This window comes from Gadus chalcogrammus, chromosome 6, assembly GCF_026213295.1.
Source record: "Gadus chalcogrammus isolate NIFS_2021 chromosome 6, NIFS_Gcha_1.0, whole genome shotgun sequence".
NCBI lineage: Eukaryota > Metazoa > Chordata > Actinopteri > Gadiformes > Gadidae > Gadus > Gadus chalcogrammus.
Genome location: NC_079417.1, coordinates 25,615,149 through 25,759,327, shown reverse-complemented (window position 1 = coordinate 25,759,327; position 144,179 = coordinate 25,615,149). Strand labels below are relative to the sequence as shown.

At 42.6% G+C, this 144,179-nt stretch overlaps 7 protein-coding genes across 14 annotated transcripts in view; 4 read left to right on the top strand and 3 right to left on the bottom strand.

Annotated features, from left to right (window-relative positions):
- Positions 1-3,341, bottom strand: part of LOC130383980 (frataxin, mitochondrial-like) — a 4,164-nt gene extending 823 nt beyond the window's left edge. The window contains exons 1-6 of one of the 2 annotated variants that reach the window (XM_056591927.1): positions 3,087-3,338; positions 2,901-2,990; positions 2,662-2,753; positions 855-975; positions 251-345; positions 1-129 (exon numbers count right to left, since the gene is read on the bottom strand). The exon at positions 1-129 is cut by the window's left edge and continues 813 nt beyond it. In XM_056591927.1, coding sequence (XP_056447902.1) covers positions 1-129; positions 251-345; positions 855-975; positions 2,662-2,753; positions 2,901-2,990; positions 3,087-3,185 — 626 coding nt within the window. In that variant the 5' untranslated portion in view covers positions 3,186-3,338. Of the gene's footprint in view, positions 130-250; positions 346-854; positions 976-2,661; positions 2,754-2,900; positions 2,991-3,086 lie in introns of both variants that reach the window. The other variant, XM_056591928.1, reaches the window with a different exon arrangement.
- Positions 3,342-5,267: 1,926 nt separating this feature from the next.
- Positions 5,268-13,616, bottom strand: LOC130383979 (3-hydroxy-3-methylglutaryl-coenzyme A reductase-like). Of its 2 annotated transcripts, none has more exons than XM_056591925.1 (20): positions 13,383-13,616; positions 12,743-12,914; positions 12,541-12,652; positions 12,326-12,413; positions 12,147-12,231; positions 11,401-11,506; positions 11,183-11,289; positions 10,956-11,072; positions 10,480-10,637; positions 9,847-10,109; positions 9,458-9,669; positions 8,879-9,073; positions 8,462-8,620; positions 8,185-8,342; positions 7,815-7,920; positions 7,141-7,311; positions 6,897-7,037; positions 6,402-6,560; positions 6,044-6,198; positions 5,268-5,955 (listed from the first exon to the last, which is right to left on the bottom strand). In XM_056591925.1, the coding sequence occupies exons 2-20, from the start codon at positions 12,905-12,907 to the stop codon at positions 5,901-5,903; spliced, it is 2,712 nt and encodes a 903-aa protein (XP_056447900.1). In that variant the 5' UTR covers positions 12,908-12,914; positions 13,383-13,616; the 3' UTR covers positions 5,268-5,900. The 2 variants fall into 2 exon arrangements, with proteins under 2 accessions (XP_056447900.1, XP_056447901.1); XM_056591926.1 differs by having other exon boundaries at positions 13,387-13,616.
- Positions 13,617-20,593: 6,977 nt separating this feature from the next.
- LOC130384667 (ankycorbin-like) lies at positions 20,594-48,905 on the top strand. 2 transcript variants are annotated; one of them, XM_056592973.1, is made up of 12 exons: positions 20,594-20,828; positions 21,084-21,171; positions 39,389-40,291; positions 40,383-40,520; positions 40,609-40,751; positions 41,160-41,316; positions 41,693-41,844; positions 41,974-42,067; positions 44,685-44,775; positions 44,948-45,515; positions 48,137-48,275; positions 48,524-48,905. In XM_056592973.1, exons 3-12 carry the CDS (start codon positions 39,400-39,402, stop codon positions 48,649-48,651), a joined length of 2,502 nt encoding a protein of 833 aa, XP_056448948.1. In that variant the 5' UTR covers positions 20,594-20,828; positions 21,084-21,171; positions 39,389-39,399; the 3' UTR covers positions 48,652-48,905. The 2 variants fall into 2 exon arrangements, with proteins under 2 accessions (XP_056448948.1, XP_056448947.1); XM_056592972.1 differs by having other exon boundaries at positions 41,971-42,067; positions 48,524-48,904.
- Positions 48,906-49,251: 346 nt separating this feature from the next.
- Positions 49,252-55,020, top strand: gcnt4a (glucosaminyl (N-acetyl) transferase 4a). 5 transcript variants are annotated; one of them, XM_056592966.1, is made up of 3 exons: positions 49,252-49,635; positions 49,782-49,844; positions 51,361-55,020. In XM_056592966.1, the coding sequence occupies exons 2-3, from the start codon at positions 49,837-49,839 to the stop codon at positions 52,655-52,657; spliced, it is 1,305 nt and encodes a 434-aa protein (XP_056448941.1). In that variant the 5' UTR covers positions 49,252-49,635; positions 49,782-49,836; the 3' UTR covers positions 52,658-55,020. The 5 variants fall into 5 exon arrangements, with proteins under 5 accessions (XP_056448941.1, XP_056448940.1, XP_056448942.1 ...); XM_056592965.1 differs by having other exon boundaries at positions 51,358-55,020; XM_056592967.1 differs by lacking the exon at positions 49,782-49,844.
- Positions 55,021-86,010: 30,990 nt separating this feature from the next.
- Positions 86,011-118,177, top strand: LOC130384917 (tight junction protein ZO-2-like). The gene is made up of 20 exons (XM_056593317.1): positions 86,011-86,252; positions 97,015-97,062; positions 97,753-97,877; positions 98,368-98,470; positions 98,939-99,431; positions 101,947-102,050; positions 106,340-106,493; positions 107,710-107,815; positions 108,643-108,755; positions 108,904-108,967; positions 111,032-111,182; positions 111,639-111,747; positions 111,957-112,176; positions 112,809-112,993; positions 113,149-113,244; positions 113,538-113,617; positions 113,904-114,114; positions 115,084-115,184; positions 116,161-116,379; positions 117,674-118,177. Exons 1-20 carry the CDS (start codon positions 86,172-86,174, stop codon positions 118,175-118,177), a joined length of 3,267 nt encoding a protein of 1,088 aa, XP_056449292.1. The 5' UTR covers positions 86,011-86,171.
- Positions 118,178-126,849: 8,672 nt separating this feature from the next.
- apba1a (amyloid beta (A4) precursor protein-binding, family A, member 1a) lies at positions 126,850-138,186 on the bottom strand. The gene is made up of 11 exons (XM_056593316.1): positions 138,150-138,186; positions 137,639-137,751; positions 137,473-137,512; positions 137,080-137,231; positions 136,594-136,680; positions 133,566-133,751; positions 132,353-132,532; positions 131,604-131,816; positions 128,798-128,917; positions 127,374-127,514; positions 126,850-126,921 (listed from the first exon to the last, which is right to left on the bottom strand). The coding sequence occupies exons 1-11, from the start codon at positions 138,184-138,186 to the stop codon at positions 126,850-126,852; spliced, it is 1,341 nt and encodes a 446-aa protein (XP_056449291.1).
- A 4,072-nt stretch (positions 138,187-142,258) lies between these two features.
- Positions 142,259-144,179, top strand: part of ptar1 (protein prenyltransferase alpha subunit repeat containing 1) — a 9,583-nt gene continuing 7,662 nt past the window's right edge. The window contains exons 1-2 of the mRNA XM_056591465.1: positions 142,259-142,447; positions 143,563-143,732. Coding sequence (XP_056447440.1) covers positions 142,362-142,447; positions 143,563-143,732 — 256 coding nt within the window. The 5' untranslated portion in view covers positions 142,259-142,361. The remainder of the gene's footprint in view (positions 142,448-143,562; positions 143,733-144,179) is intronic.

The following is a 144,179-nucleotide window of genomic DNA, read 5'->3' as shown; positions in this document are numbered from 1 at the left end:
AGCAGTGTGGACAAATCCATGTTCAATTTAAAGATGGCCGAGAACTCTTTGGAGAGAAGCTGGTGGAGTGTGACACCATCGCGTGTGTACATCCAGCAAGCTCCGGTCCAGTCGTAGCGCTTGGGTCCACTGCGTGTGCACATGAATTGACATTAATACACATTGAAGTGATGTGGGGTTCCAAGCATTTGAATAACAAAAAAGGCTTTTTCTCTATCGATCTGTTCAGCCAAATAAGGAGTGGTCCTACCTGGTGGGAGATGAGAGCCAGATCTGTTTGTTAGGAGTCTGCTTGTTGATTACATAGGTCCCATGGTCACCTATCTTCACCGTCAACACACCACTCTGGGGGAGGCCGACGGAAACAAATACTTGCATTTACCAAGATTCAAGCTGACACAACAGTAGACCTTTGTACCTAATGTAATATGTAGCATGTTTCTATTTAGTTATTCTGTTCTAATTAACTATCCAATGTTGGGGTGTCTGTGTCAGATCAACAGATTTTTCCATTGACTATATCCCTACATTAAGAGCATTTTTGTATATTCTAAAAATAGACATTTAAAATCGAGTCAGATGATAAAGATGAAGCGTGACATGAGTAAACTATCCGTTTCAGAATTGTATGCAATATGAGCAGTTGAACCTTAAACTTTACACGCCAAAACAACCAGACCTTAAACACTAACGTAAAGTAATGCGACACATCAGGATTATTTAGTGCACACCTTATCCAAGTTTTACAGCTGTCAATCAGCCCTGTACGCTGTTTGGCTGAGTTTTAAGTTTGAACTTAAGTCCTGTCTGTGTCGTGCTGAACGGGCCTTAAGATGACCAACATGCAGACTCACAGAGAATTCAACATCGTAGTCTTCCCCGGTGAAGGGCTCATCCGACAGGTCCTCGAAGAAATCCACCAGCGCGTCCAGCGTCTCGTCGGCCAGCTTCTCGTACACCGCCTCCGAGAAGTCCCTGTGAAGGCAAAACACTCTGAATTAACCATGGTGAGGAGTGAAAAGACAGAGAAGGTTTAAGTCTTCCTGCCAATCCACTAATCCAGACAAACAAATTTCTAGCAAAAACTAAAAACATATTTAGTGTTTTTCCATTCATATCTGGTCACTTCAGTTGTTCGTAATTCACATTTATTAGGGGTCCGAGAATGTTTTTTTTCCCCCTCAAATTCTGTAAAAGTCATACTGCAGCCTATACCGCAAGTCGAAAACTCTTGAAATTTTGAAGAACTGCAACCAAAGGTGCAGCTAATCTATTGTAAAAAATCATGATTTAGGCTTAATTCTCCTCATCCGATTGACCTGGACTCAAAATTATTTCAGAATATTAATCTCTAAAATCAGACGCATTTATAAAACCCCCACTTTTCCCACAATTTCATATTAAAGCTAAACATGATAAAAAGATTCACAGGCTACACAAATAATCAAAATTTCACCAAAATCGGCACATAAAATCTTTAGTCCAAGCCTCACAAAAATCATCTAATAGAATTTGTTTCATTGGAGAAATATCGGCCAATAAAGTTACTATATAAAAAAAACAACATACAACTATTATTAGAGGGATACCAATACCACTCACTACTAATAAACCCAAATTGTGGTACTGCACCCAAAGGTGGCGCTATTTAAAAAAATTATGAACTAGCCTAATTTCTCCTTACGAGATTGACCTGGACTCAAAATTCTTTCATCATATTAATCTCTAAAATCAGATGCATCTTTTTCACCCTGGTTCTCTGCTCTAAAAATGTTTACTTTTCCCACAATTTCATAGAAAAGCTAAACATCAACAGTCTCAACCCATTTTGCCTATATGACCATTTTGGTATTTTAAAACTACTGGCTATCATTAGGTGGTTACCATTAACAGTGCACATTTTCAGATCTGTACTCTTTTAAGAAAGCCCTTAATTCTCTTGTGTGTGCTTAGAGTTTTCTTGATGTTGTGTGCTTATCAATAGACATTTTGACCATGTGAATGAGGCTTCATGCAGTTCAGGAATGTCAGTGACTACATGGGACAATGCCTTGTACTGGTGATCCTTAAGTTGAGTGTTCGAATCCCGATTAGAGCATTGTGAGCAAACTGAACACAACCTTCTGTCATTCCCACTAATTTAAGAAACACAACATTGAACAGCACCTGAAATTCATTAGGCAGTCAACATTCCGGCTCATTAGTTTCCAAGAATCTGACTGCAAGAAACAGTATGGCTTTAAGGGGAACTTCTTCGTTTCCTTCATAATTAACTTTGTCATATTAATATTTCTTGTTTGCTTGGAGTTTTCTGGATGTTGTGTGCTTATCAATAGACATTTTCACCATGACAATGAGGCTACATTTCAGATGTGTCAGTGGCTCAATGGGATAATGCCTTGTACTGGTGATCTTTAGTTTGAGTGTTCGAACCCCGATTAGACAATGCTGAACATGATATTCGGCCATTGCTCTGCATCCCAGTCACCTGAAAGCCGAGGCACAGTATGGCATTAAGGGGAACATCAACATCTTTCCTTCATAATTATGTCATATTTATATATCTTCCATTAGTGTGTTCTGGACTTTTCATTTTGCTTGGGCCCCGTTAATCACCGCATGCGGTTATATTTACAATTGATTTAGTCATTTTAATTATACCTTTTCTGCACAGCGGACTGTTCTTCAAGGGTTGGGAATGTCACGTGTACATTTCTCTTCCACAGATCTCCAGGAACACGCCGAAGCAAGGACTGACATATTGTTCATTATTGGTAAAGATATTACTCAAAGTAAAACAGAGTTTGCATTCTCCTTACATGTTTGTTGAAGAGGTGTTCAAACAATATTTAGAACACATAAAAAAATGACGTAATGTTACGAGTAGGTGGTTAACTCACTTCCTCTGACCGCTGAGGACTCCAACGTTCATGATTCAGCAGACCTTCATTCAGAGGACGAACAAACGAACAGCTCGCCAGTGTGTTGCACTGAAAGAAGACATGTCATTGTGTGTGTTAGGACGATCTGGGGGTCAGCAATAACCATCAGTGGCCCAGTCAACGCAGTATGATGCAGGTTCCTACCTGAGGTCTCTGCACACTGAGGTCTGCTGTCTCTGTCCGCATAATCTGTCTGCAGACACGCTGACAGATAAAGAACCGCTTACTAGGAATCCTAAACATATTGAATACATATATTGTAGTTCGATTGAATACCACACGACTGGTATCGCCTTCCCAAAACTAAAGAGCAGAGGCTGAAGTATTGTTGTTTGTGTTGGTGTTGCATTCGTGATGCAAACCAAAGACCTGCTGCCTACCGCCGCCTGCAGGACCGGAGGAGCGGTACGACGTTGGGTCATATATAATCTTACCAAATATTTATGCACATTTTGCAATTGCTTCTGTTTACATCTGCTTCACTATGGTAAGAAGCCTGCGTTGTCGGAATGAATGAGTCTTTCACTGAAGGTAGACCAAATTTAATGAAACTCTACTCATTCTACTAGCATTATAGTATTATATAATTATTTGATAAACATCCGTTTTGTACGTTAATTAAATAGTTAACGCTTATTCTAAGTAAGATAATTATGTTTGAGTATAGTGTTGCAATCGGGATGCAACCCAGAGACCTGGTGTCTACCGCCGCCTACAGGACCGGGGAAAAGGTTCACGGCTGCGTTCCAAACTGAACTATATGTCCTTCATAAATTAAAACAACAATCTTGCTTCTGCCCTCGAATAAATCATCTCCAACCACCATCGGTCGACAAACCCTATTCAAATAGCCCTTTTTCTGTGTTGCATGGATATTCTCAATGATTTACTTTTACACTAGCCTACATCATGTGAATGGAATCCTATACATGGCCCCATGTTATTATATCTTCTCTTCTATTTTAAAAAAATTTAGAATTGTAGTTTTCTAATCATGAAATCAATTCACAACATGGTTGTGCTATGTAAGAAAAAAAAAATTGGTCAAATTCATGAACCCCCACATCCATATAAACACAATTATTTGCCTTTGGATGAAGTTCAAGTTGATTTTGATTAAAAAAACAAAACAAAGGGAAAAGTGCTGGACAGATGTACAGCACTGATGATCTACGGATGTGTTGTAGAAATGCACACGGACAATGCACATTAAATATAAAAGACATAAGACTCAGTTTAAATTATCAGATTTCCACAGATTATGAAGTGATCCATCTGTTGTAATCCATTGTATTGATCGCTTTGCCCATTTTACAAAAAACATTTACAAAAGTTGTACAGGGGTAGCATAATGTTACCCTTACCCCTATACAACTTGTACATTTTTGCATCTGGGGAATACACACCTTATGCAATGTTACTGACATTGCATAAGGAATGTATACCCCTGATGCTTTCAGGCGCTGCACTACTAAAGGCTTGTTGAACTGGTGTTCTTTACGTATACTTATTTATTATTAGAATGTTTATTTTAACCATATCTATTGTGAAGCTTATATTTGCTGACTGTGCCATATTTTCTTGCTGACTGTAACATAAATACTGGGTTCTGTACATTCTGTCTCTTACGGATTGACAAACCAAAGGTAAGCATAGCAAATATTGCTTTTCTTACCTTTGACCTTTTGAGCTATATATGCCATGGTTGTCATAATACCCAAAGTCAAAGCAGGTAAAGAATTAATTATTCATGAACCTTCCGAGTGCTCTCCTGAGAGACAGCCAATCAGATTGCAGTGCCACTGGTGAGATGCACTCAGCTCACCATCGATTGGCTCGCAGCTCCTCTGGTGAGGGAGGACTCATCGTCTGAGTTTGTGACGGTGGAAAGTGTGTCACAAGCCTGAGAGAGTCCACTGGTCTGCACAGTGAAGGGACACCTAAGTCAAGGGGAGAGAGTCAAAGCTGCTCTGTAATCTAATTTGAGTCCAACTTTCACTAATCCAGATCATCCATGAGCAGCTACCAGTTACATTACACCTTTTATCTGCCAGGGTGATCCCAGCCAACACAGGTCCTTAGAAGATATCTGAAAATGGCCATGGTTTGGCATGATACCTTAACAAGAGAAGGCTGGTCCTGTGTGGTCAGGATGCGGTCGTTTTTCTCCCTGGGTTTGTCCCATCAAAGTAAATCTTTAGGGTCATGTGGTCAACTTCAACGTAAATGTATGTAGAATACAAACACATTTTCCTCAATTAAAGTCCTGGTGTCCAGTGTAAATGGCATAATAATTATGTAACTACTTTAAACTGTAGCAAACAATTTGTGAAAACATCTTAGTGAAGGAATTGTAGTCAAGTTCTTGTGTTTATTACAAAATATATTTTTTAAAAAGCTTAGTGATAATGAAATGAACACAGTCAAATGTGTTGCATTAAAACTCCTGTGACTCTTCGTACATCGAAACCTTACTGCAGCAATCATCCACAACTGACAAAGCCAAACCATTCAACAGTTAGTTTATGCAAGCATATATCACATAAGAACAACTGCCAATGGTGTCTTCAGATCAGCCCTTCCTTTTCAACTCAAAGAAGAGCAGTGTTTTTGCAAAACCAACCATATGAAGAACAACAAAATAATGTACTTTCTTTCCATTCTTTCGAGTTGTCATGTCTCATAAAGAAGTGCAGACAGCTCCTCAGGTCACTGTCAGGGACTGTTCCAGAACATCCACTTTTTTGTAACAAATATTGCAGTGTTGACACGATCATTTCAAAAAGTTGTGCGAATCATTTTTAACAATAAAATCCTTTTTAAATATTAAAAAGGTTCAAATATGTTCAGCGATCACATTCCTTGATGGTCTCGTGTAGAAACATCTGCGTCATTTGCAAAAAGAACAATCCAGAGCGAACCCAACTTGGACAAGCGAAGACAATATTGGGCACATTCTCAAGAGGCATTCTGTGTGCATGTCCCGGGGGCCTGCTGCAAGTTCACCTTGGATCTGCCAAAACAAGAAACAAGCACGCTCGTTAGAAACGCTCCCCAACAAACCGATACCATCTTCAGTTGGAAGAAGTGCCTCTGCTTACCTGTTGTGTGTCATGTGGCTCTTCACCAAGTGGCCTGCCGACAGCGCCGCCATGAGTGACAGCTCTCCTGCGAGCACCGTCGCACACACCACTCTGGCCAGCTGCCGGGCATTGTCTCCTGGACACTCATGGCACGCTCCCTGAACGCCTAGCATCTAGAGCCAATGCACAAATCGATGTCATTTAGATGGCGTGAAAGGTAGTCGTAGAGAAGAGTACAGTAAGTCTTTAATGTCCCCTAGGGGCAATTTGGATTGCAGACAAGTTAATGAAAGTGAGGAGATTGATAGAGAGATAGTCATGGATGGATCACAGATAATGTACCTAAAGAACAGAGTGTGTATGTGTGGTGGTGTACCTTAAGGCAAGCCTGCTGAGGGGGCAGGTTGGTCCCGCCTCCCACGGTTCCCAGTTCGATGGAGGGCATGGTGCAGCTGATGTACAGGTCCTCGCCCATGGGGCCTGAGGGCTCCATCAGGGTGATGCAGTTACTACTGCCAACAGACTGAGCTGGGTCCTAGGGGTTTTAGTAAAAGGGTATATTATTAATTTCTTCATCAACTTCACGTCTTATTTAGGATAGGGTTCGAATGATAAATATTTATAAAAATATTTTTGTGTTTATTGACTGAAACTGCCGATACATACAGGATTTCTGAGCACTAATGCAGTAATGCACTAATATAGGGTATAATGTTTAAACTATAGCCCGTCCTCACATTATATAACAAATAGTGTCTGTTAAATGTTGACTTACAACATTTCCCTCAGTCAACAGTCATGGTGAATAATGATTCCATCTGTACAACGATTTGCAGCACTGGAACAGCCCTGAGTGAGGAGCGGTGTGTACCTGTCCACAGGCGATGTAGATGGCAGCCACCAGATTGGCGGCGTGTGCGTTGTAGCCCCCGATGCTGCCTGCCATGGCCGAGCCCACCAGGTTCTTGTTGATGTTCACGTCCACGAGGGATGCAGTCGTGGTCTTCAAAATCTGAAAATAAATAATGCCATAATGTCATTAATCAGTCCTAGATTAGTTCCATGTTTGCTGTTGGTGTCATGTGGGTTAGCCGATGCTTCAGGGCTGCTCTTACCTCTCGGACTACCTTAGCAGGGATGGTTGCCTCACAGACAGCGGACTTGCCCCGGCCTTCGATCCAGTTGATAGCGGCAGGCTTCTTGTCGGTGCAGTAGTTTCCACTGACCGCTAGAACCTGCACTTCAGGGAACTCCTCCTGGAGACGAGACAGAGCCTGCTCGGTTCCCTGCAGAACACGGAGGGTCACGCAAGACAGCAGTTAAAGAAATGTTGGCACACTATGTTTCATTTTATTCACAATGTTTTTAATTTCTGGCATGCATTCATAAAGGATGAGCAGGTCATTTACTATATTTTATTCAGAACAGATCACTAAATAAATACATTCAAATCAAAACTGCTGTATGTAAGATTACAAAGTTGTAGAGAGATGAAGCAGAAGACAGGAGAAGAGAGCAAGATTTAGAAAATAAAAGCAAAAAAGTGCCGTCCATCTCTAAGAAGTGTTGCCCTTTACACACCTGTGATTGACAGGCTAGATGGATTCCAAAAACCCTTAATGGAAGAGGTGCCCTGATTTGTCAGAAACTAGCTGGAAATCACTAAATTACAGTCCAATTATAGCTCTTAATCCTTCCCTACAGCACCTTGTCTACCAGTTACCTAAATGTAACTTTATTTATTTAATTCTTAACCCATCACCAAATGAATACAGAAACTGAAACTGACCTTGGAGATCATGTTCATGCCCATGGCGTCCCCGGTCCTCGACTGAAATCGGATGTAAAGGTTCCGCCCGGCCAGACAGATCTGCAACTTCTGGAGACGGGCAAACCTATACAAATAGAATAATGGATATGAGCAGTTTCAGTTACCTATTACACGCCATAGGCAGTATAATGTGTTCCTGTTCATAACCTAAATGATCTCTCCAGTTTCAAGGTGCACAATGACTGTGTTTTTTTATACACAACACTATTATATATTGGTAGATTCGTTTCCCGCTGGAGGGTGTTAGATAGTCTGAGGTGACGGTGGCACTAGCGTGTCCTGTTAGAATCCTCAACGCCTGAGTCCGCTGTGCGGTGTTCACCCTCACCTGCTGGTACTGTCGAACACCTCTTTGGTGGCTTGAAACCCCTCTGCACTCTCCAGCCAGCCTTTGACCTGGGCGGCCTGGCACGCCGAGGGCAGCCTGACCACGGGACCCCGGGTCATGCCGTCGGCTAGGATACGACTGCTGGCACCGCCGCCCAACTGTGAACCGCAAACGAGGAAAACAGCCCTTTGTGAGATTGGTGCGATATGGGACATTTTGCTCCCAAGTGAATTGACTTGGGAGCGTATGGGCTGAGGAGGCGACGACTATCACTCACAGCGATAGCTCGGCACCCACGGTTGGTGCTCGCCACCAGACAGCCCTCGGTCGTTGCCATGGGGACCTGGAACTGCTTTCCGTCCAGGTGAAGTGGTCCGGCCACACCGACTGGCACGGGCATGTAGCCAATCACGTTCTCACAGCAGGTGCCGATCACCTGTCAACACAGAACACAGGATGAGATGACAAGGCCAAAACTGTGAGAATTATTCTGTTATATTGTGCGTGTGTGGGAGAATGAAGGGTAACACTAAAATCAAAACACACAAAATGAAATCTCATCTTAGGGGATAGTTCTGTGATCTTGCATCTCAATAAAACGTGGACTGGCCACCCTTCTCCTAGACACAAGCAGCGTAATGCGAACACACAAAGAGGGAGGAGCCAATCCATGGACTAGTGTGCTTGAGCGTACGTTGGAGTAGTCGTAGTCTGTGTAGGGCAGGGACGACAGGGCAGCAGGCACTGGGAGCTTAGCGGATATCATCTGCCTGCGGATGGCCACGCCCCTCTCGGGCCGCTCCATCAGCGCCTCCAGCTTGTAGGAGGGGATGTGTTTAGAGTTGACCAGCTGCACCACCTCCGCGTCGCTGAGGAAAGGGGCACCCATCTGTAGGGACACAATCACAGGGAATCAGGGCACACCCGGACACACAAACAAAGGATCTGAGGAAATTGGTGTAGCTTTATATAGGATTATATGTATGGATAGGTCAGTTCTGCATTCCACTAGTATCATGGCTAATTGGTTTAGCTTAAGGATGGGAGAGACTAAGCTCATTACAACTCTGTCACTATGGCCACCCCAGACTCCTGATTAACTGAGAAGGGGAAAAGTTAATTATATCGTTATCCAAATCCTGCTGACAGGATATTTATATTCGCAAATGCTCCTTCCCTTTTCCCATTTGACATTTATTCAAACAGGTGACTCATACTGACTCAGGGACCTGATCTGCAGCCTCACATTGAACATGAACCCGTGTTTACCTACCTCAGGGTTCTTGAGGATCGCCAAACACTCATCCAGAGGGCGGGGCTCGCTGGGAAAGGAAGGGGCACTCGCTTCTGCGTTGGGAGTCTGCGGTTGAGAGCCCTCCCCGGCCTTGCCGTCCCCCAGGAAGAAGATGCTCTGGGTCTGGTGCTGGACCTGGGGGACCGGGAGGGGCTGGACCTTCGGGGCAGGGAGGGGTCGAATCATCTCGTCTGGAGAGAAAAGGGGCAGAGCACGGTGTCTTTGAAACACATGTTACCAGCACTATGACGATGGACTGTATATTATAATCTAACGTATCCTCTTACGGAGGCATCAGAAGTTGCTTAAAAGAGTTGATATTGTGATACCGAACCGTTTTATGAATGAGAGTTACAGTTTCCCAGTACCTTCCTCTTCCTTGATCACCGGCAGCGGGGCTAACTTCTGTGTATTGTCCTGGGCGGGGGAAGCGGTGGGGCGCACGGTAGGCTCCATCCGGTGGCAGGACTCTGCGGCGTGGCGGTTGGCAGCCGCCGGGGCAGACATGCTCATGAGGTTCTTCAGGGACAGCGTGGACTCCATCTCCACCTGCTCGAAGAAGATGTACTTGACGGCCAGCAGGAGGGCCAGTCCCAGGCAGATCACCTGCTCCACGTCCATGGTGATCATCCTGTTGGGGCACAACGGTTTGATTTAGTGCACCGGACACCGCAAAGGAAACCTGGAACTCAGAGCCAATCAATGGGTTTCGAGGGAAATTATTTTTATGTTCCCAATGTTGAATGCCGTTGAATTGAATTTCTCAGTGAACTCTGTTATTTGCTATGACCAACTTTTATGTGGCTATGATTACAATTCAATATCATTTCATGAATTTATTTATACTATCAGATCACACCAAACATATGATGATGACCTTTGAATCTAATTGTTACATAACCCAATATATAGTGCATGTATTTTATATGCTAGTAATGCCATTGACTGCCATTCTATATATTTATATCCATATCCATATATAATATAATTGGGGGGCTGACCGTGCAAGGTAGAACTGCCAGAGGGGGGTCTCAGGGTGGATTCTTCTTGGGGAGTCATGGCCAAAGCTCATGCCCACCTCAACATCCATGGTGGTGTGGATATTCAACGGCTCAGCGATCCAGCGGCTGTGAGCGTGCACCATCACCAGTCCTAGAGACTAGACAGAGACGTGGACGGATCAGAATTCACACAAATGCAGGATTCCATTCATTCAGTTCCTTCTTCTTTTTTTCTACACTACATTTGCGTTCACAAAATACAAATACAACCTCAAAACAATTACCCTAACATAGCTTTAGCGCACCAATTTGTATGTAGAATGAGAATGTATGGCTCTAAGTAAACTGAACCATGATGTGTATTGTAATAAATATATGCAAAGGCAGATTCTGAGACGTTTTAAAAGTGCATTAATACACTGTGAAGCAGCCTATCTCCTCCACCACCTTCCCGCATTGAAACATATGGGGCTTACCATGATCATCTTTACTCTCTGGGTGACGGGGTTGGGCTTGTTGTCCTCCTCCTCCATCACCTTGTTGAAGTGGCTCAGCTGCCAGATTGGATGGCCCTCTTGGTTCTCTCTGGACAGCTGATTAACAACCAAAACAATCCAGATCAACACACACACGCACACACACAGAGTATAGAACACATGAGGAGATATCCATGGACGACAACCACACAGAACAGAAGCCTTACCTCCAGCACCAGGGAAACGCATGCAGGGAAGAAGGTCATGAACACAAAGTAGTTGGCCAGGACAGACATGCACCCGAAGCAGCACATGATTTCCAACTGCCGAACCCCTGCAAAAATATAACGTTGGATATTATCCTCATATCTTACAAAATTGAAGGTTTAGGAAATATGGATTAGGATAAAAAAACAGATGGTAAATAAGAGGTTGCTGTGGTTACCTGACATGGTGCCCACCCCGATCACCAGGCACTCGACCACTGCATCCAGAGTGAAGGCCGGGCCCAGGACAGCCATGCCACGCGCAATGTTATCCCGCACCTCATCCTTAGGGCATAGGTCACCAATGAACATTTAATAATACAGAGATTCATGGGCCTCTAACACACCTTTCTATTGTTGTGCGTTTGTGACTATTAGAAATGGATTCAGAAAAATGGGAAACTGATTTAATTAAAGTGGCATTTCAACCCTCCCATTGAGAAGGCTGTCGAGGCGACTCTAACTGGCTGTGCAACTGTGTGACGCAGACCAGCATAGCTGGGCTGGCTGGGTGGTGTGAGTGGGAGGGGTTTTGGGAGTTTCGATGGTAAGATCTATTTTAACAAAGACAGAGGAACTGGCTAGCCAGCATTTTTCTTATTTTTGGAATTTAGCACTATAGGATGTTATTTTATAAATAACATAATTTATAATCCCTATCGATCAGTATATATGGCGAGAGATATGTCCGGGTTATTTTGAGCTACGAGCTAGTTGAAATGTGACCGATTGCGACCATCACATAACAATCCCATAACTTTGGGATTATAATGTGATGGCTCAGCACTACACTCCATAATGCCTTGTACGTTCATGTTTATGTTATGTCACATTATCCTGGCTATTATCTTTCTAGATGTCTTGTATCCCAGCAACTGCACTGCCTTGTCCTACAACTGGAAGTAAGTTATCCTTTGAAAAGTACCTGAGAGTTGGAACTCAGAGCAAACTTTGCCAGTGCACACGCTTTGGAGAGGTCGATGAGGAGCAAGAAGAATGGCAACGCTTCGCTGGATAGAAAAAGAAGAATCAAATCAATTAGGACTTCAGGTTTACACCCGAGATACTCAGTCTTGTTCGACGCGGTTCCAAAACGGTTCTTACTTGAGGCCTGTGAGCTCCTTGTCGAGGAAGTGTATCACGACGGTGCTGAACACAAAGCTGGAGAATATGGTGAAGAGGCCCGCGATACCTTGGGTAGAAAAGTCACACAGGTCACTGTGTGTCACTGTGTGTCTCTCGCCTTTTGTGCTTTCAACTTCCATATTTCACAGTATACTGTCAAGCTATAGTGCAAACAGCTTATCCTCCATGCATACCCAGGATGTATTTGGAGCCCAGCTGTCGTAGGTTTTGGAACTGGAAGTAAATGTAGATGATGGCGATGCAGCGCGTGATGGTGAGGATGATGATGTCACTGCTGAGAATTTGCTGGAAGGATGGAAAATAATCAATCAATACTAATTCAATATTTTGAATTAATGTCCCCAGTTCAATACACATCTTACTACTTCGACCCACCTCCTCTGTCTTTGGGCAGTCAAAGTTCCAGCCGCAGATCTGATCGTTCCCTGTGAACATGTTCATGGACATCATGCAGATGGTGAGGGTAACCGTGCCGACGATCACCTCCCAGGGGTGCGAGGCCACGAACATGCCATGCATGCGGAACAGGCGGGTCAGCATGATGTCGCTGCAATACAACAAATATATATTGTTAGGAACAATAAGGCAGCAATAACTAAAAATAGTGTGAACTTATTTTGATTTGGACAACGAAATATGCTGAAGTAATATTAATGATAAGCAATATACAACTAGCTTAATATAACGAACTTGTTTTAACTTTTAAACTTTTTTTAATGACATCAATTCTAACATAGGCCAATGATATTAACACCAAGTCCAAAAATAACCGACAAAAGAATAATGTCATTGTTCTGATTTATCTGATCAATGCAGCAGTGTCAATGCCTATTCAATAGGCAGACTCAATATAACTGGATTAATTTCAGTGGCTTTGATTCGGAAGATACGCCTGGTCTTAATAATGTTAATTTAGCTCAATATAACTTCAATGCACATATGCCTTGGGTCATTTATATAATACCTCAAGCCCAAATAAACTACAGTTTAAAGAGAATTTAGAGGATTTACTTACTCACAAAGGGTCAGAGATTTAGCGAACCGAGAAGGATTGACTGTCGACCAAAGATTTAGGGGCTAAATTCCAGTGTCCCTTGTATTGCAACCAGCAATAGTTCTTAAATGCGTGCAACACTGCGACTGGGATAATAATAATATATCTTTAATACTATATATTATTAATACCACAGTCAGGACAGCAGTCGCGGCTCCTCACGCGCTGGCGGTTGGCAGATCAGCCCAGTAGAGCGTCCAGTGCGAGCATATGAAGTGATGGCACGCTACTACGTCACTTGAGATCTCAGCCAATCAGGTCGCGAACCACGCGAGGTTTCCTAGACAACGGACGTTGGGGGTGTATCCAGGGAGGAGACTGGCGATCGCGCGTGATCGCGCCATCGTTTCCCAACTGCTGTGATGCAAATGCTGCCTAGTAAATAGATATTTACTGCATGAGTGTATAGATGATGCATATGGTAATAATGAGTAAATAGATATTTACTAAATGCGTGTATAGATTATGCATATGGTAATTAGTAAATAGATATGTAGGCTACTGCATGCGTGCATATGGTAATTAATAAATAGATATAATTTAAATGCACGCGTGTATAGATGCGTATGGTCATTGCCTTTGCTGGAATTGATCGAGGAAAGTATAAACACGTTCCTAAAGTCTTAAAATAAAACGCATAGCAGGCCTCAATGGAATATAAAAGAAATATAGGCCAATGGGTTAGGGTTAAAAATAAAGTACTAAACATCGATAATGGATCAAATGGATTACATTTTGTACCATCATATTAAAGCCTTATTCTGATTTTTTTTTTAACTAGGTAGAGGCACTCAAAATAAGAATAGGCCTAATAAGTCAAAAGCATGCTTTAAAAGTAAACACATTGTTTTAAAGCAACAGTTTCTATAGCTGTTTATAGTTTACAATATTATAATTATTTATTCTTTATTTATTGACACCACTTTGGCATGAGATAAGAGGTTCCCCAACCTGAACACCAAAGAAGCTTTTTGTTTGAATAAAGAGGGGGATCTGTAAAGCTAAACATGAACATTAAATTATACAGATAATATAATTGTAAGACTTTATAGATTATATAAACTATTTTTGTTACCATGAAACAAACCATAAATAACTTTCGCACAGTAGGCTACAACAGGGACCATTGAAACATAAAATAAATCATCAAACATCATGCGGACTCAATATAACAAAAAACTGACTTTCCAAATGGGCAACAGAGAGGGTACAAGGTTCAGTAGACCCTTCGTAACATCGTAGGATTAACACAGGTGTCACTCGTATAACCTATGGAGAGAAGTTGTCGAGGAATGTTTTAATTGCTAAACAGTTTTCAGACATGGTTTGAATCCCCATCCCAGCCAGATTCCTTTCATATATTATCATTCTCGGACTCCAGAGGAATGGTTCACTTCTCTAATCATCGAGTGAAAGGCATGGATTCAATAAAGGGGTCCGTGCTCCACTGACAGCAATGTTAAAATGGGGAGGACACCGAATTAACATATCTTTCACAACAGCCCCACCTCCTGGGCTGTCTGTCTGGTGACAAATCATAATCATGACGTGAGTTATGTTGTGTATGCAAATACTGCCCTCTATGGGGAGAAATGATTAGGCAATGTGTTCTGTTAGTCTAAGGTCTGTGTGTGTGACCAACCTGGTGTGCCTGCTGCCAGGTATACAAAGACCAACCACTTGCTTCACACTCTGAGCAGTCGTTCTGCCGCTCCCTTTACAATCCGAAGGGAGCAACACTGTCTTTTATTGATGGACAAGGCCTTGAAATGTTGTTCTGGTTATTTGTCCTATATCTATTGTACATTTGTATTTTTTTTTAATTTGTATGTTGTAATCAGGGTGTCATTGAAAAAGAGAGTCTGCTATCAATGGCCTCCCTTGAATATATAAAGGATAATGAAAAATAATAGTAATCCTGCCTTTGAGAATGAACTGCTTGCCTTCAGTGAGGGTGTTGATGGGGTGACAGCCATGGAGCGACATGTGGCAGACCATGGGGCTATTCCACTCGGGCCGATCGAGTGAAATCCCTAATCCTAATCTGAGTGAGATATCCGTTCCACTACTGAGACATATTTGTCGCTCAGAAACAGAATCCCTGAAACACATCAATTTTTGCATCACTTTGCAAACACATCAATTTTGTCACGTCCGAACCTTTTTCTCACAATGGGACCATGCATGAATGTACGTGTTTACTAAAGCTCCAAAGAAGGATGAATTAAAATAATCGTGTTTTAGCACCTCCACTGTCTTCAAAAGTGCATCTAAATAACAATTAGAACCAACAATCATGTCTATTCCTCAACGACCCTGGTGATGAAGGTGCTCAGATTATACTCAGAGCATGGAGACCAATAGCCCCTGGGTCTTCAGAGACAGATGTAATTCACTGGTGAGAATAGAGAGAGGCACAGGTTCAGTAGGCCCAGCATATAGTTTACCTATGTAGTCTTCTGGAACTACACTTTATGAAGCACACTCACTGTACCCAAGCATTGACCGTTTTTTACTCTGTCTGCATAGCTCTGTGTTGCTTTGCGTGTGGGACATTCTTGAGTTGTTGTTGATGCAGAAGGTCTGGCGAAGGAAACGGTATCCCTGTCAGGGTACCTTGCTCTCAGCGGCATATTTTCTTCACTTTCCCTGGTCATCTCGAAACACAAATAATCAGGCATACCCAATGTTATAGGCACAATAGACTGTACCCATGTCTGTATCCAGGCCCCATTTGGACATTTAGAGGCCGACTATGTCTATTGGAAATTGTTCCATGACCTTAATGTTCAGGTATGATATGGGGTAATATTCATTTGTATCAAGCTTTACAACTCTGAGCACCTTCAAAACAAGATTGAAGACTTTTATGTTTGCTTTAGCTTTCTGCTAAATCTTAAATACTTTAGCTTTATTTTACTAAAATGCCTTTTTAACTTTCCCTTTATTTTCAATTTAATTTTCTCACTTTCTTAAATACATTGCACTTTCAATTTTACTTACTAAAAAGCCTTTTTAACTTTCTATTTTACTCATTTCTTTGCATATGTTTTCTTTTACTTATCTATTATTTTATTTTAATGTATAACAATGTTTATATGTGAAGCACTTTGAGTCTGCCTTGTGTATGAAAAGTGCTATATAAATAAAGTTGCCTTGCCTTGCCTACAGCCTGCATTTATTTGTAATAGCAAACTTCAATCGGCACCATTGCAATCAAGGCGGATGGTGGTATTATTTTGTTAGAGGTTTCCTCTGCAAACCAGTGGGAATGACTGTGGAGTCTTTATGATAATGGTAAGTCGTAGTTAAATGTTTTCATGTCTTGCTGTCATTCGTGTGTTCACCCATTCATGCTTTCCTTGTTTTGTTTTTTTTGTGCAGTTGACCTTGTACGTTGCACTTGATGCTCCATTCGACTACACCATAGTAAGGAAGGATCATTCATATTTAGTGTGATGGAATTTATAATAACTACATATTTAAAAACGTCATAAGTCTACCTATTTTATGTTTAGGTGGATATGCCAGCCCTTAGGAGGTGGTGGTGCATCATGCTGATGGAGAACTTACAACTGGACAAGTACTTATTTAACATTAGGTCATTTACAGATTCTCACATGATTCAACGTTTATTAGCAGGATTCATGCTTCAAGTCATTGCATTTCTGATTATTTTTTAGCATTTTCCACTCTTATCTCCCGCCACTCCCTCATTTAGCCATGGCAAGCTTTTTGCACACTGGACCAAAGAATCCAGGGATCTCCTAAAAGGTCCTCGGCAGACTGTGATGCATCTGAGGAAGCGCAAGTTAGAGGAGATGGAGGTAATACGTTTGCCTTTCATAGAATTCCTGGTCATAAACACAGATGATGGTTGCGTTTACATTTGATAGATGAAAAAGTAGACATCGTGACAACAAGATTATTGGCTTTTATTAGTACTAACACCTGTGCTTACCTTGCTATTTCCTGAAAAACTGGCTGCTGCAACATGGGTCCATTAACCAGAAATAAATACCGGGTAACATAATTAAAATAGTATGAACACACTATACTGACTTTTGCATGTAAAATCATTGCCATCAACAGTAAGACCTAGCCAGGCAGCATCGCCTAGTGGCTCCGCTCAATTCTCATTTCGTTCCACCACATACGAAGTGAAAGCGGATGGTCATATCAAGCTAAGTAAAACCCCCTCACAACATACACAGCACACTGCCCCCCCCCCCAACTCTGTCATTACCAGTAAGATTCCCCCCCATCATATGAAGAGCTGCCACAACAGCTCTGCCCATCCTCAGTAAGCCCCCCCCCCCCCGCCTTTCATTCTTCGTAAATTAGTCCCATGTCCACCCTACTCCCTTCTGTATCGAAACCAGCATGTTGTATTCCCTTGAGTATGCGCCAAACATATCTGTTGTAACTCTGCCTTTGTATTCTATCAGGCCATGAGCGTGGAAGAGCCAGACCCCAAGGTCAGTTTTCTTTGTTATCATCAAATAAGCTTTCTAGTGCAAAAGATTCAGAAAATGCAAGCAAGTTTGTGTTGTCTGTTTCAGGCTTTGAGAATGGAGGAAGAGAACCAGTGAAAACAATGGTAACATAATTGACTATACATGTGTTTCTTGTTTATAAACATTGCGCCTGGGCACGCCAATCCGAGGCAGAAAGTCATCTACCATTATAGAATGACTATGAGAAAGTCCAGTTTCAATGTATTGTTTATTAGTTGTGGTTAGCCTACTAATCCCCCGTCTATAGCCAGGAAGGCTTGCAGACACACCCTCAACATATTCCCAAACATATCCTTTGCATATTTGAGCCTTTGTCTATCTAATTATTTGACTTTAAGATGAAAGCTGCTTTCTAAGGTGCTAGCTATGCTTACATTACTTTATGACCTGCCACATTTGAGATGCACACGTTGGAGATGCACACCGAAAATATTTCAAAATATTTTATACTGTACAGGCTAGTAGATGTTGTTTGCTTCTTTCTGCCCCGAGTGATGACGTACCTGAGAATTACATGTATCTATCAGTAATATTTATTTTAATTAATTGTTTTCTATCGCATAAAGGACCTTGAAAACATGCAGCAAGCGATCAATAACAATATGTATTCAATAAAATTAATTGAATTATTAATCTGCTGTCTTTAATTCTTTGAATTATAATCTGCTGTCTTTTTGTTAAAGGTATAAAGGGATAAAGTAGGCTAAACTTAAGCAGGTTCCCCACGTTAAACTACTATATGCATAACATGTCATTGTAAAATTGTAATAATAGGCTTCTTTTCTTAAATGCATATGACTCAGGGATGTCAGTTTCACGTAAGGCTATAATTAAGATAATCAAGAGCATATCAAGATTAAGCTAATCAAGAGCACATTTTTAAATGAGCGGGTCGGGTGCATTATTTTTTATATAAGGCCTAATATTTGAGGTCCGAGTTGCGGTCATGTACCCGCGCACCGCTGCTTCATACAGATCACTTCCGCGATTTAGAAAAGTACGCCTCCTACTACCTACAAGTTACGCCTCCTACTACAAGTTACGCCTCCGTCTTGCAGGACGCAGACAGATACTATTGTCAAATCGTGGCACCTAGTGGTCCTGCGTATGCCGACAATATTGATCCTTGGAGAAGTAGCGGTGTAAAATACACATTCCTCCAGTAGGGCCGAGCTCTCTGTGGCCAACGACGTGCGTCGCGACGTAGGTCGCATTGGTCGCGACGTAGGTCGCATTGGTCGCTGTGTTGGGTGCGCTCGTCTATGGAAAAGCAAGAAGGACACAATCCCGGACCTAGATTGGCCGCGGTAAAAGTGCAAAACCGTACGGATTCCGTACGGATTCCGTACGGTTTCCGTACGGTTTTGCAAGAATTCCGTACGGAATCCGTACGGAATCCGTACGGTTTCCGTACGGTTTCCGTACGGATTCCGTACGGATTCCGTACGGTTTTGAATTGACTAATAGCCGCGGCTATTAGTCATTTCACTCCGGCTTTAGTTATTCACGTCCGGCTATTAGGTATGCAGAACGAGCCCTCCCCTTCTTTGCTTGACCACTAAGTTTGAAGGCTGTCTAACCAATCAGTGAAGAGAAAGACCAGACTAAAGTAACGCATTGTCGAAACTAGAGCGGCAGTCAAGTTGCCTCCATGTTTGCCGTAAACATAAGGCTGTGTTGTCTTTACTAGTTTCACTACAATGTAATGACCACCACTAGCTAGTGGAAAATATATGTGTGTCTAGTACAGTGATTATATTTGTATATGTTAGGCTATATATTGAGATGGCAGTGTGCGAAATACCCATCATTATTCGGGGATGCCCTCATCCCCAGATTGTTCGCGATATGCAGTAGCCAGCTCGGCCATAACATTACAATATTTCATGGATGCAAGCAAGCCAAGACAATCGATCTATATCTATAGCCTACATGACAACACGCACACACACACACACACACACACACACACACACACACACACACACACACACATCACACACACAACACACACGCACACAACACACACCACAACCTCACACACCACACAACACACAACCACACACCACACAACACACACACACAACACACCAACACCACACACCCACCGTCAGTTCAGCTGGCAGGGGTGCTAGGTGACAGGAGCAGCGGGTCACGCAAGTGAAAGGGCGGTAACGGTTTGTTACGTAAACCAGAATGTTCCGTAGGCTAGACCGTCCCATTTTCTTTCGTCGCCTTCGGAGTGTCCTTCGCGTGGTCCTACGAATGCCGCTATCCTTCGAAGGACGCGGTCTACGAAGGATGCGTCCTATGAATTGGGACACACTGCCATCACTAGTGGACTATACATAATTCACCATATTGTGTTCTTTACATGATTCTTCATTCTTTGTATAGAATTTTCACACTTCCCCTCTCAAGAAATGCAACGTTATGTGTTTGGTAGCGTATTTGATCTCTAAACCAATTGCCTCTATCAAAGGATTCTACCACTGCAGAATCACTATATTTTAAACCACTACTCACTATGAGTAGCCACCACTATTTACACTGTAAGAATATCGGGAGCATATTTTGATATTGTATAACAACGTCTTTATTGGTTATTTCAGGGGTACAGTATGTGTATTTCACACTACGGAGCAATATTCTGCGCATGCACGCGCATGCGCATAACTAATATGTAGCACGATTTTATAGCCGGCCTGGCCTTGACGGCAGAACGTTTTTTATGCATTTACAAAAGCATTTCTAGCCAGACTTTATTTTTTAAATGAAAATCTTATCCGAATTAATTTAATTTAATAATGTTTTCTTATTGTGTCATGTGTTCTTATACCACAAAATGGCAGCAAAGGACTACAGCATAAGCTAGCAAGCAGCCACTCTTGTACGGTTTGTTTGTATATTGCTCCTTTCACTATCTATCTACTATAACGTTATGTATGGTAAGAAATAAATAATGGCAAGATGTTAAGACATTAAGTAAGCTAGCTCTGTTGAATATGAAAAACTCACTAACTTCATCAAAAAAAGTGGTCATTGTTTGCTGCGGTAACACGGTGTCTGACTGAGCTACCTCGAAACTTTATTTCTTCAATTTACTTGTTGGTTATTCTAATTAATTGTCTATTTTTTGCTCCAGCTCTGAAGGCTATCTTCCCTTTCAAGTCTTTCTGACGTCTACTTTGAAGAACTCAAACAGACATCCAGCAGAAAAGGATTCTCTGAAGGTTGGTTTTGTTACCTGTTTGTAGCCATTCAATGTCCAATCCAATACACACTTGCACACATACTTCAAACTTAATCTTTAATCACAGCCCAGCATTTAAATTAACTGTGGATAATTTAAATGCTGAACAAAGCAATCCAAATTGTTGATGTATAAACAATTCAAAGATTTGTTTTTAATAATGGTAGTGTTAAAAGTTTGCCAATACATAACATGTGTTTTATGAATTCCACAACAGCTCACTTGCATTTTAAACATAAGTGCACAAGTCTGCTTGTGAAATGAAAAGAGGCAATGCCAAGCGCTGCTCATTGGTTGGACAGCAATGACACGGCAGGGTTGCTGATCTTATCCTCATAATGAGAGGTCCTATCAGTGGGGAGAGACAGAGAGAAGTTATTGATACATAGCCATGTCAGCAGTGGCCCTGGACTTTCACCACTTCCTCTCAGTCGCCCTCAGGGTTGTCTCATGTTCCCAGAGGGCTCCGTAAGCCAAGGCGTGGAGGGTGCTTGTTGGGAAGTGAGAGGACAGAGGGTGTCAATGTCTGTGGTCACGGGCAGAACAGACTAGTGTGTGAGTGGCAGTGTTAACATCAAGTGTGAGCGCAAGCTGGGGATAGGGTAGGGTATAGAAGCAAGCAAGAGGAGAAATGTGTGTCAAGAAACACTTTAGGTTGCAGCAAATGTATCAAGGGTGGAGAAGCCATCAGGGGCCTGTACTACGAACCTCGATTAGAGGGTTAGCGAGGTATGTTGAGCTCAAAGCCTGGGTTAGCTGGACCACGAAAGTCGATCTCTTTAAGCGTTGCTGTGTCACCATGGTGACTTATGCTCGCAACCAAACCTGGTCGGGAGCAGGTTTTCAGCTTAGTCTACCCGGAGATCTGCTGCCTAAATCGGCGTGCGCAGCTTCCTAGCCCCTCCTCTGACAATGGCGTCGCCATTTGTGGGTGTTCCCGTGGACCTCGGCGCACCTATCGTACAGGCGTCTCTCCGGAGACAGAGGGTTTTTCGGGACAGAACCGATCCCGCCTTGGCATTGTCTGACGATATTCTTTATGAGAGATACAGATTCTCATCAGAGGGTATTCGTTATTTGATAGTCCTTGTTGGACCGTATGTAGGCAATGCAATGCTACACAAAGAAGCCGTGCACTTACTGTTGCGCAGTGTGTCTGTTTGAAGTTCAAAGGTGGCCCCACGTTCAACGTAGGTTACATTAACCTTGGATAGTCAAGTGCAGTGTTGTCCATTATCCCTTGCATAACCGCTATGTCAGTGAAACAATAAGGCCTAGGTACTTTTTATTCTACAAATTCATATTATAGCTGTGAGAATTGTTAAGAAAAATCACCTCCATAGTCGCCCTGGAGTCCCAGGGCGACAGAGTCTCCTGCAAGAATCAGGGAAACCTAGACATTCTTTCCAAAAAGTAAACATTTAGAAGAATACGTGATACTTTGCTTTGATAGTTATATACCTCTGATTGGAGATTGTTTGTTGGCGGCTCCTCCTAAATAATGTTTGTACCTAAAAATGACACAATTAATTTACATTCAATCATTTCACATTTGATTAGCAAGGCAATTATTTATGTCCATTGCCAATACATGAATACATACTCATTACAAACGCCTTGGATGTTGAGGCAGAGGACATCCCCCCTTCCACCATCATCGGCCGACCTTCGTTATTGGCGAGAGCCAGCTCCTCCGAAGTGGTGAAGGGCGGTGGAGCGGTATTCATTTGGGTTTTCTTTTATTTGCTACAGGTAATCAACATGAGATTAATGGTTGGAGCCTAGGCCATTGCAAATCATAGGCTAGATTCACCTGAAATTATTCAAATGGGTGCTTACAATTTACCACATTTTTATATTTATTTTTGACTTGGCCCCATGTTCGTAGGAGCGTGCTGGCACCACATCTATGGGGGGGATGCACCGATCCGCTTTTTTCACCTCCGATACCGATACCGATATCTGAGGTTTAGTATCGGCCGATACCGATCCGATACCGATATAGAAAAACAGCACGAAATTATGGCTACAAACTGTAAGTTTCATTGAGGGGAAAAGACTGGGATCATGAGACTTGACTTATACATTTCCTATTTAAAAAACAACACAGATAACAGATGTAAATTAACTGAATTACTTATTTATTAAATAATTATGCACCAGTAAAACAATTGTAATCATAAATATATATTGTGGATTGGGTTTCAGTCAGTGCAAACGGATTCAAAATACAATGTAAAACAAATAAATAATATAATATAATAATTTATATAGTTTAGTGCAAATAAACAAAAGCATCTGAACAAAAACAATAGCTTCTCTAGCTTGGTAAAAAAAAAGCAATAGCTTCTCTAGCTTGGTAAACATTAAAAAAAAACAGAGGTAGGCCTGTAAACAAACAATAGCTTCTCTAGCTTGGTAAAACAAATACAAAAAACAGAGGTAGTCTTGGTAAACAGAGGTAGGCTTGGTAAACAAAACAATAGCTTCTCTAGCTTGGTAAAAAAACAAAAAAAAAACAGAGGTAGTCTTGGTATACAAAACAATAGCTTTTCTAACTTGGTAAAAAAAAACAATAGCTTATCTTTATAACGTTTAGTGCAAAAGCATCTGAACAAACCAATAGCTTCTCTAGCTTGTTAAAAAAAAAAAATTGAGGTGTCAGTGAACCTGCTCAAGCAGATTCTCAGCTTCCTCAAGCTCAGGCTTAAGCATCACTGGCAGGTTCTTGCTTAGGAAAGCAAGCATTTCTGCTCTCTCTGCTGTGAGTCTGTTTCGCTTCTCGTCCATGATGGTGGAGACTGTGCTGAAAAGCCTTTCACTTTCAACGCTAGTGCAGGGTGCACTGAGGTATTTAAGGCAGCAGCAGCAAGGCCAGGAAAAGCGCTGGCGGTTGACTCCCCAGTATTTGTATGGGTCATCTGTGATAGGATTGTTTTCCTCTGTAAAATATCCATGCAATTGTACAGCAGTACTAGAGCTGCTTGCTGCACCAGGACCTTTTTCTCGCTCTCCCCGAATTTTGTCAAATTCTTTCATGAAGAAGCTGCTGCTGCTGCGTGGAGTTGCTGCTCCCGCTGTTTCCACTCGGGGGGGCCTTTCCTGGTGGCTCCAAAGCCGTTGATGCTCCATCAGCAGTGGTGGTCCTCACATCTTCCTCCAGCTCCTTAGCCAGTGGATCTTTCCCCCGCTTGGCAGAATCTGCACTGGTGAAAAATCTGAAAAAATAAAGCATGTTGGGTTCAGTTATAAATTCAACAAACTACTACTACTTCTTGAAATGAAAAAAAAAAGCAGCTATCCTTACTTTAAATATTTTATTACTGTATGTAACATCTATAATGTCTGTATAATATTTAATATTTTATATGTTCTAGTAAAGTCAAATAATCTTTCTGACACGAGTGAAATAATTTACAAAAAGTTTAGTCCTCACCTGTCTTGTATCTTGGGTCCAGCATTTGGAAAGTACATACAGAGGTTCGTCTTCCACGGTGCTGAAGCGCTTGTCAACAGCTTCTAAGAGCGTCCTTTTCATGGTTTTAATCCCAGAGTTGGCCTCGGTTTCCATGGAGAGGACAACGTATTCAGAACGGTGACACTTGGGATAACATCAGCAGTGGGAGGATGTGGCTGAGCTCACCTTCCTTGTTTAACTCCTCAAAACGGTTCTAGACAGTTCATTGTTTTTTCAAGCAAGGCCCACTGTTTTGCCCTGAGTGTTGAGGGCAGGTCATGGTCAGCAGTATAAGCAGACAGTGCTCGTTTCTGTTCCACAAGACTCGCGATCATAAAGTAGGTTTGATCGCGATTCCACCTGGTTTTGACGTCCTGCTGCAGGCGTTTTGCTTGAAGATTCATCTCAAGCTGGATATCTTGCAGCCGTGAATAAGCAAGCGGGGGGAAGGGGAATGTTTAAAGTGTCCAACAATCGTCTCCCACGTGCAATAGCATCACTCACAGCGCGCCTGTGATAGCAGTCCCTCGATGACACGAGATGGCAGTGTATGTGGCACACGCAGCCTAAACTACGCACCCTTCATGTTGTCCATCGCCTTTCGCATGTTGCTTGCGTTGTCCCTCAGGAATGACATGGATTTATCTAAAGGAATTTGCCACTTTCAAGCATTTCTTTAGAGTAGCTGCCAATCGCGTCAGCTGGTGGTGGCGAACCGCGAAAGTCCTTTGCATTTAGACATTGCACTGTGTGGCACGAACTCTCATCCAGCCAGTTGGGCAGTTAACTCAAAAGTGACACGGGGGAAACGTCAGAGCTCCAGATATCTGTCGTGTAACTCAGAGCTTTGACGTCTTTTACCATCTCCAATATGTGTTTGCACACTTTACCATACAGTTCAGGTAAAGCCGTCTCGGACAAATATTTTCGGCTTACCATGTTATACCGTGGCTCCAGGTGGCTAATTAGCAGTCGAAATCCTTGGTCTCCAACAACCGACAGCGGTTGCCCATCCATAACAATGAAATTTAAAATGGTATCTGTGATTCTGGATGCCTGCACACTATTCATGGGAAACTTTTCTCCTCTTTCCTTCATTTCCTTTAAGGTTAGCTGCTTCATGCTGCCTCCTTTTTGACTATTCTGTTCCACGAACTCAGAGTGCTCTTTCACGTGAAATTTTTGGATGTGCTTTATAAGGTTTGTGGTATTAAAGCTAGAAGGTTTAGTACCACCCCTCGGGACATTTACTTTGCATATGTTGCATGTAGCCGTGGAGCTTGCTGGCTTAGGTAAAGTGAAATAGCTCCAGATAGCAGATCCCTTTGCTCGCTCCATTTTGCAATCACTGTAGGCTCCGCACGGCGTGTTGCTTGTTTATGACGTCACTCACAGCGCACAGCATAGAAACTGAATAGATCAGCCAATAGATAGATAGATACACTTTTATTAATCCTGTGGAGAACATTTTCGTGGGAAATTCAATTATCAAAGCAGCAAGGTAGTAGGAATAGGATTCAAGTATGTACATAAACGTAAAAAAAATATTATTATTATTTTTTTTTTTATATGGATTTTGGATGGCATTTGTCACCGATACCCGATCTAGAAATGTCTTCAATATCGGTACCGATACCGATACAAATATCGGATCGGTGCCTCAACATGATATTTTTTTAGACAATATGCAGAATCATTTCACTTACGAATTAACACGGTCGGCTATTTTTTGTCAGCATGCCAACCTAGCCATATTATGGGCAACCGTGTTCCCCTTGGCTGTGATTTGAACTTTGAATTCCTCGTAGGAGTTCATAATAATACACTCCGCCTTGGTGAAATACACCGCTCTCCGCTCGATTCATTTTGCGTAAGGGTGAGTCAAATGACGCAATAAACGCCCCTTTTATGTGAACGCGCATTGAACCTAAAGCGGAAAACCTGGTTCAACGAATTTAAATCTAAAGTGAGCGTCGTGGTACCATTTAACTCTGATTGCGAGTTGCGTCTCTGTCGAGCCAGGTTTTCTCAAGAAAGCCTGGGTATGTTCAGCGAGGTTCGTTGTATACCCCCCTGGCCTTAAGGGAGAGTAAATGACAAACAAAGGAAGACTTGATTAGATGGGTGTGGTTATGAAATGGTGAAGTTTAAAGCGATACAATTATGTGTCAGGAATGGTCTAGTTGTTGCTTTGTGAGCTGCTCGGATGTAGGGAAACTTCAAGGCAACTTTATTTATGTAGCACTTTTTCATACACAAGGCAGACACCAAGTGCTTCACATATAAACATTGTGTCATACAATAAAATAAAACAATAGATAAGTAAAAGAAAACATATGCAAAGAAATGGGTAAAAATAGAAAAGTTAAAAAGGCATTTTAGTATTAAAATAGAAAATAAAGGCAAAGTTAAAAAAGCTTTTTAGGAAGCGCAATGTATTTAAGATTTAGCAGAAAGCTATAAGCAAACATAAATTTCTTCAGTTTTGTTTTAAAGGTGCTCGGAGTTGGGGCAAGTCTTAAATCCTCTGGGAGTTTATTCCATCTATTTGTTGCATAGTAACTAAATCCTGCTTTCACATGTTTCGTGTTTACTCTGGGGATAATTAACAGATTGGTCTCAGAGGTTCTTAGTGGTCTATAAGGCTTATGTAGTGGAAGCATATCAGTTAATATTTTGGGCCTAAACCATGTAGGGATTTATAGGTTAGCAACATGATTTTAAATCAATTCTCTGACTTACAGGAAGCCAATGTAACGATTTCAGAATTGGTGTAATATGTTCAAATTTTTTGGTCTTTTTTAGAACTCTAGCAGCAGCATTCTGAACAAGCTGAAGCTTCCTCAGAGTTTGCTTTGGGAGACCTCTAAGGAGACAATTGCAGTAATTAAGCTTATTAGTGATAAAGGCATGTACAAGTTTTTGTAAATCTTCGATGGACATCAGCCCTCTAAGTCTTGCTACATTTTTAAGGTGATAATATGCCAATTTTGTAACTGATTTGATGTGACTGTCGAAATGTAAATCTGAATCCATGATAACCCCTAGATTCTGGCTTTGATTGAGGTTTTCAGGGACAGAGAGTGAAGGTGTTGGGTTACTTTAAGCCTTTCCGTTTTAGAACCAAATACAATTATCTCTGTTTTGTCCTCATTTAGTTGAAGGAAATTTCAGCACATCCATCCTTTCACTTGCTCAATGCACCGGCACAGCAGATCTATGGGCCGATAGTCATTTGGTGATAGAGATACATAGATTTGCGTGTCATCAGCATAGCAATGATGGTCAATATTGTTATTTTGCATGATTTGCCCTAGTGGGAGCATGTAAATGTTGAATAAAGAGAGTCCTAAGATCGAACCTTGTGGGACTCCACATGTCACGTTGGTTGATTCTGATACAAAGTCGCCAATGGAAACAAAGTAGTTCCTATTTTGTAGGTAGGACCTGAACCAATTTAGCCAGTTTTCTAACCTGTCCAGAAGTAATGTATGGTCTACAGTGTCGAATGCAGCACTGAGGTCAAGTAGCATTAGTATTGAGGTTTGCCAGAGTCTGTGTTAAGACGGATGTCGTTTACAACTTTAATAAGGGCGGTCTCAGGGTGCACTCACACTAGGCCATCAGGCCGTGGCCGTTTTCACACCTAACCGTGCTCAAATCTGCCAGTGTGAGTGTGGCCAGTCTGGCCAGGCCAGGCCAATTTTGGCCACTTGGGAGAGGTGTGCTGGCTACGGTACGGGCCGCTATGGTACAGATGCTAATGAGGGCCGGCACGCGCACAACGACCACGGCTACTCAACCTGAGCTGGATGACGTATACACCATGCGACGACCACGGACATAATAAAGGCGACGAGCCTTCTTTCCCAATAAACAGTAAACATATATCCAAATAGCACAGAGCTCAGCAAAGTGCGAACTGTGTTTTCTGTGTTGTTGTCCATTGTTGTTAGAACGCTGACCTGGCGACAGACATTTATTATGGTCCATGCAGCGGACGCTGGTGATGACGTGTTACTTACGACGTGGTGACCGTATGTACAAGAGCCCTACCGTGGCCAGGCCACAGTTGCGACGGCCAACGGCCACGGCCAGATGGCCTAGAGTGAGTGCAGGCCAGAGAACAATGGGGCCATTTAAACACGGTTAGGTGTGAAAACGGCCAACGGCCACGGCCAGATGGCCTAGTGTGAGTGCACCCTCAGTGCTGTGCAGGGGTCGAAATCCTGATTGGAAGGTTTCATAGCAACCAGTTGATGCCAGGAAGGGATTAAGTTGCAGGAGGACAACTTTCTCAATGATTTTACTTATGAAGGGTAGATTTCATATTGGTCTGTAATTGTTAATAATAGAGGCATCTAGGCTACGCTTTTTTAAAAGGGGTTTAATAACTTCATTTTTCAAAGCTTTTGGGAAATTGCCTGACTGGTGAGAGTTGTTAAAAATCTGCAATATGTCTACTGCTAGGCTGTCGAAAACATTCTTAAAGAGGTTGGTAGGTAAAGTATCAAGACAACAGGTGGAAGGCTTTAGTTGTGTCACAGTTTCCACAAGATTTTGAGAGTCTATAACATTAAAGCATGCCATCCTTGCCACGTTACTTTTGCCTGAACAGGGTGGTAGTCCAACATTTTTGTTTGAAGTGGAGATATTGATTGCTTGTCTGATGCCTTCAATTTTATCAGTATAAAAAGCGGCAAATTCATTGCATTTCTGCGTGGAATGGAGATCAGGTGGAATTGTGTTGGGGGGGGTGGTCAGTCCTGTCAACAGTTGCAAATAGGGTTTTTGCATTATTAGTGATGGTTTTAATGATATTGGAGAAAAATGTTTCTCTAGCATTTTTTAAGTCTAAATTGTAGGCACGGAGGCTCTCTTTATAGACATCATGGTGAATATGAAGTTTTGTTTTACGCCAGATGTGTTCAACCTTCCTGCATTCTTTTTTCTGTGCTGTTACAGAAGCAGCTTTTCTCCAGGGTGCCTTTGGCTTTCCAGAAATCGTTTTAACCTTATAAGGTGCAATGACATCTATGACTTTCAACTTCAGGCCAAACCTAGACTGGAGCAGTGTGAGGAAATCCCACCTCCTAACCCAGCTAAGGAATGTGGCTGAAGTTGGCAGAGCGGGAGTTGCGGCAGTCTAAGTGACTCCAACTCCAGTCAGTGCGTTTACATGCAGTCATAAACTAATAAGACCTCAACCAGACTTTTGAAATGCATACAACACCTTTACCCGATCTACTTCGGACCGCAATCGGTACCTGAACGGAGAAGTGAGATCCGATAAGAACACCTAGGTAACTCAATCATAGTCTGGTTTCTACCTGTATGTAAACCTGCGTCGGATTTTGCGTTCTGCGAGTGCTCGAGATCTTGCGGCCTGTAGACTTGAGCCGGAATTAGAGGATATTTATTTAATGGAAGATGGAGGAAGCCGGTGTCATGCCATTACCCCCTATAAGAAGTGTATCATCAACATGCATTCAGTACACACTACTCTTCGATTTCACCCAAGGCTGAATTAAAAGTACATGTTTTCCTAAACGTTGGTCATCAACGAGGTTGTAATTAGTAACTTCAGGCACATCTGTCAAAATAAACGTTTTTTCTTCTGACGTGTTTATGATCTTTATTCATTCATTCTGCCACGACCGAACTGCCGGGGATATTTTCTGATATTATGAATCTTAAAGGAGACATATACCACCAGGTGTGAGTGTGATTAGCCTTACAAGCCGTTTCGAAAATCGGCCCCATATAACATCACTAGTGGGCGTGCCTGTCCACCTAGATCTGTGCTGGATAGATGAGCAATGTTCACTTCAGTCCCCTGGGTAGGCTGGTAGACTAATCAATCCAGCATAGATCTAGGTTGACACGCCCACTAGTGATGTCGTATGGGGTAGATTTTCAAAATGGCTTGTAAGGTAGTCACATTCACACCTGGGGCCCTATCTTGCATCCGGCGCAATTTACTTTCTACACTGGCGCATGTGTCGTTGCTAGTTTGCAACTGGCGCAGAGCGTTCTTTTCCTTCACCCGCCGCGCGTCGTAAATTAGGGAATGATCTTGCGCCCCAATGGGCGGTTCGGCGAAAGGAGGAGGCGTGTTCTGGCGCAAACTTTCCCTGGTGCTATTTTGCAGTTTCAGAAAACAATTGCGCCACAAACCAGGAAAATACCTGGTTTAAAGTCAGTGGTGCGTTGTTCAGATGCTATTTTAAGGGGCGCATGCATAATGTTGCTTGTGCACCTCGCACATACACTTTGCTTCTCTCATCTACCTAGCCACACATTGGTAAATTGTTTGGGAAAGAACAGCTGATACAGCGGTAATAAGTTTATTTTAAATCAATGCATCTTCAAACACCGTATTTTCCTGACAAGCCCATAACTTTTAGGATTGAGGAGTATTTGATTGACGTTGTTTTACCACGAGTTGGTGTAAAAAAGAATGAATCAATGCGGGCGCGCGTGTGTGTAAGTTTAAAATAATTAATAAATGCGGGCGCGCATGTGTGCGTCCGTCCATCTGTTTAAACACACGCAAACTAAACATGTAATACATAACGCAGTCCATGTCAATGTATATTAACAGGGGGACATATTCATATTAGGAACACAAGTTGAAAACGATAATGCATACAATACTGGTAAGAAACAATGTTTGTTAATGTATTGCGTATATCATTAAATAGAACCACAGTTACCGCATATCATGTGTGTTATTTGGCCATAAACTGAGCCATTTGAAGTTTGAAATTAATGTGGTCATGCATCTTTCTCATCGGAGACTGCAAACGTACTGTCAAAATATAAACTTTTCAGATTAAAATGCGCTCATGGCTCTTAAAGGGGATGGGAGATGGCACTCTCATTGGTTTATTGCACGTTACGCCCAAACCACGCCTACGGGTAATTAGGTTATTTAGACCAACCCTTTTTAGGTTTGCACCGGGCGCAAGAGTCATTTATGCGCTGGTAAAATAGCAACATCGCCATTGAACCGCCCACAAAGCTACTTGCGCTCGGCGCTTCTCACTTGCGTTTCAGACCGTTAAAATAGGGCCCCTGGTGGTATAATATGTCTCCTTTAAGATTGGGTTGGGTTCTCCGACTCTCTGGTACTCCCACAACAAAGACTCGTAGTGGGGGTTACCTCGGCCATGGTGGAGACGGAATTGGGGGAAAGGAATTTTGGCTTTGACTCTCTGATGTCAAGATTGAAACGCTGCATGGAGGAGAAAGGGATTGTTGCCGTATGCGGGACAGCTGTCAGTTCACTTCGGGTCTGTCATTTCTCTGACGCTCCATTGTTCCAACCTCGCTTCTCCGGCTGGACTCCTCCCGCTGCTCCGCCGCCAGAGGAGTAGTCCACATACTCCTGAGAGGTAGGAACAATGTAGCGTCGGAGAAATTACATGGACCTGAAGTGAACTGACAGCTATCTACGGAAAACGTCTTTCTCGAATGCCACTTGTGTTTGTTGTTGCTGCGACGTAGAGGTTAACTGGAAGTGGCTCTATTCCCGTGGAGAAAGAGAAGGTAACTGCAGCAGTCTCCTGAAGTGGTCCAAGTTGTTGGATTGCCTCCCTTGCAGTATAACACAAATAAAAAATTAAATCTCCATTGACATGCAAAGCAGATGCATTAGTTAGTATCTGGCCCATGCCATGTTGTCGGTAGGGCTGGTTAGTGTAACCGCTAATTGTTATTAACAAGGTAAAACAAGTGTGTTCTTCTTTATAAACTTAGCTCAGTATGGATATCAGACGTATGAATTATTTAATTGACGTCAGTTGTTATTGTACGTAATTTATTTTTGATTTATTGATCATTACACGTAAAATATTCTCATGGATGCAACTGAGTATTTCTTATTCTTAGCAATGCTTCTACAGTAGGTCTGGACATCCCTTACAGACTTTAATGTTTCACTTAAACAGAGTTTAACAAAAATGTAGCATTATTCATTGGAAGGACCTAAGGCGCCGTGCATTGATCATTTTCTTTCTTGATCATTCACCTTTTTAGGCCATCACCAGTTTGCACCCCTGACTCTTCACAAGCACACAAAAGCCGTCGCACCAACTCTAACAAAATATCACAATATAAGTGGCTATTTTATATTGTACTATTAAATACTATATTTGGTTTCATCAAAAATAAATTCCCTACCTACCCATGACCTCAACTGACAACCAACAGGAACCAAACTTTTTTTTTTTTTAGGCCCTATTATACAACGGGTGGCTTAAATCCAGCGATCTGATTGGTTCCTAACTGTTGTATAAGCGTATACATAACTGAGGGAATACATAACTGCTATGACGCCCAATCATTTTGTGAAAGTTTCCGTATCACTCCGCGCCTGGAAGTAGAAACTGTTACAAAGTAGCAGTTGTTGGTAGTAGCCTAGGAAACGGAACTTAGTAGAAACGGTAACTTACAAAGTAGCAGTTGTTGGGAGTGGCCTAGGAAACTTTATCACACGGAAATTTACACGCGGTGAGTGAACTGCTCCTTAGGATAAATTGCCAGCGAACCGCTCTAGCCGAGCCTTCTCTCAAAGGGACGCTAAAGTGTGTTGCATAGCGACCGTCGTGCATTTGGAAGGCAGCCAGGAGGGACTACTTTTTTGTATTCTTTAAAAAAACAGCTATTTTGACTTTCTTGTTTTTTTTTTAATGTAGTGTCTGACTTTAGTTTTGCCATAATAGTAACCGTTGTATAAAAGCAAAAGATCACTTCAGTCAGTGGTATGTGCTCATTATACCACTGTGAAGGGGGTCGCCGGCCCTTAACAATGGTATAATGAGCACATACCACAGCGATCTATTGCTTAATTATAATACCCTTTATTTTAAATGCACGTTATAACCAATAACACAAAAATGGTTTCACCTAGTCTCGCAGAGCCAGCCTTACTATGGTCCATTATCGTGCAATTGCACCAACTAGGCTTCAACCAATAAAAGCACTGAAATAGATGACTGCTTGGGAATACCCCATAGATGACTTTTGAAGCCTCTCATGAACACAGTTTTGTTCAGGCTCATCCTATGCGCGATTGAATTTATTCCTCGAGATTGAAATAAGCAGTTGTGAAACGGAAAATCTTTGCTCATTTTAAATTAGAGCATACTAGTTGTTGTTGATGGTATAAATGGCAAATTAAGCCAATTTAAATTGGATTACTGGCTAAAAAATATACCCGAGTAAAGAGAAGTACAGTTTTAAATAATAAAATGAAAGGGCTACATGTGTTAACTCATGTGCGTTACATTTAGGCGTTACAACTGAATATTCTTCAACATCCTCGGTGAGGAGGTCAAACACCCTCCTAGTCAGTTGGCCCATTCAGTCAACTCAAACTTTTTCCATAGAGTTTTTACTTTCTAAAAGGGACTATATGCATTAAATTAAAGGGAAATCAAAAAATGGGTGAAGTGGGTAGTTTCTTTTTCTTTCTTCTCAATAAACTGGTGAAATTTACAGGAATTTTAATTAACAAACACTGGCGGCAATCAATCAATTTAAGCCATTTTATGGAGACCATAAAAAAGAGAGACCATAAAAAAGTAAAAATCATTAAGGATGTCACTGTGATAATCATTGTGTGGGCTTTGTGTAATGAGTTTGTTTCTTGCACAAACTGCCTGCTTTTTTTTATTAAGAATGAGATTCTCATTATGGCACACTTCCCATTTGTAACTAGATATTGATAGTATGATGGTGCACTTCTTGACTGCCAGCATTGAGTCACATGCTCCGTACGCCACTGCCAGATTATAGGGTTGAGCGCAGCACATCCTCTGCTCTACAGAAAAACTGATCGGCAGCAGTCTACTATCCCAGCATTGATGTAGACCAGAGGTCACTAAATGGCGGACTCCGGTCCGGATCCTGACCGAGTGACGGTTCTTTCTGGACCTCAACGCATTTTTTGAAAAATGAATGAGAAATTAATAATATTGACGGAGCGTTTTTTTCAACTGGCGCGGCTTTGTCCAGCTGAGCTTACGTATGTACGTCATTAGGTCATAGAGCTTCACGCTACTCAGCCAATCAAAGCGATTGTTTGGAAAGAGAGGCGGGTAATTGTGGAAAGGGCTCGCTAGAGAGAATCTTTAATAGGTGCATGGAGAGAAAGAGAAAGGATCGAAAGCAAGAGCTAGCAAGAGGAGAGATAACAGCATGTCGTGCTCAAAGATAAGAAAAGTAGACATCGAAAATCGAGCTTTCAAGGATGAATGGACAGAGCAATATGTCTTCATTCTTCCCGCTGCGAGTAGTAAACCAGTCTGTCTCATATGTTCCGAGACCGTGGCGATCATAAAAAGTGGCAATGTGAAGCGCCACTACGAAACCAAGCACAAGTATTTTGAGCAAACATACCCACTGAAGTCAGAGGTGAGGGCACGGAAAATAAACAAACTCAGATCCCAGTATGATCGGTCCACCAGAATACTCTCACATTCATTAACGGCCCAGCAACGTGCAAACGAATGTTCACTAAAAGTAACATGGATTTTGGGTCAACATAAAAAGCCATTTACTGACGGGGTCGTTGTTAAGGAGTGCATGAATGCTGTCGCTGAAACATTACTTGAGGGTAAACAAAAAGATGAGTTGGTGTGAAAAAATCAAGCAAGTCCCAATGTCTGCTCAAACAACATAAAAAAAGACTGAAATAGACTGGAGGATGTATTGGCGCAGCTTGATGCAGCTATTCAGAGTGCACCAACATATCCTTAGCTGTTGATGAATCTACAGATATCACAGATAAAGCCCAGCTTCTGGTGTATGTTCGATTTTTCCACAAAGAGAAGAAAGAATTCTGTGAGGACCTCTTGGGTGTAACATCACTTGAGACACATACAAGAGGAGAGGACATTTACAAGGCCATAAAGGAGATGCTGAGAAAGAGATTTCAAACAAGTGGTCTCAATCACCACAGATGGAGCACCTGCCATGGTAGGAAGAGAGAGGAGCTGTGGCACGGATGAAAGAGGACAACCCTGATCTCATAGCTTACCACTGTATCATCCATCAATCTGTTCTATGCACTCATCTGTCAGAAGAGTATGCTGAAGTGATGAATACAATGATGAAACTCATCAACTTCCTCAGAGCATCCTCATCCCATCAACATCGCCTGCTGAGAGAATTCCTGAAAGAAGTTGATGCAAATGCTGACGACTTACTACTGCACAACAACGTAAGATGGCTCAGCAAAGGCAGGGTGTTGGAACGCTTTTGGTCCATTCATAAAGAAATAGCCGCTTTTCTAGTGCAGCTCAAGAGACAGAAGGCAACAGTTTTTACTTTTTTTGCAAGATGAGGGCAAAATGGATATTATTACTTTTTTGGTAGACATCACATCACACCTTTAATATCACAAATTTAAAGCTACAGGGCAAGAAGAACTCTGTTTGTAATTTGATGACAGCTGTCCGCTCCTTCCAGAGGAAACTGGAAGTGTTCAAGGAAGATCTTCAAGGAGACTGTGAACACTTCCCAAACGTCCAGGAACAGATTCAGGGAGAGAGAGATGTTTCTCCTCATGTTGACTTCATGGACAAGCTGATTGGAAACTTCAAAAGACGCTTTGACAGCTTCAGCCTGGGACAGCAGCTCCTCCTGCTCATTCAGAATCCATTCCTCATCACAGATGTCAGAGGATTTTCAAAGGAGGTGACACAGACCTTCACTTGGGCACATGCTGGATCTCTCCAGGTGGATTGATCTGGACTGATTGATCTGCAAGCAAATGTTGCAGAGCATTTTGGGGTAACTGACCATGCCACGTTCTGGCTACAGACAGTGCCTGAGACTGTTTTCCCTGGTCTAACGAAAGTAGCACTGTACACCTTGACCATGTTTGGCTCCACGTATAGCTGTGAGACAGCTTTCTCCACTATGAACATAATAAAAAATAAGTACCGTTCTAGACTCACCAATGAGCACCTACAAATGTGCATGAGAATGGCACTGACTCCATTCCAGCCAAGGTTCAAGTTACTGGCAGGGCAAGCAAAAGCCCATTTCTCTCACTAAAAATATGTGAGATGGAGAAGTGGGAGTGGGAAAGATGGTCATGTGGACCTGTTATAATGTTCATATTTGTTCAAAAATCAAAGCACTTTGTTTAAAAAACAGACACTTTTAAGTTATTTTTTGAACAAAATTTGTGATACAGGCCTACTGTTATTCATGATTAGGCAGCTTATTTATTTTTGTTCATGTTTAATGTGTCTGTATTGAAAATGTGCAATAAATATTGTTTACATTTTATTGTTGTTCATAATGTATAATGTAACTGTTATGTTCATATTTGTTCAAAAATCTAAGCACTTTGTTTAAAAAACAGACACTTTTAAGTTATTTTTTGAACACAATTTGTGATACAGGCCTACTGTTATTCATGATTAGGCAGCTTATTTATTTTTGTTCATGTTTAATGTGTCTGTATTGAAAATGTGCAATAAATATTGTTGACATTTTATTGAAATGTACTATTTTGATTATTACATACAATAACTACATATACCCCTGAATCATAGCGCAAGTTAGACATTTTAATGGTTCGGACCTTTGCTGGGCGGAAATTTGAGTCACTGGACCTCTTTGAATTCTAATTGGGTACCCCTGATCTAGACTCTCAAGACTGTACAACAAGTGTGGTCTGTCTTAGGATCATGACACTGTTGGAGGCGGCATTGTTATTTTTCGGTGCATCTTCCCAGGCATAAGGTCGAACCTTCTTTCAACAAATAATCACATACCAACCAAGAACCTTAACACTTGTTTCAAAAAGCACCACAGAAGTATAAAACAACAATACAATCTGAGCCTTCTTCAATTCATGTCAGAACTAGTTTCATAACGTACCCCAACAGTTTTGTAGCAATCATTGTGTTTTTCCTGCTTTTCATTTTAGTGGGACAACTCCTATTGGACCATCTTGTCTTAGTGTATCAAACATCTTGTCTTAGTGTTTTCTTGATGTCAAATAGATTATTTTTCTCTCTACTGTAATTTCAAAACTAGTTAAGATATCCCTTCAGAATAATTTTCCCAATGACAGTTCCTTGCTGCTAAGGAAAAGGTTCAGGTCCAGAAACATTGACAAAACTGCCCAGTAAGATCCAGACTATAAAGGAATTCAATCCCAATGAAGTGCAGAAACAACTTTAAAGATATTATGGCCTACTCATGCAGAGTGATCAATCTGATTTGGAGCTTGCTGATAAAGCACAAGGCCTGCCAACAACAAGGCTTTGGAGTCAGCATTAGAAAGTACATGGAAGGCTTTACAAATTGCAGGTAAGAACACTGAAAGCCAAATTCCTTTCAAGTGTTACACAGTTCGCTTGAAATGTTGCATTACAGAAACCATTGAGTGTAGCGCTCCAAAGAATGCATACGGTTCATTAATGCATGATCAGACCATGTGCAAAATTCTTGTTTTGGAAACAGATGTACATGCATCAAGTGTGAATAGGCGTATTATATAGTTATTTAAAAATCACTCAGGGGTGGAAAGTTTGGATTGTAGTTGACATTTTGGGCAAAAAAGGTAGGCATAAGTTGTCTTTTTTTTTTGTCTTCGATGCTTTTTGTTAAACGCCCGATAGGCTTTAAGTAGGCACACTTAGCACGCATCGTAGAGTCATTCAATGAGACTAGGATTGGGAGATACTGTAAAATTAAGTTTCAATCCGATGCCAAGTAATACAGTACCAGAATCACCAAAATTCATACAGAGACTGTTACTTTATTATTCAAAGCGGCATATGAATTTTAATGTAGGGGAGAGCAGTGTCATGATTTATGAGGTTATTGCATCATCAAAAGCTATCTGTAAACATTTTACGATATCTATCTATCTATATAGATTGTGAGATTGTGAGAAAAGATATCAAGAAGATAGAAAAAGAAAAAGATCCCCTAGGCAATACAATTATATCCAACTCATTTAAAGTGAGAGAATCTGATCAAATGGATGAACACATATGGATTTTATGTGACAAAGGAACATTTTCAGATCTAATAAAGGGGTGCGACAAAATTTGTTAGGGTGCCACCAAATGAAAAGCCATGCATTATATTGCACACAGAACAAACCCCTGATTCAAATCTTCCAACATGTTGTTTTCCTACTACGCTGCCCGGCTCGGTGCTCCGTAGTACGCCGTGTGTGACCGGACTCGGACCACAAGTGAATCTGTAACCCTTCCTCCACTTCCTCCAAACAGCACCTATGTTATATTTACCACCACTTAGAGTAGAGAGCACTGGAGCCGATTAAGTTGATCTAGAGATGACGTGCAGATGTGTTTTTTATTTTCTCCTATCGATTGGTTGTAGAGTTGGTCGAATTTCAGTTGACCAACATTTTCTTTGGTTGACTACAGCCCTAGAGCAAAGCATATAGATAGATAAATTAAACTATAGAATACCGTAGCTCTATGAATGAGCAGTTACCTGGTTGCGTTGATGGAATTAAATATACATTTCATGTGTATATATGAAATGTATATTAGAGAAAATTGGCAATGTGCAAATACAGAGCCATGTGCATGTTGGTGTACTTTTGTAGTCCAAGTACAGTGTGTGTGTGTATGATGTGTATCCTGGAGCACTAACATTGTCTTACAGTTTCACTCATTTTCTTCTGTTAAACACAGAAAATAACGCAGAGATCACAACATGTACAATATCGTTGCAGGTGTTAACACAATGCAGAAAGTGGAAGAACCAGCAGGATTATACACAAATCTTAAAATGTGTAACACAAAAGCACTTTCTCCTCACCCTGGAGATGCTGATTTCCAAGGAACCAATGGAAGAAGCATAATACAAACCAGTAAGCAAGCTCATGCCGAAGAGGAGAAACAATTGAAGGACAATGAAGAGGCATTATCAACCATTACAAATTCGTCATGTGTCAAGAATGCACATGGCGACCCCCCTTCGTCTGTTGATAAGAGGGACTCTTATGAAAGTGATATAAAAAATTCTGCAACATCACTATTTCCAGACACATGCTTAATGACCCTTGAGAGGCAAAATGACCTCCAGTTAGGACAGAAAGACCTTCCTGAAGATGCATCTGCAGAGAACGATGCATGCCCAACTCATCCTTTGCACGAGGAAGGCCTACTGACAAACCAAGAGTCAGCTCATCCAACTATGTTCCCAAAAGATGACCTTTGTTCACCTTGCACAAGTGACTCAGACTGCACTATGATTTCAGAACAAGATTACATTGACCCATTTGGTAATTTAGGGGCTGAGGTGAATGAAGCATCTTCATACTCAGTCAATGCAATCAAGCAGACCCAACATCAGGATAAAGGCTTGGAGCCATTTGAGAGTTGTAATGAGGGAAATGGCCTGCTGCAGGATTCTGACATTGGCCATGCTAGAATCGATATTGGAACTGAAAACATATCAATACATGATTTTGTTTCACAAGTCAGTTTAAAGAAAAGAAAAAAAAAGAGAGATGGAAATCCAACAAGACTTCTCCTACGCAAGAAAAGACCACTGAAACAATCAAACAAATGGATATCCAATGACACAAATTATGTGCCTAAAAAAAGCAAAGCTCATAGTACATCTCGGACAGGTAGACTTATGTTTTTTGGAGGTTTCAAGTGCCATTTAGCCGTGTTTGTTTATTTTATGTTTTATTTGAATGTATTTAAATCTCATATAAGGTAGAGAGATGAGGCACCTCAACAAAAGAAATGGCCTTGGAGAGACTGGTTTACAGTTGGCATGCAAAAAAGGAGATTTGGCACTTGTCAAAACCCTTATAGAAGCTGGATCAAATGTCAACACGAAAGACAATGCCGGTTAAGTATAAGAATATTTATCAGATTTTTACTTGAAAAATGTTTTAATCCCCATAACTACAATACGAACAAGCTGCAATTTGTTTAGGCTGGACGCCCCTTCACGAGGCCAGTGTTGCTGGCGACGAGGCTGTGACAGAGGAACTATTGCGGGCTGGAGCCGATGTTAATGCTAGGGGGCTTGAGGGATTTACACCCTTACATGATGCTGTGTCATCTGGCAGTTATCAGGTACTATTAGTTCTAAGCAAGAATAACATAATATCGTTTGAGTTTTTGAATGTCTTGTAGTGAAATTAAGATAGCTCATCTTGATGCCTAGCTTTATGGTCATTAGACATGAATCATCATCATCTCCATTTACTTTAATGTACTGTCCCTCTATACAGACCTTCTAGAATGGTATTTTGAGTTGTAAGCATTCATTATATTGTGTTTGAGAGTGAATCCTGAGTGAGTACTTTGATAAGCGTAACACATGCTCTCTCTGATATGCCTTTGTATGTTTTGATTGTTGTTAGCGTCACCTGTACATTTCTTTACATAAAAGTGTCGGATGAATGACTAAATATAGTGCTTATAGTTAAGTATGTTTTATTTTTTCGGAAGCTCAACCACACAATGTTTTGTATTTCTCAGGTTGTGAAGCTCCTCCTCAAGTATGGTTCGGATTCTAATTTCAAGTATACCCATGGACTGAGTTCCTTGAATATGGCTCAGGATGTAAACATCAAAGAGCTCCTCTCGACATTCCCAGGAAGTATTGTCTGCAATCAGCCTAGCAACCCTGTTCAAGGTACATGCTCAATTAATTTGGTAGGTACGATTTGAGAGAGATTAAAAGATATATATTTGGAAAATAAGCAAACCTCCCAAATTCCCCTCCCAATCAATCTTGGGATCCCAAGATCCATTCCGAGATGGATACTCCAAACCAATCAGGTCTGGTCAGAAACGAGCAAGGAACAGTCTTGATTATCTCAGTGAACCAGACCAGATATGCTCACAGAGGCTTTCACTCACTAATAGCTGATGGTCGGCTATGGCATTTCTACCGTATTACCTTCCAATTAAAAATCGTACCTACAGCACCTTTTAACTTGAATCTAATCAATCACTTATCATCAAAGTTTAATTTACCAAAAATCTCACTGTTTCTTTTATATCCTCAGAGTCCTCATGGAATTCAGTAGGTGGCTGCTCTCACCCTAGCTCTGGTCCTGGTCCTGATAACCAAGCTGAGACCACAGATGCCATCAATGTAAAGATGGTCAATGAGATGGGTAGCCCTCTGTGCAGAATGCAAGACAGCACACCTGATACTGTGAGCGCTTTCTTCTACTAGCTCTGGTGCACACATTTATGGCACCTAAATTGTGGTAGGATTGTATTTTACTTGTACTTTTGTTAGGATTCTTTTTAAAATGTTATATTTTGCTTGCTGTTATAGCAGAAGCACTCTGATTGCACAGCTTTATCGTTGGACGAGCTGGAGAACAGGCTGACAGAAATGTCAACCAGGGACATATCGGTGCTAGAGGACGCAGGTAAGGGTCATGAAATCGACCAGCCATCCATATCTATTTCTGAATTAACTGATAAATATTCTTGTTATTAGAATAGAGTACTCATTCAATCTATACAGAATAATAATCAACTCTCCACATTCCACCCAATTTTTTTTTATTTCCCATTGATGTATAAGTTGTTTTGTAGAACCTTTTCAATTTGTGGTTTGCACAGATAATTAATGGCTCCTCCTATGTCCAGCATAGCTTGGAGACCATCCTGATCCCGTGACCTCACGTTTTTGAAAGATGCTGAAATTGGTACTGCAGAAATGAGCCGAGTGAGAATAATAAGGGGTATTTTTAACATACAGGCATGTCCATTAGCTTTTTCACCTCAACCAGATCCTCTCCTCCAGGTTGAGACAATACTTCGAAGTCCTCCTGGATCTTCAGGCTTATCAATCTATCAAAGAGAGATCCCTGCTACCCTGCAGAGGAAACTGTTATTGGCCTGGTTCTGTCTCATTCCTCATTCATGTCACTACCAAAAGTTTTTGGCCACCAACTAGGAAATGCAAACCTTGGGCCACAATGGCAGTCAATCTTACACTTCTCCTAATCTGTCCCTGAAGCAGGCAAGCCATTCCTCAAGGTGTGCACATCTCTCAGTTTGGCTCCAGCTCCTTCTCCGGCAGTGAGGTGATGCTCCCCATATCTAGAGCTAGTTTGTGCTACTTTGAGCTGCTCCTTGCTTGGTTATTGTAAAATGGTAGTTGTACCTGCCCATAGGAACCCTCTCATGGGTGGTGTGCCCATGAGCAGATCAAATGAATGTAGTGTCCAATGGCCACTACCCCCAGGCCTGGCTCAAGGTGGACTTTACCTTCAACCCAGATCTTCCTCTTGGGTGACCTTCTCAAGGCCATATAGCTCAAGACAACATGTAACCATGTTGGTCACGTCATGTTCAATCCACATAGATTCGATTGTTTGTCGGCGGCTCTTTCATTTCACCCATATTGATCCTGTGAAACAGTCAATGTGCATTTATTATTATATTTGGAGATAGATATTGGGAATGTAGGTCTGTGTTTAGACTGCTCTCACACAGGCCCTGCCCTGTCCTCTGAATCACTATAAACTTGTTTCCAGTGAATCACTTAATTACACCCACACACATTGTCATTATGAAACAATTTGCGCATAGGCGTAGACTAGCCTAGGAACCAGACAAATCTGTGAGGTCAACTTTGATTCACTCTGGCATACGCTCCTGGCCCCCCTCCTGTCAGATAGTAATCCAGCAGAACTGTCCCTGGTGGGGGTAATCACCAGCGTTAATCTAACATGGGGCGGGTTTGAGGATGACTGGACGGGGAGTGCTCTATGGGAGCGCCGTTGAGGCATTTTCATAAACATACAAGATGGCTGCCACTGATGTGTGACACGTTTCATTGCTCTGGTTGGTTATCTATCCAATTGCGTCAAGAGGCATTTTGCTCAGCGCACGTTGATAATGCTCAGAAGTAAATCTAAAAAAAAGCTAATGCTAATTTGTGAATTGGTCTTGCGAGGGGCTAGGGGCGGACAGGATTGATTTGAAACCCGACACATCGGTATAATTGTCTCCGCTGTTTAGCTCGAATACGCCACGTATAATCTTGCGCTGAATTCTTTCATTTAAAAAAAGATGCATTAGCACAATATTTTTTTATAATACCGCCAGTCTGCCACCATTACTCATCATCTTCAATCAGCCCACTGATGTTTTGCTATCTGCCGCATCAACAAGTGTCATTTAGGCCTACAGCAAGAAGCTATGGAAGAAGAGGGCCTATTTTCTCTCTTTTAAAAATTCTACAGATAAGAATGGCAACCTAGTAGGCAAATTGCATATAAGACACACAGCAAACACTAACCAGTGGCCACTCAATGTACTTTACCTAACATTCAAACACAATGTCAAGCCTCCATCCCCTGGAACCCTAAACAAACTTTTACACTTTTAAAAACTACCGTATACCTTTACTATACTATACTATATACTATACCTTATACCCCAGTGAAATGTCAGAAAGGTATGAGGGTACAAAGAATTGATAACATCCAAGCCTAAAGACATCACTAGATCCCACAAGCATTTCTGCAACTTCAAGGTCATGGCCCCAGCAATGGATTTGTCTCATTATATTTATTTATATCGATTATTATTATTTATTTTTAACTAGTACCATTTACAGACATGAATAATAGCTAACAATCACTGCCAAAGCAGAGAATGCCTAGATACAATTATTATACATTATATTAATTATTAAATATATACACGATCTAATTACAAAGTGGACTCTTAAGACAAACAGCTGTATGTGTGAAGTTGTTGTCAATACTCCCTGATCTGCATTTCTTTTGAATCATCAAATGAACAGAGATGTCATCTAATTAATTGTTCCTAATTGTTTACAAAATTAGGAAAGCCTTATGGAAACTTTTTTATTACGAATAATAATCCCTTTAAATGAGTAATCATCCCTTTTGCTAAAGCAATTCTTTTGAAGCCAACAACCGTTGACTACTTGATTGCATCATTTAATGTAATTTCAAACTTGGCCTCATTTTCGCGATTGATTGTAGAATTGTGTTATTTTCCTAGGCAGGCTAAGTATAGCACTGACAAAAACTCAGAGTGTGTTCAATGATATATTGGCCAAACACCAAGCCAAGAAGGATTCCCTCACACACAAGTAAGTCAGCACAGAAATCTCTCTTCTAATCAGTCTCCTTTTGAATTTATTTAATATTACAAATTCAATCACACAACATATTATTGTAAATGTATTCTCTTTTGCAATTGGTTTTCGTCAACATTTTGGTTTAATGTGAACTTCAACTCTTAATGATGCTTTGTTGGGGCAGGATTGCGTCTGCCACCGTCTGCCAACGTGTGTTGAGAAAGGAGCTCACATCTCTAGCATCACTCCAGAGGAGGCTGCTGTCCCTCCTCCAGCAGCACCATCATTTGCAAGAGAAAATCCAGTCGAGGAAGGCCATCTCATCTTCTTGTTTGCCTCACAGCGTCACTGAGAGCCAGCAACCAGGCCTGCCATCTACTTCCACAGTTTCCAGACATGTATCAGAACTCACTAAGAAGCAAGGTGTTTCAGGGAGGTTGGAGGTCCGCCACGGTTCAGGCCAGAAAGGTGGGAAGATGAACCGCAACTCTGCTCTGAAGCAGGCTCTGAAGGGCAGACTTCTCCCCGGGCTGTTACTGGGTCTACCTGGGGAAGCCACTGACAAAGGCAAAGGCCATCCACACGGGAGGAAATCCACCATTAGGATCTGCCAGCGAAAAACGGTTAACACCGTGAAAGACCCAATCCCAACAATGAGTGACACAGCAGGGCTGAGAGAATATTCTGGAACGGGCAGGGACCCGAGAGTGGTGCTCTCCCCAGGTGGTGGTGCTCTACACCTGCTTTGGAAGGTAAGTCTAAGCTGCTTTAAATAGAACCACATGCCTAAAATCCATAATTGTCCTCTGCACAACCACTGTTGACCCTAGTCCTAATAATGAATAAGAACTGAAGAAGAACTGACATTACCAATCCCATCCCAAATAACACTCCTCAGAATTTCTTAACCTCTACAAGTTACTGTAGAACTTAAATGAACAGTGTTTCATTCAGTTGGCCAATGTTCCCTGTAATTGTATATTAAGCATCGTCTTACACTAATGCCACAAAAAACTCTTTAATCTACGTTGTCTTTTTTACTACTAAGCCTACTAGCGTTGTATCATGCATACATTTTTTGAGGCTGAACATATTAAATGTCGTAGCTTGTAGTAGTCCTCTTTATGATTTCTGACCTGTCCATATTATTATTCTTTTTTAAGATATCAAATCAAATGTAACATGAGAACAGAGAAAAAAATAGTATTAATAGTATATAGGGTTAGGGCACCTAGAGCAGTCAACACCAGGCAGATTAAAATGTAATTAAATGCATTTAACAAAATACAAAAAATAAAATAAAAATAGTTATTTGGGGGCAAGATAGTATACTAAGTATGCAAAGTTGTGCCCAGGTTTCTTGGGACAAAAGAACATCGAGATTTGAACCCATTGGACTGGTGTAATGCCGCATAGATAACATGGAAGTAGAAACATTATGTCATTCAGCAATATTAAAATATTATGCACATTGTACCTTGACGTTCATAATCATACTTTAAAGGGCAATACCAGTCAGGGTGCTCAAACCATTGCAGCAGTCCCCTGGCTTTTCTCAAACCTCTGTAAGCAATAAAGTCTGTCAAACGGACTTCCTTGTAATGTTTCTTCCAAAGAGCTTTTAGAGCGCCTGCCATAAACGGCCACAGAGCACTTCCGTGTTTTGGAATCACTGTGGGTCCGTCAGTTGGGTCGGTTATCATTTGAGGGATTTCACAACATTTCTCATCCCAAAGACCATAGTCCTTGTTGTTATGCCAGGTGTGCACATGCTGTGTTCTCTGAGGAAGCATCGGCAGTATTGGTAAGGGCTGTTTGTAATGGTTACGTCACCCAGACCTGTATGGTCCTTTGTAGTAGCATTTGCATAAAGTGCCCGGCCATTCAGGGTCATTTTGTTATCCATTGTAGTACATTTAAATTAAAATCTAAACATAGACCATATAGGGCTGCGTTTATCAAGTGCCAACACTTCTTGCCTGCCAGTGGGGCACTTCTTGGACGGTATTGGCCATACATTATTAAGAGTGCACTTTGGGCCCCCCAGCCCACATGGAAAATGTTAAATAAGTTGATGTCAGAGAGGAAACTGCTGCACAATACCATGTTTGTAAAAGTCCACTGCTCAACAAAGGTTTCATAGTGCATACCATCAAACTAGTAGCTTCTGTGTATCTTTGGTGAGACACGTCTTCAGTGTTCTCATACCATCACTTGTGCTCTGGCGGTCATTGGACCATCAGAACCAAGAGGACTGCTTTGTCGTCTTCTATGCCACTATAACGCGGTACTACATATATAATAAGTCATTTATTTTGCTGCAAACATAATATGCTGTTTAACAAAGTAAACCTAATGTTACTAGTTGCTAAAAAACGTTACCTTGCCAAATCAAAGTTCAAGTCTGTGGTGATCAATTCTTCCGTTGATACCCCATTAAATCCTCCCCTGCATGTTTATAATGGAAATCTAGATGTGTAACTGTCCGAATATAGACCCTCCCAACCGACGCTATTAAAGATCCCATATCATGTTTTTTTTAGGGTTAATAATTGCATTTGGGGGTACTGCTAGAATAGGGTTACATGCCTATTTGTTAAAAATACCCCTTATTATTCTCACAATGCATTTCTGCAAAAGAAATTTCAGCATCTTTCAAAAACTAGCTGTTTCACCCACTTATTGAGGGGCATTCTCGGCAGGCGCGAATACTCACCCTGACTCTGACATCGACTTTTCTAGCTTAGCAGATGTAAAACATGTATACATATGTCATATAACAGCCTAGGGCAAAGGGAAAAGTCCAAAAAACCTGATAACACCCCTTGAATATTAACAGCTTCTGAGGGAGCTTGATATATCCACACACACCGGACTCAAAAATACAGGCAAGCTTTATATCCATGTATTTGTTTTGACAATTGATTACAGTTATATGGTGTACACATGGCCTGGTCCTACCAGACTCTCGTACTTCATCTCAGAAGGGAAATTAAAATTGAGCGGAAGTACTTAGGTGGGCGGAGCCAGGCTAGTGTACACATACAAAGAACACAATGTTAATGTCACCTTCACCGTTGTTCAGGCAAATTCAGGACTGCTTTCGATGGCTTGAATAGGCAGCCCACTTTGTGTATGCTTGGAAATTTTTTAAAAAAAGATTGTAAAGTTCTAAAGTAAGGTTAAGTAGTTTTTATAAAGAACCAGTGTTCACAGTGATTCTTCATAGTACTCTCTAAGCCCTGGTACTCAAACCATTTACCGATCCCCAAAAAAATATATTTGAATACTTCCTCTATCTGCTTGAAATAATGGCTTACTTACTTGCTGTGATTAAGGAAGTATTTGGTTTAATGATTTGCCCCGTATACAGGAAAACTTGTTTTATCAGGCACCCGACAACCCACTGCCCCTCTCCAGTATCTTCTTGAACCCGGGGAAGGTCAATGCTGAAATGGAGACGACTGGGACTGACAACCCTGACAACCCTAAAGAGGACAGCCCTAGTGCAGGTCTGTGTTCATCTGGATATAGGCCTGCTGCCACACCGCCGCACTACCGGCACCACATCTGAGTCATTACGGCCCAGCACTATACCAATGAAGACTGGAGCCACTGAAGCATGTAGTTCCTCGTCAATAATTAATAAGTCTGTCCATCTCCCACCTGGCGTTGCTCTGAATATGTGACTAGACTTTTCTAAAACATTTATAATGAGATTTTATATTGGGTTAAATGTATACCACCGCTCTTTCCACAGTTGTGACTACGATGCATCTTCCGATGGAGATTAAGAGCATCCATTTGGTCCGTGATGAGGAGTTAATGCCAAACAGGACGATGGAGCTGAAGTGGGAATTGTTTTTACAGAATTCTAATTGGGATTAATTCGATATTGATAACAATACAGCATTATGTGTTTATATAATTATTGTTTTTTGAATTCACATGTGCATATGTGTTCGTTTTGTTTTGAGGTGTAGCTTTTCAACACATCACACAGTCATTGCCAAACAATATAACATTAAACATGCTTGTTGTCTTTCACAATATATTTATCAATGGAACCATTGTTGACCCTCCCTGACATAATAAAAGGTTGTGTGCATAACTGAAGTTGGTCCTTGTTCCTATTTATTTTAAACATTTTATTTCTGTTACACATAATATATTGTTCATACAAAAAGTAGTAACTGAAATTGTTTCAACACGTTTTTTCCCCCCATAAACGGACCTAAAAAGAATAGAGAAATGTAAATATTGTGTAGACAAACACAAACATACAAAATGTTTATGTACATATAAAAATATGTAGGCTATACATAACAGAAAACGCAGTCTTCATGGTGCAAAATAATGACTTAGTGCTACAGAGTAATATTGGGTGGTCAAAAGAGCAAGTTAAAATAATACAGCCATAAGCAGCAGTGGGCAGAGGCGCTGTGAGGCTCCCTGTTCAAATAGTCTCTAACTGCTGGGTGACTACACGCCTTGTTTGCGTGTGTGTAAATATAAATGGACTGCATTTATACAGCGTTTTTCTAACCAGTGGCCACGCAACGCACTTAACCTAACATTCTCCCATACACGCATATTAATTCAGGCACCGACGGCGGTGTCAACCATGTAAGGAGACAGCCAGCTCGTCGGGAGCCGTCAAACAGGCGTATTGCTCAGGGACGCCTCGAAACTCAGCTAGGAGGAGTCTGGGATCGAACTAACAACCTTCCGGTTACACGCCGCCCCAAAGTGCGTCGGCCGGTGCTGCTGCTGCCGCTGCTCCACCTCGGCTTGTTGCAACTGTTGGCCCGATCAGGACAACTTAACGTTGGACTAATATTCTGAATTTTTCTGATTGCATGCACAGTTTTGGTAAGTCGTTTTGTGTCACTTAATTTCTCGTGTTATGGAAACTAGTACAACGTGCGTAATGATGGTTTATAATCATGCGATAATTTCCCATCACTTGCACAACATTACATTGAGCTACATTGAATTGGTGTTTGCTGCCTTCTCAGTCATTGGGCAGTAGAAGACTAATGGCACGCTGCGGATCCACCAGAACGAACCTACATGGCAAGGTGTCTTTTATTCTTGTCTTCCACTTCTATAACTTTACAGTTTGTATGTCCCGATGAAATGCATGGATATCGATGTTGCGCCAATCAGTCATGTCTATTAGTCGCCTACTATTGGGGAAAGGAGGATGATAGGACGTATGTTTATTTAATAGACCTCTGGATACTGAACTCACTTTTAGCCTCCTGCAGGCCTAGCACTTGGTTGACTTACTAATATTTAGCCGTTCAAAACAGGTTGAGAGGTTGCCCTAACTGCTTGACATGACAAACTAAAAACAGAACATTAATGTAACCAAATGAAAATATATTAGAAGCCTGTACCAACAAGCAACAGTTCTCTGTAGCCATATGCTATTTGACAACTATGATAAGCCCAGGAAAAAATGAAGTTACAATGAGATGTCACTATCCGATGCTCCAACGCCGGTCGATCCGGAGCTTGTTGAGAGAATAATGCATGGTTCATATGTGCAAGGCCCTCCTGATGTTCAGGAATTTAATAATCCCAGGGTTGATTAAATAGTAGGCCTATATATTCTATATACGTTTTATACATTCCGATGTAATTTATTAGTTTTCGTTTTGGGGCTTTGCTGCTAGATTGACGGACTCCAGCAGTGGCCATATGCCCTAGGGTCATTAGCTAAAAACGACTGAAAAAGCATTCACAATGGCTGTGAGCGATACCCCAGAAAATAGTGTATAGAGAATCAGTAGAGAAGCAATACAGAAAAGGCAGCAAATTTAGCTCAATGACTGATACAAGTTGCGACATCGATGCTTCCTGGATAGATTTACAGAAGTACATTATTTGAAGTTAGTTTAAATTCTTAAATTCGTGCCAAAAAGAAGCACCTATAATATGTACAGATGTTGTTTTGGGGGTCCCATTGCTAACCTCCGACTAGTCTCAAAGATATGACAAGCTGTAATCTGGGTCACAGGGCTGTTCTCTTTCTTTCGCTTCATATTTGTGTTTTGATCATGTCTGTGGATCTGGGATTTTTAAGCACGCAATTGGCTATCAACACAAACTCAACCAGCAGTGGTAAACACTAAAAAGTGTTTTTTTATAGGTTTCAAATAAACCCATGTCAGACTAACCAGTAACCATTGTAGGAATTAAATTCCCTTTGACAACTTCCTTTACCGCTTTCTCTTCAATAGAATATCTCTGTAAGAAAACAGGAAACCGGTATTACCCCACCCTTTCAGTTGGGTTTCCAGCCTAGTACAGGCCTTTAGCAGAGTTCTGAATCCGAGATACAGTTCTTGCACATTGAAGTGCAGTTTTGTAAACGTGTTAGCCTATATTATTGCGCTTGCTAAATATTTTAGCCTTAGTATATATGCAGTAGACAATATTTCTGTAAAGGAATGAATTAAAAGTTACACAAAGCATTCCAGCTATCTGTAAATCCAATATTCTGCAAAAAAATATTAATTAACAATTCTATAACACTAGACATAATATGTATTTACTGACTGTTCTTTTCTTTCTATTGTCTCCCAGCAGAATGACAATTCGATGTGGTGCCTTACATACGTTGAGACACAGATGCTTCCTGTTTTCTTCCTCTCTTCTGCTGCTGTGTTTACTTAAGCTGGTTTACATCAACGTGAGGGTGAAGAACAGCTTCTATCTGGAGCCCTATGGATTTACTGCCAGCTATTTCAGAACCTGGGCCAATGGGCACAACATCAACTGCACTCGCATATACAAATTGGAACCTGTGGAGATAGGCAAGTCTTTGGAGTTACGAAGGAAAGCCAACGTGGTCTTGGAAGATGACAGGATTGTCTCTTTGTCCGCAGACTGTGAGAGGTTTGTCAAAACAAGACGATACAATGACATCCCCGTGTTCGATGAGGAATTGAAATTTCCCCTGGCATATTCCCTTGTTGTACACAAGAATGCACCAATGGTAGAGCGCATTCTTCGAGCGATATATGCGCCTCACAACATCTATTGCATTCACTATGACAAAAAATCGACACCAGCTTTTATAAAAGCCATGAAAAACATGGCTAATTGTTTGCCCAACCTGTTTATTGCATCCAAAATTGAGTCTGTTGAGTATGCCCATATCACCAGGCTCAATGCTGACCTGAATTGCATCTCTGACATGTTGAAGTCTGATGTGAAATGGGAGTATGTCATCAACTTGTGTGGCCAGGATTTCCCCCTTAAAACAAACTATGAGCTAGTTATGGAGCTTAAGGCGCTCAATGGAAGCAACATGCTGGAGTCGAGTCGACCCAGTGAGCTGAAGAAGCAGCGCTTTGTCTTCCAGTACGAGCTGCAGAACATGCCTTATGAGTACCACAAGCTTCCAGTGAAAACAACGAGGTTGAAAGATGCAGCTCCTCACAGTATCCAGGTGTTTATTGGAAGTGCATACTTTGTCCTGTCACGGGACTTTGTGGCATTTGTGACCACTAGCCCAGTGGCCAAAGACTTTCTGGCCTGGTCTGCCGACACATACTCACCAGATGAGCACTTCTGGGCCACCTTGGTGCGGGTTCCAGGGGTGCCAGGCCACATTCTGCGGACTCACATCGATATAACGGACCTACAGAGCAAGACACGGTTGGTTAAATGGAACTATCTAGAAGGATCACTTTATCCCCCTTGCACTGGCACCCATATGCGTAGTGTTTGCATCTATGGGGCCGCAGAGCTCCGCTGGCTGCTAAACTACGGCCATTGGTTTGCCAACAAGTTTGATCTCAAAGTGGACCCAATCGTTATTAATTGCTTGGAAGAGAAGCTTGATGAAAAACGAAAACAAAGAGGAAACATGCTGGTGTGAATGTTGGAACTGTACAGCAAGTTTGCATTTTATTCATCATAAATGTGATTATTTTATTTTTACTGATGTCATTGAAAATGTAATTCAGTTAATTGGAACACATATTTTATCTCAATAATAATCATGGTAGAGGAAATTATCGGCCACAAGCAAACTGTTACTATCAGTTGACACTGCTGGGAAGGGACATATCAAATGTCAGATCCCAAATGTTATTTATTCGTAATCTTTCAATGCATACAGAGTTGAGGAGGTGTGAAATAACAAAGACACATATGTTGGGATTTTACCTTATCTAATCAAATGAATCATGTGGTGGTGTTCTTGGTGGTTTTTCTGAATACATTTCAAATAAATATTTCCTCATATTGTTCATGAATTGTTTATAGCATATTTTAACTAGCGTGTAGGCTTCATGTGTCTTCATCAATACTGACTATTTTGTGCTTACTTTTTTACTAAATGATGTACTAAAATGTTAACACCAAAACTATTCTCTGGAATATTAATATATTATATATATTAATTAATATTTATTAATACGGAGACCTGCAGGCCTTAAAAAGATGAGCACTGATATCAGTCAGGTGAAACCCTGCCCACCTAAATGTAAAAATTGTGCACAAATTATATTATTTTAGAATAGTAAATGGGTTGATTACAGTTTTGCTGAATTATGCAAAAATAGACCATTGAAAAGGCAATGATTTTCACTCTGAAAAGGGAATTTTGTTCTCCCTGTCAACTAATAATGCATCAAATGTGGATGGTAGCTGAGCTGTCACTAATACATGTCAGTCTAAATATGGACCTGGCCCTCCAGAGTAAATAGCAGACCTCCAGACCAGCAAGGTATAAACCATCCCACATTGTCCTCATTTTCCTTTCAACACAGAAGTGATCAAATATATAGTGTGTTGCTAAAAACAAACCACAACAAACAATGCTGGTCGCATTGTTCAGCTTCTGAAAGGGCTAGGTTTCAGTTGACCAAACTTTGTTCTTTTGGTCATGCCAGTTTATGTTTCCTTGATTTATTTACAGGAATATATCACCATGGGCCTCCTTTACAAATATTCTTGCAGCTAGCTGTAGCAGTAAACTGAAATAAGGGTCAACTTTTGGCTTTTTTTTTTAAAAAATGTCAACAGCATTATCAGCAGGGTTTTATTGGGAGCTTGAAGGCTATTGAGGACCGGTGAAATCTGAATACGAAGCATTTCCCCCTGCCTCCCTTTCTGTATCTGCAGGTAGACAACAGACAAAACCATCATTCTTCCTCTGGCTAGGTATTTTGGAAATGTCCCAAGTTAAGCTGGGGGAGGGGGGTTCCAGGCTCATTCATATCCTGGCTGTGGTAACAGAGATGCAGTGTCATCTGGAGTTCTGAGTCCCCTTTACCCCCAACAACATTGTATAACTAGAACTACTGGCAAATTAATGACATGTAGGCCTAGAATTGCAATTAAGAACCAAAGACTAAGGCTTGCAAAGGCACATTTGCTTAAATTAGCTAATTTTATGGTACATTTTTCCTTAATATACTTAACAGCCACACAAAACGATCTGACTCATTACTACTGATCTGTAGTCCATCTAGCATTACTAGAATGCTATACTTTCAGAGCAAAATTAGAAACGGAAATTAAAAACCTGTCACATAGGTCCATATAGTGTATTTATTACACATGTTGAATTAAGAGAACAGGCGCGCAGGGGAAGGAAAATGCTATGTCAACAACGTTTATAATACATATTAAAAGGATCCCTATGTTAACATAAGACTTTAATGCTAAACAAACATTTTCTTTGAATATTGATATCCCAGAAATCATAAAGAAGGAGCATCTTGGTGGTTTACAGGCATACAAGCATTAAGAATAGTAGCTAGACTGCTATGAGCTAAGCGCTTATAGCTTTTCTCAGGTATTGAGCTCCTTTAAATAGCTCTTAGACATGTTTGCATTAGCTTAAAGCTTACACCAACTTTATAACTGATGTCACATGAGAAGAAATAAATCCACATCAGCCGAGTGCTCCCATCATAATGGAAGCCTTGTCTGTGTCGGGGGTCTTGCCTATGCAGACATGAAGGCCTTTAGAAAAACAACTCCAACCCCTCTATAAGAAACATACTCAAACCTGGATTTGCTACCTACTTCGTATAGCATGTGTGAAAGCATTGGCAGGACAATAGCGATGAAAAGGAACCATGTCTAAGAGGCAGAAGCCCCTAAACAACTATTTGTGACTTGACTTCTTTGTGAGGGACCGCGACTCCCACGAGTAAGTAATTCATGTCTTAGACTTTTTCTCACAGCTACAGATAAAAAAAATTAAATTCTCTATTTATGGTTTCACAATGACTGAGTCACAGTTGAAACAAATGCGTTTCAGCTCTAATGCTGCTACTGTCTGTAATATGTTTCTATTAGATTATTTGTCAGGATATTTTGTCATTATTGTCCGAGTCTGGTTTTAACTAATGCTGGGCTTACACAAAAAGATTTTCACATTCACAGACTAAAAACTGCAAGAGAGAAATTAGCGTTGGATCAAGTGTGATATTTAACAAGCGTTTTGTAGCTACGTAGATATGGGGGATGGAGATGCAGCGACCACAGGATGTCTGTTAACTTCCTGTTCAGGTTTCACACCTTTCTTATCAGCAGCACAAGAGACAAACAAAAACAAAAAAAGGCAACAACTGCTATTAGCAGTGCTGTACTATTATTCGGATGTATGTACTTGATCAAATTGTTTTAATAAAGTAATACAGGGTTCTTCCCGTTCGTCTCGTCCCCCCCTTAGTGCTGATAATGTAGTGGGCTGGTCTGGACAGAAAATGCCAGGGCTGAATTTTTGTCCCAGTCCACCCCTGGGCGTGAGCCATAGCACTGAACATTTTGTAATCCCCGACCACCAACAGCGTGGGCCTCAATTACGTCCGCGTGCGGCGTGCCTCAACAACGTCCGCATTTCGCAGATATAGTCGGGCGCCGGCGGACGTTCTGCTCCCAATAAACAGCTTTTCTTCAGCTATTTAAAGGACAATGAGGCCGACACTTAAAAGGCTGCGCCTATACTCATAGAATCTGGAGTTACAATACGTAACTATCGTTTTCAGCCATTTACTGTACAATTCAGAATTGAATGAGAGGAGGGCTGAGGGCTGTCAATCAAATATCGCGCTTCAGAAACGGCCAATCATAGGAAAGCCCGCCCTGCCTTGGTTCCCTCCCCCATAGTGCCAAAATTAAATTTGAGCGAGAGCGTAAAAACATCTTTCGCGAGAGGTTTTGCGCGCGCTGAGGTAATTTACGCGCGCGAGAGGCTGTTTTGCGCGCGCTGTGGTAATTTGCGCGCGCGAGAGGCTGTTTTGCGCGCGCAGAGATCATTTGCGCGCTCGCAGTTAATATCTACGCGTGTGGAATAATACAATACGCCCGAATGCATCTTTTATCACGTTAGTGAATTATGGCACTAATGTGTCGCCATAAATGGTACCACAACGCTAACTTTAGATTCAATTACTCGAACCAGGTTTTCCGCTTTAGGTTCAATGCGCGTTCACATAAAAGGGGTGTTTATCGCGTCATTTGACTCACCCTTATGCAAACTCAATCGAGCGAGAGCGGTGTATTTCACCCAAGACGAGCAGTGTATTATTATGAATTTCTACGAGGAATTCAAAGCCCAAATCACAGCCAAGGGGAACACGGTTGCCCATGATATGGCTAGGGTGGCGTGCTGGCAAAAAATTTCCAACTTCAGTTTATTAACTCAATTTGTAACATCGAAACAAGACTGCTAAGTCTGTGTGAATCTCAAAACAGAAACAAGAGCAAATGATTCACTGTGGTTTGCATGATTTGCATTTAAAATATTTTTAAACAGTAAACATTGGTCAATTGTCAGCTTCATTTTTCTTAACAATTCTCACATCTATAATATAAATAAAAAATGCCTAGGCCTAATTGTGTCACTGACATAGCGGTTATGTAAGGGATAATGGACAACACGGCACTTGACTGTTCAAGGTTAATGTACGTTGAACGTGGGGCCACCTTTGAACATCAAACACAGACAAACTGCGCTACAGTAAGTGCACGGCTTCTTTGTGTAGCATTGCCGACGGTAGATTAAACTGAAAACCTGCTCCCGACCAGGTTTGGTTGCGAGCATAATTCACCATGGTGATACAGCGACGCTTAAAGAGATTGACTTTCGTGGTCCAGCTAACCCAGGCTTTGAGCTCAACATACCTCACTAACCCTCTAATCGAGGTTCATATTACAGGCCCCAGATCTCTAATATCAAAAACATTGTTGACGGATGAGTATTGTGAAATCCTTCTTAAAAGAGGGAATCACACTGTTACTGCAGTGGGGATTCACTGCAGCCAACCTTAAGGGATTTTTGTAAAGGCTAACTGTTTTTATTTTTTTATTAAATCATGGAGCAAGGACATTTGCTCAAGATCAAACCTTAGCTTTCTGTCAATAGCTGCCCTAATGAACTGCTAACTATCATCTGCTGTATTATCCATCCCTTCTGACGGAAACAAAATTAAGGTGCAAAATATAGTAGCCTTTATTGGACCACCATTGCTTTGTATTCCAACATGTCTTCAGTTTGCTGCTGGCTACCTCTTTAAACTTTTTTTTAACTGTCCTTATGTTCAACCGTAGCCTTATAGGTATGTCTTGAATACTGCCATCTGGTGGTAGAAGTAGACTCGACAACAAGACATAGAGTAGGAATCTCGGATTCCTATTACCGTATAGCCTACAATGGCTAAATCCTCAGCAATCTTGATTCTTAAAATTCAATACTAACACTTCAGTTAATTACATCTGTTTCCAAGGTAAACAGGTGGGATGCGTTTACCATCCCCGTTGGTTGATGTTCCTATCAGTGAACGAAAGATGTAATTTGGAACTAGAAAATGCATTTCCTGCAGAAAATGAGGTGAGTGCTGAAGTACAAAGTGAGGTTGAAAATGTTTTTAAATGAAGCCCCATAGATTAAGACATGAAGAAACGTTAAATGGCTTAAATCAAGCGAAGGGATTCGAACGAAAGTGTCAAAGTTTAAATGGAGTGAACAATGTAACACACCATTTAAGGAAATGTAAATGGTTGGAAACAAATAAAGTGACAGCTGAATGAAAAGCGCAAAGCATTGCTAAAAATGCAGAAAGGTAAAATGAATTGAACTGAAGAATCTGAAATGTATTGCCCTGCACTGCTGGCAGGGGCGGAGTGGGGCACTAAAATCCACCGGGAAAATTCTGACCGGCCCGGCCCACCACCGGCCCTCCACCAACTCTACGCATTTGGGGAGGACTTAACGAAATATGAAATCTGACCAAAAGATGGCACTACGCAAATGTACAATATTGACAATAAGGTGTAAGGGTTTTCTATTAATAAACAGATTCTGAAATATTATATCAAAATAAAATGATACATCTACTGTTTCTATCTATATATATATATATATATATATATATATATATATATATTAGTGCTGTCAGTTTAACGCGTTATTAACGGCGTTAACGCAAACCAATTTTAACGGCATTAATTTTTTTTAAGCACGATTAACGCTCTTTTGGCTTGGCTTTTTTTTTCTTTTCTTTTTTACCTGCTGTCTAACAACAACTAGTCACGTTAGAAAAACTACAACACCATAGCGGATCTATCTACACTGGAAACAAAACAACAAGCACGCCGCACAAACTTGTTGTGGCAAGCAAGGATACGGAGCCTGCTGCACGAGAGTTCAATGTTGTCATTAGCTGTTAGGTCGTTCTGACCAATTGCAGATCAAGGCCCACCTGGGCTGTACCACTTTGGGAGGGGCCGCTCAGTTACTCCCCTCTAGACAAAATCGACTTGGTTGCGACGTTGACTGTTTGTTGAGTGAGTGAGAGGTTGCAGGCGCACAGCTCAGGCTGCCGGACGGCGCTGCAAGGAACTTTTATAAACGCGGTATTGTTATCCCGCAGTAATCAGCCCGACAGCTCCGAAACGTTAACGGCCCAACGGGAATTCTCCCGACTCTCCCGATTACCACTCCGGCTCCGCGTGTGTGTGTGTGTGTGTGTGTGTGTAGGCGTTATTCGATAGCCTGGTAATGTGTATAGGCATACGTACGGTAGGAATAATCATACTGGTTTAAATAATAAATGTTAGGGTTTTTCGAAAGTTCAAGGAATATTTAGAATAGAAAAAAATGTGCGCGAGTTAACTACGACATTAATGCGATTAATCGCGATTAAATATTTTAATCACTTGACAGCACTAATATATGTAAGGGATTATGCCCGACGAGATGTCCATTATCAGGAATTAATGGACGACGTGGAGGCGTGAACCGTCCGACGCGAAGTCCATTAATTCCTGATAATGGACACCTCGAAGGGCATTATCCCGCTTATACCACGGTCACTTACCAACGGTGACCAAATTAAGACCATTAATTTATATTTTCATGCGTTTTACAATCTGAATATAAAGTTTTCCACAAAACATACATACGTTTCCCTGGTTACGCCTGAGGGTCCGACTAATACCCGGAAACACCATTACACGCCCGTTGGGTTCTCATGCAACGGAAACGTTGTTCACTCCTCCAGTAATTAGGATGGACAATAGCTACGACTTTAGAACGGGAGGTAGCGGGAGGTATTATAGTCCGCTGAGCTTTGTTTTGTTTCCCGTTGCTATGGTTACTACTATTTTAGAGACGATACGCCAGCTAGCGCATTAATTGAGAACGGTAAACAGACAATTTGACGGAACTACTTGTCCAGGTGTCCGTATGTCAGGAGTTAATGCACACCCTCAGGGCCGGCGCTGGCCGTTTCGGAGCCCTAGGCGACTCGAACTCAACTTGCGCCCTGGACAGGTCTTGCGAGCGGGGGGGGGGGGGGGGCGCTACGCTGACGGTATCGGGCCGCCCTGACAATTGCTCCCGCGCCCCCTCGCTTCTCCGTTCGCGTCGTATATTTTAATTGATATATTTTTTAATTAAGGGCGCCACCAGAGGGCGCCCCCAACGCATTTGTCGCCCTAGGCGGTCGCCTAGCTCGCCTATGCCGATCGCCGGCCCTGCACACCCTGCATCCAATCAGAATCGAGTATTCCCGCAGACCGTGGTATAAGTAAGGGATAATGCCCGACGAGTTGTCCATTATCAGGAATTAATGGACGAGGAGGAGGCGTGAACCGTCCGACGCGAAGCGGAGGACGGTTGCCTCCGCGAAGTCCATTAATTCCTGATAATGGACACCTCGAAGGGCATTATCCCGCTTATACCACGGTCACTTACCGACGGTGACCAAATTAAGACCATTAATTTATATTTTCATGCGTTTTACAATCTGAATATAAAGTTTTCCACAAAACATACATTTGTTTCCGTGGTTACGCCTGAGGGTCCGACTAATACCCGGAACCACCATTACACGCCCGTTGGGTTCTCATGCAACGGAAACGTTGTTCACTCCTCCAGTAATTAGGACGGACCATAGCTACGACTTTAGAACGGGAGGTAGCGGGAGGTATTATAGTCCGCTGAGCTTTGTTTTGTTCCCCGTTGCTATGGTTACTACTATTTTAGAGACGATACGCCAGCTAGCGCATTAATTGAGAACGGTAAACCGACAATTTGACGGAACTACTTGTCCAGGTGTCCGTATATCAGGAGTTAATGCACACCCTGCATCCAATCAGAATCGAGTATTCCCGCAGACCGTGGTATAAGTAAGGGATAATGCCCGACGAGGTGTCCATTATCAGGAATTAATGGACGAAGTGGAGGCGTGAACCGTCGGACGCGAAGCGGAGGACGGTTGCCTCCGCGAAGTCCATTAATTCCTGATAATGGACACCTCGAAGGGCATTATCCCGCTTATACCACGGTCACTTACCAACGGTGACCAAATTAAGACCATTAATTTATATTTTCATGCGTTTTACAATCTGAATATAACGTTTTCTACAAAACATACATTTGTTTCCCTGGTTACGCCTGAGGGTCTGACTAATACCCGGAACCACCATTACACGCCCGTTGGGTTCTCCTGCAACGGAAACGTTGTTCACTCCTCCAGTAATTAGGACGGACCATAGCTACGACTTTAGAACGGGAGGTAGCGGGAGGTATTATAGTCCGCTGAGCTTTGTTTTGTTTCCCGTTGCTATGGTTACTACTATTTTAGAGACGATACGCCAGCTAGCGCATTCATTGAGAACGGTAAACAGACAATTTGACGGAACTACTTGTCCAGGTGTCCGTATATCAGGAGTTAATGCACACCCTGCATCCAATCAGAATCGAGTATTCCCGCAGACCATGGTATAAATATATATATATATATATATATATATATATATATATATATCAGTGGAGGCTTCTCCAGTGAGGAGAGGGAGGAAGATCCTCCATTGTTGAGAATAAAAATTGTAGATTGTCCGGACTACTTTAATGAATTAATGCCCTTAAATAGGACTACTTTAATGCTTTTGTATATGTTATCTTCGTTTCCCTGGGTAAAAGGACATTAGCACCCCCTATCGCCTATTGACAATTACTTTAGGGAGGACATTCCTCCCTCAGCCTCAATTGACTCCCATTAATTTCCCCGAAAGTGTTGGTGGCCGGTGAATACCATGGGGTTCAATGGGAGAGAGGAGGAAAGTCCTCCACTGAGTGGGTGTGACTAGCTAAGGGATCTGGGGCCGGATTCACAAACATTTTCTGATCCCGCCTACGTTTATTCACGAATAAGCAGGTCTACCCGCGGCCGGCCTGCAGACCCCGTGGCTGGGCAGGGCTGCTCGCGGCCGGGTTGCGGAGCCCGCGAGGAGGGTTGACTTGATCTATAAATTAAGTCCCTCAATCTTAATTGGCTTAACATCATGACCAACATTCTGAAACATCCATTAATATCATAAATTATGACCTTAACTATGGATCTATGAGACCGAACGATGACCGTCACCACTGTCTTACTACGAATGATGCCATTCAGCTACTCATATCAAAATGGTCACCTGTGACTGATTGGAGGCAGGTCCTGCTGCATAAAGCGGATGCAAGGACATGGCTCGCTTCGGTTTGTTCCGAGCGACAAAGGAGGGTGACGGTCATCGTTCGGTCTCATAGATCCATAGTTATGGTCATAACTTACGATCTATTTCGACCTCTCTCTGACCGTCCCCACGGTCTTACTACGGATGACTAGTACCAGAAGTGTCGCGAGAAACCGAGGATCCCCCTTCACTAGTCTGTTTGGCAGCCGTCATGAGAACAGTGGCGCCAACCACGGTGGATGTCACCTTGATTCTATAAAACCTGGCGAAAGTACATGGAGTACTCCAGGATGCTGCCGCACAAGTGTCAGCAAGAGCAACCCCTTTCAAAGCGGCCCATGAGGTGGCCATGCTTCGTGTGGATTGAGCCACCAGGCCCTCAGGAACTGGGAAACCCCTCCCGGAATAAGCTTGGAAAATAGTGTCCACTAACCAGCTGCTGTGTACGATCCACATAGGCCCTCAAAGCCCTGACTGGGCATAATGTGTGAAGAGCCACCCCAGGCCTACCCTGAGCCTGACAGGCTGGCTCAGGGTGAAATCTCCTCCAGCTCAATAGCCCTATTAATTGACTGAGGGTTCAGCACTTTGGGGAGGAAGAATGGATTCTGCCAAAGTGACACCGCTGCATCTTCAGGCTTCCACCTCATGCACTCAGTACTCGCAGAGAGAGTGCGTGCAGCTCGCTCACCCTCTTGGTAGAGCACAAGGCCAGTAAAAACACTGTCTTCTTTGTTAAAAACTTAAGATCAGCTTGCCTCAACGGTTCGTTTGGGGCTGTGGTCAAAGACCTCAATACCAATGGAAGGTCCCAAGATGGGGCCCTCAAACACCTGCCTGGACGTATCCTATGACACGATACAGTGTTTCCCGATAGCCAGGCCCCCGATCAAATCATGGAATGCAGAGATCGCAGCTGCATAAACCCTTAAGGTGCTGGCTGCCCTCCTAGTGTCCAAAAGAGACTGGAGGAAATGGAGTACCACTCCCGCTGTGCAGGTCTTTGGGTCAAGACCCCTCCATCTATAGAATAACCTCCATCTCTGCTGGTAATTTGCCCGTGGAGGGTGCTCTAGCATTACTTATGGTCTGCAACACAGCCTCACTCAACCTTTGAGACAGGGGCTGAGGAGGGGCCAGGCCCACAGATGCAGGAAAGCTGGCCTGGGATGCCAAATTCGAAACCAATGTCTCGCTGGCCAGCGTGGAGCCACTAACAGCACTCAGTAGGACCCCTGGTACTGATTCTCTCCAGTACCAGTGGAATCAAGGGTATTGGAGGGAAAGCGTAGAATATTCCTCCCGGCCACTCGTGAGACAGTGCATCCAGCCCCAGCGGGCCGCATGGATAGCTCAGGGAGGACCACATTTGGCAGTGGGTCGTCTCCCTCGATGCAAAGAGATCCCCCTGGGCTACGCCAAAGCGTGCCCACAAATTTGCGACCACCTCTGCATGCACCCTCCACTCCCCCAGAGGGGGTCCTGACCTGGATAGAAATCCGCTGCTTGGTTAAGCGCACCAGGAATATAAACTGCTCTTAATGAGGTCAGGCATGGGAACGCCCAAAAGAGGAGACCCTGGGCGGTCTTGAGGCAACGCCGAGATCTTGTGCCCCCCTGGTGATTGACGTAATAGACGGCTGAGCGATTGTCCATGTGTACTAGCACATGCTTGCCCTGTATAAAGGTAAGAAGTGCTCTCAGGCCAAGGTGTATTGCTCTGAGCTCCAGGACAATGATGTGTACTTTGTCCTACGGGTGTTCCCAACGGCCTCTCACCGTCCGACCCTCCCAGACTGCTCCCCAGCCCGTCTGAGAGGCATCTGTGGACACTAGCGTCTGAGCTTTCTGTGCCTGTACCTCCGTGGGTGAAGACCGAAAGCATTCAGCCAACACTGCAATGGTCGGGCCCTTAGAAGGCCCAGTGGGACCACCATTGCCGCAGCAGATATCAACCCTAACAGAGGGTTGCCTGGATTCCGGCTACTCTTTGAGGGGTGAGAGATTCCCTCATCGTGAGAGATTTCAGGCAGAGTCCCAAAAAGGACGTTTCCTGCCTTGAATTCAGGTCGCTCTTTTTCGAGTTCGACCTGGAAGCCGAGAGACTGAATGTGGGACAGTACTGACTCTGTATCCTCCACAACCTGCTGGCGGGATGGGGCACATATGAGCCAGTCGTTGAGGTAGGGCATAATCCTTAAACCCTCCTCTGAAGGGGTGCCAAGGCAGCTGCCACTACCCTGGTGAACACCCTCGGGGACAGGGAGAGGCCGAACGGAAGGACCTGAAATTGATAGGCTTGTCCCTGAAAGGCGAAACGGAGGAACGAATGTTCTTGACAAATTGGGACCTGGAAGTATGCATCTTTTAAATCGATCATAGTGAACCACTCGCCCGGCTCTATTGACTTTAGGATGTGCCTTGTCTGGAGAATTTTGAAGGTCAGGGTTTTCAAATGCGCGTTCAAGCGGTGCAGGTCTAAAATGGGGCGTAGCCCACCGTCCTTTTCGGGGACCAGGAAATATATTGAATCAAAGCAAGCTTGCTGTTCGCTGGTGCTTACTCTTGTTATGGCGCCTTTCTGCAGTAGTGTCGCCACTTATTCCGCTAAAAGGTTTGCTGTGGTCGGATGGAACCCCGAAAAGGGTGGAGGCCGCTGGAGTCTGTTACCCCTTAAAATTGTACACCCAAGGGTCTGAAGTCCCCCTCTCCAAGCCATCCAGGCGTAGCTGCATGTGAACCTCTGCAGCTGACCCCCGTATCCTACTTACGGCCCCCCAGAGTCCTTCGACCCCTGGGGGTGCGCCCGCGTCGGGCCGTCCTATTTGCCCCTGACTGGGGTAGACGTTCCCCCTGATAGTGCCCAGGCCGGGCCGGACCTTGCCCGCTGTAACCCCGGCGTGTGTTACCCGACCAGCGTTCCTGACGTCTCCAGACACGTGTATGTGTGTGCTGACTACTTGCCGTTCCAGCTGTGGGTGGATGAAATGACCTTTTTACACCCTCGCGAGCACGCACAGACTGTGAGTCGGGATGGAACACCTTGGCTGGCAGTACCGGCATATTTATGAGCTCTGCCCTCACACTCTCAGGGAGGGCAGTCTGGGCCAGCCAGATCAGCCTGCAAGCTAGAATCGCCCATGACATGGCAGAGCCCACGTCACGCGTCATCTGGGCAAGGGCAGACAAGGCCGTATCCATAAGGTCCTTGGTGTCCTGCACCAACAGTCTACCTTACAGCAGCTAAAAGAACCGCCAATGCATTTCCGGACCGAGCAGCACGAGCATTACGACGCATTATAGGCACTCTCCCTCCGAGGGCTGTCAACCTCGGTGGTCCAGCGGAAGTCAGAGCAGCCATCTCCCTTTCTACAGGTGGCATATCCCCCAACCCAGTCTCCGGTGGGTATGACGCCCTAGCCAGCCTCCTGCAACCTGCGGTAAACTGACAAGGTTTGCTCGGAGCATCGCGGGTTTTCCTCAACATTTGGCAGAAATCATCTGCTGCAGGGAGGGACACCATGGGCCGGGACTGGGCAATACCGGCCCAGACCCCATCGGCTGGGCTAGCACCCTGCACCGGGATTGTGAGCCCCACCTTTTTCGCAGCAGTATGAACCTTCTCTGCCAGATCCACTGTACCGGCGACATCTGTGCCATCACCCCCTGATGTTGAATCCTCTGGGTAGGAGGTGTAACATGCTTGGCTCTGGCATGAACATAAACTGGGGAGGCCACACGCAGGGTAAAGGAATAACAATGGTTTATTAAATAAGATTGAACAGAAACTAAGGGAAAGTTAATGGGATGTGGTGTAAGTCAGTAATATGTGATGTAACCAAAAGTGTGGTGTGAGATCAGTCATGGAAACAACCAAACAAAAGCCTAAAGCCAGCAGAGGAGAGGAGAGGAGAGCCCCTGGATGTTGGCACGGCAGGTCCTTTCTACCCTCCCCAATCAGCAGGGTCATTGCACACACCTGAGACCTGCAGACAAGAAAGGGAGGTGACAGAACAGGCAAGCAGCACAAATGGGCGGAGTCTTGAGAGACCCACCTGGGTCGTTACAGAGGTAGCACCACTGCGCCCACCCTCAGGGTTCCCCTGGTCTTGCCCAAACCCCAGGAGGGAGCCTTGAGCATAAAGCGAAATGGCATCAGGATGCCTTTACTCCTGAAAAGAAGGCAGGTGATCAAGTGAGGCCTCCGCTGAGCCGACGGCCTCGGCCTGCCGAGGGTGGGTTTCAAAGCTGTTCACCCTATCTGTCAGGCTACGAACGGCTGCCAGAAGCTGGGTGTACACACTCTCCTCCTCTACAGAATCCCGCACGTGCGAACTTGGAGGGAGCGCGGGGGGAGTCGCCAGCGTCTGCGGTTCTCCTCCTCTTGTGCTTATGAGGAGGCTTATGGGAAGAACTGTGCTTCCTTCCCGAGGACTTACCCTCTGGTCCATAGGACTGCCCTCCATGAGTGGAAGAGGAGTCCGTCAGTGACACGAGTGCTGCCTGCAGGCCAGCCCTACGACCCCTCTCCTCGAGAGGCAAGTCGAGTGCGGCGGGGGATGGGTTCTTGACATCTCCCTGGAGATGAGCCATGCCTAAACACCCAGGGCACTCCCGGTGGCCATCACGTGAGTCCATGGCCGCGCCGCAAAAGATGCACATATGGGATGCCATCTCGGCAATCAGGACACTCACGCATCAATATGCCGTAAGCGTGTACAACAATAGCAGCCCCAACAACTGTTTACCCTGCCCACTGCGAACAATAGCCAACGGGATCAAGGCAATTGCTGCCGAGCTTGGTGGAGCAGACACCACACTGACCATTGTGTACGCCGTTTGTGTACTGGCCAAGCCTGCTGCGAACAGCCGCCAAAGGAACTGTAAATGTAGCTTTACTGCGCACAGTAAGTGTATCCACCACTTTTGTCCGGCCTGCTGCGTACAGTGGCTAACGGACTGAGAAAGCTGTTTTATTTTTATTTTCAATCGATAGTAAAGTAAGTAGGCTCTGCCAACTAAATTGTATGCATGTACTGATAACAAGGCTTACGGATTTATCGTCATAAACAAAGTAATAACTTCACCCACAGACCCAGCATAATTCACGCGAACGTGGGGTTCTTCACGGTGGAACAGGTATGAATGACTGCACCTGGCAGCCACGCCCATTGGAGTTATCTTAATAAACAAAATAACTATCTTCACAAACCCAGCACAACTCATGCGAACGTGGGGGGGGGGGGTTTTCACGGGCGGAACAGAAATGAATGACTGCACCTTGCAGTCATGCTCATTGGAATTATCTTAATAAACAAATTAAATATCTCATGCACAAGCCCAGCACAATTCACGCGAACGTGAGTGGGGGTTTTCACAGCGGAACAGAAATTAAGGACCGCACCTGGCAGTCATTCCCATTGGAATTATCTTAATAAACAAATTAAATATCTATTTAACAAACAAACCCCACACAATTCACACGGTCGTGTGTGGGGGTTTCACAGCACAACCCTACTGCTGCTGCAGAGGGGAGTCATCACTTCAGCCTTGTGTTTTTAGTGTTTAACTTCAGAGCCTATGATAATCAAAATATGTAAAGCTTTCAAAATAGGGTAGAAACGTTTCGTCTTTCCGTGCTTCACGCTCGTTCACCAGTACTTTCCTCCTGCACGCACAAGCAAAGTTGGTTAACCAGGGAAAAAATAGCGAAAAACTTTAATAGGAAAACTTTAAACAGTCCTCAGGGGCTTAAAGCGCCTGCACGATTAACGTGACGGATTGTAGATTTCCCAAGTTTCAAACTTACCTGGTCTCACGAAAAACCGAAGCAAGAAGGCAAAAGAGGAAGAGCCATGTCCTTGCGTCCGCTTTATGCGGCAGGACCTGCCTCCAATCAGTCACAGGTGACAATTTTGATCTGAGGGTCTCGCGACAAGTAGCTGAATGGCATCATTCGTAGTAAGACCGTGGTGACGGTCAGAGAGAGGTCGAAATAGATCTACATTTGCCTCAAACAATGTTAGGCTTACAGCCCATGTAAATAGTTGTGAAATAATGTTTTTGTTGTTCTTTTCTGTTTGATATTGTGGAAAGGATGTTAGTGAATGATTCAGAGCATGATGCATTTTAAATGGCATCACTTATGGTATTGTTTCTTTATTTTTCTTAAAACAATTGTAGCTGAAAATAAACATAGCCAAATTACAACCAATAGCTTCAGTCATTGAGGGCAAAAATATGCCCAATGATATGTTTGTTTTACAAATCAAGAGTAGGCCTGATTTGATTAATTGGCTTTGCATCCTTTCCTTCCTTTCCTGCCCTTGTAGTCCAAGACATGCTGCCAACCAGCTTTCTAAGTCCAATGCTGCCACTGGTTGATTTGTATCAATTCACATAATTATCTCTTCCTGCTATTTTGTAGTTCACCACCCTAAAACAACTTGAGTGTCTCATACTTATGCCATAATAGGCCACTATCAGTGCAAGCAGGCTAATGGCAACCAAGCACGCAGTCCTTCCTCCCTCACTTTAAAAACCACCAGCCGCCACTGATTGATTGATGATTTCTACGTGGGCTTAGGCAGATAGGCCTACATGCTCCAAAAACAGATCGCTATATATTTATTTATTTTACTGAACACAGCCTGCATGACGTGAACAAGAGACGTCCAAAAAATTACTTCACACAGTGTATCTTTTTACAATTGATTTGTTACCAGCATTCGTAGTGTTGATCAGCAGAGAAATAGTCTGCCAAAGACATTGACGTCGCTTAGCAACTGAGGATGCTTGGGTTGATAAGTTACCGGACTACTTGCGGAGTGATATGATAGAAAAAAAAAAAGTTCCTTGACAGCGGTCATTTTATGCTTAGCAACAGTGAATTATCAAAAAATGATTCACCACCGGAAGTTCAAGGCCCATGCAAGTGAACAGCATTGAGAAGAGCCGTGTAATAAATAACGATAGTCACATTCATTATTCGATATTCTACGTGACGATCGTTGCCCATCCCTACTCCATAAACCCTGCTCGCTTGCATCAGCTAACATTACTGAACTTCTGCTAGTGAAGGCTTGCAGCAGCTCTTGGTCAAATTAATTAGCCTACTTAGCTTTAGACTAGACGGATTTCAGAAAAAAGGCCTTCAATAAGAAGTGAGGATCACTTATGGGTAAAAGTCGGGAACCGGCCTACCTTACATATTTCAAGGGTGCTGAGTCCAAAAAAAACGGTACCCAAGTGAAATTTTGATTTTTTGACCTTCTAATTTGCATATCAAAATGGCCACCAAATTGCCCATCTTGCACAGTCATTGGACCATTTCCCCCTAGTTTTTTTGTAAGTAGGCAATCAAGATGAGGAAATTAAGTTTCAAGATCGATAGTCAAGGGTCAGAGCAAGGATATAGTGGAGGCTCACTGCCTTTTTTTTATGTATATACATGCAAATGTACAACTTCTAAGGTGGAATTAAGCATTATGTGTGTCATTTTTAGGTGGACATAAATATTCAATAAAGGTTACTCTGAAATTTCCCCTGTTGGTATGACAAATTATGTACACCATATTACATGATAACAAAGAAAAATATCCATTGCAAGTTGTCTGAGATTTCATGTTTTTATGCAAGTTAAGCATTTGTTCTCTAAATTCTAAGACGGGAAAAACCCAGGTGAATAGGGAAAAATATTCAAAAAGAGGCCACCATGAAACTCCCCAAGTTTAATATTTAGATCAGGACATAGATCAGTCCCATCTCTGAGGACCCTTTACCTGAGGTGAATTTAACAACAAAGAGGATCCTAACAGTTTCACACGCTTTGGTAAGTTTCCTGTTATTTGATTATTTTAGACAAACTACGTCAATATTCCTTAGTTATTGATTGAACTTGTTAACCCTATTTATCCAAAATTATACTTTTTCAACCATAGTGGGTCAAAATTGTGTATTTCCATGATATTGAGATGGCGATTGAGAAAACTAGCTAACAGTTTTGGAGGGAAAAAACAGCTAGCTAGTTTTTCCAAGTTGTGCCCTAAAGATTACCACCTCTGTTGATACAAGTTTATTTCTTAGAATTCCACCCCAAACATAGCCCTGTGGTAGCATAAACCCCCTACTCTCTAGCTAGCTAGCTAATAAGCTATCATAGGGCGGGGTCATCCCTATGTTCCCCTGGTCCTATGTTCCCCGGGTCCTATGTTCCCCGGGTCCTATGTTTCCTGATCGGGGAACATAGGACCCTTTTTTTAAAAAAAGGTCCTATGTTCCCCGATTTTCCCAAAAAGGGTCCTATGTTCCCCTGTAGCCATACATACCGGGGAGCATAGGACCCTTTTTGGGAAAAGCGGGGAACATAGGACCCTTTTCTGGGAAAAGGGTCACACGAAGGGTTACACGAAGGGAAAACGCTATATTTCCACGCGGTTTGGCCTCTCATTTACACAAAAACGCAGTTTTTGTCACAGAAAACGATCATTTCTAAAAACTCCGGCCAAAGTGGAGATTTCTGAAAACGCCGGTTACGTGTTGTCGTGTCAACGGGGGGAAACGGGGTTTTAGGTTCTGAAGCGTCACATTATGCGCCAGGAAATGCTTAACGTCATATGAGCGCCCTATGTTTACAGTTTGTTTGTTTGTTACAGGAAGACGCTCGTGTTATTCGTTGTTGTTGATTCTGCGGATTCTGATTGGCTTGCATGGCTTTAATTGCACTCAACGGCGTATTTATGCGTTTTGATGTAAACGACAACTTTTTTGAAAACGATATTGTGTGCACAATGTTATTTTTGAAAACGGAGGGGGGGAAATATTCGTTTCTATAAATACCCTGCTACGTATAAACGTGGCCTTAGTAATGCATCTGACCAAGGATTGGCAAAAGCTAGGCATGCCGCCAGAACCAGGAGAAATGTAAAGGACTTAAAGAACAGTGTTTTGATTGATCGTGTTGCAGATGTATTGGACTCTGCTGCAGCCCAGAGTGTTGTATGGCATAAAATGTGCTATTCCCACTTCACTGACAAAGAAAATTAGAACGTTTGCAAAAGAGAGGGGGTTCTGAACATGCAGGTAGCAGCAGTCAAACTGCAAAAGCACATGATTCTGAACATGCAGGTATAGCAGCAGTCAAACTGCACAAGAACATGCCTCTGAACTTGCAGGTAGCAGCAGACAAACTGCACAAGCATATGACTCTGAACATGCAGGTACCAGCAGACAAACTGCACAAGCACAACCTTGCAGTAGTAGGTCTTCACTGCGAATGCAAATGGATCCAGTAGATTGGAGTTTATGCCTGTTCTGCCAAACAGATGTTTTGAAGAAACCATTGAGATCAGTAATGATAACCAAACGGAGTGATCAAATGTTTCAAGCTTCTTCTTTAGACCATAACATTTAGCTACTTGATTTTCTAGCAGTAGCAGCAAGGCTATTGTGGCAAACCCACGCCGGCGGGCGTGGGGTTGTCAAACTCGTCAACGGTCTGAACAGCTCCCTCTCTATGGACAAGTAGTCCAAGGGAGATACATCCCCTTCAACACGGCTGTAACCGCCCACCAATCAAGCAGGCACAGACAATCATGGGGATTGAGATCACCTGGGGGAAGGCGGCGGCAGAGGAGTATTAAAGGCTGAGCACACGGCAGTCAAGGGAGAGAGACGCAGAGGCGAGACCGACATGCTTTTGCCCTAACGTGTGGAATACTTTCCCCTAGGAATAGCTGAAGGACGCCAGGAGCAACATTCGTGCCGGACACCAAGACGGGCCTGGCTGGAGATCCCCCACCCCTTTTCCCCATAGTGGAAGTTGCCTTAGTTAATTTATGATTTTCCTTATTCCCCTGAGCGGTCCTGAAATAAAACCCTCGTTCCGACACCGGGCATGAGCGTCTTTTATTGGGAATCCCAGCCACCGACCACTGGGGTTGCCGCACTATAAAGAAAACCGAACACTTAATAGTAGCCACTGCCAAATAAAATGTGGTAGATTCCAAGAGACAGTCAGTCAATGACTATTTAATTTGTCATTAATTGATATTTAATTGGTCAAGAGTCATTAATTCGTCTGAAATATACCAGCACATACACATTTGACTAGCTTGTGCTAGCTCCCGCCTAGCAATAACGTCAATGATTGAGCTCTGGCTAACTGTTTTTCTGTCAATTCACCTGCAAGACTCGTTGATACCTGACTTCGGAATAAATCCATTATTTTTGAGCACTTAGATGCATCACGTAAATCCTTCCACTGTCAAAAATATTTTGCTCAAACTTGCACGCTTTCTCGGTCTGACGTATCTTGGGTCATGCCATTAAACATGGGGCCACTCATATATCCCCCTACATTTCCGAAAATAGACTTGACCTGCAATCTGTTTATTGGATAAATGCATTTCCTAATCCCAGGAGTCTTTGCTCCTTTCTACGTCAATTCAAGAACAAACAAAGAAATTAAACTGCAGTTCGTATTTTTTATTCATGACCATGAAAGTTCTGTAACGCCTGAATAATGAAGAATTAAAAAAAACATGAATGATATATACAGAGTTAAATACAATACAATACAATTAAATACAACTTTCAGACCAGTGGTAGCCTACTGACTGCACATGCCATTGATTCTAAACTTTCTATTTCATTCAGGTTGTGACAGAGAAAGGAAAAAAGCAAGTTGGTTCTGTCACATCGGCTGAGAGAGGAGAATTGGTGACTGTGGTGTGTGCAGTGAATGCTGCTGGGAATGCCACATCTCCCATGTTTGTCTTCCCCAGAGTTAAGTTTAAGGACTGCTTCATGATAGGAGCACCTCCAGGAGCCAAAGGTACCTCCACCAGAACGGGATGGATGAATGAAGACACCTGGCCTGAGTTCCTTGATCACCTGATACAGCACACTAACTGCACCCCTGACCGTCCCATGCTGCTTATCCTGGATAACCTGAAGGCTCACATCTCACTCAAAGCAGTAGAAGTAGCCAAGAGCAACGGTATTGTTCTGCTCACTCTCCTTCTCCACACATCCCATCGATTGCAGCCTCTCGACGTGACCGTGTATGGCCCGTTCAAGACCCATTACAGCCGAGCTCTTGATGGGTGGATGAGATCTAACCCTGGCAAAACAGTCTCCATCTACCAGATTGCTGGACTTGTGAATGAGGCCTTCATGTCAGCAGTGACACCACGCAACATCACTTCTGGATTTAGGTCCACTGGGATTTTCCCATATAACCGAGAAATTTTCCCTGATGGAGCGTTTGCAGCATCCATGGTGTCCGACCGGCCAAACCCTGAGCTGCAGCCTGCCACTGCAGATGATCCGGATGGTCCACCCACTTCAGATGGTCCACCCGCTGCAGATGGTCCACCCGTTGCAGATGGTCCACCCGCTGCAGATGGTCCACCCGCTGCAGATGGTCCACCTGCTGCAGATAAATCACTCGATGATGCTAATTCATCCACTGCGCATGGTCCACATGGATGTGCCCCGCCATTTGACTCAGATGTGCCACGTGTTCCCAGCCGACCTGGATATGTGTCCCCTCGTGAAATCGTACCACTTCCCAAATTTTCCCCCAGAACACAAACCAAACGAAAGCGTGAGAAGACAGCCATCATAACTGATACTCCTGAGAAGCAGGCAATTGAAAAGGCTTATAAAGAAAGTCAAAAGAAACTGGCAGGGAAAAAGCTAAATAGCAAAGAAAAGGGAAAACCGAAAAAGAAAGCAACCAAAAAGAAAATCGTAGTTAGCAGCTCTGAGGAGAGTGATGTCCCTGTCCCACTTGATGATGTGTCTGACGAAGAGAGGATGAGAGAAGTGATCCAGGAAACACAGATCTGTCCGTGGGTGACTTTGTCATAGTAAACTTTGCAACCAAACACAGGAGTGTCCGTTACATTGGCATGGTTGAGAAAGTTGAGGATGACGAAATACTTGCACAATTTCTCAGAAGAATCAAGGGAAACACGAAAGAGTGGGAGAGACCCATGTTTGCTATAAAGGAAAATGATGTGGCACATGTTCATAAAAGTGACGTGGTGAAGAAGCTGCCTCAACCTAAAAGGCCTGGAGGAACCACACTGAGAGAGCAACTCTTCATCTTTCCCTGTAACCTTCAGGGCTGGAATTTAGAGTAGCCTACTTCGAGTTAACACATAAAGCACATCCAAAGAGTAGGCTGATGTTCTAATCCAGGTGGATCTAGTCCTGTGTTCTGAGTCCCAGGCTGTTCTAGCTGTTTCTTTTTTGTGTTCTGACTCCCAGACTGTGTTCTAATCTATCTGGTTCTATCCGTCATTTGAATTTTAATTAAAACATTTTGAATTATACTATGTTGTATTTGATTTTGTTCAGAGTTACTTTAAAGTGTTTAGAAAAAAAAGGGCTTAATTGACAATCCCCATGATTCTGTTAGTCTGAAATTAGTTGTGGAATGTGTGGTTGTCAAGCTAGCTGTCAGGATTCTAACTGTTACAACATGTGTTGTTATGGTAGTTTCAGAGTGGATAAAGTAAGTGGATCAGTTTACCCCTTGCTGATTCACTTTACCCCATTGATTTAGCTGGTCTGTCTCAGTTTACCCCTGAGATGGTGTAAAGTGAGACACAAGACCACTTTTTAAAAAACAATCATATTTTCACTGCCCTTCGTCCTGAATTCATTCTGATAATTTCCATGGCTAGGAAACCTCCTGAATTAATGGTAAATGTGTACATTTTACTGATATGTCATTTTTGCTCGCTTAGAGGGGAGCAAATGTAAAAAATGTCTCACTTTACCCCACTCTCCCCCTAAGTCAATTTCTGTGTAGTTAGGAGTGGGATTTAAATATTGTTTATCGTCCTTTTGTAGTTTTCACGGTGCCAAACAGTGTACGAGGAGAGTAATAAAGACAAAGACATCAGTATGAAGCTTGGCCATTATTACATTGGACCGCTGCAGTAACAGTGAAAATGTACCGCCAGCATGGACGACAGTTCAAAGTAATGGTAATGAAGAGAGGAGGGAAGCATGATCGCGGAGCAGCGTGTAAAGGCCTATTCATACCTCCTGATCCGGACGAAATCCGTCTGTCCGTACCAAACGTTGTCCCCGGTACTACCCTTTATACCTCCGTCCGGTTTCAGCGTTGTTCGGGATGTTGCAATACATACTCTAAAGGCCAGTGACTCTCGTGTCGCAAACATGCAAACATGGCATCCGTAGAGGAGATGATTTTGCTTTGTGTCATCCGAAATCGGGAAAAAAAGGTGCAAAAAGTGTAGGCCTACGCTGCGTGGCATGTGACACCCCTCACCAACCCGCAGATTCCCTACTCAAAATTTTGCGCCATTTTTAAGTGACCAGTTACAACTCATTGCTAAAGCAGGTGAACAATAAAATAAAAAGGTCAGGTATATAGTATAATATAAGTATAAAACATTGCCCAAATTGAGATATGAAAAATAACAGAGATGGAGCGTACCGGCGCTACTTCAGCTACAGAAGAAGAAATCTTCACGGGAGAGAAAGTTAACCCCAAAGATGCAGGAGATAAAGCAACAAGAGACTTCTCAGAAGGAGAATGTATTCAGTAGACTGCATGAAAACTGGAAATAACAAGTTAGAGCTGCATGCATTACACTTCAAGAAGAGTGCTCTGACAAAGATCTTAGTGTCATGATCGAGGATGTTGAGGAGCTTGAGACTAAAGTGAGAGGTGTGTATGAGGAAATACGCTCTCAGTCAGCACCCTCTACTGAGATTAGGAGAAGGATGGACTCTTGCACAGCAGTAACGTCGGATTTGATGGGGCTACTGAAAGTGTGCATGAGTGAAGTGGGACTAGACGAGAATGATGCTAAGGCAGAAAATGCAAGACTACTAAACAAAGAATACACACAGTCAATATTTGGGACCACAAACACCAAATCTACTGTCAGAAGCTGTCACTCAAACTGTTCATCACGACACCATAGCATTACAATCCAAAGAGTAGAGTTTGCTGCACAGGTGGCCGCAAATAAAGCTGAAATGCAGATGGAAAAGGCAATTGCTACCCAAAAGAAAGAATATCACAAACTGGAAGATCAGAGAGATCTTCAAGTAATGGCTGCTAATCTTAAGGCCTACTCTGATGCCGACTCAGGTGAGACTTGGGACGAAGACAAAGCAGCATGCAGTAGGGCTTTGACTTTTGCCCAGAAATCATATTCGAAGTTTGTTTGTTTATTAATATTCGAATATATTCGAATATTTATCAATAACATTTTGACCATTAAATGCCTTCAGTAAGACCTATATGGTATAAAACTTAAGTTGTATATGTTTTGTCCACCAGAGGGCAGTGTATCAGTCAATGTCAAATTGACGTTGACTGCAGCTTGCCGGGATGTAGTGTAGACAGGTGGGCTCTCAAGTTGCTGGTTGTCCCGTGGCATGAGAGTTTGGTCCTACATATTCAACGTATTACTTTATCCTTACCGGTTATTTTCCCCTGTATTTTTTTAGAACCGAAATTAGTGCCAAACTTTGCTTTTGAAATGGTGAGGAGTAGGGCTGGCCCGAATCCCATTTTTCAGGCGTTTCGAATACTCGTTGGTTTTTCCGAGCGAATATTCGAATACTCGTTCCAGAAAAACACACCATCAAAAACAACATTAATAATCCCTTCTCCCTGGAACCAATTTTGATAGTATCTGCATATTTTGAACGTTAATTAGTAGGCCTAAGTAAGTTGGAGTTCCTTGGTTTTTTCCCGTGGAAGCGAACAGCTGTTGTTCGGTTCCAAATGAGCTGTCCTCTGCCATCTCAGCCCTCACGGCAGCTTTTCAATTCATCCTGGAACGTGCATCTTTTCAGGGAATTTGTACAATAAATCCATAACAAATACCGACTACATAGATTGTCTTATGTGTCCATATTATATCCATTATATTGACCGGGTATTCCCAAGACGCTCACACTCTGCAGCAAGCCAGTCACAGTTGATTGGCGCGGCGCTGTAACAGAGGAAATCTCAGCCATGAACTTCCCAAATACCGCCAGCTCTTTAAGTGCCCAACCAGAGAGGAGAACACGCTGGATCAAGGGACGGTGTGATAGGCCTTCTTTTAAGTTACACAACTTAAAAGAAGGCCTATCACACCGTCCCCCGCGCTGCACTGGGACACTCTGACCACGTCATGGTCCACCTGATTCCTGCATACAGGCAGAAGTTAAAACTCTGTAAACCTGTTGTGAGAACGTCTAAGCAGTGGACTAGTGAGGCTGTGGAGGATCTTAAGGCGTGCTTGGACTGCACTGACTGGGATATTTTCAGGTCTGCCACCAACAGTCTTGATGAGTACACAGATGCTGTGACATCTTATATCAGCTTCTGTGAGCACAGCTGTGTACCATCTCGCAGCAGGGTGATCTACAACAACAACAAACCCTGGTTCACAGCAGAACTCGGACAGCTACGGTTGGCAAAGGAGAAGGCGTTTCGGAGCGGAGTCAAAGACCGGTTTAAGGAGTCCAAACACAGGTTTAGCAAGGCGGTGAGAGATGCTAAACTCTCTTATTCAAAGAGACTCCAACGGCAGTTCTCAGATAACGACCCAGCGTCTGTCTGGAAGGGTCTGAGACTGCTCACCAATTACAAACTGTCTGCCCCCCACTCCATCGACGACCCTCACCTGGCCAACGACCTGAACAAACCCCGCAAGGCAACAGGACCGGACTCTGTCTCCCCCTCCACCCTCAAGCACTGCAGATCAGCTGTCTCCAGTATTTACAGACATTTTTAACACCTCGCTGGAGACATGCCATGTACCAGCCTGTTTTTAATCCTCCACCATCATCCCCATCCCCAAAAAAAAAAGGCCAATAGAACTCAAAGACTACAGACCAGTCGCCTTGACCTCTGTGGTCATGAAATCCTTTGAGCGCCTTGTCATGTCGCACCTCAAATCCATCACGGACCCTCTCCTGGACCCCATGCAGTTCGCCTACAGAGCCAACAGGTCTGTGGACGATGCTGTAAACATGGCCCTCCACTTCATCCTCTAGCACCTGGACTCAGCAGGAACCTACGCCAGGATCCTGTTTGTGGATTACAGCTCTGCTTTCAACACCATCATCCCCACTTTGCTACAGGACAAGCTCTCCCAGCTGTACGTGCCCGACTCCACCTGCCGGTGGATCACTGACTTCCTGTCTGACAGGAAGCAACATGTGAAGCTGGGGAAGCACGTCTCCAACAGCCTGACCATCAGCACCGGATCCCCACAGGGCTGCGTCCTTTCTCTCCCTGCTCTTCTCCCTGTACACCAATAGCTGCACCTCCAGTCACCAGTCTGTCAAGCTCCTGAAGTTTGCAGATGACACCACCCTCATCGGGCTCATCTCTGGCGGAGATGAGTCTGCCTACAGGTGGGAGATTGACCACCTGGTGGCTTGGTGTGGCCAAAACAACTGGAAAAGACAGTGGAGATGGTTGTGGACTTCAGGAGGAATGCAGCCCCACCCTCCCCCATCACCTTGTGTGACTCCCCAGTCAACACCGTGGAGTCCTTCCGCTTCGTGGGCACAGTCATCAGCCAGGACCTCAAGTGGCAGCAGAACGTCAGCTGCATCACCAAAAAGGCACAGCAGAGGATGTTCTTCCTGCGGCAGCTGAAAAGGTTCAACCTGCCAAAGGCCATGATGGTGCACTTCTACACCTCCATCATAGAGTCCATCCCCACCTCCTCCATCACCATATGGTACGCTGCTGCTAACGTCAAAGACAGGAGCAGACTGCAGCGTATCATCCGCTATGCTGAAAAGGTGATCGGCTGCAACCTGCCGACCCTCCAGGACCTGCATGCCTCCAGGACACTGAGGCGTGCAAGGAAGATCATGTTGGACCCCTCCCACCCCGGCATATACTCTTTGAAACACTCCCCTCTGGTAAGTGGTTGAGGTCTGTCAAGACCAAAACCTCCCACCACAAAAACAGTTTCTTCCCGTCTGCAACTGGCCTCATCAACAACGGCCCCGAACCCCCACTGACACTGACACGCACACTACCCCCCCTTCCCCCATCAACACCCACATGTCATCTGCCTATGATGACAACAAGTTTTGCACTACTTGCATCATCACGCACAATTGTACATATATTCTTGTCTTCTTATCTTATTACGGTGCATATGTATATGTATATAGAGTATCTTTAATTTATTTTTATTTTTTATTTACTCTTATTTTTTTCAGTACATATTTTTCAATACTTGCATTATTGTTTATTGTTTACTGTCTATTGTTTGTTAAGATCTTGCGCAACGAATACCAAGACAAATTCCTAATATGTGTAAATGTATTTGGCAATAAACCTTTTCTGATTCTGATTCTGTACAGCAAACGTAAACAAACAACTAAGCTAAGGTTAGCATTTCGCTAAGCATTACTTTTCCTCCCGAGATCCCGCTAATGTTGTGTTATAAGGTAAAGGGAAACAAGATATCTATTCTTCCTCCACCTCTCTTGCTTCTCTGCTTTGTGTCACTTATACTTTGCCTCCCTTGCTCTGGTAACGTCATGTACGTGAAAAAAAAGAATACTGATTTAGGCTTTGAATACTAATTTTCCGAACGAGTATTAGAATATTCGAATAATTCGGGCCAGCCCTAGACAGGAGTGTAAATTTCGATCACCTCCTCGGGGGCTGTTCTTGGTGTTGACGCGGCCATTGTTTTGCTATAAAATACAAAATATTCAGAAACCACCTACACGCCACCTACAGGAGCCCAGATGAACAATAATAGCCTTGCTAATGAGCTAATGAAATCATTAGCAAAGGCTTTACATGACACAATGGTTCTCACCAGACTCCCTGCACCTGAGCCATCAATCTTCTCAGGAGACTATGTTACGTCTTTGGAGTGGGGTACAAGCTTAAAGTCATTAATAAAACAACGATGCAGAAATCCAGCAGACACATTTTTCTTTCTGCAGAAATACATCAGTGGTGAAGCTCTATCAGTATTGGAAGGACGCTTAAGGATGATGAAGCCTACGACCAAGCATGGAAAGCTTTAAATACTAGATATGGCCACCCCTTTGTAATTCAGCGTGCATTCAGAGAAAAATTTAGCAGTTGGCCAAAGATTGGCTCAAGAGAGTCAGCGAAGTTGAGACAATTTAGTGATTTTCTGACAGCTTGCAACAATGCCATGCCTTACGTTAAAGGGCTACAGCTGTTAAATGACTGTTAAGAGAATCAAAAAATGCTCCAGAAACTCCCTGATTGGATAACCTAATGCTGGAATCGCTATGCCTCAAAGCAGTTGCGACAGTCTGAAGAATACCCCAGTTTCATAGAGTTCATTGATTTTCTGGCAGAACAATCAGAAATAGCATGCAATCCTGTGTCATCCTTTCAGGCCCTGGAGCCTACTGAAGAAAGGCCCTTTAGAGATATAAAGCAGCCAAAGTCTACTGCATTCACCGAAAATGTGGAAGCATGGGACAGATCAAATACAGTGATGAAATCATACAGTCCTGTCGATAACAGTGCAAATCCTCAAACCAAGTCATATGCATTTGCTGTGGAGAAAGCCACTTCATCCACAAGTGCCAGAAGTTTTTCAATAAACCTGCAGAGGACCAAAGAAAGTCCATATTTGACATTAACCTGTCTTTTGGCTGTCTTAGAAGAGGACACAAATCAAAAGAATGTGAGACTGAAGTTAATTGCAGCATTTGCAAAAAATCTCATCCAACGCCACCTCAAGAAGACCGTCCGGCTTCTACCGCGCACACATCTTCTCAGGCAAGGCAACCAGAGGAAAACTCATCCATCCACTCTTGCCTCGTGGACGAAGGCGATGGTGGGAGAACATCCATGATTGTGCCCGTATGGATTTCTTCAACTAGTCATCCTGAAACAGAGACATTAGTGTATGCCCTATTTAGATACACAGAGTAGCAACATTTTTCTGGACCAAGAGGTATGTGTAAAGACGGGGGCAGAGTTAGAAACAGTTAAGGCTTACCAATATAATGGGAAAAGATTCCATTGTTCAGAGTGAGAGAGCTAGTGGTCTTACAGTTAGAGGATACTCTTCATTAAGCTTTATTAACTTGCCACCTGCCTATACCAGAGATTTCGTCCCCCTCGAACGCTCCCACATTCCTGTCCCTGAAACTGGCAAAAGGAAATCCCAGGACTGATGGATTATGCAGTTGGACTCCTAATAGGCTACGATTGTGCCAGAGCGTTGGCGCAAAGGCAAGTCCTCGCAGGAGGCGATGATGAGCCATACGCCATCAAGAGAGATCTGGGTTCTAGCATTGTTGGCAGCTCGTTGCGCATAGCAAAGTAGAAGTGACAGGTCCGTGCCACGTGTATCTGTCAAGGTACTGCCTATATTGACACCAGCCGCAGTCTGGTGTCAATAGAGGCCAAGCCCTTGAATCAGAGCCCTTGAATCAGATTTCAAGGATACAAAGCCAGGGGATAAGAGCATTGTAACAGGATCAGAGAGCGCACGGAGGCCACAGTTTGTCTTCCCTCACTGGGAGCGTCTTTATTTGGAAGCGTAACAAAACAAAACAGAGACTTGAAACTAAAATTGAAATTAACGTCCAGGAGAGTCCTCGCGTTCTGCGATCCACGACCTGGGATCTGTGGTGGGGAACAAGTTGGACCTCTCTCTCTCTGCTCCCCGGTCTGCCCCTACTAACCACAAAGCAGGCACATAAATACAAACAATCCCTGATTGGCCTGAGTGCTGACACCTGCTCGCACTCAGGTCCAACCCCCCCAGCCAATCCGGTGCGCTCCCAACCTGCCCATACTCCCCCTGCAGGCCAGACGTTGCATGTCCCCCCACACACCCCCACCGCCCGACACATGCCGGGGTCACACCCGGCCGCCAACTCACTCCCCCCCCCCAGAGCGGGAGAGGAAGTGCGCCACGGCCATCTGCGCCCCAGGCCTGTGCACGACCCGAAAATTAAAGGGTTGCAACGCGAGGTACCACCGGGTGATCCTCGCATTGACGTCCTTCATGCGGTGGAGCCACTGGAGGGGGGCGTGGTCGGAGTAGAGGGCGAACGAGCGCCCCAGCAGGTAGTAGCGGAGGGCGCCGACCGCCCACCGGATGGTGAGACACTCCTTCTCCACCGTGCTGTACCGACCCTCCCGGTCTGATCATTTCCGGCTCAGGTACAGCACCGGGCGGTCGACCCCCTCCACCTGCTGGGTCAGGACCGCGCCCAACCCCCTATCCGACGCGTCCGTCTGCAGGGAGAAAGGGATATCAAAGTTAGGAGCGCACAGGACCGACTTTCCACAGAGGGCTGTTTTAATAGCCTCAAACGACACCTGACATGGCTCCGACCACTGGACTGTATCGGGGGCCCTGTTACGGATGAGGTCGGTCAAGGGGCTGGCCAGGTCGGAGAAGTGTGGTACAAACTGCCGGTAATACCCCGCCAGCCCAAAGAACCGCCTCACCTCTTTCTTGGTCCTGGGCCGAGGGGAGGTGGCGGCCCCTGCGGTCTTCGCGACCTGTGGACGGAACTCCCCCCCCCCCAGGTGGTACCCCAGATATTGGATCTCCCTCCGCCCGATCACGCACTTCCTCGGGTTGGCCGTGAGCCCCGCCCGTCTCAGCGACTGAAGAACGGCCGCCACCTGCCGCATCTGCTGCTTCCACGTTCCGCTATAGATGACGATGTCATCAATGTAGGCAGCAGCATACGCGGCGTGGGGCCGTAACACCCGGTTCATCCGCTGAAACGTGGCTTGGGCCCCGAACAACCCGAACGGAAGCAACTGGTACAGACCGAGCGGAGTGGAGAAGGCTGTTTTTTCCCGGGCTGCTGGAGACAGCGGAATCTGCCAGTAGCCCTTCGTGCAGTCCAGAGTCGTATAATAGGTGGCCATACCAAGCCGGTCCATGAGCTCGTCGATCCGAGGCATTGGGTAGGCGTCGAACTTCGACACCGCATTCACCCTACGATAGTCTACACAGAACCGGACAGACCCGTCCGGCTTCCCCACAAGCACGACGGGACTGCACCAGTCCCTGTGAGACTCCTTGACCACGCCGAACTCCAACATTGTTGCCAATTCGCGCCGCACCACATCTTGTTTGTGGACGGGCAGCCTGTAGGGGCGTGTCTGCACCGTTAAAACGGGCTGCGTCTCGATGAGTAATTAGCGGGGTGCGACCGGGCAGGGGCGAAAAGACGTCGGCGAACCGGAGTTGCAGAACGGCAACGTCCCGCGCCTGACTCCCTGAGAGACCCTTGCCCTGACCGACCGGGGGGGTGGGGCTGGGCTAGGGACGTCCGGCCCATGCTCTTCCCTCTCCGGTAACGTTGACGCAAATGCGACAGGGACCGCATCATTCCACCTCTTTAGGAGGTTGATGTGGTAGACCTGTTTGTTTTCGCCCCTGTCCGAACGCGCTACCTCGTAATCCACGTCCCCAACCCGCCGTGTGACCACAAAGGGCCCTTGCCACTTCGCGAGTAATTTGGTGCTAGAGGTGGGCAATAGTACAAGGACCTTATCCCCCGGAGTGAGATCACGTAATCTAGTCCCTCTGTCGTACAGGCGTCTCTGACTCTCCTTGGCTCGGGGCAAGTGCTCACGTGACAATACCCCTAGTGGGTGAAGTCGATGATGTACTGGATTTCGTTCTTGCTGTCACTGGACCCCTTCTCCAAGTTTTCTTTAATGAGGTCCAGGACGCCCCTGGGCTTGCGCCCATCTCATCTCATCTCTCATCTTCGTCCACTTATCCGAGGTCGGGTTGCGGGGGGAGCAGCTCAAGCAAGGGTCCCCAGACTTCCCTTTCCCGGGCCACATTGACCAGCTCTGACGGGGGGATCCCGAGGCGTTCCCAGGCCAGTGTTGAGATATAATCTCTCCACCTAGTCCTGGGTCTTCCCCGAGGTCTCCTCCCCAGTTGCCAGATGCCCGAACCACCTCAGCTGACTCCTTTCTAAGTAAAGGAGCAGCGGCTCTAATCCGAGTTCCTCAAGGATGACTGAGCTTCTCACCCTATCCCTAAGGGAGACGCCAGCCACCCTTCTGAGAAAACTCATCTCGGCCACTTGTACACGAGATCTCGTCCTTTCGGTCATCACCCAACCCTCATGACCATAGGTGAGGATAGGAATGAAGATCGATTATTATAATCATGAAACAATTTGATGTCGGTAGATTATGTTATTTCCCTCCTCTCGCTCTAAACCTCTATTCTTTCATTTCTCCTTCGTTCTTATTCCTGTTTATTACTGTAGTCGATGTTACGAACGTGCACATATTTCGATTTGTTTGGTCAGATATTGTATAGTACTTATTTTACAAAAGTACTCGACGCCGATGCTCTCAAACCAAACTCTGGTTCGAGGGCATCGTAGACCATCCATCGCAACTATTTGAAGTGATTTCATTTTAATTCTTGAATTATGCACAATGTTGTAAAAACGTTAAGTAATGTATGATTTATACCCTTAATTAGTACATATATTGAATAAATCTTGTCTTAAATGTACCATGGCATAAAACTGTGTCTTTAAATATTTATTATTTTTCTGGCCGATTTCTCCAGGTGTCGCTGGTGACCCATCCTGACCTTAATCTCTTTCGGTCCTGACTCATCAGGTAACACTTAATTTGATTATTATCCATTAGTTAACTGTTAATTAACTGCCATTGAATCATGTTCAATGCATTAACTATTTTTAATAGTTGGTTAAATAATGTAACCTAATTACATTAATTAATGTAATTAGGTTACATTAAGAATAGAGGAATTACATTCCTCTATTCTTTCCAGGTCTGTTTATGGGAAAAACAAACAATTTCGTTAACTACTTTTTGTATAAACACTGTATTATGTAAAACACCAATAAAAAGAGTTGTCGTTTTATAAATAAAAAGAAAATACAAATAAAAAGTACTTCCGAATCCTAACTCGCTGAGCCATCAGCTGACTGTTGTGGACTCTCACCCTGGAACCCCACCCTGGAACCTCACCCTGGAACCTCACCCTGGAACCTCACCCTGGAACCTCACCCTGGAACCTCACCCTGGAACCTCTCCCTGGGACCTCACCCTGGGACCTCACCCTGGAACATCACCCTAGTACCTCACCCTGGTACCTCACCCTAATACCTCACCCTGGTACCTCACCCTGGAACCTCACCCGGGTGTCAGGCCAAGGAGCTCCACCTGCCCGACACGTATTAAGGATGTCTAGAATCATGGAACTCACCAGGACAATGAACTGTCCTTGATAGCCGTAGATTGTACATTCAAGCAAGATTGTAATGCATGAATGTGTTGAGCACATGGGACACAGTGTTGTGAAAAGCAAGACACCAGAGGATTATCAGTCATTGACAATCATTTGATACCACAGTGATTTCCTATATTTGCTACGTATACATATCACTTAAATGTATTTTTAGAAGGTATCTGTTGGCAAGGGCATAGCTTGTGAAGTCATCTGAGTCATATTCCAATGAGTACCTACCGCAGGCACTCGTATACAACAGTCTGTCTCATCAACATCCTCCATAATGTGGGGAATGTCCATCATTACTTTGGGTTGGGGGCAGACAGCGTGCAAGCTTGTTACCAAATACACACAAACACAAACACACGCATCAGGATAGAAACACACACACACACACACATCAGGATTCATACAAACACACACACACACACACACACACACACACACACACACACACATAGACACACACACATCAGTATTAATATAAACACACACACACACACACACACACACACACACACACACACACACACACACGCAAACACACCCATACACACATACACAAACACACATATGCACACAGACTCTTGCATGGACCAGGAGTCCTGCATGCAGTACTCGCAATCACAGCATTAGCTGCCTCTGCCCTCCACCCCACCCCCTTGCTCTCTCTCTCTCTCTCTCTCTCTCTCTCTCTCTCTCTCTCTCTCTCTCTCTCTCTCTCTCTCTCTCTCTCTCTCTCTCTCTCTCTCTCTCTCTCTCTGTCTCTATCTCTCTCTCCTCTCTCCTCTCTCCTCTCTCTCTTTTTCTCTCCTCTCTTCGTCTATCTGTCTCTCTCTCTCTTTCTCTCTCCTCTCTGTCTCTCTCTCTCTCTCTCTCTCTTTCTCTCTCCTCTCTGTCTCTCTCTCTCTCCGTCTCTCTCTCCTCGCTCTTTCTCTCTCTATCTCTCTCTCTGTTACGCCTTTTCTCCCTGGCTTCCCTTCGCTCACTCCCTGGTACCATCCTTCTCAGTCCGTGCTGTACATTCCTGCTTTAAACAGCTGTCTGTGGGATCTCCATGCGGCTCTCCATTCTCCTACCTGCGCGACACACTTGCGTTCTGTTCAGCTGCCCTATCTGTCATCTGCAGCCATGCGTCTGGGGATCTCCTCCTTCCTGTCGGACATCCTGAGCACCTCCAGCAACGTCTGCTTCTGCTGGACCGAAGGCAAGGTAAATGCACCATGTTTTCTCTCTCTCTCTCTCTCTCTCTCTCTCTCTCTCTCTCTCTCTCTCTCTCTCTCTCTCTCTCTCTCTCTCTCTCTCTCTCTCTCTACAGCACAGCTCTCAGGATGTGGCTGGACACTGTAGTTACACTTTGCTTAGCATTATGCACAGAACAGCTCTGGCTATGTCCCTTTATGGTTTGAATACTTGCTGAGTAGGCCGGAGAAGATGAAATTGAATTACACATACTCATGCACTATGTGTGTGGTGTATGTGTATGGTGTGTGTGTGTGTGTGTGTGTGTGTGTGTGTGTGTGTGTGTGTGTGTGTGTGTGTGTGTGTGTGTGTGTGTGTGTGTGTGTGTGTGTGTGTGTGGGTGTGTGTGTGTGGGTGTGTGTGCGTAGGTTAGTGCTTGTGTGTGTGTGTGGACAAGGACTGCATGTACATAGCAGGGATGGGCGGTGTCCTTGCTAATCTGCAACACAGTGATGGTGTGGAGGGGAAGGTCAAGGGCTTCTTATACACACAAAAACACAAGCACACACAACAAACACGTACACAAACATAGACAACGTGTATGTTTATGTGAAAGTTGGTTGGAAAAGCATGGTCTTCACTTTGACGATTTGTTTATTTGACATTAAATATAATGACTTTGTATTGTTTGTGTCTTAGTGAGATAATGATAGATGATAGTTGTGTTTCTTTTGCGAAAATCAATTGTTGCCTTTTATGTCAACTTGTGAGATCCTGAATGATCTGGTAGGGTCCGGATGAATTTTCTACTAATTAAATTGAACAAATGTGACTCTGAATACCAAAAGGTGCAGTGGTAGTAGTAGTAGATGTGAACATTAGCATTGAAATTAAATGCAAATGCAAATTTAAGGGTCTCCAGAATATAACAGCCGTTTTGTAAAGGAATTTATTTAATATCAGAAATCGAATGTACTTCTGCAACAAAAAACACGTATCTGTTAGAACCTTAAAAATACACATAGCGTGTTTGTACATTGTTACGTAAACATAGTGCAGATAATGTCCCCACACTTGTCTGACCAGACTTACAATATTTGATGTCCTTGCCTGGAAATGTTGAACGAAGTAAACCAATGGGGCCAGTGTATTGTCATTTAACAACGACTTATTTAGCTTGTTTTCTCTTCTCATCTCTGTTGTCAGAATAGAGAGTTGAAGTGATGACTATTCTTATAGCCGTTCATTAAGATGTCTACCTCTGAGAAAGACCAATATTATTTGTGTATGTACATGTTACTATATTGATTATTTTGTGTGTGTGGGGGAGGGGGGTTCTGCGTGTGTGTGTGTGTGTGGGGGGGGGGGGGGGATTTAATCAAGAGGTGAATGGTTAAATGATTGAATGCAATGGTATAATTTAATCTAAGAGTATGATGTAGTAGCTTTGAGATTTGAATCTCCTGAAGGTTTGGTGTATCGTGGAAAGGTTTCTGCGTCTAATAAGGTGCAGAGAGATTATCTTAAAGGGCCAGTAGTCTTCTTTCCTCTCTGAATTTTAACTGTAGCTTTGTGTGTGTACTATAGTTTCCAAAATGTATTTGAGCTTACAGCAACTTTGGGTTCTTAAATATTATACTTAAACTATTTCTCGGGAACAAAATAGGTGTGTTTGATGTGATTTGGAATTGGGATTGTGATACAATTTGGGGTTCTGACCTAAAGGTTGTACTGTCTGGTGCAAACAGCGAAAAGGCTGTGGAATTTCATTAAGACGCTCTTCAAAAATATGAATGGAGGTATTAAAATAATACAACAAAAAGGACGTTTCAAATGGTTTAATCAGTTGATGGGAAAGTTGTAGTTGCAAGAAACCACATGACTATAGAATAAACACCATCCATCCATGACTCCAAGACCCATGAAATCAAGCATCAATTTTCTTATTTAGCAGGCGCATTTGTCCAAAGCGTCTTGCCATGTGCGCATTCAACCATGACCATGCAACCCAAAAGGTGAAAGAATCATGTGTTCATGAAATGCATGAAATTCATCATGTAAGCAAACTGTTCCATTATGCTAAAGTGCTACATTATAGTAACAAGATGCAGTCTGAACAGATGAGTTTTCAGTATGTGTAGGGTGTAGGTGTGATTTGTAGGGTTGCAGCTGTCCTGATGTCAGTTGGGTTGAACAAAAGTTGAACTTCGGTAGTTTAAAGACCGGCCGGGCTGCTGATCTCTGGATGAGCTGCAGAGGACGATTGGCACATGCATGCAGACCAACCAGAAGGGAGTTGAATTGGTCCAGATACAGGATGACCAGAGCCTTAACCAAAACCTGCGGGTCCTACTGAGTGAGGAACACCTCCTGATGTTGTTGTCGCAGCGATGTTTGCAGCAAAGAACAGCTAGTCAACCAGTGTCACACCCAGGTTCCTCGCTATCAGAATCACAGTTGTCAATATTAATGGAGAGGTCAAGGATGGGGGATGCTTTCTCTAGAAAGAAGAGCAGCTCAGTCTTGTCAAGATGGAGCTTCAGGTGGTGTGTCTACATCCACTGAGAGATGTCAGCCAGGTACGCAGAAATGTGTGAATCTGGTTAGACTATTAACAGGCTTGAAAACAGAGTTGATACTTGATTCAAAGAATTTAAGTTTTTAAAACTCTGACATGTTGACTATGTCAACATGTAAACCCATCAGCCCAACGCTGATTGTCACAGTACGTAACTTTGCTATTGGCCAAGTGGCATAGTGGAGCTTTAACAACCAATGACAATGGTAGAGCCTAGTATAGTTTCAACACCTAGGGTTGCGCCAACGCTATGGGAACTTGAGGCCATTTTTAAACATTCAAGTGAAGGCCACTTTGGAATCATATTTGGTCATTGGCAGAGTTTCCGTGTCAACCTCCTACACTTAAAGTACACACCTTCTACAGACAGCTTTTGTTAAGTATTTGCCACATATATTTAAAGATGCTAAGGTGTGAGATCTATCTTTCACACCTTGGTGCCTGGATTCACACAGATTAACATGCATAGAAAGAATGCCTTCACGAAAAGGAGAATGAAGAGATACAGGAAAGGGGATGAAGAAGAGAGGAAATTACTGCACATGCAGAATATCACAGGTCGGAATCTAACCTGGCTCGCAACAAGGCATGTTGCTAAATGGATGGGCCATTGAACCTCCCCTAACGCATATGTAGCTTGTAGGTGAAACTAGACTTATTCCTGTAACGTTGTGGTGAAAAGTGTGCTGTTCTCTTGTCCTAAACATTGATCAATATTGATACCCACAGGATTCCGTCCATTCATTTTTATATCTCTCTTTTTAACTGTCTCTCTTTTCAGCTGCTCCTCATAATTTTTCCACATAACTCACCACCATTATTTTAGCATATCTTTTATATCAAGTTTGACGTTCATCCTTTCCCTCCCCGTTTCTCTATTTTTGTCCCTAGCCAACACTAGTGCCTTTGGTGCGTGTGTGTGTGCGTGTGCGTGTGCGTGTGCGTGTGCGTGTGTGTGTGTGTGTGTGTGTGTGTGTGTGTGTGTGTGTGTGTGTGTGTGTGTGTGTGCGTGCGTGCGTGCGTGCGTGCGTGCGTTCGTGTGTGTGTGTGTGTGTGTGTACGTTCCTCTGCAGCTCATGTGGCAGTGCTAATTAGCCAGGCCAGATGGATATGGTGACAGCGTGTTACATTTCATACTGCAACGTTACTATGCACACAGAAATGCACTACTACAGAACGCAGTGGAGTTCTGCTGTGATGTATAGGTCTACTTTAGTGAAAACTGAATCTGTGGCATTAGGACAGCGGAATATCTGCCACATGTTAAATGTGATGACATGATGGTATTTCTCTACCCACAATGCCTCTGGGATTTCTTGGACGCGAGGTTAAAGCCAAAGCTGGCAATAATTGCAAGGGAGAAACAGGAGGGTGAATTGAAATTACAATAGATCGATTATTTTTGCATCGCCTCCAACCTGAGGAAATGGTAGTTAAATTGGAATGCAACAAGAAGATTCATTGATGGTATATTGAGAGAGACACCTGGGTACACAAAGACATGGACAGCAGAGTTTATGTCTTAATATTCATCAGGCTGCTCTTTCTATTGCTATAGCTCTTTTTTCTCTGTCTAGATAGACGCAATGCAGTAATCCCTCTGTTACACTCTTCAAATACACATTGCTCACACCTTGATACCTCGCACCTCCCACCAATTTGATGTTGTTTTTATTATAGTGACCCTATCTGAGTTTTAATGCCACTTAAGAAAACATAATCTCAGTGGCTAGGTTAGAATACTCAAATTGAAGGGGAATATTTGTCTATGAGTGATATGCCAAATGGCATATATATATAATGCTCCGTTAGCATGATCATACAGCTTGCATGAAAACCATGTATTTGCAATGTAGTGTAAATTCACATCACACGACTATATCCACGGTTGTGATGTCTACCAGCTCTGCAAGCATATGTTGAGCTTTGTGTTGGTTCAGGCGGCCACTGGGGGGATGGCTCAGCATTTCATGACAGCTGTCATGGCAGAGGAAGGCTGCTTATAATCCACAACAGTCAGCTGATGGCTCAGTGATTTAGGATTCGGAAGTACTTTTTATTTGTATTTTATTTTTGTATAAAAAAACGACAACTCTTTTTATTGGTGTTTTGATCTTTACTAACTTCGGATCAAGCAACGACATCGTGCATAAACGACCCAGCCCCACACTCACCAGTCATCAACTGGCGAATCTAAGCTATGCTTTCTTAGAGCTGTGTTGACAGACGACACACTCATCATCACTGTTCCTCTGACAGCTGCTCGCTGCTTAGCTTCAAGGCCGCAAATAAATCACCACCCCCCAGCTCCACCCTGTCTCCCTCTTGTAGTTATGTTATCTATCTTGTTATTTATGCATACTGTATATGGGACAACCTTGATACTCCACCTACCAGTTAAATATTTTACCTAAAACTCTTTCCTTGTTATGCTAGCATTATGTCTGTCCATGATGGCACCCATTGCTCTCTGCTATCCATCCCTAGATGGATGGATCTATCCCTCTTTCTGGGTTCCTTCTCAAGATTCTTCCGTAATATGAGAGAGGTCTTCCCTGTCCTTCAGAGGGCTTAGGGTTAACCAATTACAGGACGTAAGGTGGCGTCATATTGGCACAGCACGTTTTGTCCTGTGCAAAATGTACACCTGAATGTGTTGTCTTGTGCATGGTGAAATTTTGCATGTGTATCATCACATATTTGCACATGCCAAACCAACCGAACAACACCAGAAATGACAGATTTACTTCAGCAGGAATTGGTACATTAGTACTTTACCTACGACTGATGTGCATGAGGCAGCCTGGGATTGGACAGTCTCACATGTGGATTGATCAGCTCATTATCTACTGCTGTGGTGTCAGAACTAGAATCTGTAAGTGCAACGTCTTATGACCAGAGTGGATGAGCAGTCAATATACGGAACGAGGGAGCTCCCAAATTGGACATACCAATTGAACCCAATAAAGGGAACAACCTGGCTTATGCAGAAGAGTTGGCAATCCTATTCACTGCATTTTGAGAGGTTATCTGGTACTGATATGTCAGTAGTCTGACAGCAACAGTAGCTCAGGAGGATGAGTGGGTTGACTGGTAACCAGAAGGTTCTTGGTTCGATCTCGGTCTCCTCCTAGCTGAGTATAAAGGTGTCCTTGAGAAGGACACCTCCTTGATACGTCATTAGACTCTCGACCAGCAGGATATCTTGATCCTGCGATTGATCATCATTTATGAAGATCGTTGAATACTTGTGTCCTTTTCTGTCTGACACACAAGGTTGGTTATAGACTTGTTTTGAATGTATTTCTTAATGAGCCAGGACTGCTCGTCAATAATACATAATGTAATTGAAGCGGTTTGTGTATTCCTATGATTTATTTAAACAGGTTTCAAGTACTGTTTAATTTAAAGCATGTGAAATTACAATGAAAGGATGTCTGGAATATTTTCAGCCAATTTACACCCAATTTCTCTCTATATTCCCTCTATTTTCACAGATAAAAAAAGAAAGTCACTGTATTACATTTACAAAGCCAAATCATTTTCCTGGGTTTTATCCTTGTTGCTCATAATCAAACTTTAAAGATCCCATGGCATGAAAATTTCACATTTCCCTGTCTGTCATCATACGGGGAAACTTTACCTCCCCTTCTCTTCTTTGCCCGCCCAGAATATTTGGCACGCCAATGAGACAATGAGCTACGACTGTACACTTCTTTGTTATTTGGATAACCGTTCTGCTGTTGGTGTTATGGCGCATAACACGTCAGGTTCTTTGACGTCTCTATTTCCACAACGAGACTCGTAGTGGGTGTTATATCAGCCATGGTGGAGAAGGAATTGGGGGAAAGGAACTTTGGCTTTGACTCCCTGAAGTACATGAACCGCGACATGGAGGAGAAAGGGATTGTTGCCCGCGATTGTCTCCCGCAGAAGCCCCTCGGCAGCGGGGCTCCGGCTGGAGACAATCGCGGGCAACAATCCTTTTCTCCTCCATGTCGTGGTTCAGTCTACTTCAGATTGATGTGAATGTGGTAGAACCAGAGACGTCGGAGAACCCGACGCAGTCGGCTTGAGGCGTACACAGCTTTTGGCGGTGATAAAATGTATATATGATATACTGTAGATATCTATTTATAATATGATATTATTTAGACATAGAGCTCCAGAACTGTAATACAAGTGTTGTACACTTCTTTGTTATTTGGATAACCGTTCTGCTGTTGGTGTTATGGCGCATAACACGTTGGGTTCTCTCACGTCTCTGGTATTTCAACAACGAGACTCGTAGTGGGGGTTACCTCAGCCATGGTTGAGAAGGAATTGGGGGGAAAGGAACTTTGGCTTTGACTCCCTGAAGTACATGAACCGCAACAAGGAGGAGAAAGGGATTGTTGCCCGCAATTGTCTCCCGCAGGAGCCCTGCTGCTTCCATGTCGTGGTTCAGTCTACTTCAGATTGATGTGGAAGTGGAAGAACCAGAGACGTCGGAGAACCGGACGCAATCGTTTGAGATTCATAATATCGTCTGGAGGCGGACACAGATTTTGTCAGTGATAATATGATATAGATATCTATGTATAATATGATATTATTTAGATATAGAGCTCCAGGACTCCCGCCAGAGCACCCGGAGTGTTCTAGAATATTTACAGAACACGGCCAAAGGCTGTGTGCGTCATTGCGATACATCCACTGTAAACAGAGCGCATGGTACCGTGGCCCCCAGCTGCTCTTGGCCACACCCCCAAATCCTCCTTGACCCGCCTCTCTCCTCCTCATTTGCATTAAAGCTACAGACACCGAAACGGCGAGTATGGGGAAAGCTCAATGTGCGACTGGCTCGTAGTGGCTGTAATTCTGCACCACAGCTGAATTTCGGGAACGTCTTCAAATACTGTGTTAGGGGCCCACTAATATCTATACTAAAGCATCCATAATGTAGCATGCCATGGGACCTTTAAAGGGGTAGTTCGGAATTTTGGACATAGGGCCTGATTCCGAAGTGAGCATTGGTATTCTATATCACTGGAGACAGTTTAACACATTTCATTCAGTCCTTCTAGTTGCAGAGTTCGCTCGTGCTAGGCTAGCGCACGTCAACGGGCAATGCTAGCCTGCTATTAAAAACAGTCTTACCCACTCCACAGTACACCCGAGGTAAATCAATTTTAACGACAGACTATAAATCTAAATGTCTGTTTATAGAATAATGTTAGAAATAAAACCAACCTTGCATTGCATTGCATTTTGAGGGAATTGCGGGGTCTCAGCAGCAGTGTTTATATTCCTGTACGTAGGCTACGGCAGCGGCGGACTGATACCTAGGTTACCTGCCGCTGTCATTGCTACAAACGCAGAGTACAGTGAACGAAGGAATTCTACAAGCGTATTAAATTAACAAGATATGGCCACGTTTGGAGGAGTTAGCGATGCATCTGCTTTTGAAGACGATTATGAGGAATTTGTTGTATCCAACGAACCGTACATGTACGAGCCGGTGTTTTGATGTCAAAGCCAGCAGCAACAAGCCACAGTTGAGTCCTTTCTGGATCTCGCACTGGAAATTGGTGGAAACTTTGTGGTGCCCATCTGTACCGTTTATTTCTACAATTTCTAAAAGCACACTGAACCATCATGTTGCCTAGTCGTTCAATTGTGCTTCTGTCCCACGCTTCTCTGTTTACGTTCTTCTGTCGTGATTCGGTTACAAACCTAACCAGCGCATAGTAGAATTCCGCTTCTGCTGAGAAAGTAGTCCCTCGATGATTCATGCGATGCAAGGTTAGTTTTATTTCTAACATTATTCTATCAACACAGACATTTCAATCTATAGTCTGGCGTTATAATTGATTTACCTCGGGTGTACTGTGGAGTGGGTAAGACTGTTTTTAATAGCAGGCTAGCATTGCCCGTTGACGTGCGCTAGCCTAGCACGGGCGAACTCTGCAACTAGAAGGACTGAATGAAATGTGTTGAAAACTGTCTCCAGTGATATATAATACCAATGCTCACTTCGGAATCAGGCCCTATGTCCAAAATTCCGAACTACCCCTTTAACCATACTTGTGCAAGATGCTGGAAGATGTGCAAATATATGTTTTAAAATAATCAACCACTGATCGAGCAGTCTTTGCATAATGGCAAAATACCACTGATTTGAAGGTGAACTTATACAGTAATATGAGCAATAACATAAAATGTGCCACCTCAGCTTGTTTGCTTCCTGCTGTCCTGATTCCGATTACTAGTGTCAAATAACATACAAATGTAACCATAGCACATACAATCATGTTGTCATTATCGTAGTCTTAAATGTATGTCTGTCTGACTGATACATATTCTGGGTTGTTGAATTGTCTAATGATGTGCAATGAAACCCAAACCATTCACCAACACACTTCTCCATGCGGGAATAGGAACCCGACTGCAGTTTCTTCTACGGCCGCGCTGGCCAGAATCGCTCTATAAATGGCTGGCCATACGAGGGTATAGGGGGCTTGGTTTAGGTATTAGGTTAGAGATGCTTAAGTTAAGGTGTAAGATTACATTTGGTTAAGTTGTCTTAAATAAGAGATTGTTCATTTCGGGTATTAGGCTAAAGGTTGTTACATTTAAGGTTAGATTAGAGCTAGTCTGTATTTCCTGTGTTCAATCCGAAGACATGTTCTTTATCGCATGCGATGGCCATATGGTGCAATTGCGATCGTTTGGCATGGGGTTATTTCAACAGAGGGGTCATAAGTCAAAATTGTGCAATGGGTTCCCAATATATCCCCCTGTTTTTGTCTCATCAAGATTATGTTGTCAATTTTGCATTGGTTTTTATTGGATTTATGTTTTTATTTGGAGATTTCCTTTACTAATACTATTGACCAAGTTACTGATAAGGTGTTGTGCTATGGCCCTAAAGTACTATAGGCCACCAACCGATATTGCAACAGGTGGTATTCACTCTAGAACATGATTTTTATTTCAGACAAAATGAAACCGTCCACTTACGTTTATGAGTGTGTTTGATTTTGGCATTTGTTCTAGCTTTATTTTCTCTAAGCAATAGTATCCACATTTATTATTTCACTTGTACAACAATCTCAGAGTTGTTATCTTTCTATTGGACCAATATAACATATTATAGTCCTATCAGTTGTGGAGATTCACTCAATGTAGGGTTACGTGAAAATTTCTACGTTCATTTTCAGAAGTAGCCCTACTAATGAAGAGGTTAATGTGTCTACAATGTTTTTGCAACCTTATAAAAACAATTCTCAAAATAACTCCTTTGTTCAGAATTATTCCAGGAACTGAATTTCCATATTAAATGATGACATTGCACGCTTTGGGCAGGGATAAAGCCCTGGTATTATATATATAGGCCTTTATAATTGTGAATTGCGATTTTTATCCAGACCTTCGACTTTCCCCATTTTCCTTTACCCATCTTCTCATTTAATATCATTTGCCTAGCTAAATATAATAAAAAATATGACTCTTTATTTTCCAAGCATGTTGCAAAGATACATAGAAGACAACAACATAAACAGAAAGACAAGCCCAATGATAAAAAAATAAAATAATATATATATATTTAAATAAAAACTGAAACAACACGGGGTGACACTACTCCACACTGAATACCTTCAACTCCTCTTTTCCTTTCTCAGTCCATTAAAGAGCTTCACCCATCCTTTTTCTTAATTGCAATCTCGACCAGAATCTCTCTAATTTTTAATCAATAGCCTATGGTTGCTGCTCTCAGTAAAGTAATTCACCTGAGGGAGGGGTCCACCTCAGGCAGCACCGCACAATCTCTGATATCATATAATTTGCCAATGGGGAACCTCCCTTCCTTTTCAAGTGGACCGGCCCATCTCACCAACGAAATGGCCCACTTTGTTGGATGGCCGGATCAGCCGCTGTTCTTTTTCTTTACTTTATCTTTTTCTACGGTTAACAAGTAATCACAGCAGTCAGGTCGGCCCAGTAGTAGAAAATCCTAACAGGCTTTCTGGCACATGTCAGAGCGTCCAGATGGCCGAGCCCAGCCTGGCTGCATCGTCTTGCTCCATAAATCTGTTTACAATTGCACCTTCGACATACTCATACTCAGGGATCAGGATGCATGCTTCTGTAGCAGCTTGGAATCTCACAGGGTATTAACACATAAGTCAATATCCCTGAAATTGATTTTATTCCGACCCTCCTTTTCGACAGGTGCCTGGGAAGGAGATTTGGGAACAACACACAGTTACATTACAGAAGGTGAGTTCATAGGCATAGCTCAATGGCAATGCTGGCTACACGAACGGTTATTCCTGCCATTAAATGTGCTATGGATACCATTAAAGAGCTATCGTTTTAATGTTGGAAATGCCATAGCTGTCCGTCAAAGTCTGAATGCAGATGAGCTCAAATCTCTGTAGGCCTAACAAAAAACAAAAAAACAAAGAAGCTTTTTCCTTCGATTCATATTTTTTTTACCAATCAAGTTGCTGGATGTGGGGAACAGTAAGTGTGTAATTGTAGTGTGTAATACTGAATACAAACTCGGACAGCAGTAGTAAACTGTAATAAAGTTTTTGTAAAGTTTTCAAACCAACACTGCGTAGACTGGCAGCTGTAGAATGACACTTCCTGTGCGGTCAGTCAAGTTAAGCTATAACAGAGTCGGACTGCTAGGACCGAGATGACTAACTACCTTATTTCCAGAGGACAGGATTCAAAATCTGCAGTCTCAAATACGCTACACTACAAATGTGTTTTTCAGTTTTTCAGTGCCTTTGTAATGAGATGAGGCAACATTACCTTAGACATGATCTCATTTGCGGCCATTCCTCAAACTACAGGGTCTCTCTCCCCTGTCTAGGCATGGACCTTGCTAGTGGAAGCTGTTACATCAGCATGGGAACAGTGGCCCACCCTCTTGTTCTCTATGTGACTACTCTATTCTAGGACCCCCAGATGGGATTTGGTCTGGCTGTGTCTGGGGGCCAGGACAACCCCAACATGGAGAACCAAGACACCTCAATCATCATCTGTGACGTGTTGCAGGGCAGCCCCGCCGACGGACTGCTGTTGTAGGTTTATAGACGGATCCTTACATCACTCTTATGATTAGCTCATCACGATGCATGACTGCGTCATCTGATATTTGCATTAGAGACATACATGGTATTGATTAATTCAAGGCTTTAGAGACATACATGGTGTTGATTCATGTCCTCGCATCAGATTAATAATCATTTTTTGGTAGTTCATTTTATTTGCTTTTTTTTAAAGATAGATTAGGCTTAGCACATGAGAACCACTCATATAGAACATATGAATCTTTAACTTTTACTGTTGTCGTATATTCAATACTAAATGTATTGTGTATTCTAGCAGATTATGTTGTATCTCGTTTAACATCAAGCCCTGCTGAAATGTCCAATTGTGTGTTTGTTTGAGTGTGTGTGTGTGTGTGTGTGTGTGTGTGTGTGTGTGTGTGTGTGTGTGTGTGTGTGTGTGTGCGTGCGTGCGTGCGTGCGTGCATGTATGTGTGTTTGTGTGGGCGCACTAATGACCTAGTGAAAATGACAGAGTGATTCAGGTGAACTCCATCCCCATGGATAACGTGCCTCATTCATTTGCTGTCCAGTCACTGCGAAACTGTTCCAAGGAGGCCAGGATAGTGAGTATCAGGCCATCTCACACCAGAATGTCGATACGAGACTTAACACTGCGGTGTCGGAGCATTTCAGTGTTGGTGTGAACAATCTAGGTTTATAAACTGGTGCCACTAGTTAAAAACATAACATAACCCTTAAATGGAAATCCTGATGGGTCATTTGACTATAGAACTGTTTGAGAAGTTGTCTGGTTGTTTTGATATCAACAGTCAAGTTTAAAGTGATTTCACTATTAGAAACATTCAAAAATATGTATTTTTTCCCCATTCTAGTCTTTTTTTGTCTGAACCGTCCTTAACACAGAAAAAAAATTGTGACTAATGAGCAACATCCAGCCTACTAATGAAATCAAAACCTAAATCCCAAAACACAATCAGTCAGCCAATATCCACAATAAAGTACTGTAGTGAACATGGAGGAAAAGATGACCAACAACATACTTGATACACAACACACTGCCTTCATTCTAGATAGTGAAAAGACCACGCACAGTGACGGCCGACTCCCAGCTCCAGCCCTGCTCCACCGGCGGCGATGACTACAACAAGGCAGACGAGGACAGCGGCTGGCACCATGACACCATCCTCAGCCATCACGTCGACAGCAGGGGATGTGGGAAGAACGAGGAGCACCGCGACAAGAGCCTTAGTAGGAGCCGGGAGAGAGAGGGCTCCCCCGCGGGAGAGAACCCCTCCAAGAGCGCCGGCTGTAGCCACAGTGCGGGACCCAATGCACACTGCCACCGATGCCGTCCGTGGAGGAAGGCGGCCGGGGAGGCGGAGGGCGCGGGGGAAACCCTCCACCTGAGTGGTAAATATGAGTGTGAGGCCGGAGAAGTGGGGGAGAAGTATCTGTCTCTGGCCAAGAGCTCCCCTTCCCGGGAGAACCCCAGGGTGGCCGGGCCGCTGGAGCCGCTGGAGAAGCCTGTGAGTGTCGTGCTGGTGAAGAACACACCCTATGAAGGTAGGAGAACAACCGCTGGTGTCCACAGGCTCAAGGCCAGCGTTGTTCTGTTTTCACACTCTGACACGTGTCACGGTGTAGTTACCCATGTGATAAACACTGTAACAACCTGTCTTATTACATAACCTTGTTCTTGATATGTATTAAGTTAAAGTTATGGAACAGCCCTACCCTACTTTGGAACCCTTACCCACACTGTGTACTTACCCACTTTACATATATTACATTCAACGCATATATCAAAATGACGTATTGTTACATGTTATTAAGCACTACATAGCTTTTCGTATTTACTAGAGATGCAATGGTTCTCGTCAACAAAACGTTCCGTCTGGATGACACACGCGGTTCGTTGTGCAAACGCGCAAGCGGTTTTGGAGAGATTGAAGTATACGAAAGAGTGATAGTTTATATCGGTGGGACTTTATTATAATTTATTATTATTCATGATGACACCATCTAAATTTAACTCTGGCCAAGTGGAGTGAAGCCAGCAGGGACTTAACCAAGACAACATCAAGATAAACTACTTACTCTTACTCTAACTAACTCTCTCTACAGCATTTTCAACATTTTTCAACCAATACAATATTACAAATACAGTACCAAATATACTCTTTCATGTTAGGGCAGAAAGACATAAGGCATGGACAAGGAATGGAGCAATTGAATGACAATAAGACATATAAAAACAATGGTTCTGTCAAAGCTTTACCATTACACCCCTAGTATTAACCCTCTCATACCTCAACCATCACACCCCTAATATTAACCCTGTCACACCTGAACCATTAAATCCCTAGTATTAACCCTGTCACACCTGAACCATCACACCCCTAGTATTAACCCTGTCCCACCTGAACCATTACACCCCTAGTATTAACCCTGTCCCACCTGAACCATTAAATCCCTAGTATTAACCCTGTCACACCTGAACCATCACACCCCTAGTATTAACCCTGTCCCACCTGAACCATTAAATCCCTGGTATTAACCCTGTCACACCTGAACCATCACACCCCTAGTATTAACCCTGTCCCACCTGAACCATTACACCCCTAGTATTAACCCTGTTAAACCACTACCATTGCACCCCTGGTATTAACCCTGTCACACCTGAACCATCACACCCCTGGTATTAACCCTGTCCCACCTGAACCATTACACCCCTAGTATTAACCCTGTCACACCTGAACCATCACACCCCTAGTATTAACCCTGTCACACCTGAACCATCACACCCCTAGTATTAACCCTGTCCCACCTGAACCATTACACCCCTAGTATTAACCCTGTTAAACCACTACCATTGCACCCCTGGTATTAACCCTGTCACACCTGAACCATCACACCCCTAGTATTAACCACGTCACATCTGAACCATCACACCCCTAGTATTAACCCTGTCACATCTGAACCATCACACCCCTAGCACTAACCCTGTCACACCTGATTCCATTACACCCCTAGCACTAACCCTGTCACACCTGATTCCATTACACCCCTAGCATTAACCCTGTCACGCCTGATTCCATTACACCCCTAGCATTAACCCTGTCACGCCTGAACCATCACACCCCTAGTATTAACCCTGTCAAACCTCTAACATTACACCCCTAGTATTAACACTGTCACAGGACAGTAATGTCACCTGAAACAATGACAAGGGTACAAGACAAGATATACAATTTGTATATTTAGGCGTAACCTAGGATGGGTATTTACATCTTTATCGAAGACTAGAAAATCTCAGTTTATTTTCAACACCTAGCAGCAATTCTCTAAACTCAGCACCCAAGACTGAAAATGCAGCAGCTTGGCTCACAGCTTTGTATGCAAATGGGATCACAAAGATGTTTGTGGATGAAGGCTGAGGCAGTTGCTGCAAGGGGATTCTGTTGAGCCAAGCAGAAGGAAAGTGTAATGTGTTCTAAACAATTGGAGCATACTGAAAAGTAATCAACATAAACTGTATGCTAGGCCATCAGGAAAAGGTTTTTCATTCTACACATTAGGGATGCCAGCAAAGACAGAATCGAAAAAAACAGAATTTACTTTTTTCCTGTTAGTGGATTTAAATATACATGCAAACCCTTAGCAAGACCAATAATTTAGTGCATGATTTATTGTGTGATATCATGTACTATTTTAGCCTCTGCATTGGAATTAGGCTGTGACCCGATCTTTGTATCCATACGAATTCTTAACGAAGCATCGTGAGGGACTAGACTAGTGTAATACACAATAAAAATTTGATTTGAAAACATTTATAATGTCAACCATGCTTAGGTGATAGATATTGTATGTCAGCAATAGGCTTTTGAAATAGGCTTGAGTCCATTCTGTATTGTCAATTCCCATATCTCCCGTCTGAGATAACTAATGTAAATGTCATGTTATTCTCTACACACACATGTGTTTATGCTATTTACAGCATAATAAAGCTATTCTACACGGACATATTCTCATCCTAGCCCATAGTGACGTTGGGTGATGTGTGTGTCCTGCTGTGTAGAGTACGGCCTGCGTCTGGGCAGCCAGATCTTCATCAAGCAGATGACGGCTACAGGCCTCGCTGCCCAGGATGGCACCCTGCAAGAAGGAGACATCATCCTCAAGGTGCTCATACTCTCATCTCTGATACCGCACTGATATTGGTCCCAGCAATGGAATCATTCAGGTATATTTGTGCAACATATTGCATCTGAAATGGTGGTAGTATTGCCACTAATGACTAATGACATTTAAAGGGGTGTGTCATGTTTTCGACTTTTCCCTTTGATGTGGACTGTTAGATGACATATCTACCATGTTTTACATCTGCTAAACTAGAAAAATCTGAATTTACAGTCACACGCAAAGCGTTCAACCAATCAGAAACAGAGTGGGAGTGCTGACCAATCACAGCAGACTGGGCTACTCTGGAGGCGGGCCTTAAAGCGACATGAATATGATACAAAACCGCATGTTTTTGAAAGATGCTAAATTCGATTTTGCAGAAATTAACAGTGCGAGAATAATAAGGGGTATTTCTCCCTGCATTTAACCCTATTCTAGTAGTACCCCCAAATGAAATTATTAACCCTAAAAAATCCTGATATGGGATCTTTAAAAGCAGGGAGTGGATGTGGTTCAATTACCACTTCCAAATTCCCCTAGAAAATGAAACTCATTGAATCTGAAATCAGCCATCCTGGCTGGATGTGGAAGCCGCATACTGAATCCCAAACTGCTTTTGGGTGAAAACCAGAACGGTTTAATTTGAATGTGTTATGACCTAGAGACTTTATAATGCAATATCGTCACCCTCTAATGGCCTAAATCACTTTTTTTCCAAAATGATTTTCTTGCCTAAATCAGCTCCTTGTGATGCTGGCCACCTCTGGTAAATTCTCAGCATCCTCAGTTGAACAGATCATGTGATCCGCCCCCTTTAGTGTAATGGCCTATGTCAAGAGTGTGAATTAGGCCATTTTATTTAGCCTAAGTCACTAGACGGAGTGACTTAGGCAATTTTATAAGCGTTTCAAAATGGCGGCCACTTCCAAAAGAAAGAAAGTCTACCAAGCTAGTGACGTTATTGCCATGGTGCAGGACTCGTTCCATACTGGGAATTGATAAGGTTTATTATAATAAAGGCTAGAATTTGAATGTTGCATGGTTAATTAGTCTTTTTGAGTGTTGTTTTCCCTCTTTGGTAGGAGATGAACTTGACTCTTCTGACCCTCATCAGGCCCCATCCAATGAATATGAAAATGAGACCGTCGTTGAGATGGGGGAAAATGCACCATGCCAAGACTCCTTTTCAGATGGAGCAGACAATACTTTCAACTTTCACACTTCAACACAATACTTTTCACACATTGATGATGCTGAAGAAGTCGAGCAGACACGTCCACATCTTGAAGACGACTCATCTGCTGATGATATCGCCGATCCAGACTATAAACCATCCGTTGATGAGTCCTCTGCCCCTGAAAATGAAGACAGCCTTGGCAATACTGTCCAAAGGAAAATAAATAAACGCCTCCGTCCAGGAACATGGAAGCAAAATGAATCCAAGGAGAAACGTCTCAAAGGAATGCCATACAACCTCAAAGGTGGCAAAGAACGAAGTGCAAAGGCTATGGGTTCTCCCTGTAACTCGAAGTTCTGTCAACGAATCCCAACTCGAGGCTGCCAATCCATTACAGAAGAGCAGCGGCAGTGGATATTTCAGAAAGTTTGGTCAATGAACACCTGGGAAGAACGTCAGTTATAGGCAAGGCAAGATAAATCCCGCGACAAGGATTCTGCAAACAATGAGAAGTCTGTTTGGACAATGGATTTGCAAGCCGTGCTGCTGTCTCCAAGAACCCAAGCCAGCAGCATGTATTAAAAAACGAAACTACAGATCCATAATTTTACCCTCTTCAACTTGGAATCAAAGGAAGGCTACTGCTATACCATTCGCCATTTTGAAGGTGTGATCAAAGACCATACAGGAATAAAGGAGATAATAGTGTGGAGTGATGGCTGTGGTTATCAGAACAGAAATGCAACTGTGGCAAATGCATACTCTGAGCTTGTCAGGAAACACGCGGTACTAGTAACACAGAAGTACCTTGTTGCAGGGGCACACACAAATGGAGTGTGACAGCATGCATAGTACCATTGAACGCAAAATGGTCGTGGATATCTTCATCCACAGAGACTATGTAATCATACTCCAGACGGCAAGAATCCGACCATCACCCTACCATGTCAAGCTGCTCAAGCATGATGAATTCCTGAGTCTGAATGATTCTTACTTCTTGAGCATCAGACCAGGCAAGAAAGCTGGAGATCCGACTGTGCATGATCTGCGGGCTCTTCAGTTTAGCAGCGATGGAAAGGTGCATTTCAAGTTATCCTTTTCAGAGAACACTGCATGGGAAGCACTGGCACAGAGGATACAGGTGCCAAAAGAGCTGATGGCATGGATACGAGTGTTTCCATGTGCTCTGCCAATCAAGGAGAGAAAGTTCCAGGACCTTCAGTCCATGAAACATGTCATGCCGATCGAGTGTCATCCCTTCTTCGACAACTTGCCTCATCAATAGGAATCAGTCAAAATAACTGAGATTAAAGGTTCATTTGATATTGTTTTGCAATAAAAACCCAGCTCAGATAAGCTGGAGGGAGAAGTGAGGAGATGCACATGCCTCCTCAGCGTTCTGTTAAGATGTTAAGTTGTGCTTTATCGTGCACGTTGAAAAATCATTTCATATTATCACAGAGGAAAGTTTATCGGCCATTTGTTTGGTTTAGCTAAGAGTTAACCTATTACAATAGTGACATTTGAGTTTGCTTTACTGATTTAAAGTGCCATTCACAGCCAAACATCCCTCTGTCTCATGAGTCTATGTGTGCTCCACTAGCATATTCAAATGTTTGTGTCATACCGTTCCTGTCACGGTTAACGGGTGGCAGGCAGGCAGGTAGGACCCAAACGCAGACAGTTTGAGTAAAAGGATAATTTATTAACTCAAAAAGGCAAGGAACACGGGTGACGCGGGTAACACAGGGAACACCGGGAACACAGATAACACAAAGGACAGAACTCACCACAAACTAAATGATCCGACCAGAAACAATGGAAAGACAAGGGCTTAAATACCAAACACACACAGGGCATGCAACGAGTAACAGCTGAGACACATTAGGGGAGGGAGCAGTAATCACACAGGAGGGAAACCTGACATGGGGAGAAACAACACCGATACAAAAGTAAAACAGGTAACACACCAAAACAAGACAAGGAAACCGACAGATCATAACAGTTCCTCATGGTATTTAGTTAGGGTTAGGGTTAGGGTTAGGGTTACGGTAAAATGCAAAGGCATGTTCACAAATTGGCCTAAGTCATTTTATCCTCTCATGTTACACAATTGACTGACATCATTATTTGTATATCAATACCTATATATGTCATCTATTGTCATAACCTTTTTGTTTAAAGTGATTCATAAATATCATATACTCTATATATGGTTCAGTTTTTTCTGTTTTCTGAACAACTTGAAAATATGACTTAGGCCATTATTTTAAGAGGGTGACGATATGATAGAGGGGACATTTTGTTGCTCGAACAATCTCTAACTTGGATCAGTCAAACCTTTTAGATTTCAATTAATACAAAATATATTGCTTTGGAAGCTTTGTATGGATCCTGAAAGTGAAGTATTTTCTGACTTTCTAGACACACAGAATTTCCCCATATGAAAGAGGAAATCTTGTTGAGTACCCAGGTGTAAATGAAGACCTGTCAAGGTTTACACATTGAGATAGAATTTTTTTTGGAGATTATCTTCTACTGAGGGTCTCGACTCAATCTGTATATCCTCTCCCTAATTATCGAAGTTTGTACAGATGTAAGCGCAGTCCCTGGGGGCTACGTGTGACCCTCCGTGGTACTGACTCCATGGCTGCATATTGCATTGATCTTCCTCATCGATGTGAACACCTCCCCTGTGGTTTACCTAGCCTACCTAAACCTGGCCAATCAGCACCTGGCCAATCAGGGGGGGGGGCAGCTGACAGCCCCCCCCCCCCCAGTCTTCCAACCATGCTTCTTTCTTAGGGGGCGGGAGTTCGAGTATGTATTGTGGGTGTAAGCTTGTGGGATTTGGGTGTGTCGTATATATCAGGCATGGCATCCTCCACAGGTTGTCAATAGTGGAGTCGATGACTACACTCACGTTTGGTAGATGGATGTTGACACACAGTTTGCTAATCAAGATCAATCAGTTTGTAAGCTAACATAAAGAAGATGGTTGGTGCCAGTATTGGCTCTGGCTTCAGGAGGCAAATGGGACCAACCTCAGGAGATAAATAAACCTTCCTACATATTTTGAGGGCATCTCGTATGGTACGTTTTATGTCTGCAGATCAACGGGACGGTCACAGAGAACCTGTCCCTGAACGAGGCGGGGCGGCTTATAGAGAAGTCCAGGGGGAAGCTGCAGCTCTCTGTCCAGCGGGACCAGCGGCAGCTGCTGGTCCGCATCCCCCTACTGGTGGACTCAGACTCAGACCATGAGGGTGAGTTGGTCCACATCCCCCTACTGGTGGACTCGGACTCAGACCATGAGGGTGAGTTGGTCCACATCCCCCTACTGGTGGACTCAGACTCAGACCATGAGGGTGAGTTGGTCCACATCCCCCTACTGGTGGACTCAGACTCAGACCATGAGGGTGAGTTGGTCCACATCCCCCCACTGGTTGACTCAAACTCAGACCATGAGGGTGAGTTGGTCCACATCCCCCTACTGTTTGACTCAAACTCAGACCATGAGGGTGAGTTGGTCCACATCCCCCTACTGTTTGACTCAAACTCAGACCATGAGGGTGAGTTGGTCCACATCCCCCTACTGGTGGACTCAGACTCAGACCATGAGGGTGAGTTGGTCCACATCCCCCTACTGGTGGACTCAGACTCAGACCATGAGGGTGAGTTGGTCCACATCCCCTACTGGTGGACTCAGACTCAGACCATGAGGGTGAGTTGGTCCACATCCCCCCACTGGTTGACTCAAACTCAGATCATGAGGGTGAGTTGGTCCACATACCCCTACTGTTTGACTCAAACTCAGACCATGAGGGTGAGTTGGTCCACATCCCCCTGGTGGTTGACTCAAACTCAGATAACGAGGTTGAGTGGCTGTGCAGGACTCCGCTACCCACGCAGCACAAACTACACAGTGGTATCGGAAGTACTATATTACTGTTGTTACTGTTATGTCATAGTTTTGTGGTTTGTTTATCCTTTGTTAATATTGTTATGGCACTTTGTAGACTACAGCATGTGTTTGGGTGTGACTAGATAGGTCTCACAATCAATTCAGAACCCAAGAAAACATGGTTTTTTACATTTGTTAATGTATGGAGAAGAGCAAGACAACTGCAGTGTGTAGGAATTTTCTTGTCTGTGTTTCGAAATGTATGTATATTGTCTTTCATTATCGCATCACTATCTTCATCAGTAAACACCTCCCCTCCTATATAGAACAGTTAGAACAGTATAGTGCTTGCACGCTGTTTAAAAATCAGATCTAGTTCATAAGAATGAATGTAATGCCCGTTGAGCCTTCATGGTCTAACTTCTAACAAGACGAAATCTATATTTAAATCACTGTACTACAATGTCCACGCAGAGGTGTGCAGAGTTCGGGAGGTCAGCCGTTTGGTTGCAAGACGATATAGCACCTTGCTATTTACTGAATTGTCATTCATCCATATGTGTCTGTTTAACCGCCAGATGTTTCCGAGATGGAGTCGTACCAGGACTACTCTTCCATAGACGACAGGAGGTCCCACCACTCGGATCAGTCTTCTCATTCATCCAATGACCGATACAACTCCAGGTACCGGGGGCGGGCGGGAGACCAGCGTAGGATCAGGGTCCAACAAGTTTAACCTCACCAGCCTCTCGCAGATCGGTTGGACTATACAGGGGAGAATAAATCTGGTTATATTAAACTCTGGCAGGTAAAAATAACACATTGTAAAAGTTAATGTTGGACCCTGCTTGTGATGATTGTCCTTATGAGTAGTTTGGTCTAGTAGTGGAGTCTAGTCCACCACTAAGTGAGGCAGGGGCCCTTACCCAATGATAATCCACAGCTGAGGAGGAAGATAAGCAGTATGTGTAGGACATAGGTCCATAGTCTTAGTCCTGAGGTCCCGGGGATTAAGCAAAGGATATCAGAGACACCTGAATTATTTGCCACCTTTCAGCAAAGAGACCCTGACCAGGTCCAGTCTTTCAGGGATGTTAAAGTCCTCAAGCTTAAGTCCAGAAGGGGATGGTATATATGATGCAATAATAATATTGAAGGAGAGCAAATTCATCAACTCCTTTTATCAATCAACATTGAACATACAAATACTTTGCCTCACTTTGTCTTTTCTCAGGTTATCCTGGCATGGCGTTCAGGTGGCTGATTGAGATTAATAACCCCAAAGTCATTATTGCAGCACAAAAAAAGTACTTTGTTGTATACGGGGAATGGGTTAACCTAGCGATTGTTAATGCTTGGCACTTGTTTCATCCTTACTGTACCAACAGTGATATATATATATTGGGGGGGGGGGGGGGGGTTGAAGGTCTATTGGCTCTCAGCCAAAGAACGGGGCTGTTTGAGTCTCCAAAACGTAATGTCTTTAACATTGTCTCATTTCTGTGTGACAGGGAAAATCTCATCCCGGTTACCAAGGCGACAGGGCGGCGTATTAAAAAACCTGAGGATCTCCGGCTGTCGTCAAAGCACAAAGTAGACGTGCGGCCCGCTGAGGAAGCTGGAGGTATTCAACCACCTCCTCACTGTACACACCAAGGCCTTTCAAATGCAAGGTTGCAGTATAAGAGACAGTGGGAGATCATTGAAAGGACAAATGTTAGTCGACTTGCATTTGGCTGTGGGTACTCCAACACAGAATGTTTGTCTTGCAGCTACTGTCAAAATAACTCCTCAAATTCTTCTCCGACCCAGCCCAGAAGAGGAGGAAATTTATGGGTAGGCCCCTAATTGTGCTATGGTCTTTATAAGATATTCTCTCTATCTCTGCAGTGTCCGAATTACTACTTGGCTTTAGGGGGGGTCTCTAAAATGAAGAAAAAATTCAACCCCTGAGAATTTCCTCGTAAAAGCACAATTTAAACACTCTTACAAAATTTTCTTTCAGGGGTACGTAGGTTTCTGTCGGGGGAGCTCAGCCCCCCCAGCTCCCCCATAATTCGAACACTGTATCTCTGTATGATGCTCTGTATGATACTCTGAATGACCCTCTCTGTATGACCCTCTCTGTATGAGGCTCTCTGTATGACGCTCTCTGTATGACGCTCTCTGTACGACCCTCTCTGTATGATCCTCTCTGTCTGACGCTCTGTATGAACCTCTCTCTATGACGCTCTCTCAATGACCCTCTCTGTAAGACCCTCTCTGTATGACGCTCTGTATGACTCTCTCTCTATGACGCTCTCTGTAAGACCCTCTCTGTATGACGCTCTCTTTGTGACAATCTCTGTATGACACTTTCTGTATGACACTCTCCCTATGACCCTCTTTGTATGACGCTCTCTCTATGACGCTCTCTCTATGACGCTCTCTCTATGACGCTCTCTCTATGACGCTCTCTGTATAACCCTCTCTCTATGATGCTCTCCCTATGACACTCTATGACGCTCCCTCTATGACGCTCCCTTTATGACCCTCTCTCTACGACGCTCTCTGTATGACCCTCTCTATATGACCCTCTCTTTATGACCCTCTCTCTAAGACGCTCCCTCTATGACCCTCTCTGTATGACCCTCTCTCTATGACGCTCTCTGTATGACCCTCTCTCTATGACGCTCTCTGTATGACCCTCTCTCTATGACGCTCTCTGTATGACCCTCTCTCTATGACGCTCTCTGTATGACCCTCTCTCTATGACGCTCTCTGTATGACCCTCTCTCTATGACACTCTCTTTATGACCCTCTCTCTATGACCCTCTCTGTATGACGATATCTTGAAGCATTGCTTTAGCAGATATGCAGCATAAGTCAGACCAAATGCAAAAATGATAACCAGCACTATCTGAAAATTAATATATATAATGCATACATTTCATATATTTTATACTTCATTCCTGTGTACAAAAACTAGATGTTCCGACCTATTGGCATGCCTAGGGTTTTGGGCTAGCATGTCATGCCCAAAACCCATCAGATCATTTGAATTTTTAATTTACATCAATTTAATTCATAGAGATCGGCTAGAAGGCAACATGGGTATCCTCAAACAGCAAACATTACAAACATTTATTATTACAAATATTCAGTTTATTTATTTTGATATATATATATATATGTGTGTATACGCTCATTATACAACAGTTAGGAACCAATCAGATCGCTGGATTTAGGCCCCCCGTTGTATAAATATTAGAGCTGTCAGTTAAACGCGTTATTAACGGCGTTAACGCAAACCAATTTTAACAGCGTTAAAAAAATTATCGCGCGATTAACGCAATTATTTTATTTAAAAAAAATGAAAAAAGATTATTATTTTTATTTTTTTTGCTCAAAACAAAGAAGCAGTAGCCTGACTGCTATGCTCAAATGACATTTGTTCAAAGCAGTCGTTTAATTGCAGTATAGGCTCTTTTTTTGTATCGTCCTGTTTTGATCAGTATATGCCAATGTTGTTATCAATAAAAAAAAAATTGCACAAGGCAAGCCGATGCACTTCACCATGTTGATAAGAGAATTAAAATGAGAAGAATTATGGAACAAAAAAATCAAGGGATATTTAGCATAGAAAAATAATTTGCGATTAATCGTGAGTTAACTATGACATTAATGCGATTAATCACGATTAAATATTTGAATCGCTTGACAGCTCTAATAAATATATATATATATGTGTGTGTGTGTGTGTTTATATTCCTTTTTTTATGAAAAATGGTAATTAGGGGATGTCATTTCTCCCTGTTCTTATTGTTCTGTGAAACGTTTTCTTTACATGTATATAGTCTCAGAAGAACACAGCGCCTCAGGCCTCTGTCCTCACTGTCTAACGGAGCGCTGTTCCTACAGGCCTAACACAGTGATGGCGTGCTTCCAGAAGGGGGACAGCCTGGGCCTCCGACTGGCAGGGGGCAACGCTGTGGGCATCTTCATTGCAGGTGTTCAGGAGGGCAGTCCTGCTGAGGAGAAAGGCCTGCGTCCCGGGGACCAGATCGTAAAGGTAAGCAAGCATACACACTAAATATATCTGCCTGCACACATCACTGTTTCGGAGGGAACCGCTCAAGGGATTGCATGATTTGTTAAAGAGGTAGGTCAGGTGTGATTGGCTGTGCAGGACTGCCACATAGCAGCAACAATACAAGATAAACTAAATAAGATTACAAAAAATACAATTATGTAAAAATAAGTACATTTAGTTGAATGTGACATGTTCAATTAAATGTACTATACTGTCTGGATAGCCTCCAGGATCTTTACTTGTCATACAAAAAAAAGTACATCCCAACATCCCAGCACATTGACACCTGCCCTTTTACACCATCTAAACTCCCAAAACAATTCAATGTATTGGGTCATTAGTGAACAAAGAGATCATAAAAAAGGATAAGTTTAATATTGTTGAGTTTAAAACTGACTAGTTGTGCTAAGTAACTGTTACCATGTTGTTTTCAAGGTGAACAATGTTGATTTCCGAAACATCTTCAGAGAAGAGGCAGTTCTGTTTTTGTTGAAGATCCCCAAAGGGCAGGACATCACCATCCTGGCACAAAGGAGACATGATGGTGAGACATTCCTTCTTAGTGATGGTACATACATATATTGTACAACAATGCTTTGAGTTTCTCAGGAAAACCCTTTGCTTTGTGCACAGATATAAGCCTGATCCTGAACATAATATTTAGCTTTTGCAGCTATACAATAATATATATGTGATTATAAAACAGTTTGGCGATCAATGTTTGCATCTTTGTGCATTCACTTTTTGGTGTAGTCTTCAACATTGTGCTGGTATCGGGGCGCAGCGATTCCTTCTTCATCCGTACTCACTTTGAGTACGAGCGGGAGGGCCCTCAGAGCCTGGCCTTTGGCAGCGGGGAGATCCTGAAGGTGGTCGACACGCTCTACGACGGTAAGCTGGGGAACTGGCTGGCGATACGTATCGGCAAGGAGAAGCAGCTTCTGGAGAAGGGCGTCATTCCCAACAAAATCAGGTGATCATTGCACGGTTTTGATTATTATGCTATAGTCGTGATAAGCCTCAAATTCTGTTAGCGGGTGATTAGAAAGTCCACCAAATCCCAATTAAATGTTGACCTTTAATTTTACAGGAAACGTGTTTTCTACTTATATTATTTGATTCCGTAAAAAGAATTCCCCGATTTTGCACTTTCTGGGACTATGTAGACGGCCTTATCTTGACTCTGCTAATTCTGCGTTGTGTTAGTCATATAATGAGTCGGGAGACAACTGATGCCTTGCCAGTTGAGGGGGTCTTTAATCTCTGTGTGAAACACATTAAGAACAGCGACAAGATGCCCGTTTCCACATGCACTCCTCTCTCCAGCATGGCAAATCACAGACTGAAGAGGATAGTGCGAAATAAACATGAAGTGACCTCGCGGGTCACTATGGGGTCACATAACCTAACCTAATAAAAAAATAGCTCTCAAAACAAATACATGGATATATATCAAGACGTGCATAAAAGAAAAATAATAAATGAAAGGCATGAAAGGATTCCTGATGAATTATAACTTCCACCGGTTACAACTGCACTGATTTGTTTAGTCGGTCCTGAAACGTTGAATGGTTTGTGTGATATGTTGTTCTCTCTTCGTTGAAGGGCAGAGCAGATGGCAACCGTCCTGAGCCCTCCCAGAGACATCGCTGGGGCCGACGGCGCAGAGTTCTGGCGCTTACGGGGCCAGCAGGACGGTAGGAAGAATGACCTACTGAGGAGGAGCCAGGTGGAACAGAGTACCCTAAACACCCCGTACCCCACCTATGAGAAGGTGGTTCTCCGAGAAGGTGGGTGAATGATGACAACGTATCAGACCGTAGTCTTTCAGAGTGTAAGTGAAGAAGTAGAAATCTGTGCGATAACATTACAAATGAAACGTGGATATCTTAACGCTTTTTGGATTGTGTTTCAGTGAATACTCTTGTTCTGTGCGTTTCCTCAGCTGGTTTCAGGCGTCCTGTGGTGATATTCGGACCCGTTGCTGACGCAGCTACCGAGAGGCTGGCCAAGGAAATGCCTGATCAGTTTGTTATTGCCAGTATGTTTCTTTTATTGTGTGCCTGCCAACATGAACTTCATTATCAAGAATAAAGAAAGAAAATAAAAATAATTAAGCTCAAATAATAAGTAATAATAATAATAATAAGACATATTTTACTCCTGCTACTGTTCTACTGTTCATAGAAGCAAGTGCAAAGCACTAACATTCGCTAGGTTAACCCATTCCCCGTATACAACAAAGATAGCTAGGATAAGATGCTACCGAACAATGTAATTTTTCTATGTGTAGGAGATGTTGTATTTCTGTTGCTTCTTTGTCCAAAACCCTAGAAACAGAGCCTAAAGATGCGGGTCCCGTCAGGTCCTCAGGGGTGGTGCGACTCAACACCATCCGGCAGATCATCGAACAGGTGACCTACACCCTTAAACACGGACAGGTGCACTACACCCTTAAACACAGACAGGTGCACTACACCCTTAAACACAGACAGGTGCACTACACCCTTAAACACAGACAGGTGACCTGCACCCTTAAACACAGACAGGTGCACTACACCCTTAAACAGACTGCTGAAGCTTGCAATGTGTTTATTTTAAGGAATTGCCCATCGGTGCTATAACGTTTGTATTACCGTGAATGCAAACCCTATAGCCTCTACTGTAACATGTTGCCTCTCTTTCAATCACCACTTTAAGAACAAGCACGCACTGTTAGATGTGACCCCGAAGGCGGTAAACACCCTGAACTACACCCAGTGGTACCCCATCGTCATCTTCCTCAACCCCGACAGCAAGCAGGGCGTCAAGCTGATGAGGCAGAGGGTGATGCCCCACTCCAGCCGCAGCGCCCGCAAGCTGTACTTGCAGGCACTCAAACTGAGGAAAACCTGCTCCAACCTGTTCACTGGTGGGTGTTACAGCCGACAAACACACTGAAGACCACTGATTCACTGGTGTTACAGCCGACACATACACTGGACATCACTGATTCCCTGTTGTTACATTCTACACACTCACTGGACATCACTGATTCACTCGTGGGTGTTACAGCCTCCACACTCACTGGACATCACTTTTTCACTGGTGGGAGTTACAGCCTCCACACACACTGGACATCACTGATTCACTGGTGGGTGTTACAGCCTCCACACACACACTGAACATCACTGATTGACTGCTTAATGTGTGAGCCTAAACACATGGTGTGCGGCACACATATATGTTTGAGGGCAGGGGCTTTGGACAAATTCTTGACTAATGATATGATACTAATATCAAATGGGCCCAACATGGAGTCTGACGATGCAGGGATGGAAATGGGACAGGGCTACAATATCAACACTAGATTGCTCCATAGACAGTAACAAAATAATTCATATAAAAAAGTTTTGAAGCCTAAAGATCACTACCCAGTTCATTAACAGGCACAGGCTTTTAGTCAATGGGAGGAGTACCTTAGTAGAAGGAGAGCATTTTGCTGTGCATCTCTTCACTTCTTCCACACTGTAGACTGGTGATCATATCAGGAACATCTTGAAGTTCTGGAGATAAATGTGCAACAAGTAGGCATGGCTGCTCATGGTGCATGATTCTTCATCAAGTGCCATGGGTGTGAACTACTGAAGCACAGCTTACACCATGAAGCTTCAGTTCAACCTCAAACATGGTCTATGGTCAGTGACTACTGACAGACTGAACGGCTCATGGAGGTCAACTGGTTATGCAGTCAGATGCAAAACAAAGGATCTGTAGAAGGACATTAGGACACATATTTCAGGAAGTCAAACACGTGTATTTTAGCTATTGTTTCCTGTTTCTTGTGTTGAATTTGAATGGCAAAGCATAATGTCTATGACGGTCTGGCCTCTCCATTCAGGAACCATCCATCTGAACTCAACCAATGATGCCTGGTACAGCACCCTGAAGGACGCCATCAGACAGCAGCAGATGCAGGGTGTCTGGGTGTCCGAAGGGAAGGTACATTCAGGGTTTAATTGCATATCATATTGATTAATATTATAATATATATGGATTCATTAAACACAGTTGACTGGCTCATGAATCGATTCATTTATTATGTTTTTTACTTTGTATCCTCAAGGATCCAGAAATATCTGAAATATAGCGAATATTACATATATTACATTACAACAATTTATTTGTTTTAAATGTGTGATATTGTTCATGCCATAGCCTTTAACTACTGAATACTTTAAACTGATGATGCCGGATGGCTTTGCCTGAAGGCAAACAGAGACACAGAGCACTAGATATACTCAAACTATCTTTAGTTTGCAGCGTCAGATCGCTGTAATCCAGAGCATGATTATCTTTTGAATCTTGAATATCTTTCTAACTTTACCAAGGTAAAAAAAAAATCGACTTTTAAACTGCATAAGCTACTATTGACAATGTGTGATTTTTTAATAATTCACCACAGCCGCGGCATGCTGCAATGCTATTTGACTTGAAGTTCTTCAGGACTTAATTTGCTGGCAGTCATTATTCTTAAACACATAATTATTATTGGACAATCTCACAACCCGGGCCAGCCACTAACATTGCCGAAATATTTTTGACTATTTAATGTATCCTGCTACCAACCCAAAATACATCTAAAATATATAAATATCAACATGTGGATAAATATTATATTAACACAAAACAAATCTAATAACTACAAAAAAGATATCTTGACGATAACACGTTTGCAGGTTTGCACACCTTAAACAATTTTTTGTTCCAATCTACTTTATGTAATCACTTTCCTTTTATTGGTATCTTTATGACCCCGCTAACGACGTCCTGATATAGATTATATTTGTGAGTCGTGCTATATATTTTAGCTTAATCTTCTTTTCTGCTCTCCTCTGTGCTTCTGCTGAATCAACTCTGTCTATCTGTCTGTGCGTCCATTATGTCAACCCAAGATCCATCATGTGTCTTCTTTTAGTTGGAGCGGATAGAGACTGAACTGGACTGCCCCGATGCAGAGCTTGTGTCCTACCTGTCCGGCATGACCGCAGACTACCTGAGTGTTGATGGCCAGCAAGTGGCCGACATCAGCGCTGACCGGGGGTCCTGTGTCCCCAGCCAGCCTGATGCAGATCTGTTGAGCCACCAGCCACCACTCACCTACATCTCACCCATTAGCCACGTGCTAGCCAAGGAGGTCAGTCAGCAACATATAAAAAACAGAAAAATTGCATACAGAGCAGGTTACCCTAGCTTTTTTTTTTGTCATGTGCATCCATTGATAAAATGACATAGACATTTATTTTTTCATCACAATTAGCTGAAAGGCCTTTTAAAAGATAACCAGTCTACACCAGAGGCTCCGTCCAAAAAGTGATTTGTGGGGGGAATTTTGTCCTCATTTATACGGGTTAAGTTCTGGATAAAACAAAGAAGATGCCATTGCAGTGTTGAATAGTAAACACAAAACAAAACGCACTAGGTCAGACTAGTCCGCTGTAATGAAAGCGCCCTGGAGCATTCTGGCACACGATCTGTCTGACCATAGATTTATGATGGAAACGTGGAAAGGATAGAAGCGAATGTGTTTTAAAACACATTCAATGCCATGTTGGATGTACTTGAGACTTTCTTTAGGATAAGGTGAAATGGCAGCTGACTATAATTATTACAAATAGAATTGTAATGATTCATGTTGATTTATAATTTATAATTGCAACGCAAATATGGGAATTTGTATGCTACTCAAATGAGTATGACAGCTCATGTCATACATTGGGTTCACTGTAAGATTATTAAAAGAAATCTATAAAGTAGTAAATGAATGCAAATTTTTTGCCAAAAGCACAGTTGATTGCTGTAACGTGATCACTTTGGGTATAACAATTTTCTGACTTCTATCATGACCCTTCTCAGATCTGTACTGAGCTTTTCTGACTTTTCCTCTTATGGTGTTAAACAGCAGTTGTTGTATGCATAGTTTCTGCCACGATTGTGTATATATATATTCAGGAGACCTGCAACTATTCTGAAGGAGCTGAAATATGAATCGATGTAAGTAAATACTTTTGCGCAGGTCTTCTACGGTTGCAGTCCAGACTTCGAAAGTTCTCCAAGTAAACTAGCCATTCTGGAAATTCCCAGCCACACACCTGTCGCACAACCAAATACCACACAGGTAAATAGATACAGAAATCACAGAGATATATACACATTTTGCTTACACATGCAATAATTTTCAGTCCCACACAGCCATGTTTCAACTGATCATGCCTCTCTAGGGTGCTTTAGATTATTTGTTACAAATGTAAATAAATATTCAACATTTGTATACATTTGACAATAAAAAAATTTCAAGGAGGTTAGGTTAATATTTGTGACATTGATAAAGAAAGCTATTATTTTGAAGTGGCAATTATCCCTAATAAATAGATCAAATAATAAAGACTGAGTATTCAAATAAGACTAACTCCCTTTCTATCCGTTTTCAGGTGAAGTTGGCTCTAGGAGAAGAGGCTGAACTTGCATTACTTCCTAGCCACCCTCATCATTGCATACTTCAAAATATCCATCCTTCCGACAGTTCCCCGTACAAGTATATCTCCAGCAACGGAAGCAGCACCCCTGACTTTCACTCCTCTGCCCCCCTGGCTCCCTTCTCCTACCTGAAGTCTTCTCCGTTCAACTCACTAGGAAAGTCAGTCGTGGGCGTAGCACCCTCGGCCGTGGCCAGACGCTCTTCCATTCAGCAGGATGTCCCAAGACACCCCTCCATCACTATTGAGAACACAGGCACCGACACGGACCTTCAGCAGCAGGAGGAGGGGAAGAATGACGAGACGCGGTGCCTCATGGAGGAGCCCGTGACGCAGACCTTCCTGGGGAAGATCCAGGCTTTTGAGAGGATGGATCTCCTCGCCCGCACCCAGAGGATACACGAGCTACAGGAGGCCCGTAAAGCCAGAGTCAGTTACATTTACATTTACGGCCATTAGCAGACGATTTATCCAAAACGACTTACAATAAGTACATTTGTCAGAAGAAGGTGAAACAATATATCGCTGTATGTCCAGTAAGGATGTGCATAGAACCAAGTGCAAAGCATTAACAATCGCTGGGTTAACCCATTTAACCCATTCCCCGTATTCAACAAAGATAGCTAGGATAAGATGCTACACAACTAAGTACTTTAACTAAGTACGACATACAATAAGTGTGTACATTAAGTGCCAGGATGTACAACATACAATAAGTAAGGGGTTGGGAGGGGGTGGCTATGCCGAGTCTAGGTGAATTCTGAACAGGTGAGTCTTAAGTCTTTTGCGAAAGCTGCATGGTGAGCGACTCTGCGGTCCTGATATCGGCAGGGAGCTGGTTCAACCACTGTGGTGCCAAAACAGTTTGTGAGGGAGGGAGCAGTAGATTTACAGTTTAGAGAATATAGAGGGTGTTAGGCGTTTAGTGGTCAGGGAAAACTGTCAAAAGGATTGATACAAATTTAGACAATTATTAAAATGGCTACACCTTCTAGTTTGGCAGAAGGAAATTGATGATCAACCACCACTTGTCGATCATAATGGTAATATCACTACAGCTATTGTGTATAGAAACTGTTAACTGTTAACTTAGGGTGGAAGTAGGCTATTTACTGTCTACATGATCAATTAGTTGTGATTGTTGTATTGATTAACAATTTCAAGCATTCGGCATGTTTCTCGAGCAAACAGATATTACATCTTAAAGGAGTTGTCATCAGGTATGCCAGGTAACTGATTTATTACTGCTAAACAAAACTGCTTATTACTTTTCCTATCTGCCACAGGAGATGGCTCAGAATCCCAAAGACATTTACTCTGTGCCTCTGAAGACCCCTAAGCTGGAGTTAAACCCACAACAGCCTATATGGTAGGCCAACTGCTGTAGGACAGCTCTTGCAAAAATTGACCAGTGAGTGATTAAATGTTTTGTTTTGCTTTTCCGTTATGTCACTCCAGTCCACCTGGTATCCTTCCGCATGGCAGGAGATACTCTGAGGGAAGGACTCTAGATTAGTTCCCGGTGTGGGATGGTTCGAGGTACGACCGGCAACGCTGCCTTTCAGTGATGTAAGAGTAGTGCATGACGGCCCTGAGAAAGACATCCTGCTCCTCCCTGACAGAGGGGTGAACAGAGTCTGTTACAGGGAGTCTGTGTGCACTGAGGGCCTCACTATGACACTAGAGGGGGTGAACAGAGTCTGTTACAGGGAGTCCGAGTGCACTGAGGGCCTCAATATGACACTAGAGGGGTGAGGGGTGAACAGAGTCTGTTACAGGGAGTCGGTGTGCACTGAGGGCCTCACTATGACACTAGAGGGGGTGAACAGAGTCCGTCACAGGGAGGGAGTCGGTGTGCACTGAGGGCATCACTATGACACTAGAGGGCTGCCCCTGTTTGACCAGTCAACAGATCTATATATATAGATATCTATATATCTATATATAGAGATATCAATATAGCTGAATAGGCATGGTAGGTTGATTTCTTTTACACAAGGTGTAAACAAGGTGTAAAGTGCTTTATAAAGGAAGAAATCCCCAAAAAATGACAATAATTAAAATATATATTAAGAATAATTGCAGCACAGATGGACACATTTTATTTAAAGCTGTAGCCAGAAAGTGTTGAGCCTTGATATAAAAGAATAAAGTGTTGAGGTAACCGTAGACCTCAGATAATCAGTTAGTTTGTTCCAGATCTATGGTGCATAGAAGCTCATTCAACATGCTTTGTTGAAACCATGGGAACAGTGAGCAGGCCAGTCCTAGATGAACTGAATGGTCCAGTTGGCTCATAACACACAAGCAAATCAGAGATGTACTTTGGTCCTTCACAGTTTAGTGCTTCCGAAACTATTAGGGATATTTTGACCTTAGTTCCCTGGCAACGAGGAGGCCAGTGCAGTGATCTTACTGTGATCAGATTTCTCAGTCTTTGTAAAAACTATAGCAGCAGCATTCTGGATGAGTTGGAGTTGTCTTGTTTGGAAAGAAAACTGAACATATAATAAAGCTATTCTTAATGTTGTCTCGATAATGGCGGCTTCCGAACTACCCCTAAATGGGATGGTTCGGAAACCCTTCCATCGGAGGATACCATGTAGACTGCAGTGATTCAGTTGGTCAAATATCTGTCTGTACACTAGTGACCATGGTTGCTCACGTTTGCAGCCTTAGTTTTTAAAAGTTGCAGAGTGGGGTGTTTCAGTTTTCTGTGTATTCCCCCAGGTCCCCCTCTGAGCCTGAGCGACTGTCATCCTCACCCCTGAAGTTGTCTCATCCGGAGATCCATCACTTTCCCCAAATGGACATGGAAGACCAAGACAATTTTTGGCTGACTAAATCTGTCAAGCAAAATTATAATGCTGTAAATTCTCCCCATCATTTTCATTTCACGGAACTTTAGTGTTAGCATCAACCGAGCCACAGAGATACATGTAACCATTACATTTTAGAGAAACATCCTTATTAGTATATTACTATATAAATATTATACAAAACACAACAATTTTAAAGGTCCCATGGCATGCTACTTTAATATAGATATTAGTGGGCCCCTTTTGAAGACTTTCCCAAAATTCAGCCGTGGTGCAGAATTACAGCCACTTACAGCTAGTCGCACATTGAGCTTTCCCCAAACGCGCCGTTTCGGTGTCAGTAGCTTTAATGCAAATGATGTGGAGAGAGGCGGGGGAGGAGGGTGGGAGTGGTGGGAGTGTGGCCCTGAGCAACTTGCGGCCACGGTACCATGCGCTCTGTTTACAATGGATGTATCGCAATGGCGAGGCGCACACAGCCTTTGGTCGTGTTCTGTAAATATTCTAGAACACTCCGGGTGCTCCGGCGGCAGTCCTTGAGCTCTATATCTAAGTAATATCATATTATTCGTAGATATCTATATCATATAATAAATATTATCAAGGCCAAAAGCTCTGTGCGTCTCCAGACGATGTTATGAATCACAAACGACTGCGTCGGGTTCTCCGACGTCTCTGGTTCTTCCACTTCCACATCAATCTGAAGTAGACTGAACCGCGTGCTGCTGGCTGCCGGGCGGTGGTGCTTTGTGGTGCTGGTGCCTTGCGGCAGCGGGCGGCAGGCAGTGGGGATCAACGATGACTGAGTAACTCGAACTACAGTCTCATTGTGGAAATACCAGAGACGTCAAAGAACCGACGTGTTATGGGGGAAAATTCCAAAACGGCGTGTCTGAGCTTTGTTTTCCCAAAGGCGGAGCAGAATGCCTGGTGCTGGTTTTACGACCAACGAAATTTCTAGCTACTGGGGGTGCAAAGGCAGGCTAGGGGAACTCATATTAATGTTAGAAAACCTCAGAAAGTGTAATTTTAATGCCATGGGATCTTTAATGTACAGGATACCATAAAAGAAATAGGTATTATCACTAAATATTACTACCAAACTTATCAAGTTTGTGCTGTACATTTTTTAAACGCATATTTATTTTCAGTTTTCCAGCGCTTCATGTTTCTATGATATTTGTGATATTGTAAATGGTGAAATATGATATTTTAATTGTTTAAGGAAAACAATTTCATCTGAAACATGAGCTTGCTGCAGGTTTTATTTTCCCCTTTCCTATTATTCATATACTCTTGGTCTATATATCGCTGTCCAATGAAGGCCTCTGGGGAGAATTACAATATGAAAATTGATCGCAGAATACACCCCAGCATTTTGATGCTGAACAAAATATTTTCATCGCAGAAATATTAATCTAGTGCACTATCTAACCTATCTAATCTCATCTATGCCCAATATATTCTCAATTCATGTAACTTAATTTACCTTTCCTTATCCTATTGTAAGGTTAAAATTTATAATGAATAATAAAACATATTGAAAAATCTTGAAAATTCTATTTCCCATTAAAGTCATGATCAGATATGATGGAATGAAATTGTTTAGTCATCTGCCTCTCAGAATAGCGTCAGTGTGTGTGTGTGTGTGTGTGTGTGTGTGTGTGTGTGTGTGTGTGTGTGTGTGTGTGTGTGTGTGTGTGTGTGTGTGTGTGTGTGTGTGTGTGTGTGTGTGTGTGTGTGTGTGTGTGTATGTGTGTTGTGGTCAGGGGAATGCCCCTTTTTAGCTTGAGCCCCTGCCACACAAATTGTATCTGCACCGCACTGTAGAGATATTTATCAAATTAATAAAAGGGATTCATCAAAAGAGATAAATCAGTTTATTCGTTTTGCCTGGAGTTTCTCTTTAGCAGGCATGTATTTAACTTTTGAAGGAAATATAACAGGAAGTGTCTGCCTGTGTAGTTTTAAACAAAGAGTGTAAATTACATATTTTCTCAGTTTAAACACATTTCAACTATACCTCTTTCGCTCGGGAGCTTCAGATGTCCGAAGCCACAGATCTATGCCTCAGCCGAGCCCCCTAACTCTGTCCACAACCCCCTTCCTCTCGGACCCCTAACTCTTTCCACAACCCCCTTCCTCTCGGACCCCTAACTCTTTCCACAACCCCCTTCCTCTCGGACCCCTAACTCTGTCCACAACCCCCTTCCTCTCGGACCCCTAACTCTGTCCACCACCCCCTTCCTCTCGGACCCCTAACTCTGTCCACAATCCCCCTGCTCTCTGACCTGACCTTGCTGGCCAGGGGGACCTTCAGGTCTTGTAACGCCTCCTTTGTGCAGGCCATCTTTTTCCAGCTAGATTCCCTGACAGACAAACTGTGTTTGAATTACAACCTTTATTCTATCGTCATTTTTTTTCTGCATTTTGTAGTAGTAGTATTTTAAAGATTGAAGAGTCCCTATATATCATTTTACGCTCAATATGATTCCTGGTTATGGTATTGATGAACTGTATTAAAGTGTATCAATCATTGCAGCTCTGACTGGACTCCTAACATCCCAGATGGTACTATGTAATAAACCATCTGGCGCAAATACAAAATGTGCTATTTGATTTCTGAAGTGCCTAACTAGCCATTCCAATCCCCCTACATATGAAGGGGAATTCCACCTGTAACAGTGTCCCGGTTATGTTTACATTACATTGCAAAATGGGTTTTTTGGTCTTTTTTGAGCGGCAGCCATGATAAAACCTGTTAGAATTTTCTTAATGCTAAGGAAAGGTGATTGCTTTCTTACTTGTCTCCTTTAGCGTAGGTTACAACAGACCATCCTTTATGAAAAGAAAGGAGATAATGCCATCCCACAATTCCTTGCGGAAAGAGCAAGGAAGACCAATATAGTAAATATAACCGCAAGCGGTGATTAACGGGGTCCGAATTAAAAAGTCAAGAACAAACTAATGGAAGATATATAAACATAACATATAATTGTCATATTTAAGGAAAGATGTTCCACTTATAAACCTGAACTGCAGCCTCATTCATATGGTCAAAATGTCTATTGATAACCACACAACATCCAGAAAACTCAAAGCACACATTTCTCAAGTGAATTAAGGGCTTTCTTCAAAGCATATACCTGAAAAATCTTTGAAATTCTGGGGAAATTAAACATTTGTAGACAAGAACACTAACGGAAGAAATATAAATATGATAGAGTTAATTATGAAGCAAAAATGGTTAATGAAGAAGAACGAAGAAGTTCCCCTTTAAGATTCTTGGAAACTAATGAGCCGGAATGTTGATTGCCTGATGAATTTCAGGTGCTGTTCAATGTTGTGTTTCTTAATTGAGTGTCGCCTTGTTCATAAAGCTCTAATCAGGATTCGAACTCAAAAGACTCAAAGTGCTTCACATATAAACATTGTCATACAATAAAATAAAATAATAGATAAGTAAAGGAAAACATATGCAAAGAAATGGGTAAAATAGAAAGTTAAAAAGGCATTTTAGTATTAAAATAGAAAATAAAGGCAAAGTTAAAAAAGCTTTTTAGAAAGTGCAATGTATTTAAGATTTAGCAGAAAGCTAAAGCAAACATAAAAGTCTTCAGTCTTGTTTTAAAGGTGCTCAGAGTTGGGGCAAGTCTTAAATCCTCTGGGAGTTTATTCCAGTATTTTTTGCATAGTAACTAAATCCTGCTTTCCCATGTTGCGTGTTTACTCTGGGGATGATTAACAGATTGGTCTCAGAGGATCTTAGTGGTCTAGAAGGCTTATGTAGTGGAAGCATATCAGTTAAATATTTTGGGCCTAGAAAATGTAACAGAGAAACAGAGTGCAGAGAAATGTAACATAAGGGTAATTTAATTAATATGATGAAAGAATTTTGAGTCCAGGTCAATCTAGTAAGGAGAAATAAGTCTAGTTCATAATTATTTTAAATAGCGCCAACTTTGGGTGCAGTACCACAATTTGGGTTTATGGGTAGTGGGGGGTATTGGTATCCACCTACTAGGGCTGTCACTTTTTCCAAAAATGAAATTCAAACGAATTTCGAATGTCCATAATTAATTCGAATACATTCGAATACATTCGACCCCCCCATAGAACTATTAAAAAAAAACAAAAAAAAAACCACGACAACAACTGTTGTCGTGTTTCTTTTTATTTCTTGTGGAAATCACGTATACCTACTGAATTCATAACAGCAGGATAAAAACACATCTTTGATAACACATTTGTAAACACAACAAGAGGAATCTCCGACACACAAGTGCGGCTGTCTTTTACGCATTAACAATAACTGCTCGGAGCGCGATATGCGGAGCGCATGTCGTCCATGGCACACACAGCCTAAACGAACAATCTGTGAGGCCGACCTCCAACACGGCATGCTGCTCTTTTTATTCCTTACGGAAAGAAAATGACAAGTAGTCTCGCAGCTCTCCGTTACCGCTGCAGCTGCTTCCGTCAGCCGTGCTGTATAAGTCCCCAAACAGGCTGCCCATCGCGCCCAGCGCAGCAGCGGACTCTTCTCCCTGTCGTGTGCGATCAGTGTCGGTCTCCGTTTCAATGAGCTCGTGTGAGAGGCTTTCAGTCACGAGATGTTTCTGTGCAGGGGAAAGGTGGACTAACCGGGAGAAGCGGGGATCCAGGAGGGCCGCTTTATTGAGGAAAAGCCACTCGCCGCTCTCTTCTTTATAGCGCATTTTTACAGTTCGAATGGAGAATTACACTTCGAATTCGAACTTTTCACCCCACCTTCGAACGAATATTCGAACTTCGAATAAAAAGTGACAGCCCTACCATCTACTAATAGTCGTATGCTTTTTTACGCAATAACAAATTGATCACATAAGAAAAATGGGCTAACTGCTCCAAATTTATTGGCCAATATTTCTCAAATGGAACTAAATAAAACAAATTCTGTTCGATGATTTTTGTTGGGCTTGGTCTAAAGATTTTATGTGGCGATTTTGGTGAATTTTTTGATTATTTTTGTAGCCTGTGAATTTTTTTAGCATGTTTAACTTAGCAGGGTTTTATAAATACATCTGATTCTAGAGAATAATGTTCTGAAAGAATTATGAGTCCAGGTCAATCTGGTGAGGAGAAACAAGCCTAATTCATCATTTTTTACAATAGCGCCACCTTTGGGTGCAGTAACACGAATTTGGGTTTATGGGTAGTGGAGGTTATTGGTAACCGTACCTGAAAATGTCAAGAGTTTTCGACTTATGGTATGGGCTGCAGTAAGACTTTTACAGAATTTGAGAAAAAAAAAAACGTTACAGAAACAATAGGGGACCAAGCAGCTTCGCTCCTCGGACCCCTAATTAACCAGAAAATAAACAAATATGACCCCTTTAATGTGCATGTGTTCCCGGTCTTATGTCCAAGGACCTCCACATCAGGGTTGTTCAGTGCGCCTACAAACATGTAAAATGCCTGCCTACTATCCACTCAACCTGAGGATTTGTGCGCTAAACATGAAACATAGTTTTCCAATTTTATAGATATTAGTTTTGACGTCTTTGTATTTCCCAGCCGTTAGATGCCACAGACCAAATTGAATTGGAAAGCATATTCATGGGTCGATCGAGTCATGGATGGGTTGCTTTTATTCTTTAGACATTTACTAACTTACAATCATTTGAACAAAAACAAAAACGTGCAGAGAAATGTAACATAAGGGTGATTTAATGCATGGATAACTATATATGGATACAGCAATGTTTGCCTAAGTTGTGGCCTTCCTTATATTACGACACATCTGCCTCCCTTCAATTATTCAATCTTCCATCACTGCTTCAAACTTAAAATGGCCTCCAATGTGTCTTCCTATCTCTGACTTAAAGGTACAATCAGGTTTGGTAAGCTTTGGAAAATAATATTTTTTCAGTATAATAGGCACATTTCTACACTCAAGGCTCAGGCCTTGCATAGGACCAGGTTGAAACCAGGGTGAACACACGCATGTTACAATGTACACACCAAATAACACGATCACTCCACAGCACACTTTCTGATTGGGCTAACAACAACTATATTTTAATATGTCAATTTGCAATATTATTATGTGTAGATCTCAAACAAGGCTGCAGCCTTGGCCTCGTTACATAGCTTATCACTTAAACAAAAATAACTAGTACAGGTCCATCCATGGAATAATTTTAGGATGTTTTCTGCGACTTTCTCAACTTTCACGTTTGTTGTGATGTGTTTAGGAGGTCTGATGGTGGGTTGAGTGAAACGCAAAATCAAACAATATACCTGCCTAAAACCTAAAGTAGTGCCAAACAGTCAAATATAGAAAGGTTGTTCCTGGGCAGTCAGCAGGCGATACACAGCTGCAGGCATAGTCTTCATGTGGATCTAAAGAAATGATAAAAAAGATTGATTGAAGTCCTGGGCAGTTGATATTCATCCATTTAAATTGCAACCATCCCCATTAGTTGTGATGGATACATGATCATGTGATGTAGATGCAATTTTTTTTTTTTTATTATACAGACCATTCTGCTTTAAATGAATAAACTGTTTCTCTTCTGTTCTAAAACAAGTTAGAAACCCTACAACCAATGTTTAAAATTATAATAGTGTATTTAAAATAAGTGTGTATTTAAAGTGTATTTGCAATAAATAAAAGGCACAGAAATAAATAAATAGATAAATAAGAAAGATTAATTAAAGTATATTAGTAATAATATATATAATCATATCTATATACATTTTTGCATGAGAAGTGTGTGTTTTGCCAACTGCTGCCAGGTGAGTCCTTTTGCATTAAAGATTGACTCAACACTAATGCGTGTGAAACTCGTCACCTCTCCCACTGCGGTGGACAGAATGTGTATCATTTTCTTCTGGGAGGTGGTGACCACACTCTGGCCGTTTATATCAATGATGCGGTGGCCGACCCTCACACCCCCTCGCTCAGCGATGCCACCCCGCATCAGACTGCAGATCTGCAGCAAGAGGTTCAGTGTTCAGGAGTTACACCAGCTAACTGATAAATCTGATTCTTCTCCTGTCTGGTTCGGTTATGACAGATGCAGCAAGAGACCAGGGGCAGGAAGTCAACCAGGGTCGCGGCGATCAAGACTATTCCTTAAAGTGTAATTCTGGCGTAAATTGAACCCAGGGTCTTTGTTTTGGCATGAAAACCCATCAAATAAGCCCTCCAGATACCTTTTTCATTGAAAATCGAGTATTATAGTTTCCCCGGCGCAATGTTTGGCGTCCATGTTATTGGCTTGTGGCATTGAGTTTTGCTTCCAAATCCGCATTTTTTAACCACTAATATTGCTAAAAGTAGCACCAAACCTCTGCAGTAGCATGACTATGGTCCCTGCACGTAAAACAAATCACAAACAACTTAGTATGCAATCCCAGAGTTTATTTAAAAAGACAGTTTAAAAAGCATTACCGGTAGGTCCGTGTTTACAGGAAGTCCACACAAGTCGATTGCCGAATGCGCCGGAGTTCAGTTCAAGGAGGAAAGTTGGGTCGTCTTCTCCCGTGCTTGATCTGTCCTTCACTCTATGCGTCTTCTGTCAACAACTTACATGCAAGTCCTTTAATTTACGTGTCAACACTTGCTATATATTATTTATAAATATAAATGATATAAAGATACATTTATGATAAAACTTTCCTCCTTGAACTGAACTCCGGCGCATTAGGCAATCGACTTGTGTGGACTTCCTGTAAACACGAACCTACCGGTAATGCTTCTTAAAATGTCTTTTTAAATAAACTCTGGGATTGCCAACTAAGTTGTTTGTGCTTCGTTTTATGTGTAGGGGCCCTAGTCATGCTACTGCAGAGGTTTTGTGCTATTTTTAACAATATTAGTGGTTAAAAAATGCAGATTTGGAAGCGTAACTCAATGCCCCAAGCCAATAACATGAACGCCAAACATTGCGCCGGGCAAACTCTTATACTTGATTTTCAATGAAAAAGGTATCTGGAGGGCTTATTTGATTGGTTTTCATGCCAAAACAAAGACCCTGGGTTCAATTTTCGCCGGAATTACACTTTAATGGTACGCACTCTACCTGATGAACTACCTCTATGGCGTCATCTGAAATGTGAAATAATAATACCAATCATACTATCAATAATACCAGTCTCTATGTAATGATATAAAAACCATCAAAAAGGTATAATCAACCTTAGGGGCAGTCTTATACCAACATCAAATTAGGTGGAATTACAAGCTAAATGAACTGGCTTCAATATTACATACAATGCCATTCTGGACACTAAATCCCAGCTGGTAGCGCAGGTCTGGTCGTCTGATGAGGACGGTGGTCACTGGGGGACAGCTCACGATGCTCATCTTCACCCGGGTCTCGTTCTTTAAGCCCTGCAGTGCAATCAACTAATTGGTCAAATAGTTCAAATATGAAGAGATGTTTTCTTTTTATTAAAAAACATTAACCCTTAAGGGAAAACCAATAACTTATTTTGATGAAAAGTGATGTAGCGGGTTCAATAGTACTAGTCTTGATTGATCCTAGTCCAAATTAATGTTTTTGACCCGTTGTCCAAGTCAGAGAATTTAACACGTAGGATACAATGTAAAATATAGATTTAAAAGCCCTCTATGGGATGGGCAGAACGATTAATTTCCAGGAATCAGTTCTTTCAGTTCTGTTCAATATAATGATCTGTTTGCTTGCTTCGTTTGTTTGATTTGTTCGTTAAGTCAGTTGGGTATAAGTATTGGGTGCGCCCGCAAATTAAGGCTTCTTCACAGCCTGCCCTACCATAAGGGTACTGTCCGCGGTCGAAACGCCAGCCGTAATTGAGCTGCGCCAAGCCGCACCGAATCGAACCGCACCGCGCGGTGGAAACGGGTGGGAATAAAACAGATGCGGTGCGCTCGGAAATAAAAATAAAAACGAATTTCTGTAGAATTGGCCTATACGACGCAGTTCGACCATTTCCATGGTAGGTAAAACAATACTATATTAAAGCATGCAGTTGCGTTGTAGAACAAAATAAAAAGAAAACGCATAAAGTGCATGATATTGAAGCCTACAGCGATCGTTAGTTAACTTGTGTGGCGGTGCCTTGTCATTTGTTTATCCATGTGCCATGGCAACGCGATTGCTACCAGCTGTAGTACTCTCATTGGCTGAATCTTTGAGAACGTTTTAGACTCAATCAATATAAGGGCGCGGGGAGACGGAGCTCTGTTTGTTTGTATATTTTATTTACGTGACCATATCTTTGTTTTATGTTAAAAAATAAAAAAGAATCAAAGAATCAGTTCTCTTGTTCTGGAAATCAGTTCTCGTCGTTCACCTTCGGGATTCGTTCATTGTGAACGAATCGTTCGCGACCGATCCATCCCTAGTTAAATGCATGAACAAGTCACCTGGTATTGGCCGTTATGGGTCAAATCAACCCTTCAGTCTCCACCTCCTCCCTCAACCTAAAATGTAGCCATTGAACCAATGTAGATATTCATGTATTACTGTTCCAATCTAATCTCTGATCCAGAAGTCATACTTGATGATAGAGATGGTTAATGCAGAACTCATGGGGAAGCCTGGGATGGAGGCCAAGAACTACAAGGGGTGGAGGTATACCTTGTTTCAGGTTTCTGTATTCTATACCTTAATGATGCTGTACTCTATACCTTAATGATGCTCTATTCTATATCTTAATGAGGCTGCACTCTATATCTTAATGATGCTCTATTCTGTACCTTAATGATGCTGTACTCTATACTTTGATGATGCTGAAGTCTATACCTTAATGATGCTCTATTCTATACCTTAATGATGCTGTACTCTATACTTCAATGATGCTGTACTCTATACCTTAATGATGTTGAACTCTATACCTTAATGATGCTCTGTTCTATACCGTAATGATGCTGTACTCTATACCTTAATGATGCTCTATTCTATATCTTAATGAGGCTGCACTCTATATCTTAATGATGCTCTATTCTGTACCTTAATGATGCTGTACTCTATACTTTAATGATGCTGAAGTCTATACCTTAATGATGCTCTATTCTATACCTTAATGATGCTGTACTCTATACTTCAATGATGCTGTACTCTATACCTTAATGATGTTGAACTCTATACCTTAATGATGCTCTGTTCTATACCATAATGATGCTGTACTCTATACCTTAATGATGCTCTATTCTATACCTTAATGATGCTGTACTCGATACTTTAATGATGCTGAAGTCTATACCTTAATGATGCTCTATTCTATACCTTAATGATGCTGTACTCTATACTTCAATGATGCTGTACTCTATACCGTAATGATGCTGAACTCTATACCTTAATGATGCTGTACTCTATACCTTAATGATGCTCTATTCTATACCTTAATGATGCTGAACTCTATGCCTAAATGATGCTGAACTCTATACCTAAATTATGCTCTATCCTACTTTAAAGATAATGTACTCTATACTTCAATGATGCTCTACTCTATACCTTAGTGATGCTCTATTCTATACCTTGATGATTCTCTACTCTATACCTTAGTGATGCTCTATTCTATACCTTAATGATGCTGTACTCTATACCTTAATGAAGCTCTATTCTATACCTTAATGATGCTGTACTCTATACTTCAATGATGCTCTATTCTATACCTTAATAATGCTGAACTCTATACCTAAATGATGCTGAACTCTATTCCTAAATGATGCTCTATTCTATACCTTAAAGATGCTGTACTCTATACTTCAATGTTGCTCTACTCTATGCCTTAATGATGCTCTATTCTATACCTTAATGATGCTGTACTCTATACCTTAATGATGCTCTAGTCTATTCTATACCTGAATGATGCTGTACTCTATACTTCAATGATGCTGTACTCTTTACCTTAATGATGCTGAACTCTATACCTTAATGATGCTCTATTCTATACCTTAATGATGCTGAACTATATACCTTAATGATGCTGAACTCTATACCTTAATGATTCTCTATTCTATACCTTAATGATGCTGTATTCTATACCTTAATGATGCTTTACTCTATACCTTAATGATACTATCTATCTACCTTAATGATGCTCTGGCAGGTGGCTAGGGGCAGTCCCACTAGACTGGTTGAATTGACAGACATAAGCTGGTCTCCAATGTTGATGGCACCAGACTTCTCTGCTGGCCCAGCATGCAACAGGTTAGCAATGATGACAGTGGGCAGGATGGAGCCCCAGCCACTCTCTACAATGACCACGCCCAGTATCTCCCCCTTAGCTTTCTCTATACATACCTGCGGAGAACAGGGAGTAAGAATGGTCAGAATACCTTTGCCTACTTGCAATACTGTAAAAGTGAAATAATTAATGAATTCAAATTAATTAGTGGTGAGGATGCATATTGCCCCCAACTGAATACCGCCCCTCACCCCTCCTTTTCCTAAGACTACAGTGGCATGTAGTCTTAGGTGGCCTGTATTGTGTAGGGTGCAAGTAGGTATTTTTGCATGCAAAAACAGAAATTGTTGTCCTGATAATAAAAAAGAAAAATTCCTTACTAAACGCCTGCGAATATATCAGTTAGCCAATAGCAATGGGTTATCTTTGTCCTCATCACCATGGTCACTGTTTTTGTTGTACGATGTGTTGGTCATTACTTTTTATAGTTTATTAAACTTTCTCAGCACACAATCCTGTTATTGCATCCATCGTGGAAAACTATATTCATAGTCCGATAATTATTGCTGTCTGTTATATATAAATGTTAACACATACAAACAGGTACACAGGGTATACAAAGCTACACCAGGCAGGAAGTTTAGACACTTACATCTTTGCAGTTCTCAGACTTGGAGAAGTGAATGAGGTCATCGTTGTACATGTCCTTGGTCTTAAGCAGCTTACTGTATTCCTTCTGACTCAGATCCTCTGGGTTGATGCCATTAGCCCTCAAGAATTCCTGGTAGGCCACACTAAAGGCCTGTCCAATGGCCTGGGCTATGAACTGGGCCTGATAATTAAGTGGCAATTAGCATCATCCTCATAATCTACTTTATGCATAATGACATTAGTCTCTCAAGACAGATCAAAAGTATTGAAACCAATCCCTACCAAGTGCTAATGAAAATATATCCCCTCGGAAGCTTAACCGCGGCAGGAGATTGTAATGAATAACACTGTGTCGTGATTGGTCGACATAACATTGATCCGGGGCTGGATTTCTGGATTCGGTTACTCTGCTGTCTCGTCCACCTTCAGACACTACAATAGCATTAATCACCTTAAAGGGGTGCCAGCACAGCCTACTTTCTGATACAAGGGATAAATGTAATCAGTGATGCTGACTCTGCTAAAAAACCTACCTCTTCAATCTCTCATGTGGCTCCTAGGAGTGTATGTCAGCTCTCTTTACAGCTCTGCCAGCACTAGCAAACTCTAGCTGCCAATACAGGTACTAGATTAGAGGTCCCCTAAATGTTTCCTTTCCACCCTGCACCATATGACCATCATTCTGTCCCCCCCCCCCCTACCAAACGGCCATCAGCTTACTCCCCAGCCAGCACCTCATCACCATGGATAATAAGGATTGTACTTAGAATGTTTGCTTGTGATACTACTTTGTATGTCAAGTATGGCAGCCATTGCAAACTAAGCTAATCTTCTCAAGGTTTTTTCTTGCCCTCTGGATATGGCCTTTGAGACTTACTACAAATAAAATGTACTTGACTTGAATGAACTGCCTCATAACTGCTTGAATCATGTTGTGTTTGGAAAATCACGTACGTCACGTAAAAAACAGGCTATTTGCATAATAAATTCTGGAATTGCATTCTCCATCCAACTATTCTACGTATTCTTTACGGCATAGTTTCTGTTCCAGACTATGAATCTTTCACAACACACATTTGAAGCATTTCTCTCGCATAATATATTGATATTATGAAATACTTATAGTAAAGAATAGTAAAGCTTGACAGCTCCCCTTTAATGAGGATATTAGAAAATATGCAATATTTTTTGAAGGAATAGGAAGTTAAACTCACGTCCTCAGATTCAAACACATGGCAGATCATCTTGTATTGGAAACTGTTGCTTTGGTCACTGGCTGAGGTCTCCACATTGTCCTGGGTGTCTGGTCTGGACACACGACGGCGCGCCATTAAAACCACAATGTCCCCGATGTCAGTGATGTAGGTAATGGATTGTAGGGGGTGGTCAATCATGACCTCCTGGCAGGCAGACAAAGAACCACATGTTGCCTAGTACACAGTAGTCTAGATTGAAAACCTTGTTTTGGTAGTTTATTATGCCTTTTTACTGAAATGGAAGGATCATATTTCCAAAACATAACAAAAATAAGTTATGTATCCATATTGTATTATTATTAAAAAGGAATAATTATTAGCAAGAATTGCATTGTCATTTAATATGTTTACATGTATGTATATATATTTAGTTTTTTTGCTTACAATTGCCATGTTTCAAATAAACGATCAAATTCCTGGTTTATATTTTGACAAATCTTATTTTCACATTTATCAACCAGATGTTTCCCTGACAACGCATAAACCATATGCTCAAAGTGCTTGAATATTTTAATTTCAGCTGATTAAGTTGGTAGAACTAATAATATTATGGATGAAAGTAACTAATATGTAATCATTGACAGTGGTTGAAGCAGTGAAATGGTGGTAAGCAACTAGGCCATGCCACGGCCACTCCCCAGCCCATCATACGTTACAGGATACCCCGTCCTGCCTTAATTATCACAACTAAAATAAATGAATAAGCGAGCAGTTCATTTTATTTGACACAATTTGCTTCAGTTGTTGATTGCTGTATATTCTACAATTGGATTAGTTCTGTATATGTTTGAATTGATATCCACACTAGGGCTATATTCGAAGTTCGAATATTCGTTCGAAATGTATCCAAAAACGCGAATTTGAACGTGAAAATTAATATTCGAATGTGAAAAAACACTCCCGCGGTACAAGCGCCTCTATCTGCTTTGTGAATGAGCCTCTGTCTGTTCGCGATGTCCCTCATAATATTTGAATGTGAAAAAACACTCCCGCGGTACAAGTGTAACAGACTAGTATTGTGAAGAGCGAATGTATTTTATCCCCTCGGGGTTTCCGTACTTGGATATAGGTATTCCAGCTCGGCTATGCCATTCAATAAGCATCCGAAGTAGAGCTCAGGGAGCTAGTAGTCTGGCTGGTGAAAGCTGCTATAACGCAATGTTCTCGGCATGTCCGAGACAGCTTTTTTTTCATGAATCCGAACGGTGCGTAGTGCTGGCCCTTTCGCTGGCATGGTGGAAGACGTAGGCGACATGCATTTTTTTCTTTATCGATTTTAATAGGCCTTCTCGATAAATGGTAAGCAAAGCAAGGAACGTTACCACTAGCATACTTTGTAACATTCAGAAGCAGGCGTCTTCTTCAGATTACTATAGTTTGCGCGCTTGCAGGTGTGGTGGTGAAATGCAAGCGATACAAAGTTGTGGCTTTTCATGATTAGGCCTCCACGTTACTGGGCTGTTTATAGGATATATATATATCCCACTAATTTGAACCATGGTTTTGTCGCATTATTGACATATTGACGGCAACTGCGTAAAATAGGCAACCAGATATTCGAATAGTTCGAATTCGTGATTTTTTTCCAAACGAACATTCGAATGTCATTTTTGAGCAATTTTGACAGCCTTAATCCACACTTATTTGGAATTGACTGTATTATTGGAATTTACACTGTATTATTTACAATAATCTAAAATAGTAGAATGGAGTGCGATGCAGTCACCAGTCAATCAATAGGCATTAGCAAACTGAACCGCTCAGTTCATGCAACTAACTATTTAAATTCTTATCGGTTCAGAAAAAAATATATTGTCTGCATTTAAAATAAAATAATAATAAAGATAGTTGAAAGCAACCATGTCCTACTGTATGAAGAGTATGGTGGTGGCCTAATTAATTCATGATGGTAAACATTATTTGATATGCCATGTCACAGAATGGTTGGTTGAGATTGGACTTAAACATGCAACCCATGGTCATGAGTCTGAAACAATACCACTACACTACATGGAAATGTAGACTACCAAGGGAAGATTAGAGTAAATTTTGAAAAATAGATGTCTTCCGTACGTGGGGGTATGGTGAGCTTGGTCGGTGTGGTAATTTGGCATTGGTTTGCTTTAAAACTGAAACAATCACCAACCATGTTTCTAAAGCATACTTTGTCAAAACCCATTGTCAAAACACAAGACACAAAAATCAAGACGTTTGCGAAAATGACGTGTGTACCGCTTTAAGGATCAGCCTGCCCTGGAGAAAGGCAGCAGTTCAGAAATGCAAGTTAAAATAAATGCATCCAATATTCAGATATAGACTTAAAATTTGGCATAGGTATACTATGGAACATACTCTTAATATCTATATTCGACAGCTGAGCCGCCGTGTTTGACTCAATGTTATAGCTGTTTACATTGGAGATATTCATATATTTCTTTAAGATGCATATACCTGCCGGCTATTGCCTTATTGCTATGAATTTAACACCGTATACTCCCACAGTCACCTAGTACATGTGTGACAAGTTTGCAGCTTTTGGTGTGGGTGTTTGGTCAAGTTGTAGCCATTGCCTTAAGTCCAAATGGTCTGAGCGTATGGGTTGCGACAAATGGTGCATGTATAACAAGTTTCATGCATATGTGCACATTGAACCGTCCTAATGGTAATGGCAGACTGTTGAACTGCTGAACTTCCAGGCCTTGTTATAGTGCCACCTTCGTGTTATTCTATCCCATCTTTCGATTCCCTTACTAATTCTACGAGATCTACAAGCCTTTTTTATAACTTTTGGAACCAAACAGTGAGGCTAAAAATAATAATAATACTTACGAATACAATAGGGTTCCTGCGTTTTCGTAGGACCCCTACAAATATCACTAGGATTGCAACCAGTCTCATAATGTACCTCACGCATTGCACAACAATAACAAAAGGTATCTAGAGATACTCGTTGAATACCTCATGATACAAATTTAAAAAAGTGTACCTGTGTGTCCGCACTGAGCACTTTGATCCTCTGCGTAGAGATGAAGAGATCTACCTCGGACATTTCCTCAGAACTACTCTCAGGGGCCTGCCACACGCGCACACACACACACACACACACACACACACACACACACACACACACACACACACACACACACACACACACACACACACACACACACACACACACACACACACACACACACACACACACACACACACACACACACAGACACACAAACACAGACACGCAAACATACACTAATTGATTGAATGCAAAGTGTGTAATTGATTGAATGCAGAGGATTGATAGGTTTTTCATTCAAGATGACTTGATGAAATTTGGCATGATGATGGAATAAACCAATCGACACCCCAATCAGTTTTGGCGCGCCTCAAACTAAACCATACTAAATGTGAAATTCACTTATACTACAATTACCATCATCATCATATATATAAATGTATATATATGAATTGGTACTTTCACCTTAACACGCCTGACAGCTTCCTGGGCCTGCGTCATCCGCATATTCTTGGACGGTGTCTTCTCTGAGAGCAGCTGCGTGCATCCCAGGTAGTTTGCAGCAAAGACAACCCCGCTCATCAAGTCGTCTGGATCACACGGACCTGGAACTACACGGTGTTATGACACGGAGGAGGGAAAAATCAAGACACTGAAATTAAGCATGGTTTGGGTAGTTGCAAAAAAGACAAGGCATACTATTTAGGGGGACAGCCCTCTGTGGTTTGTTCCTTACACAGGCCTATATAACATGGCATGATATAAACTTGACACTAGTTTTTTTGGGGGGAAATTCCTCTGCGTACCAGCAAATAGCGCCAGTTTGAGAACCAATGATGATAAAGCACTCACCTTCCACAAATTTTGGAAATGATGCAAGGCTTCTCCTAGTCTATATAGAAGAGCAGAAGGGCAATACTGGTAAGTGCACATGATCCTCTCAATAGTCTATGTAAATTCTGTAAAAATCCAATGAAGGCAGTCTATGCACAGGCACCATGGACACACACACACACACCTCATTAGGAGGAGACTCAAAGCCGGGGTCCTGCAGGAGTTGCTTACTGGAGCACTCAGCCTCGGAGGGTGAGGCTGAGATAGATCCTGGAGGCTGTATGGTGAGTGAAAAGACTGAATAAATATAAGATACGTGACACGTCCCTTTTTATGTCTACTAGTATCAGAAAATATTAACATATATTTAATAATCCACTAATAGACGAAAATAGATACATATTTTTTTATAGTCTAATAATATAGGACAAAATATATAAATATTTTAAAGTATACTATTAGAGGACAATATATACATCTCATTTAATCGTCTACTAGTAGAGGACGATAGATACATCTCATTTTATAGTCCACTTATAGAGGACAATACATAAATCTCTTTTAATAGTCTAGTAATAAAGGACAATAGATATATCTCCATATCTGCATATCTATGTCTACTAATAGAGATTTTTTACTCATGCAAAAGGGTGAGAAGAAAAAGTGACATGGAGGATCACAAGATTGACTCCTACATGCTGTTACATCACATTCATGGAGCTGCAGTCGCATGGTGTAATAGAAATGTGAGCGAGTGAGCTCATGTTGCCAGGCATGCCACATGATACACGACGCTTCCCTGGAAAATGAGTCCCAGGTGACCGATACGCTGTGTTCTCCACTGCAGTGGTGCTTCCAATGTTATGGTAATCATTATCACCAAACCCTTGAAACTGAAGACTTTAAACAAATGTATCGATGCATTAACTTCACTTAAAGGTGATGTGAGCGTCACTCTCTCGCTACGTTTGCCTTTGGAGTTTTGCATTCTATGCACTTGTGATTGACAGGCAAGACCGATACCTCAAAGCCATTAGGGAGGAGATCACCTGATTGGTCAGGAATAAGCAGGGAGCTGTCTGAAAATCTAAATGACCTGATAGAGCCCAGGAAACATTCAACCAGGACAGACATTTCCAAGAACATTTCACTCATGAATACCCGACAGTTCGCTATGGCATTTTAGCAAAAGACTCTCTCGATACAGCTCTTCAATCGTACTCATTAAGACTCCATTTTCTTAGCCAGTCGAAAGTCACAATCTTCCATTAATTCCTTTGAATCCTTCACCCCTGCACTCCAATCTGTTTCTATTATAATGTTCTCTCCTCTCAACATTATAATTTGAACACATAAAAAACTTTCAAAATTGCCAAATACCCCAAAGGATAATTCCTCTTGATGTTGACACAAATTCAAATAATGATATAGCCTGACTGATTAAATTATTATTGTCCAAACCTCATCTTGCCAGTGCTGTTCCAAATGAATTGGCTCTTTTGTAAGCTGCTGCTCATTTTGCTTGTCCATCTGGTACATCCAAAAGTTCTCCATTCCTTTTGAAAGACCGGTTTCTGTGGTCCAAAGTATCAGCAGTTGTGACTATTTTTAAGTTCTTAGAGACGAGGGAGCATCTGTTAGAACAGAAGCAATTGCTGATCACTGGTTGAAACAGGTAGACAGATGGCTGTTTACTCAGGTGACATACACAGGTATCGGACTTCATTGTGGTGTCTGTAACCGAACTGTGTCTGCTGCTGGGAACATATTTAGTTAAATCCTTTTATATCATATCTCCTTTTAACAGTGGAATTATCAAAGTTATCCAATTGTTAATGTATACAGAATTTTAACCCTCTTGATAACATGCCGTTATGACAACATGTGTTTTCAATAAGCTTATGGTCAAGTAATTAGAGCCTTGTCCATCTTTAAATTATTGAACCACCCTTCTTGTGTGATTTCCCTCATTAACGCTGAATAAGTAATGAATAAGGCCCTGAAAATACAATTGATCTATTCATTATAATTCCAATGGAAACATTTGATGAAAGGGATCATCTAGTTGGCTTTTACATCCATTAGACAATCCAGAATATTCTGCTCTAACATTTTGTTGTGTTGTGCGAAAGAATGCACAAAGTATATAGCACTAAATAGTGCTTTTGAGAAGAATGGTATTTTACACATGAATGTCATGGAAAACGATTGGATGTACCGGCTATTCTAACATATAATTTAAATAAGGACAAATACTGAAATAAATAATAATGAAACATATCATTGTATTGTAAGTACTCTAAACAATGCAAACTAAAAACCTCTAAATGTTGGATATGCTGACATGGATGACATGGCCATTTTGTATTCAAATGAATTTGAGTTTTCCGGTTGCTTGGGTATTTCTTGGGTGTGAAATTTTGTTTATTTTGTGTCGCATGATTTGTGGCTGGCTATGTAATGTTTGAACAATGTCCACAAAATAATAATCTGGTCACTATATCAAATGGACATGTTTCTGTTGAAGCTTATGTTTGACTTGGCAGTCATGTCTCTTTGAATCGTTGCAATGATAGGATAGTTTAGGTGCATGATGGGTCACGTTTTATTCCTTTGACCTTCTGGATATTATTTCCTATAGACATGAATATGGTCAGGTTCCTTTGACCTTTTTGTGGCAATTTCATGTTAATGGTGAGACATGAATAGGAATTCATAAAATGTTTATCAGGCCCTTGGCTGAGAGAATGGTCTAAAATAAGTCCTCTAGTCACATTCTGCATTGTACATTGTCCTTCTTTTGAATGCACACTTCTTTTGAATGCAGCATTGTGAGTATAGTTAGTTACTTATCAAGAGGAATCTTGATATTGGCCTCTATTATATGCATACAGCCATTCAATATGGTCCAACTTCTCTCTTTAGTCTGACATGCCCTCTTTACCGTGCTGCTGGTGCATAATTGGGATGGAGGGATACGATTTAACACAATAATATCATTAGTTTTAATTGAGTTTATTTGACAATTGCATGGTTGAAATGTAAATTCACAATTAATTGAGCACCAAGGATAACACAAATAAGAGTTATTCCCATTGTGGTCCATGTTGTATTAGTAATAGTAGTAGTAGATGTTGCTGAAGGTGTTAATGATCAGTCATGCTTTCCAGACATGGCAAGGATTTACCAACTAGACCAACAGAGTTGAAGCAGAAAAAGGCCACACCAAATGACTCATGTAAAAAGCTTTACATGTTGAAGAACTGTAAGTCTTCTGTAAGGGGTTTGTGCACATTTACTCAGTGTGTGTGTGTGTGTGTGTGTGTGTGTGTGTGTGTGTGTGTGTGTGTGTGTGTGTGTGTGTGTGTGTGTGTGTGTGTGTGTGTGTGTGTGTGTGTGTGTGTGTGTGTGTGTGTGTGTGTGTGTGCGTGCGTGTAAAGGTGCGAACACACCAAGCGCGTTACTCGCGTACGACGCGTATAAAATTGGCAATTTTTCCATAGGGAACCATTGGTTTACGCGCGTATGAGACGCGTACACGCGTAAAGCAACATTTTACTCGCGTTAGGGGCGTATGAGGCGCGTATATATACGCGCGTATATATACGCGCGTACATATACGCGCGTACATATACGCGCGTACATATACGCGCGTACATATACGCGCGTACGCGAGGAGTTCAAAAAATTGAACTTTTTACGCTCATACGCGCCGCAATAGCCAATCAGCGTTGAGCTTGACCCGACGTCACTGGCAGAGAGTAGTGAGCTTGGACAGAAGCATACGGCCGACATCTTTCTTTATTCTGTGTGGAAATAGTAACATAGTTACGCCATTAAATGCTTTTATGGAAACATTTTTAGCGAGAAATGTGCATTTTACTTTCATAATGTTCGCCCGGTGAATGTGAAGGATGTTTGGTTTGATAGTTATGACGAAGAGGGAACGCTCCGTTCACTTGCATGGACAGAGTCTCTGGTTACTAAGCAACCTCAACGTCTTGGCGGACTATATATCTGCTGATCAACACTACGAATGCTGGAAACACACCAGACACACCATGTGAAGTTATTTAACCAGATTATTGTTATTTATATCCGAGATTATTTAATCTAATCCGATCTAAACTCTATCACCCAAACGCGACGGCGTTTGGGTTTCCTACCTCGGACTCCAGCGCAGCCATGTCCATGGCAGCCACGGCCGGCAACTTTCTTTATTCTGGGTGGAAATAGTAACAGAGTTACGCCATTAAATGCGTTTATGGAAACATTTCTAGCGAGAAATGTGCATTTTACTTTCATAATGTTCGCTCGGTGAATGTGAAGGATGTTTGGTTTGATAGTTATGACGAAGAGGGAACGCTCCGTTCACTTGCATGGACAGAGTCTCTGATTGCTAAGCAACCTCAACGTCTTGGCGGACTATTTCTCTGCTGATCAACACTACGAATGCTGGAAACACACCAGACACACCATGTGAAGTTATTTAACCCGATTATTGTTATTTATATCCGAGATTATTTAATCTAACCCGATCCAAGCTCTATCATCTACCCAAACACAGCGGCGTTTGGGTTTCCTTCCTCGGACTCCTAAATCCAGCGCAGCCACAGGCTGGGGGGGGGGGGGGTTTGGGCGGTCTCATCTACGCGCGTATGCGTACGCGCGTATCTGACCATTTTTGACACAAAATGGTCAAGCAACATTTTAGGTGCGTTACGCGCGTACATGGTACGCGAGGTACGCGCTTGGTGTGTTCGCACCTTAAGGCTTTATTAAACGGTACACCCCCTCCCTCACAGTAGGTGGCAGTGATGTCCCTTTTGTTCGTTTTCAATCCAACTGAGCATCCAAAGAAAATGAAGAAGTCGAGGAGGAGGAAAGGATAACTGGAGAGATAAATAATGGCTGAATTTGAAAAAGAGGTTGCTGTCCTGGTTCAAAGAGTTGTAAGGGATATCTCAAATGCATTTAAGAAAAACCCAAATATGTAAGTACCATACACCGTTGAAGATATTATAACTAAATGATGTGGTCGAGCACCAAGTGGCACATTAACGCATGCAAGATGTAGACCAGTCACCTGCACACACCTGAGTGGATCTTATGTTCAAACATCGACCTAGACCATGTAGACAGCAGTCCCTCACTGGTTTCAGACCATTTAGACAGTTGTCCTTGACTGGTTTCATTCAGATCCACACATCGTCGTTATCCCTGCGTTAGTCCAACAGTCAGACTCAAAGCATCGGACAATGCACTTTTTTTTAGATGACACCATGCATAAGACGGTGCATTCAGTCTGTGATCAATGTCACTCAATACCTGGTGACAATGTCACTCAATACCTGGTGACAACTTGCCATTTAATCAAATTAGTGTCGAGGTCGATTATTTAACCTCTTTGGGGCTTCAATGTAGTCGTATTTCTCTTATTCCAGAGCAAAATGAGTCTACATGTTCCTCTTATTATGATGGTAGATAAGTTGTAGCCTATCATCTGTTGTCTTTATTCGCCGAGGGCTTTATAATGTGACTGCAGGTTGGTCTGCTCAGTACTGCAGCAGAGGAAACACCTGCTCTGAGAAGTAATAAGGGGAGTTGTAATTCGTTGAGTTTGCTCCCATCGTCACCTTCATAAGTTTCTAATCGCGTTGATAAGGATTCTCTGACGTGTCGTCGTACACGCAACGTGTACGTTATTGTAGAAAGAAAGTCCCTATTTGACAATTTCAATGATTTGAAAGGCCAACATTTCAACTGTTGGCATGTTTTAAACATGGTGTCATATTTTTTGTCTACAGGGCCAAGCAATACTACTACGGTTTTACGATGTTACGGCCAATTTAGCAGTCTTTACTTTGTAACTGCTTTCGATATTATTGAATGTATCCGGTCAATTAGGGCTGCACAATTCTGAAACAATTACTCTCAATTCTTTCTCGCAGAATTGTGATCTGCGTTCTTATTCTAATTTTTTTTTTTATTGATGTAGAGCCCAACAGAAGATATGAAAGTAGACCAATTGGTGTATGAAACCGAAACATGTATATTTGTATCCCTATATCTGTTGATCCATTTACTTTGTGTCTGAATTCCCTTCAGTGATGAAATCGGCATCATTCCTTGTCCAGAACCACGCTACAACCGCAGCCCTATTGTGTTGATTGAGACCAAGCTGGGCTTGGAGAGTTGGTGTGTGAAGTTCCTGCTCCCTTCCCTTCACAGAAAACTGCTTCTCTACCGACAGCGCAAGAACTATCTGGATAGAGAAGGTAAATACAATTACACAAACTAGTTATAAGTCAAATACTTGGCAGTCGGTTTATTATGGCAGTCGGGTTTCTGTCTGACACATATCATCTAAAGTAGCATTCCAGCATGCATCTGATTTATCGAAACAATGCCAATTTGGCATTCAAACCCCAGTGTTACTGTATTCATTCCAACTAACTGAGTTAATAAAACAATTAAGGAAGGTAGGAAGGTATGCTATAATTAGATCCTGAAAGATCACCAAAATGCGTCCCAAGAAGTATTTTCTAGTGTGGGCCTAGCTGGCTGTCTGTTCAGCGTCGATTATTCTCTCATTGATTTTAGTAGTTTATTGTTGCTGATTATGCATTGTTTCCAGCATCAGCTATTTTATAGATTATATAACAAAATAGTAACTAGGAGGTTGATGAAAACTAAATTTGAATTGTTGTGATTTATAAGATTAA

Coding starts and splice junctions, on each gene's coding strand:
- LOC130383979 (XM_056591925.1), bottom strand. CDS start 12,907: ATGCTGACCCGCCTGTTCCGCATGCATGGCATGTTCGTGGCCTCGCAC. Junction 12,232..12,325: donor AAGGAGCTCACAGGCCTCAA/GTAAGAACCGTT, acceptor TTTTCTATCCAG/CGAAGCGTTGCCATTCTTCT. Junction 11,290..11,400: donor CGGGGTGGGCACCATGTCAG/GTAACCACAGCA, acceptor ATATTTTTGCAG/GGGTTCGGCAGTTGGAAATC.
- LOC130384667 (XM_056592972.1), top strand. CDS start 39,400: ATGCAGAAAGTGGAAGAACCAGCAGGATTATACACAAATCTTAAAATG. Junction 40,752..41,159: donor TGTCATCTGGCAGTTATCAG/GTACTATTAGTT, acceptor TGTATTTCTCAG/GTTGTGAAGCTCCTCCTCAA. Junction 48,276..48,523: donor AGAGGACAGCCCTAGTGCAG/GTCTGTGTTCAT, acceptor CTCTTTCCACAG/TTGTGACTACGATGCATCTT.
- gcnt4a (XM_056592964.1), top strand. CDS start 51,317: ATGTATTTACTGACTGTTCTTTTCTTTCTATTGTCTCCCAGCAGAATG.
- LOC130384917 (XM_056593317.1), top strand. CDS start 86,172: ATGCGTCTGGGGATCTCCTCCTTCCTGTCGGACATCCTGAGCACCTCC. Junction 97,878..98,367: donor CCCGCCGACGGACTGCTGTT/GTAGGTTTATAG, acceptor CTAATGACCTAG/TGAAAATGACAGAGTGATTC. Junction 112,994..113,148: donor GAAGGTGGTTCTCCGAGAAG/GTGGGTGAATGA, acceptor GCGTTTCCTCAG/CTGGTTTCAGGCGTCCTGTG.
- apba1a (XM_056593316.1), bottom strand. CDS start 138,186: ATGCGACTGCAGCTCCATGAATGTGATGTAACAGCAT. Junction 137,752..138,149: donor TGAATGTGATGTAACAGCAT/GTAGGAGTCAAT, acceptor ATATTTATTCAG/TCTTTTCACTCACCATACAG. Junction 131,817..132,352: donor AGTCTGAGAACTGCAAAGAT/GTAAGTGTCTAA, acceptor TGTTCTCCGCAG/GTATGTATAGAGAAAGCTAA.